At 44.7% G+C, this 122,221-nt stretch overlaps 3 protein-coding genes across 3 annotated transcripts; 2 read left to right on the forward strand and 1 right to left on the reverse strand.

Moving 5' to 3' along the window:
• Positions 1-2,876: 2,876 nt before the first annotated feature.
• Positions 2,877-30,495, forward strand: LOC309406849 (ovostatin-like; the record flags this gene model as incomplete). The annotated part of the gene is made up of 35 exons (XM_082002196.1): positions 2,877-2,998; positions 3,528-3,711; positions 4,059-4,215; positions 5,660-5,712; positions 6,610-6,630; positions 7,635-7,803; positions 8,376-8,460; positions 9,243-9,354; positions 9,740-9,854; positions 10,072-10,181; positions 11,871-12,029; positions 12,392-12,619; positions 13,167-13,224; positions 13,727-13,872; positions 14,927-15,076; positions 15,649-15,819; positions 16,117-16,249; positions 16,858-16,954; positions 17,457-17,685; positions 18,992-19,115; positions 19,462-19,580; positions 20,030-20,081; positions 20,862-20,945; positions 21,867-22,043; positions 22,537-22,618; positions 23,684-23,840; positions 24,224-24,298; positions 25,324-25,477; positions 25,747-25,967; positions 26,556-26,771; positions 27,184-27,308; positions 27,656-27,746; positions 28,332-28,400; positions 29,331-29,436; positions 30,437-30,495. 35 exons carry the CDS (start codon positions 2,877-2,879, stop codon positions 30,493-30,495), a joined length of 4,410 nt encoding a protein of 1,469 aa, XP_081858322.1.
• A 12,641-nt stretch (positions 30,496-43,136) lies between these two features.
• On the forward strand, positions 43,137-82,255 carry LOC309406939 (alpha-2-macroglobulin-like; the record flags this gene model as incomplete). Its single annotated transcript, XM_082002318.1, has 35 exons — positions 43,137-43,491; positions 48,553-48,736; positions 49,593-49,749; positions 50,291-50,343; positions 51,045-51,065; positions 53,888-54,056; positions 56,809-56,893; positions 57,327-57,450; positions 58,195-58,309; positions 58,443-58,552; positions 59,432-59,593; positions 59,875-60,102; positions 61,755-61,818; positions 63,046-63,188; positions 63,546-63,695; positions 63,917-64,087; positions 64,783-64,882; positions 66,330-66,450; positions 66,737-66,965; positions 68,089-68,215; positions 68,826-68,947; positions 71,460-71,511; positions 72,630-72,713; positions 72,842-73,018; positions 73,896-73,980; positions 74,955-75,111; positions 75,400-75,474; positions 77,667-77,832; positions 78,525-78,748; positions 79,090-79,308; positions 79,608-79,735; positions 80,117-80,207; positions 80,771-80,845; positions 81,271-81,373; positions 82,146-82,255. The coding sequence occupies exons 1-35, from the start codon at positions 43,232-43,234 to the stop codon at positions 82,253-82,255; spliced, it is 4,641 nt and encodes a 1,546-aa protein (XP_081858444.1). The 5' UTR covers positions 43,137-43,231.
• A 5,426-nt stretch (positions 82,256-87,681) lies between these two features.
• On the reverse strand, positions 87,682-118,548 carry LOC309407034 (alpha-2-macroglobulin-like; the record flags this gene model as incomplete). The annotated part of the gene is given in 37 exon segments (XM_082002440.1): positions 87,682-87,695; positions 88,477-88,518; positions 89,346-89,448; positions 89,874-89,948; positions 90,512-90,602; positions 90,984-91,111; positions 91,411-91,629; positions 91,971-92,194; positions 92,887-93,052; positions 93,327-93,401; positions 93,801-93,957; positions 95,100-95,181; positions 95,665-95,841; positions 96,244-96,327; positions 96,847-96,898; positions 98,256-98,377; positions 99,040-99,166; positions 99,435-99,663; positions 99,991-100,099; positions 101,816-101,954; positions 102,573-102,743; positions 103,421-103,570; positions 105,425-105,567; positions 106,070-106,133; positions 106,477-106,704; positions 108,107-108,265; positions 108,776-108,885; positions 109,125-109,239; positions 110,510-110,633; positions 111,497-111,581; positions 112,819-112,987; positions 113,349-113,369; positions 113,900-113,952; positions 114,826-114,985; positions 116,068-116,251; positions 117,948-118,058; positions 118,060-118,548. Coding segments are annotated over 37 exon segments (4,590 nt in total). The 5' UTR covers positions 118,188-118,548.
• Between the last annotated feature and the right edge of the window lie 3,673 nt (positions 118,549-122,221).

The raw sequence follows: 122,221 nt of genomic DNA on the forward strand, positions 1-122,221 counted from the left end.
ATGAAGTAGCATCTCTAATTTCCTTATAGAGCAATCTCCACAAGCTTCTTGCAAATATACAGATGAGTTAAATGAAATGGGCAAGAGTTGAAGAGCAAGGAGAAGCAGTCAGAAAAACAAACAAACAACCAAATCCCCCCAGAAACTAAATCTAGATGGTTTTGTAAATGTCTGTCCTGAAAACAACTCTTCTGTTTTATCAAGTGGAATGTTGTTTGATTTTCCTGTGAAAGACGAATGATTATATGTTATAGCCAAGAAGATGGGCTGACCTCTCGTTTCCTTTATTGTGATAAGGTTTAGTGACTTTTTTTCATCCAGGGTTTTTGTTTGATTGCAAACATATTAGTCCAATAACTTTTCTATTGCAAATAATTGCATTTCTTTTTCACATATTTCATTACTTAGATGCACCTTCTCCATTCTGGTTAGTGCAGAGTTTAAACTAGCACAGTGAGTTATTTGGATACAGGATGCATGGGTCATTTTTGCCCTGCATTTGGTTACCGTGCAGAAGGCATATATGCACAAAAGACATCATGACTAGTGCCAGTTCTTGGAGATACAACTGTGGACTTTCTAACCGAAGCCATGATTCAATCTATATTTGGGCAAAAAAACCTGCTCACAGTAACAGTTAAGTTATACACAGCCATCCTCCTCTATCTATGCAACTTTTGAATGTCACTTAACTCACATCTTTTGATTAAACTTTCAGAAGTAGCTTCAGAAAGCTTCTCGCTGCATAAGGATGTGGACTGTGACGATTATCAAATTGACTTGTTTGGGATGAATACTTTATCATGTTGCAATGAATTCATAACTACCTGAGAAAGCCAGGAAGAGCAAGAACATGCAATACTGATCCTCTACTCTTTTTACAATGTCAGCTCAAATTCAAGCCTTTGTCAGTGAATTTTGGTACCTGACAGCACCTGGTACGGATATCCCACCGCAGAAAAAAGCAAGCTTGATCCCTAGTGAAGCTCCTGAACTGTAGAAGCTGGTACAGATCCTTTTTAATAGAAATGACAAGGAGCTGGGCTTTCAGAGCAGAACATCAGATTGTTGCCTGTGGTCTAAGCAACCACAGCACGCCACAGAGAGAACTCTGGGGATCACTTGTTGCTACTGCCCTGTTCCAGTTTCATATGGTTTGATACTCCTGTGAAAATTTGAAGACATAAGTGAAGAAAGTTTCATAGCTGCCCTATAAGGCAGGTGCTACCATTCCCTGCATCACACACTAGCAAGAAAAAAGAAGAGGCAGTCACACAACTTATCAGGAGAGAAAAACATGCTCCCATGCACTCTGCCTTTGAAGCCATATCTCTCTGGCTTCAGGTCTACAAAATTTAACCATGTTGATAATATACTGTGGTGGGTTGACCCCAGCCAGCAGGCCAAGCACCCATCCTGCCTTTTTTGCTCACTGCCCTTTTCTAGGGGATGGGAGGATAGAAGAAAGGCAAAAAGACTAGTGGACTGAGATAAAGACAGTTTAATAAGGAAAGCAAAATGTGCATGTGAAAGAGAAGCAAAAAGAGGAATTTATTCACTACTTCCCATTGGCAAGCAGATGTCCAGCCACTTACTGAGAAGCAGGGCCTCCACACAAGTAACAGCTGCTTCAGTAGACAAACGCCGTAACCACAAATGTCTCCCCTCCTCCTCTTTTCCCCCACCTTTTATTGCTAAGCATGATGTCATATGGTATGGGATATCGCTTTGGTCAGTTTGGGTCAGCTGTCCCAGCTGTGTCCCCTCCCAGCCTCTTGCCCACCCCCAATCTTCTGGCTTTTGGATGGGAGGTGGAGAAGATAGAAAGCCTTGACACTGTGCAAGCACTGTTCAGCAATAACCAAAACACTGGTGAGTTATGAACACTGTTCTAGCCACAAGTGAAAAGCACAGAACGATACAGGCTACTGTGAAGAAAATTGACCTCATAACTTTATCCCAGCCAGATCCAATACCAATATGAATGGAAAAAAAATTAATTAAACTTATCAAAACAGCTGCTTTCTAGCATCGCTTTTCTTGGGGGGAATAACACACAGAGTGCTTTATTTTCTCTTGAGAGCACAAGAGAACAAAAGGAGGAGGTAATTATTTACCCTAAAATAAAATCTTTGGATGAATGCAGATTTTTTCTCTCCCTAAGAAAACCAATTAACTTCCACACAGGTGTGAAAACTATAAGCCTAGGGCACTAACAAATTTACATCGACTGATCAAGTGGATAATTTCAAGCTGAAATTAATCAAGCTTTAACAACACTGTAAAGTGCTCAAAGATTAAGGTAGAAATAATGAACACCTTTTAGATCTCTTTCTGGTTTTGGCTTATGTATTATTCCATCTCATCAATATTCAAAGTATCTATGAAGCAAAGGAAAAGAGAGTCCAATACATTATTTTAATGAGATTCAGGTGTCAAAATATAGAAAGTTAATCTACTTCACCCAGACTGTGAATCCAGATAGTAAATTCCAAGAACGATAGCGAAAACCCTCAAATGTTAATCTGGTTTTATGGGTTTATTCTGGTTTAGGTAATTTAGTGCTTTTCTGTGCTGTTGCCAAGCTTCAGGGGCAAAGCCCCTCACCTTGAAAACAAGATCACTGAGGACATTTTATGCAGACATTCAGAGAATGGCAGTGAAGTGTTACAGTCTGAAGACAGTGGGTTGGTTTAGGTTGCAGTAGGTTAGGGGAGGTTCTTGCATGCAGTAGGATAGACTGGGATCTCCACCCCTTGCTGCAATTATAAAGGCACTAACATCTAAGGAAGGAGTCAGGGAGGAGTTGAAAGTTTGATTCCTTTCCTCTGGAGTGCTGGGTGAGAAATGTTGCAGAGCTGTTAAAGTAACAGGCAATGAACTGTTTCTTGGGAATAGAGCTTCTCTCTTTCTTTTGTCTCCCAGTGAGAAAAATGTGGCTGAAGTTTCTTTTGGCTATTCTTCTCCTGAATGTAACAGCTGCAAAGGAACCTGAGCTGTAAGAACTACCATATTATTACTAACAGTATTCACTATAATGCTTTAAAGACAGTGCTAATTAGTGACACTACTTTTACTTTAAATATTAAATACTGTCATGACTCATCTTTTCTATCTGGAGAGCTAAGTTAAACTGGGATGTGGATGGCAAGTGTATAGTTCTCACTTAATACGGAGCAGACTTTTTGCCTATTGCAGATTTTCCACAGAAATTGATGTGTGTGTTCAGAAAAGACAATAGCAGCAGTAACAGCACTGTACTTTGCTAAAAGCAGGTGGGTCTAGGATTCAGATAAAAGGCAAAAGGGCAAGAGCTGGGGATGCTAGCAGAGCTGTGTGGGGAACCCAGGGCTAAGCTAATTGGGATCTGCAGGACAGGAGTGAGGGGCACTGGCAGAGTGTCCTACGTTTAAGCTAAACTAATCATCAGGTACTGAATAATAACATTACTTTGTATTTATTTCATCCTGTTGAGGCTGTTTCACCTTTTTCTATGATGTGATTGCTTTGATGTTTGGATCTCACAGGCAGTATGTCCTGATGGTGCCTGCTGTCCTCCAAACCAACTCTCCAGGTCAGGTTTGCCTGCAGTTCCTTAACCTCAATGAGACAATATCTGTCAGAGTCATCCTAGAATATGGTGCTGTTAACATCACTATTTTTGAGAAAACCATGACAGCAAGCAATGGTCTACAGTGCTTCAACTTCACGGTAAATTAATTTTAATTCATGTCTCAATGTAAAATAAATAAATGTAAAGAGGGACAAGAAAATTAGAGCGGAGAGAACAAGAGAGGAACAAGCAATGGAAAAAATAAGATTTGCTGAAGGAAAAAGGAAGCAGAGGAGAGATATATAGTAACAGACAAGGAGGCATTTTTTATAGACATAAGAAATAAGAAAGGTCCAAGAAAGGTGATGGAAAGTGATGAAGGTGATGGAAGTGAGAAGGGTGTCTCTTTGTACGAGCCCAGGCCACAGGTATAGCTGTTCAACAGGTTCTGGAGCAAATTACTTCATGACTAGCAATCTGCCCTTGTTTTTCTGTTTTCTTACAGGTTCCTCCTATCAGTTCAGCCCCCCTGGCTTTCATGTCCTTCTCTGCCAAGGGCACCACAGTCAGCTTAGAAGAGCGGCGGTCAGTGATGATCTGGAACACAGAGAGCATTGTCTTCGTGCAGACAGACAAACCCATCTACAAACCAGGACAGAGTGGTGAATAACTATTTATTTTATAACATGTCCCTTAAGAAGCAATTTCTTCAGACAGAATTTCTCTGCTGGGTGTTTTTCAGACTGAGTTGCAGTCTAGGCAGTTTCTTCAGAGTTTCTGTTAAAACCATGACAAGTATTTGCTGTGGAGCTCAGAGAGTCATCTTCAGGATGGCAGGAGACTGTCATCCCATGGTCTCTATTATTTTCTTTGTCCCTTCCCCCCAGCCGACAGAAGAGGGGAGCTTTTTACTGCTGCTGTTTCATTACTGGTGACAGGTCAAGAGAGTGGAAAGAGGTGATTAGATCATCACTTAAGTGCCTGGCATAAAAAAGTGCTCCCACAGTCTTCTGTCTGTGGGAGAAGACTGAGTCAAATGCATTATTTTTAAATTAATTATAAGTTTTTAAAGACAAAATCATGCTACTTACCTTCTGCGTTCTGATGGTTTTGGACTTTATATTTTCACGTTGTTGTTTTTCCTGCACTTTTGCTATTACCCTATCCATACTTCTCATTTGTCCATCAAACCATGTATGTGAAGAACCATTTATCTAGATCCATTCCTTAATACATTTCGAGGCTTTAAGGTTTCTAGCACACTGCTAGAACAATATAGGGAACACTACACGAATACCTCTTTCCAGAGGTCAGACGAATAATACAGCCATTAGACTGGATCAGCTATACTTTAATAAGGGATGAGTTCTATCTACATGGATGCATAGCATGAAGGAAAGCTTACCAATCAGAATTTGATGCCACCAAGGTACCCACCAAACATGGCTTATTTATCAAACGGTTTGGTTTTGAGGTGGGGGAAGCAGTAAACTAAATTAAATTATGAAAAAGTAATGCTTTGTAAAGACATTTTTGAAACATATTTTTATGTTTTCCCTTGTGCAGTAATTCATTGTTCTCCTTGCAGTTTTTCTTTTGTTAAAAAAAAGTAAGGCAAAAACCTGTATAAGGTGAGAGCAAACTGAACTAAGAGGATTCCACTGCATTAAGAAAAACTGACACTTCATCTACTTGAAGTAATATTTGGAACTTCCGTATGTTCAAAGCAACAAACCCTGCTTTAGAGATGGGGAAATGAAGAGGAACAAATTTGCCTACATCATGCAGACAGCCCCTGAAAGACTTATGGCTGTCCCTTCAGACTGCCTGACCTGTACAGCAGTTCTTACTCCTCCAGTCATCCCCTTTCTCTGAGGTTAAGCAAACTTCCATGAAAGAGTGTAAAAACTTGATGTCAGCGAGAAGTCCCCTCAGCAAAGCCTGTGTAGGATTCATTTACCTTCAGATGCATTCTATTACCTGCATCCTGTGCAAGTGGGGTTGTTAGAAGATCCAATGAAACTGGGAGTACTAATGAATACAGAACTTCATGCTCAGCCAAATAAATTACAGTTAATGCTAACACCCTGTTCCCTGTATTTCCAGTGATGTTTCGTGTTGTTGCCCTGGATTTCAATTTTAAACCTGTTCAGGAGATGGTGAGTGACCAGTAATATTCCCCTATATTTAAAATTCCTGGGAACAACCTTTTCTAAAATTTTAAATAAATAATTGCTGTGGATAAAATGAGATCTTGCAGAGACTAAATGCCAAAGAGTTAACACGATTTCCTAAGTGTATGCTATAAACCATCCTTACGCTATTAGAGTAAGGGAAGAGTGCAAGTGTGTAGCAGGTTGGATTTCTAACAGAACACCACCTGCTATTGCTGGGAAAGAAGCTCAAAAAACCCTCCACTTTGTTGCTGTAGACATTATTTTAGCTCTGACCAGAAAGCCCATGGTTCAGTCTCCTGCTATTACTGTTCAGCAATTTTTGCTTGCAAAAATTGGTAAGTCATCCACCTGGTACTTTGACCATTATAGAAATGGGGAAATGAAAATGAAAGTTGTTACCACAATTGTTCATCTCAGAGGCATTCTTTTCATTGCCAGCAAGCTGTCTTCGTGCTCATAGTACATAAGCCAAGAGACAGAAGGGTCTTTACTGGCCTCCTCTCATGTGGTTGTAATACAGAAGATAGCACAGTGTTACTGAAACAGCTGGTGCTAATAAGCAGAGTGAGGATCTAAGATCAGAGAAGCTGAAATCACAGTTTAGATTCACCTCTATAATTTACTAAGCTGCTCTGGGGTTTTACTGAATCTAGTAAAATCAGAAACTGCCCGAACATTCTCATTTCACCTCTTTCCTTTATGTAATCTTCTTATTGAAGTTAAACTGCTATTAAACTGATTAAAATAAGAGATGAGGATCTCTGATTACTGGTATTATACTGATTATTGATCAAACATTTCTCACAGTCCTGGGGAAAATTAATCTGTGTTTGTTCAGCCACATAATCTCTTCTCCCACTTTGTTTTTTCCTCTTTCAGTACCCGTTAATTGCAATTCAGGTAAGAGCTTTTTTCTCTTTGTACTGTTTTACGCATATAAAAATACAACCTAGGGTATATGTGCTTACGTATCCACACACAGCCAAATCCTGCTACTGAATACACCGGCAGAAATTAACAGAGACTTCATAAAATCCCAGGATGTTGTTCAAGCTTTACTAAGACGCAAAGCATACCCATATTCATCTCAGTAGACAAAAGTTGCGTTTGTTCTTATGCCTGCCTTTGGCCCCCCTCCCCCTCCTCCAGATTGCTTTACTTATTTTGGGGTGTATCTTTTCACCTCAAGTGCTGCTGAAAACTATGAACAAATATAGGCTATGGATACAATTAGTAGCTGTGTTAGCACTTCCATGGCATTTTGTGGTGGTTTTTAAAATAGCAATTGTAGTCCATCTCTACAGAGCATTTTTGCAAGTTTTGATGTGTCACCGTTAAGTCAGATGGCTTTATTTTGTTTGCAGTGAAACGTACGTATTTTGAGCTCTACATGTGTTTTTCTGCAGTCAGTGCTTTAAGGAGTTCAAGGAAATGTTGTGAATTAGTTTTCTTTAGTATAATTAGCATAAAATATACTCAGAGGCAAATGACACCTCAGTGAATGCAGAAGAAATGCTTCCTTCCTTCCCCCAGCAGCTGAAAAAAGCTGGGGTTGCTAAAGGCCAAGGTTTCTGTGTGATGAGCTTGGCTGAAGGAGAAGCATGAAGATTTTCTTTCTCTCCCCCCTTGACACAAAACTAGAGCAACATATACTAAAGAGCAGGGAAGACCAGCATTGTGCAACTTCCCCTGATGATTGAGACTAATACCTAGGCTGGCAGAGGATGCCTAAATCTGAGATCAACAGATGAGAACCTAGCAACGTTAATAATCAGAGTACAAAGGCATAATTTATCTCAATACACATGCATTAAGCATCTTCTGCAATGAGTTAAAGACACTTGCCCTATTTTCCAGATTTCCAAGGCAAACAAACTGTGATTCTGTATTCTTTTTTAATTCAGGATCCACGGGGCAACAGGATCTTTCAGTGGCAAAATGTGACATCAGAGATGAACATTATCCAGATTGAATTCCCACTAACTGAAGAGCCTATCCTGGGCAGGTACAAAATTATCATAGCAAAGAAGTCGGGAGACAAAACAAATCATTCATTCCTTGTGAAGGAATACGGTAAATACCACCTGTTGTTTTTATTCAGAGTAGAAAACATTATTATAGATGAGCCCCTATCAATCAACCCTTTTGACTGCTAAAATTTCAAACAGCTTCCTGGCAAAATGCAACTTCAATTAGATGTCATTAAGAACGGGAGAGGTAAAAAAAAAAAAGCATAGCAAAAAGCCAAAGAAGATAAATAAGATAAATTAACAGTTTTGCACAGATTCATACAGGAAAATGATCTGCATAACAAATCAATAAGTTGATTGCAAATTTCACTGTGACAAACTAACCTTCTCCAAGCTACATCTACAAACTGTCTTGGCCAAAGCTCTGCAAGGTATCTAGACGTCACAGGATTCACCTCAGAAGTCCTGACTTCTCTTCAAAGCTTTGTAGAAATACTTTAGTGAGCCTTCGCAGGTCAGGCCACCTCCCAACCATTTTGGCACCCCAGTTCTAAGATCCCATTCTATCTGTGACTAACACTGGTGATATAGCCTCATTTTCTCTTTTGTCTCAGGAGGGCCTACAAGTTTACAATGTGCCAGTGTTGGTTTTTTTCTTTTCATTCTTTGTCCTAGTGTTGCCAAAATTTGATGTCACAATCACTGCACCAGAAAGCCTTACAGTCCTGGATTCAGAGTTCACAGTGAAAGTCTGTGGAGTGTAAGTACCAGGTGCAGAGTGGTTAGGAAATATGCTGAGAAGCAAGAACTTCCCAAGGACTAGGGAAAGAGACAGGGCTTAGAGAAGAGACTAAAATAAATAGGGCCTCAGAAGAGGTTGGTCAGGGTTGATTTGGTGGTTGGAGCTTTCATTTACTTGTGTGCTCATCTCATTTTAATTGTAGGAGTATTCTCTTCCAACTGGTGTTTGGGTTGAATAAATCTTTTGGGCGGTCCCCTGCTAAAGTAGGATGTGTCCACTCCCACTAACCCACTTCAGAGGGAGATCTTCATACATCAGAGCCCTGTTGAATTCTAGCAGGGGTCTTAGGGTTCCACCTGTCTTTAACTCCTGCTCCAAGCTTAGACCTTCAGAAGGACCTTGCTTACTCTAATACCAAGATCTCGTAATTTAGAATCCAGATCTGATTCCCTTGCAGATATGAAGAGTTTTGCTTTGATTTCAATGAGTACATAACTCCAGTCTAAGCTGAAAAGTGGAGACAACAGTCATAATTTGCTTGGTAGCCATGTCTGTCCATCATGCTTATAGAGGTTTTTATTTTTACATTTAAGGTGTGGTTTTGGTTCATGGGTTTAGGGGTAAAATAGAACTCATTAGTATTTCAACTTCTGAGTTGTATTATCTTTTTGTAACAGCATGAGAGTTAGGAAAAAGCCTGTAAAACTATTCCATTCTCTGGCTTCCCAGCTTGCTGTTGTTGCATATGTTAAGTCAACTTCTCAAGCATCTGCTCATGGACCTATTTCCTCTTCTCCTAGGTATACCTATGGCCAGCCTGTTGAAGCGAAAGTCCAGCTCAGCGTGTGCAGGGATTTTGATTTATATGGGAAGTGCAAGAAAAGCCCAGTTTGTCAATCATTTACCAAGGATGTATGATACATAATTATTATTTTTCTTTGTGCTCGTCCTCTTTCCTATGTCCGTGCTTCTCTCCCTTTGCTCATCACACTTTTCTTTCTCTCCTTGATGCCTCATTTTACTCATCTTTTTGCTTAGATCACTATCTAGGAACTCAGGGCACTTCACTTCTTTTCTTGGTTTCCTGCAGGCCTGAAGAAGGACAGACATGTTCCTCCCTCATGACTCAGTTTCCCATATGAAAAGTGTAGACAGTGATGTCTCCATCAGTCCTGTATAAATCATGTTAAAAGTAGTGGGAAAAGACTTAACTCACTAAAGAAGGGTCCTGTGTATTGCCAGCATCCTCTGAAAGCTGTAGTTCTTATTAATAGGATTTGTTTTCTTCCCTTTCCAGCTGGAGACAGAGGGCTGTCTCTCCCAGGTTTTCAGCTCCAACATCTTTGAGCTAAATCGCATTGGTTACATGAGGAACCTTGATGTGAAAGCCATTGTCACAGAGAAAGGAACAGGTAATCCCTCCTAGACAGCCAGAAACAGCAACAGTGGTGTAGTCAAAAAAGAGAGTAGGAGATATGCAGCCTCTGCCTGCTGAGTACAAGGATGTCTTCCTGAAGATGAAGATCCATTTTTATAAGCACAGTGACCATCTCCAGGCAAATGTTAACTCTGATGAAGCTATATGCAAGACAAAGTATACCTTCTCTTGACTCTGGACATGTCTTACAGGCCTGCAACTTACAGCTACTCAGTCTATTTCCATAACTCGGGTGATGAGCAGTATACGGTTTCAGAACATGGATCGTCACTACAGAAGAGGAATTCCTTACTTTGGGCAGGTAAGCAAGGGCATAGAGAGCTTGTATTGAAGATGACTGACAGGCAATTACATGACAACAGTGATGGGAACATTTTGGGTACTGTTTGGGGGGGGAGGGGTGTTCTCCCCAAACTTCTTTCTTTACATAAAGTGCCCTATTAGTAATTCTGAACACTGAGAATATGAGTTTATTCTGAGTTTGATTTTGCCAGAAACACTATGAATCAAAACAATTCACTAGCTAGCATTTTTCTAACTTGCATTTTAAGCTTGATATAAATCACTGCCTCTCCCTTCAGAATTGACCATCATATATGAGCCAGAGGTCAATAAAAACACTGGGAAATGAGGGAAGGAAGAGTGGAAGGAATTTAAGAAAAAAAAATCAAGGAAATAAATAACAGTTTCTGTCTCAAAAAATATTTTTCAGGATTCTATGTTTCATGACAAATCCCACATAACTCTGTCAGTTGTTTGAAGAGTAGGAATAAACCTCTCTTTCCTTCAGTTCAGCTTTTTTCAGTGAGGAAAGGATAAGGGGACATTTTACCAGGAGCACTAAAAGAAGAGAGGAGAGGAGATTGTCTTTCATGAATTTTTTTCCCCTCTGGCAGATGTCTATATAATTTTTGCACTTGGTTACCACTCCATTCTTCAGGTTGCTGTGCACCTTACCACCCCTTACTGGAGGATGGGAGTCAACAGGCTCCCTGGGGTGATGTGCCACAGTGAATTCCTCAAATATACATATTCTCACACACACTAGAGGTTAAACATGCTGAAAGAAATGTGGAAGGAGGCTGGGATGTTGCATCTCAGAAATAAAGCTGCTGCTGCCGGCTTCAGGCAGCTTCTTTGCTTTTGAGCAAAAAAAAAAAACAAACCCTCGAGGGTCATACCAGGGGAACTATTGTCTGGAAGCCACCGATAATACTTTCTCAAAATGCAGCAGACCCCAGTTCCTGCCATCACATGCCATTCAAAGTCCTTCCCTGCATTATGAAACATCTATTGTATGCCTTCACTTTTGTTCCATTCAGTCCCACTGAAGTCAACATCCACCTGAATGCTTTTAGTTCTCTATTGTTATTTTTGTTTCAGAGGTCATTTGTCTCCATGTTGTTTCTGGTCAGTGAAGATAGTCAGTCTCTTAAACATATTACTTCTGCCATCTTCTTCCGAAAAAAAAACCTCAAAATGAATGTTTGGTCCTAGCAACCTAGAATTCACCTAATGGTGTCTGTTAGTTTTTGTTTGTTTAATGCATAAACAGCAGATACAGTGGGGACAGAATCAGAAGTGTGTTCGAAACAAAGATCTGGAGAAAAGGCCTTCAGTAAAGTATGAGCAGCAGACTCTCAAGACTAAGAAAGGAAAAAATGGAGGAAAGGAATCTAAAGGAAATTTAATCTAAAAATGTGTAGTCAGAAGGGACTGGCTGGGAAAGAGATGAGACAAAAGACGTTCTTGCTCCATGAAAGGATGTTATCAATGGTGTAGCAGATGCTGGGGAAACTCCTGCTCCAAACCTCATAAGATAGCTGAGATAGCTGCCAGAAGGTGAAGAGAGACACTTCAGTTCTTAAGTGTTGCTTTGAAGGGAGAAGAAAAAGCAATTCTGCTATGTGGAGAGCAAAGGAGTGCAAAACATTAGTATCTACATACAGAATGATAACACACTGAACATGTCTTGCATTCCCTTCTACAGATCAAGCTGGTAGACAAAGACAATTCTCCTATTTCCAATGAGGTTATTCAGCTATTTGTCAATAACAAGAACACAGACAACTTCACCACTGATGATAATGGCATTGCAGAATTTAGCATTGACACATCCAAAATGTTTGATCCTGAGATCAGTCTGAAAGTGAGTACAAAGCAAGGCTGAACAGAGACAGAGATGGCTGTTCTCAAACTGAACCCAAAAAATATGGGATGAGGTTTGAATTCTGCTAACAAAAATGTGCTTTTTCTGGGTATTTCATGTTCTAGACTCTCAAAAATTACTATAAAAGAAGTGATGAAAACACTTGAGTTGTTGCAATGAAATGGCTTGCTGCAAGGCTGCAGGACTATTGTGCTGCCCTTTCCTTACCACTTTGGCTTTAGATGCAATTCTTAAATATATGGATTGTGTGAACTAACCATTCTGATGTCAGTATGTGATAATGATTTCCCTAGTGACATACAGTTGTTTTTGTTTTCTTCCCCACTCCCTCTCCTGATCAGGCAACTTATAAAAGCAGTGACCAGTGCCACTCTGAAGGCTGGATAGAGCCTTCCTACCCCGATGCATCTCTCTCCATCCAGCGCTTTTACTCCTGGACTAGCAGTTTTGTGAGGATTGAGCCTTTGTGGAAAGTTCTGAGCTGTGGGCAGAAGGTGATCATCACTGTGCACTATGTCTTGAACACTGAAGGCTACAAGAGCATCAACATGATGAACTTCTACTATGTGGTGAGTGTGGGGTTGTTGCACGGTTTGCTGAACAGGCTTGACCACGCAGCTATCTGGCAGTCCATCCACAGCAATTACAGCAGTGAGTGCTCTTCCAGCTTTTGGATTACCAGTCAGCACAATGGCCAACAATCCAAGAACAGAAACAGCACTGAGGTGGTTTGGCAAAACTACCTGCTTGGGAAAAACTACCCGCTTGGGAAAAACTACCCTTATTTCTGGACATCTTACTCTATTTCATAGTAAGAAACCAACTTCATAATGTTTCAGCCCAGGGTTCTTGTCCCTTCCCTCCAAGAAACTCTTTATGGTATTCTCTGCCTCCATCTTCCCTTCCTTTTCCTTCTGTTTCCTGACCGGTGACAAGACCCCCAGCAGTAGCAGCAGCAGTGGCATCACCCAGCATGCCCCAAGGCTGATGTTTAACCATTTGAAGCCATCTCAATGTACATGCCTTGATTGTCCTGTTGATATACATTGAACTTGACTACTGCTTTCTCCCTCCAATCTCTACCAACCCATGAATGTATTGTTCTTCTCTGCACAGGGCATGGCAAAAGGCAAGATTGTCCTTACAGGGGAAATTAAAGTTAATATCCAAGCTGGTAAGTTAAGTTGCCAATCCATGTTTCTGCATTAAAAATAAAGAGGATGTTCGAACTGAGGACCAAGGCAAGACTTCCCAGATGCATAGAGCAGCTGTTGGGAGGGCTGTATCTCCCTCCATCCATGTATGTGTGCGTGATACTAACACTACCACTAAGATCACTATACAGTCAGGTTTAGTCCAGCAACTAGTTCAGAGGATATGAGTCAAAAAGTAATGTCCTGTAAAGATCTTCCCAAAGGATAATGTAGGGAATGCAGAGTGTCTGGCTTAGGGGCCTATCTGAATCTGGCCACATATTCAAACCTACAATAAATATGAAAGCATCTGGATATAAACTTAGGCATGTCACCTCCTGGCAAATCCAGGATTTTTCAGTTTAACTTCTAAGTACAGATTGCTCCACTGACTGGTACAGCTATATGCCAGCTGAGGATGGCTACTATCACAGCAGATCTTTGCGCTTCTCTCCTTATTGGTCCCTTTCTCTCTTCTAACAGACCAAAATGGCACTTTCACCATCCCACTTGTGGTCAATGAGCAAATGGCTCCAGCCCTTCGGTTGCTGGTATATACCTTACACCCTGCCAAGGAACTGGTGGCAGACAGTGTCCAATTCCCAGTTGAGATGTGTTTCAAAAACAAGGTAAGAGGCACTAAGATACAGAGAGACTTACCTGCTGTCGGATAAATACAAATTCTTTCCATACACATTCACAACAGATTTCTAGTTTTATTTCTTGTTTCCATTCACTTCTCTCAACATTACTCTCTTAATTCTCCTTTTTTCTGTTTGGCCTTATACCTCTCCTCTACCACCACCTCCTGGCCTCATCGACAAAAGGTAAATCTTCTTCTAACATTAAAAACTACTTTTCAAGAAACCCACACTACTCCCAGATGGTTCCTGCCTCTCTTGAACTATACTAGTGTCCTATTTAGTTTAGATTGTCTGTTCTTTAGCATAGTGAACACACTATTTAGAACTTCACAACTTTTTTGTTGAAAAATGAAATTTGGAGTAACCAGAACTAAATACGTGTAGAAAAAAAAAGCAAAAATAGCAGTCTGGGATTTAAGTTTTCCTATCATGCTTTTTCCACTGGTACATTTTCATTTGTCATTTTGAAATCAGGTTTCACTGTTAAGGTTTTTCTAATCTTTAGTTCCTTTAGTTCTTTAGTTTAGTAAAAAACATGAAACATTAGGAGAAGACAAAACAAGTGAGATTAAACCAAATGTTTCCAGTTACCTGATGTGGCCCTCCCTCTTCTATTTTTTTCCCTCTTATCTAACACAACTGTGAAATAGATTTTGCTCTGAACAGATTCAAAACAGAATCTGTTATAATTATTTGATATGGTGGGCCACGGACCTAGTAAAAATATGTAATGCTTATTACATGTAGTCTGTGTCATAGTAAGATTTGATTTGATAATAGCAGCAACAGAATCACGCTTTATTTTAAATCACTTTTGGTAGGCTTCGTTTAAGCTATCAATCACTGGAGTCTAAGTGTGCTTATTACCTAAGCCCCCATTATAGTGGAGGCCTGGTCAACCGAGACCAGACATCCCTCTCCAGTCAGACTATCTGTGCTTTAACAGAAAAGCCTTCTACTCTCCTTCTTGCCCTCCCTTCTCACAGCAGCCCCAAGCAGTAGGGATTAACCACACCAACATCTGTTTGATAAATTTCAGGTCCAGTTGCAATTCTCTGAAAAGCAGATGCCCTCAGCTTCCAATGTTAGTTTAGTCATTGAAGCTGCTGCCAACTCCTTCTGTGCTGTGAGGGCAGTGGATCAGAGCGTGCTGCTCCTGCAGTCCGAGACGGAGCTGTCCGCGGAAATGGTAAGCTGCCCAAAAGCATTGTCTCCTTCCACTGTGGCACTACTTCCTCCTCCTCCCTTACAGTGTCTCTCCACTTGAGATTGTTAGACTGTGTTAGACTTCTACTGCTTTTTGCATGTGCTGGTCCTAAACCGTCTATAATAGGCAATACACAGCTTTTGTTTCTTGGCAGCTGGAAGCAGTCTTTCCTATGGGATTTGGTTTAACCAGTGACTGGTCCCTGGCAGCACGACCCTCAGGCGTACCAGCCACTCCTCCCAGTTTTATGTCATCAGCAAACTCGCTGAGGGTATACTCTGCTCCATCATCCAGATCATTAGTTGAAGATGTTGAACAGGGTTGGACCCAATATTGACCCCTGGGGTACAGCACTAGTTACTGGCCTCCAACTAGACTTTGCACCACTGATCACCACCCTCTGGGTCCAGCCATTCAGCCAGTTTTCAATGATGGAAACAGAGCATTGTTTCAAGCAGGCCAACATCTCTGTGTTGGCACTTTGCAGCACATGATGGTGGAATCAGAACTGATCTTTCCACACAGACAAGTTTTGTGTTTCCTCCCCCTCACAGATATACAGCCTGCATCCCCTGCAAGACTTTCAAGGCTACATCTTCAATGGTCTCAATCTAGAAGATGATCCCCAAGACCCCTGTGTCTCATCTGACAACATCTTTCACAAAGGCTTGTATTACACACCCGTAATGTCTGGATTAGGCCCAGATGTGTATCAGTTCCTCAGGGTAAATGTCCCGTACATTACTTAAATCTGTTGAAGTGAGTTTCCACTTATGTAACTTTAGATATTTCTGCAAATGATGCTGTTAGTAAAACTCATACACGACAGACTCTCCTCATGGACATCTATTCTAAATTGATGCCGACTGTGATTTTTCCAGCATGCATAAAGCTCCCACAAGTCTCTGCATAGATGTCTCTGGGCATCTCTGGTGGAAAGGCAGTAATGGGAAAGATGGAGGACTTGAATAAACCTCAGCTACAGTATGGTTATGGTTAACACCAAAATGTGTTTTTTACAGGATATGGGCATGAAATTTTTTACCAACTCAAAGGTGCGGCAACCAGTTGTGTGTACTAGTGAGACTGTAAGACGTCCACCATATTTCTTGAATGCAGGATTCATGGCTTCTACACAACATGTCAAATCATCAGGTAATATAGGGGACAGGAAAGATATTTCTTTTTTCTCCTTAAATGAAGTGGTATTTATGTGACAAGGCATGGACAGTAGTCATGAATCACATTGTTATTGATACTGAATATTGGTCTAGTACAGAATGAGATGGCTTAGGATAATGGCCAATGCCCAAAAAAACTTTTCAGGTCTATGCTTCTGATTCATGTCCAGTTTCATGCCATTTCATCCATTTCTACTCAATAAGTAGAGTGTCACGCAAAACAGTGTTGACACTGATTCCCTTCTGACTAGAGCTTGTTTGAAAAGACAGTGCGACTGTGTGGACAGCAAACAGATCTAAGACCCATGGGACCTGAGTTCTAGCCCTAGGTGTCATGCTCACATCTGGAGACAAAACCACTTCAAGTAATGTTTTCTTTCTCTGTGATACCAGGTTATACCTAACTCAGAGATACATTAGTGATATTAATTTTTGTGTGGCATTACCAACAGTCTCAGTTAGAAAGAAATGGGTAAACACTAATCATCCTTCATACTGGTCCATGCATATTAAAACCTGCCCTTTCTGGGACTCTTCATTATATGAACCAGATTTGACTAAATTCCCGTTATGTCTTACAAGCTGAAGTTGCTAGAGAGGAACGTGGGAAGAGACTCATCCTTGAGACTATTCGTGAATTCTTCCCTGAAACTTGGATTTGGGATATAGTCCTAATTAAGTGAGTACTGCTTCTTTCCTCTCTTTGCCTTGCTTTTAAGTTATAAAATATGTCTCCTGATGTCCTGCAATGTGGCAGTTCCTTGCCAACTCTTCTTACCTTTTTGCCTGGAAGACCAAGATTTTTCAATCACCACCTGACCACCTGCCCTCCTTTTTTCCATGATAAAATTACCCTGTCCCCAAAGTCATCTATTCCCACAATGTATACCATGACTCACATTCCCTTCGTAAGAAGAGGGACACCTCTATTTAAAATATGGGTCTGCAAAGCCAGAATTCTGAGTTTTCTTTCCAAACTCAGGGAAATGATGGGTAGAAGATTTTTCAAATGGGCTTTTCTCGGAAGATCTGGGTGATAAGTTCGGGAAGGACTTGGATGTGGGATTTCTGCAGACAGAATAGGTGTAGCACTGTTTTTCAAAACCCGTTGCCTCTACTGAGAAGCAAGTAGAGAAGCAAACTTACCCTTCCTAAACTCATCCTTTGTCTATTCCCATCAGCTCTACCGGAAAAGCCAGCATCTCATACACCATCCCTGACACCATCACCGAATGGAAGGCCAGTGCCTTCTGTGTGGAAGACTTGGTTGGATTTGGTATATCTGTGCCTGCCACCATGACAGCCTTCCAGCCTTTCTTTGTGGACTTGACCTTGCCATATTCTATCATCAGAGGAGAAGATTTCCTGCTTAGAGCCAATATCTTCAACTACCTTGACCACTGTATTAAGGTGTGTACACACTCTGAGACCTTACCCTATCTCCAAAGAAGCTGCAGCCTTTGTAGTCTGAAAAAAAAGCAGCAAAATAATTGGCTTTGATGACTGGCTCTGTCCCTGCACTTGATTGATGTACTGATCATTCTATCTGATGATAGACTATCCTGACTGGATTTATCCTCCTAAGCCACTACAAAGCAGAGGGAGTTCTGTGTGAACTGAGATGAAGACAGGTGTATAAGCAACTGTCTCTAGAGATTCATAAGAGGAAGGAAACAAGTGCTTTGCCATCATTCACCATCCACAGTCACCATCCACAGTCATGCAAGATATCAATTGTTTTTAGTGGGGTCTTTTCTTCAGGGATATATGTGAAAGTGTGAAGAAGTGAAGGGCTTGTGCTTGCCAAACAGAAGAAGGTGGGAAGAGCAAGTGGAGAGAAGACAAACCCTTCTTCTCTGGGTGAAAGTTCCCAAAAGTACTAAAACAGGGAGCACAAAAGCCTAGTACTTGCCCTGTAGAGTATCTGTCCAGCTAGAGGCTCTATTGCTCCCAGACACTGAGGGAATGTGCTCTCAATATTCAGTACTTTCTCAGCAAAATGCACTGCACCTCTGCATGGAGGGAGTTTACACATGGTTTAAAGGATACTTGAAGAAAGAAAAAATAGGGATCTTCTGTTTGGCTTCTTGCTTCTTATGTTGTATCTAGGAATCCTGAAAAAAGAGGCAGGTGTAGGTCTAGATTTCTTCTGCTTGATTTGAATGTTGAAACTAAGATCTCCAGTCTCACAAGGAGATCACCACCAAAGGAGGAAAAATCAAGACACAATTTAGGAATATTTTTTCCAAATTCTGTTAACAATTTGACCTAAAAAACCAAAAAGGCCTAGGTTTTTAAACATCCTAGAAAAAAAATCTCCATTATTGAGGCTTTCATCTCTTCATCTTTTCTTTTTTCAAGAATTCCTACAACAACAGAGGAACAAACACTAATCAGTGGTTTCATTTGCAAGTTAGTTCAAAGCTATTAACACCAGGTGAGCTGAAGGTAGCTCAATACCCAGATCAGGAATCAGATGTATGGATAGGATATTTAACATCTCAATGGAGAATGTCATGAGAAGCAAAAGGGAATACTGTTAAATTCACATCTGATAGATGATTCATCTAACACCATCATCCCAGGCCTTAAATCTGCTCTACACTGTTAACACTGGACATAAACAGAGACTACCTATCTCGCCCTCCTCTAACAATAAAGCACCATTTGCCTCTGGTACAAAATCTTCATCCCATTGCACTCCTTCTGTTCTCAGATTAATGTTTCGCTGTCAGAGTCCCTTGATTATCAGGCCAAACTCATCTCTGCAGAGGATGATGTATGTGTATGTGCGAAACAAAGACAGACCTATATCTGGAATATTTTCCCCAAAGAAATTGGTAAGTGTCAATTTGCATCTACCCAGTTTTCTATCTTGAGATTGATACTAATCAATTTATACCTTACCTGAAAAACCTAATCCTCTTCCAACCTGGAGAACTTGGTCTACCAGTGGTCTCTTTAGGTGTCTGGGCTAAAGAGTTCCTCCACAACTGCAGTGTGTTTATCACTCCCATTTTCAGAGATCAGTTCTCTTCCCATAGGTCTCAACTAGAGTGACTGATCACTCATTATGTTGCACTACTTAATGTCTGTACATATTCATTATTAGATGGAATTTCTCACTTCAGCCATCATTCTGCATGATGGAGTTCCATTTTTTCTCTTTTCCTGCTGCTATTTAAGGTAATGTAGTATTCAGCATTACTGCAGAGACCAAGGATGATGAAGCTTGTGGAGACAAAGCACCTAGGAACATCAGTATTGACTACAGGGACACCCAGATCAGAACACTGTTGGTTGAGGTACTGCTGACAACTCTTACTGTTTGCCCTGTACAACCTTCCATGAGGAAAGAAAAATGCAGCAAAAGTACCAAAAGCAAGTAAAAGTTTTTCAGGTTCCCTAAAGAACTTCTGGTTTGGCTCCACCTTCATCTGGCTGGGACAGGGTCTGGCTGTTCAATCTGAGACCAAGTCCACTCCCATCTGATGTCCTCTTCCATGAGGATCAGTGGGTGTTGATAAGTGCACATCTCCCTCATGCAGAGGAGAAACTGGAAATGGGGGACTCCATCTGATGGGAACTCCCTTTTAGCAGCAGCCACATCAAGTATGAACCTGTAAACTGTTGCTTCAATCTGTCTTATGATGCAAGAGGATGGGGTGGTGGGTGGCTGTTCTGTCACTGCATTTCTTCTGCATGCTTTGTTCTCATCCACTGCCATGTGTCTCCTCTTCCTATCACCATGTAGCCTGAAGGCATCAGAAGGGAAAGGACCCAAAACTCCCTAATCTGTACAAAAGGTAAGGGTCTTACATGCTGCTGTCCTGAGAGGAACCGAAAGGAAGGTTGGAGTTCGCACTCTTTCCTACAGTGCTCGTTGATGCCATCCCTCCCTTTTTGCCTGCAGTTGCCTAAATGGCAGCTAATGTGAGTGCTTACAGTTCAATTCCCTGCTACAAACTTCGTGTGTGATCCGGTGCGTGTCATTTAGGCAGTGTCTGTGCTGCGGTCAACAGTGCTCCGATGCATCAGAGAGATGACCTTTTTGTGCAAAATCTATTCTGTGTTTCATGCAGGCATGTTTGACTGCTGTCCCCTGTTCCAAGAATAACTGTATCTCTCGGCTTTCTGCTTCTAATGGGAATGGGAGAGGGAATGTAACGTTCCCTTCCATACCATCTCGGTGCTGAGTGCAAACAGCTTCCGAAGTTTCCTGGAGGCTCTGCCTAACAGAGGCACAAAAGCAGCACTCACCCTCACCGACCAGCTCTTCCCAGTGTCTCACTGAAGAAATCCCCAAGGTTCACAGACACTACATCCCAAAAGCACCAACCTTACACTGTTCAGCTGATTTCTGTTGAGCAATGACAGTTACTGCACCATTTGGTCTGTTTTTCACAATTTGGGTTTTGCTGTGCCCCCTTCTCTCTTGATGTCCTTGGAGCCAGCGGTGAGTTTCTGCCTATTGCAGTCTCTTGCATGCACTTTTGCACTGTGCAATTTCTACCAGGAGCATTTCACTGCTATAACCAATGTTTCTATACAAATGACCCCAACACACTTAATATTTTTCTCCACAGATGATGTGGTTACTCAAGATGTTGTTCTAGATCTACCTACAAATTTGGTGGAAGGATCAGTCAGAGCTTCCTTTTCTGTTGTTGGTAAATACATAATTAATAAAACATAAAAAGAAAGAAAATGTAAAAACATAAAATGAAAGCTTTTTCAGGATTCAAAATGTGAGTTTCCACTCTTTGTGTAGGAAATTTGTGAGCAAAGAGACTGATTCTCATCCTGTCCAGCAACGCTCTTTGCTGCATCAGAGAAATGAAGTTTAACTATTGGTTACATCCTCCTTCACTCTTCTGTTTAAATTTATTGCATTTGATTGTATTGCTCTGAAGTAGAACAGTTCTGAGTTATGACCCCAGCCAGACTCACGCAAGTAAAACTTTTTTTTCCACTAACCCACCTGCAAATCAGAGAAGCTAGTGGAATCTTTTCAGTCTTTTCCTGGAAATAACCTGGACTTGGTTACATGACTGCTAGTCATAAAATCTTTGTTTTGTAATGTTGATTTCATCTCACTACAGAAATCTCTTACTGCATCTGTGCTATCTTTCCTAAAAATAACAATTTAGAGGTGGTCTACAATACATTTTCATAACCAACATCCCTTTTCAGCATTAGTTGTTAATTCCATAATACATGGTTTACTGTAGCACCTCTAGGCTGTTCCCCTTCCCTCCTCTGGAAACAGAAGTTTCCTGGAAGTTCTTTTCATTTCTAATAAGAAGTATCTGCCTGAAGTGGCACTAATTCAGGTAGTGTTTCCAGTGTGGGCAATTTAGACTAAGTAAGGAGAGGCAGGGAAAAGGTTTCTTTGTTGACCACAAAGCAGAACAGAACAAATCACTCAATCAGCAGCTGAGAGCTTCATGCTTGTTGGAAATCTCTGTAGTACCAGACAGGCTTGCAACCCCACGTGGGCTTTCCCTGTCTCTACCTACGGAATGGGAATTACTGTTTATTTCAGTGGCCACGAGTTGTGCTAATCCCCCCTGTCATCTCCTCTTCCCCAGGTGACATCATGGGCACTGCTATGCAGAATGTGCACCAGCTCCTCCAGATGCCATTTGGCTGTGGGGAGCAGAACATGGTCCTGTTTGCGCCCAACATCTACGTCCTGAACTATCTGAACAAGACAGGGCAGCTGAGTGAGGAGGTCAAATCCAAGGCCATCGGCTATTTAGTGAGCGGTGAGAGCTTTGTGCTTCCCTTACGACATATGCTGAAATTCTCACTGAGGCCCAGTGAGCAGAAGGAACAGCACAACTATCCCAGCAGTAGGGCACTGCTGCTGTAGCACAGCTCAGTGACCCAAGGGACTGCCCTGATCAAGATCTTTGCTTTGTCTTCTTATCCTATTTTGCTGAGACTCAACTGTCATGTTTCCTTTGAGGTCTTGTCTTTCATCCCTTTCTCCTTTTCCACTCAGGCACAGCATGTATCCTAATCCTATTAGTTTAGATGGAGCACAGAGCTGATACAGCTCTGCCTATTCTGTGACTCGGTGTTTCTGCAGGACAAGATGCCCCATGCTTCCACCTAAGCTCCCTCAGGGCTCCCCCACTGCTTGGTAGATGTATATTGCCTGAGCTTTCCCACTGTGGTTTCAGATAAATCTGATAGCAAAGAGAACAGGGTTTTATTTTTAAATTAGGAAACACTTCCTCTTCCATGTTTTTGCAGGCTACCAGAAGCAGCTGTCATACAAACATCCCGATGGGTCCTACAGCATCTTTGGCACTACAGATAAAGAAGGGAACACGTGGTAAGTGACTGGGAAAAGAAATGGCTCAGAAATGAATTTGCATTGAATTTACATGATGCTGGTAAGAGGCATCTTTGCTAGCTAAATCAGATGTACAGAGCTGGTGAGGACTCGGACTCTGTAAGTACTAAGAAAAATGGCTCTCCACACCCTGCCAGGTGGGGTGTTGTCATGGTTTAAACCCAGCCAGCAACTAAGCACCACACAGCTGCTCACTTACTCCCCAGCGGTGGGATGGGTGCAAGAATTGGAAGAATAAAAGTGAGAAAACTTGTGGGTTGAGATAAAGACAGTTTAACAGGGAAAGCAAAAGCCACACATGTAAGCAAAGCAAAAGAAGGAATTCATCCACCACTTCCCATTGACAGGCAGGTGTTCAGCCATCTCCAGGAAAGCAGGGCTCTGTCACGTGTAACGGTTACTTGGGAAGACAGACGCCATCATTCCGAACATGTTCCCCCCTTCTTTCTTCTTCCTCCCAGCTTTATATACTGAGCGTGATATCATATGGTATGGAATATCCCTTTGGCCAGCCTGGGTCAGCTGTCCTGGCTGTGTCCCCTCCCAGCTTTCCATGCACCCCCCGCCTTCTCACTGGCAGGCCAGCATGAGAAGCTGAATGGTCCTTGACTGCTCAGCAACAACTGAAACCATCAGTATGCTATCAACATTTTTTTTATCCCAAATCTAAAACATAGCCTCATACTAGCTTCTGTGAAGAAAATTAACTTTATCCCAGCTGAAACCAGGAGAGGTGCGCAGAGAGGTGATCCCTAACGACCCAGATGAATTTTTGATTCACGCTCCTGCTGTCTCCCATGAAATCCAATGCATTGCAGTGCTCTGTAGCTGGGATCAGCCCCAGAGTGTGCTGGACACCCTTCCTGTGTCCCATCTAGCTACTATTCCTTTAACTACTCTCTCCTCAAGGAGCACACAGTGACAAAGCAAGCCACCAACATGTTGGCTGTAACTCTTCATGCTTTGCCTAGCGTGAATGAAAGGGCTGACTTTTTCTGTTCCTATTTCCAATGCTCACCTCACAGCTTCATCTTTCCCTTGCAGGCTCACTGCCTTTGTGTACAAATCATTTGCAAAATCCAGTCATTTCATCTATGTTGATGACAATGTCCAGGCTCAAACCCTGATGTGGCTGGCAAGCAAACAGAAGCCAGATGGCTGCTTCCGAAGTGTTGGGACACTCTTCAACAACGCCTTGAAGGTGGTAGAGAATTATTTCTTGGTCAAATTTACACTGTTATCATTAAGAACATGCTATCCTATTACTGTCAAAAACTATACTTTACTCCTAATGCCTGTCCTCTGCCAAGGGTTAACTCTCCACACATTACAATGACTATTTTCAGCTCAGTCAGCTTCTCCACACTGTATTTTACGTCTTGTGAGCACCTGAGATAGGGTTACAGGACTGTAAGCTTGAGGGATTGATGTTTTTGACGTGATAGCAGCAGGCTTCTCTTGATTTAAAAGCCATCCCTGCTATGTGTATGTTCTCCTTCCTTGTGTCCAGCTGGGACATAGCAATTCATATTTAAAGGCTTCTCACTCCTGACGTTCACTGAAAATTCTCTGTGTCCTTTACAGGGAGGAGCAGATTCTGAACTGTTGCTTTCTGCCTACATCACCATTGCCATGCTAGAAGCTGGGCACTCCAGCTTGGTAAGGAGACCTTCAAGTGCTAGCAGCTGGAATTGGTCCCTAGTTGTTGACTTGGCTCCAGTGTCTGCTACAAATTGTCCAGGTAGTAAAGAGAGGCAGAGGGAGAAAGATCCCAGGGAACGTGAACCTGCTCTATATCTGCACTAGTTGCTGTGATAGAACAGTTCCCCATCTCTATACCTCTTCAACCACCCGTGTTCAAGCAGAAATTGTGCAGACCTCAGTGGAATTACGTCTTCTATTTTAGAGACCCAAAATATTAAGTGACACCTTTTTGTTTTCGATAAAAAAACCTGACAAGTAATAGCCCCCACAGTATGGCTTAGCTTCAAACCTGGCTCAGTCAAGAAAGTAAGTTATTTCAGGTAAATTCATAAAGTCTACAAATAGAACTAAAAGCTATGTTGGGAAAACAAAGGTCCATCTGAGTGAAAATCCAATCTGTCCTTTTTTAAAAGTGGCTAGTACAAGACTACAACAAAGATATTAGACTTCAATATATGACTTTGCCTCCAATTTGTCATATCCTTTTTGGGGACCTTCCTGATTAGATAATGCAAGGACACAGAGTCAAACTGTGATCATTTTTTACTCGGTGAAAACCTATTACAACTCCACAGAGTTAAACTAAAATTACACCAGAGTCACCGAGGATAGAGACTACTAGGCTGGATTTGTTCAAGACAACAGATACATGACTACAGAAGTGCAGAGTGAATTGTTATCATGGAGGTAAGCAGAAGGAATTAGCTGTGAAAGAAACAGAACAGTCTTCTGTTTATACACTGACATCTTCAAGAACACACCGAAAATCTACTTCATTTGTATGATGTTTCAGTCTGAAATCCCTCATTAAAGAATTCTGTATTCTCTCTCCTCTAGTCACTATACAAACTGAAGTCCCATTCTCATTGCTGTAATAGCGACAGGATGAAGAACAAGTTTAATGAAAATAATTGTTCGGCCAGTCAAAGACTACTGTCCTGAATTAGATCCATATGTTAATTTTTCTTTTTATTTTTAAGTACCCTGTACTCCGAAATGCCTTTTATTGCCTGGAGACTGCATCTGAGAAGAATATCAGTGATGTTAACACTCAAGCACTCATGGCCTATGCTTTCTGCTTAGCTGGGAAGGCAGACAAATGTGACTCATTCCTTAGAGAGTTAAAGAAAATTGGTGAGTTTCATCCATTTGGGGAATCTGGGAGGTGGGAAGAGGGAACAGACCTTATGGATGGTACGTGGTTTAACCTTGACAATACTGAGAATATAGACACATGAACCAACCTCCACAAAAAATCTATGGAGTTAATTTACAGCGTATCTGTTGCTTTGTAAAGAGTACTTGCAAGAAAGGGGCCAGGACACAGTACATCTCTGAAGCACAGAACAGTGACACCTGTGTTCCATTCTGGTTGCTCCTCACCTTCTCTTTTGTTTATTCAGATGGCTCACAGCACTGGGACCAGGCAGAAAGGTCTCCATCAGAAAAATCTCCCTCCTTCCTTGACTATGCCCCATCAGCTGAAGTTGAGATGACCAGTTATGTGCTGTTGGCATTGCTCTACAAACCCAACCAGAATCAAGAGGATCTCACAAAGGCCTCAGGGATTGTGCAGTGGATCATCAGGCAGCAGAATCCCTATGGAGGTTTCTCTTCCACCCAGGTGGCGAAATCCCTTTCTGCTCCCCAGCAAGTCCTAGGAATTGGGGCACTGGTTCAGGGTGCCAGTGGGCCTTTGACTAACTAGTCTTATTTCTCTTTTGTATCTGCTGTCTCAAACACACCGAGACCAAGTCTTTCCCCTAGAGAGACCTTTTTTTTTTTCCTCCTCTTCTTAACTATGGAAAGGTTAAAGCCATACAAGAGTAATTTGACTAGCAACAAATACAGATATTTGTGTCAGGGATGAGCCTAGAAAACACCGTGACAGCTGTTCCAGGACCAAAAAGCACTCTATTTCTAGTTCCCTAGAAAACACACACTTCACCACTATGAAAAATTCAAGTGTGCTCTAGTACTCAGATTTTATGTTCTGAGACCTTCATATGAGTAGAGAGATTTCTTCCACCCTAAACCATGCATGCCAGAATGACATGGCTCCTTATACATGGGAACCCTTGAGTTATCCACAAATTCAAGGTTTCTTTAGCCAGGATGGAGCGACTGTGCTTCATACTGGAACGGTGACTTTGACCTCCTCTGCACCAGTCATGCTGTGTAGCTAATGACCTTTTATTTTCTTTTCCTCCAGGATACAGTCATTGCTCTTCAAGCCCTCGCTGCATATGGTGAGGCCACCTACAATTCTGTTACACAGAATGTTGTCAAGATCACTTCCAAAAAGCCTTTTGAGAAGGTATTTATTGTCAACAATGCAAATAGGCTCCTGTTGCAAGAGACTCCCCTTCCCGAGGTCCCTGGGAAATACAACCAATCAGTGAATGGCAGTGGATGTGTACTTATGCAGGTAAGTGTCTGCTCTCCTCTTCATTATGTCTCGCATTCTGCATACAATACAGTCATGTTTTTGATAATTCTCCATCCAACTTCTCTTTATTTTTCCTAATTATTTTATTTCCCTAAACTATTTAAACACTCTTTTCCCCATTCCACATTCTGACTCCTGTGGAGTCAGAGGATGGAGAAAGAGTCCTTTCTGATCAGCAACTGGTTTCTCTCTGGAGATGACTCTGGGTACAAGCACTTTCACTATCGAAAACAGAAGTCTGTTGTGTCAGCCACTGATGTAAGCAAGGATCTTCCACATGAAACCAAGAGCAACATTGCCAGGAAACTTCACTAAGTCTGACACTTGTTTCTTTGGAACGCAAAGAAAAACCCTTGGTGTGCATGAACAAAAAGGTTTTTTTCTCTTCCAGACAGCACTGACATATAACATTCACCTTCCAGAGGGTGCCTTTGGATTTGCACTCACAGTAAACACATCAAATGCTTCCTGCCCACTGGATCGACCAGCAAAATTTGATATTGTCCTCATAAGCAGGTAATGTTCCATCAACAAACCAGCTGCACAGATGACAAGACACTCAGAGAAGATTGCTGTGTATATTCAGTTCTGCTTATAAAGTCAAGAACCATGAGCTGATCAATGTGTTGATGATATCAGCCTGTAAGACACAATATCCCAAAAGACCTTGTGACAGTAACTGATGGTGTTAGCACATATTTGGCCCCTTCATACTAGGGGCCTCCCCAGTGTCTCCCATCTGAGCCCATCAGCAAACGCATGTGAGTAACTCCAGCCTCCCCACATTGTATGAGGCCAGGAACAGAGTTGAGGTTTGCTTCCCCAGGCACGGTCCAGACTGACAGGGGCTTCTGTTGTTTCAGTTACACAGGGAAGCGTAGCAGCTCCAACATGGTCATTATTGATGTGAAGATGCTCTCTGGCTTTGCTCCTGTTAAGTCTTCCCTGGATAAGGTAAACTATAGGAGCAAGATTAAATGAGTCACCCCAGGGACAGAGGAGAAGACCGGTCATGATGAAAATAGAGGCCTGGTTAAGAACTATTCACCCACAAACACTGCGAGGTGTTTGCATGGCTGCACAGTCTTCATTACTGGGTGGAGGGAATTCCCTATAGGGAGCTGCAGGCACACAGACCTTCCAACATTAAAAACTAGGAAGGGTTCCAGCTAGAGCCTGACCAGCTGGCAGCTGCATCTGGGAGCTGGCACTGCCCAGGTAGGGAAAGGCTGGGAAATCTACCAGACTGGTTCTGAAATCTGTACAACACCGGAGGCAGGCAGTACTCCCTAATAAACTGCAGTGTATCTCATGCACTTGGGAAGTGCTCATACCCCCTGCTAAGTCAAGTGGCAGTTTTTGCTCAGCCTTCTCCATCTATTCAGCAACATGTGGTCTCTCAAAATCAGCTGCCAGCCCTTGATACCTGGCTAGGAACAGAATGAATCCCAGAGGCATGTAGTGGTAGGGTCTGAGGTAGCACTTGTTTTTTCATGGGTTATAGATATATTCGTTTATGTCCATTTCTTTGTTTTAAAGCTCATTGATGGTCATACAGTGATGCAAGTAGAAAATAAGAAAAACCATGTTCTCCTTTATCTGGAAAATGTAAGTTCTGATCACTGTCTATTTGATTTTCACAAAGGATGCAAAGAGCATGTAATAGATGCACCTACAGAGTGGATGCACTCTATAATTATATATTTATCATGTTCCCTTCCCTATCAGTTTTTCCCTGTAATCACTAAGCTACTTATTCCTCAAACTGCATGTAACATCCCAACCTCCCAAACAGCTTTGAACTGATGCCTGCCCTACTAGCAACTAGAAATAACTTGTTTTAAAAAAGGACATAGAAATTAATTGAAATTCTTTCTCCTTTCAGTCAATAGCAGATAAACACCAGAAAAGAGTTTTCTCTGTGTGTCTGTCCCCTTGGCAGGCTTCTTGAGTCCTTCCAACAGGATATGAACACCACTCTGATCACCTCTGGAAAAATTTCCATTCCTTCTCTTACACTAGTTCATTCCCAAATCTAATCTGTAATCTAAACTCTGGATCAGAATTTACATATTAAAAGTACATTGGCTTGGAACCCGGCAGAACTAACAACAGAAGCCAATATCCCAGTGATGTACATTGATTCCCAGTTTCTTTATGGCACATTATGTTCATGTCTGAAATGGGAGGGGCTGGAATGCCAGACTTCATCTTCCTGACCATCAGAAGGTCCTGGAGAATTAAGATCAGTCCTTTCGGACATCTTTTCCCTCTCTGGCAACAGGATGCGTAATAACTACAGAATCTTGTAACACAAGCAGGATAGGAAGCCTAAAACTCTTCATGTCATTTTCACTTTGGACTCTCCAAACATATTTCTGATCCCAGTTTGGCAGGCAGGTAATGGATATCCCACATCTGTATGTGTGGCATCAGTGGGATTTGGAATACACAATCAATCAGTTACCACCCTGGTCGGCTGCAGATGGTGTTATGCAAATAAAAATACTCATGCGTCCCCTGTTCCTCCATTCCCAGATATCACAGAATAAAAGGAAAGAAATAACTTTCTCAGTTGAGCAGGACTTTGTAGTGACCCACCCCAAGCCAGCTCCTGTGCAGATCTATGATTACTATGAAACAGGTAGGTCTTCGATTTTAACCAGCATGAAGTGGTGGGGAGGGACAGAGTGAGCAGAAGCACTGCGTGCATTACGGGAGACCCAGAACCAGGCCTCTTGGAACCAGCACTCCTCTGAAGTCTACCAGGAACTGGAGCTAGTGCTGGGGGAGAGACTGCACTTTAGTGAGCTTGGTCTCATGCCCAAGGTGACAAGAGGGCGTGACTGGGAAGTTACAAAAATGCATGTCCCAGAACAGGAGATTTCAAGGATCTCTAGCTTAAGCGTGTGTAGGGTATATCCAGCTCCAGGTAAAGGCACAGGAAGTGGTCTCCAGGCTAATGGGAACATTTCCTTCCTTCTTTTCCAGAAGAGTATGCTGTTGCTCAGTATATATCACCTTGTAAAGATGCAGTTGCAGAATTGGACTAATGATTAGAAAAGGTAAGTGAAAGCCAGGAAAAAAAACAAGCAGCAATGAGGGTGAAGCAGTGGGGAATGAAAGATGAGAGAAGAGTTTGTAAAAAGAAAGGTAAGAAGGTGAAGTATAAAGCAGCATGAGCAGAGGGATTGGCAGGGTGAGTAGAGCAATGACTATTCTTGCAGAAAAGGAGTCTTCAGTCTCCACTGGGGTTCTCAGAGAGCAGCCAGAGACAGCAGCCAGATCCTGTCCCATGCCACATGACCACTGGACTCTTAAGTGGAGACCACATTGCTGTTCACGGGAAGAGCTCAGTCTCTCTGTAGGATGAGACCCAAAGTGCAGAATAACAGAGAGACTAGGAAATACCTTCGGAGTTTCCTCAAAAGCATCGACACTTAGCAAGCAATAATCTACAACTGTCCTTGAAAGCCTCCTCTCTGAAGCCTATACTTCATGGGCACAAGCAGGGTGATTCACATGGACTTACAGAAGTCCCTTTATGGCCAGCTGACACATTATCTGAGGAGCACACTTGAGGTGACATGAATCATGGAGGTGGTGTGTTGACTAGCCAGAGGTATGATGCTCTCCCGCTGTAGGGGAGGTCCAGGTCTGTGTCCTGCTCAGCACAACAGTTATGCTGGCTGTTATCTGCTGAGCTGTTCCCAGGGGGTAACGGCACAGCTTGCTGCCAGCTCTTGGTCCAGCTCTTGTCTGTGTTGCACAGAAGGGGCTAACCACCCTGTATCCTGAAACAGCTATTTTATACCATAGAATCATTAAGGTTGGAAAAGACCTTTAAGATCATTAAGTCCAACTGTGAATATCCTGCAGCTGTTGGTTTGTTCTCATTGAGACTACTTTCTTTTGGATTTTCCCCTGCAGGACCATCATAAATATGGAACAAGTGGTCAATCACCCTATTTTCTTCTGTCATTAAGTCCTGGAATGGGCCATTTCACCTTATTAATCACAGCGGGAGTCTGTGACGTCATTTGAGCTAGTGTCTGATTCTCTGTTTCCTTTCAATGGCACATCTCTCCAGATCTGTATCATAATCATATGTACTTTTACATCAATAAACCTCCCTTTTACGTTGGGCATTGTCTTTATTTCAGTGTCACAGAACAGACATTTCAATGACAAACCACATGTTCACACAAGTCTTTATGAGGAGCAGCTGAGGGAACTGTGATTGTTCAGTCTGGAGAAGAGGAGGCTGAGGGGAGACCTTATCACTCTCTACAACTACCTGAAAGGGGGTTGTGGTGAGATGGGGGTTGGTCTCTTCTCCCAAGTAACCAGCAATAGGACGAGAGGAAATGGCCTCAAGTTGCGCCAGGAGAGGTTTAGATTGGATATTAGGAAAAATTTCTTCACCAAGGGGGTGGTGAAGCATTGGAACAGGCTGTCCAGGGAGGTGGTGGAGTCACCAACTCTGGAAGTGTTCAAAAAACGTGTGGAGGTGGCATTTTGGGACATGGTTGAGGGGGCATGGTGTTGTTGGGTTAATGGTTGGATTTGATGATCTTGAAGGTCCCTTCCAACCTTAATGATTCTGTGATTCTATATGTTATGGCTGCTGGCTGGGGGAGGATGGAGAGAGAAACATTCTGTTGTGCCTGCAGCACCTGGCCTCCTCTCCCAGCTACAGCTGATAACCACTGGCAACTGCTATAATATGCAACATGTTCGGCCTCTCCCCGCTGTAGAACGTGGGACCCATTGCCCATGGCTGCTGAACAGCCTCTCTCCTTTCCCTGGCCCTGCCAGGGCACTGCCTCGGCACTTATGGCATGAAGGTAGAGTTTTCTGTGTGGACATCGTGGAGTGCCTCTGCATCGTGTTTAGTAGAGCAGAGGGTGAAGAAAGGGGCGGTTTCAGTGCAGGCCTGGTTAGTGCCTGGTCCCAGTCCACCAGGCTGGCCAGAGGTTGTCCAAAAGAGATGATGAGCCTGGGTCATGATGCCCTGACCCAGCAACAAGCCTTCCCATTTTCTGCATATCTCATCATCCCCCCACTTCATTAGGCCCAGAGCCATGCTGGTTTCCACAAACACAAGTGCTCCTGGGCTGCAGCATGCCAGAGTCGTGGGGTGGGTGGGAAGAGCATGATCCAGGCACTACCGGAGCCCTGGCAGAGGGGGCAAAGGGACAGGGAGGCATGACTGGAGACGAGGGAGCAGAGCAGCATCGTGAGGGCTCGGGGGAGAAGTACGGATGCAGCTCCCCTTAACCGGGAGCAACAACCGCGCCGCCAGCCCTCGCCTAGCCCCGCCAGGCTCCCATGGGCGCGGCTGGCCTCGGTGGAGGCAGCGGGGCCGGGGGCGGGCGGCTCGGGCCTGGCCCGCCGGGCGGCGCCCCTTCTCCGCGCCGGGCCGCGGGGCCGCAGGGCCGGTCCCGCCGCAGCTCACGGCAGGGGAGGTCCAGCCCCAGGGCGGCTTATTTGCAGTGTATGGGGGGTGCAGTGACCATCCGCCACGCAGGGGCGGGGAGAAAAGCATGGATCTGTCATGGGGCGGGGGGCAAAAGGGAGCTGCTGTGCAAGGGCGTGAACAAGAATTTAGGCCAAGATGTGAACAGTTCGAGCGTTGAGATATGTGTTTTGAAAGGATCCCTTTCACCAGGCAATTTGCTAAAGTTGTGTGTGTACTTGCATTTTTTTTTTCAATGAAAATGAATCAACATGTCAACACAGAATATTCCTCTTTCCAAATCCTTTTTTTTTTTTTTTTTTCCCCCCACAAGGTACTAAATCATTTAAGAGTCAGTGGGATTTGTGCTTCTGAGTTACTCCAGGCCTGGCTCCTCAGCAAGCCAGATGCCCAAGTTTCCTCAGGCTGCAGGGTACTCAAGTACGCGCAGGATCCATCGGCCATGTGTCAGTTTTAGAACTTCAAAGGGCTGGCCATCCAGCATACGCATGATATTGATGTTGTAAAAAGCCATTTCATTAACTTTCGCAGACGAGCAATTTGTGGGGCATGAAATTGCTTTGGGTAGAGTGCAGATTTCCATGCTAATTTCCAAAATTAAAACCTCACTGGCAGTAGGAAGGAAGCAAGAAAGGCTGTGAATGTTTCTTTCCTCTGACGCACCCTGATCGGTAACAACCCACTCATCAGACTGGACTAAAGCAAGAGAAATCAATAGTTTCTGCAACAAGGTTGGAAGGGAAAGAGAGCAGACTGTGTGGATGTGGATACAGGATGTGCATCTTTCTGGGGGATTTGAGGCCAATTAAGCTAAGGCTTCAGCATGCCACATGGAACTCATAAAAATCCCCCTCAGGTCTGGCCAAATGTTATTCTGTTCATCCAAACATTGTTTTCTCAGAAGAAACAAGGTCCTGGAAAAAAAAAAAACCACCTGCATTTTTATCATTCTTTTGGAGCCTTCTTTTTCTCTAAGGCCAAACCTGAACTATTAAAACATCACAAGCATATTTCCCACTGCAGACTCTTTCTCTGCATGCTGAAAATGTAATGTTTATTACCTGATTTTGTCCTGTGATTCAAACAGCTAATTGCTGGTTGCAGTCAGTTCTGATAAGCATCCCATGCTCATACTCTTCCTCCAGATTTTTACATGTAGGCCATGTTCTCCCTGGCTCCTGCTCCCACAGGGAACAGTAATATTCCTTAAAACACATTTAACAACTCCCAAATTTCTAGAACTTGGGTGTCTTGTGTCAGCTATGTTTTGTGGCATGCACCTGAAACTGAAGCAAGTTTATTAATTCTTGACTAAGCAAGACAGGAACACCCACTAGACTAAATGTCATTTCTTCCTCTGTAACCCGGTATTCCTGAGGTGTCATATCATTCAATCCCAGAGATTTGGGGAGTATTCTGGGCCTCAGAAGGTCAGAAATACTTTTAATTTGGTAAGATGTACAGGCTAAGCAAACTCTTGTTTCCCAAGTGTGAGAAAATCAGGCTCACTGGCCCAAGAGGTGCTCTGAACTACCATACTGCTGCCTCCTCGAAGGCACAGACGCTGGTTTACTGTGCTTGGTGTTGCACATCTCCATTTGAAAAAGCTACCAGAGAACGGAGACAGATATAATTATCCGCTGAAACTGTTGTGCAGGTCCTTGGACTGAGTCAGCAATGCTATGAGAAATGGGAAATTCAGAACTTCACTGTGGCTGTCTGCCAGTGCCCTCATGCCTGCTCTGCAGCTTCTGGATTTCCTACGGGTCTGTGCATGGCTCTGTTAAAAGTACATTAAAAGCTATTCTGAAATGCAGGTTCCTATGAGTAAAAAAGGGATAACAAAGGGTATAATCACATAAAAATGTCTTTGACTAAAATGCTCTCTCAAGCTTACATCCTTTTGTGTTAAAGCCTTCTTTATACAGTTTGTTTGTTTGTGTCATGGGAATTGCTTTGCTACTCATGTGGAGTTCACACTGAAGGATCTGCTAAAGGCTGGTGTCTGGTCCAGTGAAGAAGAATAGGACTTAAAACTACCACACTTGTTCTGGAAACTGAGCAAGCTTTATTACTGTAGATGATGAGTCTCATCCACAATGTAGGCAGCAGGATGCAAAATCTAGAGAAAAAACAAATGGATCTCCCCAGAAAGATGAGCTCCAGTGTAGCAGCATTCTCTTGCTTAGGCCCTCAATTGCTTACCCAGCACGCCCTGTTAGACAAAGGAGTTCTTGGTCCAGGGAATTTGGCTGCTCCAGCTTTTGGCTCAAATCCTCTGTGACCCCTGCAGTGTCACAGGTAATAGTGCCAAGCTGTCAAACAATGGCAGAGCAAGACCTCAGCTGTATAACTTCTTTTATTTCCCAGATCTTGTTACGTACTCATTCATGTTCAGGTCTTTTCCTCACCGCTCTCCCTCTGTCAAATATAAAGTGTGAGCGATGACCAACCAATTCACTGATCAGAGAAGACCAGAAATGTTCCAGAGAAACCTTCAATCAAGAAATGATTTGTCAAAATGCTCTGAGGAAATAGTTAAACCTTGCTCTCTGATCATTTCTTTGTTGAGTTCATTTGCCACCTACCTGGTAGGCAATTATGGAGGTAGGGCCATGTTTGCATTCAAATGACCCCTACCACCTGATTCGTCAGACAGGTGACATAGAAGCATGGTCACATCTCTGGCATGACTGGCTGTGAAATGCATAGCATCAGAGAAGTGCTTCCTGAGGAACATCAGTCATGTACATTTTAATTTTTTATTCAGAGTTGCAATGAAAAGTTTTCTAAAATTTGTTTCAAGTGGAGAAGCAACATCGTATCAGCTAGTCCTGTAGCTCAAGGGCAAGAAACAGCTTTTTTTCTGCTTGACCACCTAAAGGGTCACCTTTTGAGGGTCAAGAAAATCCTAAAAGCAAGGCATTACATTGAATACAGGACCTACAAGCCTCCTTCAAGGAAACTTCTTGCTCTTCCCCTTTCTGATCCTCTTGCAAGCTCAGCACACCAATCTTCAGATGCCTTTTGATCCTGCCCTGGAGTCCTCTGCTCTCCCTTCGTGCCATACCAGTGTTCCTGCTGGGCAGACCAGTACCTCCCTTAAGAACATGATTTCAGCAGGACTCCTGGACCCCATGTTGTCACACTGTGTAGATAATCTGACAGCTGGGAGATTTAAAAAGTCTTATTTGAGGGTGAAGGGAGGGTAAATATGAACGAGGCAGGCAGAGGTGGGGGGAATAAAAGTCACCATACGGTGTATGGGCAGGACTCTGCGTGCATGCTACTAAAATGCTAACCTTGCACATTTTTTTCAGCCTCCCACTCTTTGGCTCAGTACCGACGGAGAGGTGAAGGCTGGGTTATTACTGGAGGCAATTGCATAACCATGCCACATGTTTTCTACTTCACTTTACTGGAAGTGACTATCTCTAGGCCTCATTGGTTCCCCTTGCTGTCCCTCTTGTCAAGGCAAGGTGTGTCCACACTAACTCAGTGACCCGAGGTCTGTGCCATGGTAAAGCTCATCTGGGATGTCCTATGTGCTGAGTGTGGGATGCACAGCTGGCTCACTCGCTCCTGGCTGCTTAGGTGAGGTCTTGTCCTGTTCCCTTCCAACCACTTGTGTCCAGTGCAGGGTATCCCAAAACAGGAGGGAAACGCAGTGGTGTAATGCAGCCAGGGCAGGCTCTGTGGCAGGACACTGTTCAGAAGGGTCCTGTTAGATGGCATGTTCTTCAGCTATGTTACAGCACCACAGCTCATACCCTTTTCCCTGACCCAAAGGACCAAACATCACCAGCTCTGCACTGCCTAACAAGGTGCCACAGAAAAAAAAGGAGGTGCATGGGAAAGGGTTAAACATGAGAATATCTGCTTTCCTTGCCTCATAGTCCATTAGGACTTCTTTTCTTGCTTTCCTGTAGCATCCTCCATTTCAAAAATCTGGACAAGCACGTATCAGCTGAATCCCAGCTCCTCTCTGCACTGGGGAAAGACCCATGTCTTGCACACTGAGTGACATCTGTCTTAGCTGTGGCACAGAGGAGTGGGCTTGCCTGGTGTTACTCAACAGGTTGGTAACTGAGCTAAGCATAAAGCCCTTCCATCATGCTTCAGCTCAGCCAGCAGGCTCTGGGCTCAAGGACCCCAAGGTGCAAGGCCAGCTCCCCCCCAGCACAGCTGGAGGAGCAAGCCCTTGCACAGCCACTGCAGCAAGCGGGTGTTGCACCGGGCAAGTACAGTGTGGTCTATCCAGCTGGTGGCCTTGACACAACCCTCTGCTGCCTTCTAGCAAGGCCACTTGGAGAGGGGCAGTGGTTTGGGGTCTCACTTTTTGGCAGCTAAATGAACTAACATCAAAAGCGAAACAGGATAAGTCTTTGAAATGCCTATGCTGTGTAAGTATGGACTTCTTCTGTACTGGTGCAACTTGTGACATGAAATCTGGATGATCTCTGGGGATGACGATCCCATGGCACCTCTGGGCACCTGTTCTGTTCCTACACCACACCTGGGGGAAGCATTTTTTCTTTCTGTATGCTCAGCATTTCTCTGTAAGGAGTTTGGCCCATCGCCTCTATTCCTGCCACTGTGCACCTCTAAAAAGAGCTTGGTCCAACTTCATCCCACCTGCCTTGAATACCAACCTTGGGGCCAGCAGAAGGATCTTCATGAGATGCCTGCACCTCATCTCAGGAGAGAGGGAGCCCAGGCAATAACATCACAGCTAAAGCTAAACACAAAGTCTATATGAATTTTGTATGTCTTTTTATAAAGTTTTACCTGAAAAGAGGAGTCATATGACGCAAAAAGATTATAGGTAATTGTCCCAAGTGCTATTTCCAGACACACTTGTAAATTCTTTGGTTTTTTCTCTCCTCTTCCTTATCAGTAGTCTGCATAATACAAATGTACAAATGAAAATAGCTTTTCATTCTTTACTATATCAGGGATTATCTTCATTTCTCTGTAATATCAAAAAAAATCTGTGAACATGCAAACAGCTAATTTCTTGTTTATATATTTTAAAATTACTATATATTTTTCACTAATTAACTTTAATGGATTTAATAGTGGGATTTCAACAACTGGTCTTACTTTGTGTGTACTGTGCACTGTAAGTATCAGACAGACTCACTGCAGATTTCTCATGCTGAAGGGCTAACAACCTTGGTTGCAGACTACTTTGTAACATACAGTATATGCTTCTTTTAAGGAAAGACAAAGTTTATACATAGAGGTGGTGTTTGTTATAATATAGCTGAGAATGGTGGATAAATCCTAATTTGTATAGGGCTTACCCAACAAATGGGCTAGCCTTACATCACACAAAATATAGTCACAGGACTATTTATAAAACCCAGCTACATATTTGGTTGGCAATTTAATCTGAAGATTAAGTGCATTAAAATGAAAGTAATTCATCGATGCCTTTACCATGCCTGAACTTACTCATTTGTTCATATGACACCACAGAAATACGAGTTGTATTTGTCAGCCCAGATGTCCGTGCCTGGGAAAGGCAGTTCATCTACCACCAGGTCCTTCTCTCAGGTTAAGATATTCAACAGGCCACAGTGGATAATCTTTATTCACTCATATTTTCAATTTAATTTGAAGTTTAGCTGATGAAGCCTTTTTATGCTGTTTCATTTCATTGTATATCTTCCTTTATCTGCATGCTGCAACTTGAATAATATTCATGTTGTCTGAGGTTTTCTGATAGAGTACCTTCTCTTAACTATGGCCTATGAAATATTTAGTCTCCCACACAATAATAAACCCTTTTTTATCTCTCTGGGTATTGTTGTTACTCCTATTAATTTATATAAGTATTTTTCCTTGTAATGCTTTTTTGTCATTTGCAATAAATTGCTTTGGGTTTCTTTGCTTTAGATACATAGGCCGGGGAAACTAATATCATTATTTGGATTCCCTTTAAAATAAAAATACTGAATTCTTTTTTCTTTTTTTTTTCCTGAAGGATTTTTTTCAGCCTTCAGCTGAACAGCTAACACAATTTTGTTAATCGGAGCTGTGACTGTTTTCTCACCTGTCCCCATGCAAAGCTGATGTAGGTACTGAAGAGAGATATTCCTTTGCTAGAGCTGCTGGTTTCCACCAGTAGTTCCTATGTGAAAATGCATGGACCATCTTAAGGACAATACCAATGTTACCAAGAACTGTTTCCTCAGCTTTTTCATACATGCGTCTTCTTGAAAGCCAAAGGGTGAATTTCAGTTTATAGCTCCGGTTTGGCTTTGAAGGCTGAGCATTGTGCTACAGTCCTTGAGGAGGGGCAGAACAGGAACATAGTAAAGAACAGGTGTCTTTCTTGGGATTATTTACCTTTGGTGACAGCTGTTCCAAAATTGCTTAAGACTGCCGGGGCAAACAAGGATTTCTGCACATAATAGCGCTGTGATAACACTGTAAGGGTATTTACACCCACCCACAGACACCTTTTCTTCCTGCAATTGCAGTCACCGGTGAGCCACTCTGTTATTGGACAATTGGTAGTCATCTGCAAAGCTGAACAATAGAAATTAAAAAGAAGTCAGAGGAAAATAAACCAGAACTGGGTTGAGGTGATTAAAACTCATTGATTAAAAGTGCACATTGAAAAAATATACTTGTTTTCTACAGTGGTCATAAACTTGGAGGTGTAGGACATGTTGCATTTTTCTCTTCATCTTTGCTAGTGAAGACTGTATGGCTTATAGGAATCTTTGCAGAATAAGGTTTGCTGTGATTGGAATTTATCAGTAGTTATGATGGCCTGTGTTAACTTATTAATTGCATCTTTTTTGTCAGTCAGTACAATTCAAAATAATATATTTTAAAGTACCAATGGAAAGTAACCTGTGAAGGAAATACTGTGGAGAATGAAATGCTCCAGAAAAAAAAAAATAGTAACAATGATACATTCAGGCAAAGTAGAAGTGCTCCCATGGCATCTGTTTCTTACTGACCTGGTATCTTGCCCCTTTTCAATATGATAATACCTGGAAAGGAAATCCAATGTGTCAGCACATGTAACTTACCAGTATATGTAACTTACTGGAACATCTCTGAGAATTATCTAGAATTAAGCTAATTTTCCCAAGAGCTCTTTGGAACAAAAGAACATTTGGGGAAAATGTTATCGTTTTAATTTAGCAATGGAAATATATGTTCAAAAACCTTCTATGGAACAGCCAAACGATGTGCTACCCTTAAAAGTGAGAGCAAACATATGTAATCACTCATTTTCAAGCAGGATGAACCCAAATTCATTGCTATCATTCAGTATAGAAATCGACTCTGCTTGGAAGATTATAAGAAATTAGATTTAGGCATTTTGGCTATATTGACCATTTACTGTGATATGGCCCAATTTAATTTCTTTGTGGTCAACAGTTAGGTACAATGATCCACTTAGGTTTTGTACTGGCTTAATATGGGGACTAGTCACTGAAGATGTTAGCTATTTACAGATTGTCTCCTGATCCATCAGGTGTGCAGTGCTGTCAGACACATATGAAGTACTATCATAAGAGGAAATATCTTTCATATGGTTAGAAGCATGACTGCCAGTTCACTGAAGCGATCACTGTGTGTGGCAAAGATGTTGCCTATCTTTTCCAGCAAAGGCTCTAGCTTGGGTTTGACCATGCAGCTTTCAAAGTGCTGGTTAAATTATGGTGATACAGTTATCAGAACTGTTGTGGTCAAAAGACACAGGCAGAACAACATGTTCTAATTAAGGATAGATCTTTTATTAGAGCAGCTACCCTTGCTGGAGAAGTAGCCAATCTTCCAGACGCACTCCTTCAAGTCTGAAAAAGCACCAAAAAGCTTTCAAGCTAAATACAAATTCAGACCACTTTTGAGTTTTGTGAGAGTGGAACCAGCTTAACCACCAACTACCTGAGCAAAGCAGGCGTTAAAGTGTCAGACAGGTGGTAAGGAGTTCCTGGGGACTGAGAAGCAGGTATTTTATACCTTGTGGGTGGTAAATTGGTTAGTAGAAGGAAGACAACTATAGTGAATAGGATCTCCATTGAATGGTTTTAGTGGTCCTGTAGATCTATAAATTTCAGTTTCACATCCTCGTCCTTAAAGCGTACTTTGCATGTGTCCATTTGGATTTCTTTTCACTTTCAGTTTACAACAGCCTGAATGACCACAGGCAACATGGGATGAGTCAAGTTTTCCAGCAAATGCCCAGGACGCTATTGCTTTGAAAACTGCTATTTTGCATACTGGAGAATTCAAAGATGGGAGTGAGAGGACAGACAATAGGGGGCATTTCTGGAGAAAGATCTGTATGGTTTTTATTACTTGGTAGTTACACAACCACTTTTTTATCAGTATTTCCATCTCTAACTGATAATCTGCTAAATCTTTTGGATTGCGTGAGTGTGTGTGTTTTCATTCCTTCTCTGTATGACATTTATATAACATTTCCCCCCGAGCAGACAGTGGCTGCCTCCTGACTGTTTTGCTAACTTTTGCAGTTTATAAAAGTGGTTAAATTTTATTCCATGAGAGGCTTTGCCTAATTTTTTAACACCATTCTGAAACTTCCTTTCATCCCCAGACTTCCCTGGTCCTTTGCACAGCTCTTCCCTGCCCTTTTCTGGCTACTATATCAGAGTCAAGACACACTGTATAGCTGACATTCAGCCTTAACATTCACCCTTTTTCAAAGCTTGATCTTCAGGCAAAGAGCAAACAGGGCTGCCTGTGCTGTGGTGATCTAATAATCTCCCTTGCACAGATCAGAGACCATCTGCCATTAATGTGGCTTCCCATAGACACAGTCAAGGGGGTTTGTGCTGATGATCGTCTGCTGGATGATTCGTACACAGCAGAAATCTTCACAGGGATCACGAATCTCTGTAAAGAGTGTTGCCAAATCCTTTCACTGCACAGGCACCGTAGGGCATGCTGAGAGCCCTACAGCTGCAGTTTTGCAGTTTTCCATGGGCTGGTGCAAACACCCCACCTAGTCAGACTTCTCAAGGAGTGCTTGTAGTTTGGACTGAATATATGAGGGAAAGGCAGTGGACGTTGTCTACCTGGACTTCAGTAAAGCCTTTGACAGCATCTCCCACAGCATTCTCCTGGAGAAACTGGCGGCTCGTGGCTTAGACGGGTTTACTCTTCGCTGGGTGAGGAACTGGCTGGATGGCCGAGCCCAGAGAGTTGTGGTGAATGGTGTTAAATCCGGCTGGCGGCCGGTCACGAGTGGTGTTCCCCAGGGCTCGGTTCTGGGACCAGTCTTGTTCAATATCTTTATAGATGATCTGGATGAGGGAATTGAGTGCTCCCTCAGTAAGTTTGCAGATGACACGAAGCTGAGTGGGAGTGTTGATCTGCTGGAGGGTAGGAGGGCTCTGCAGAGGGATCTGGACAGGCTGGATCGATGGGCAGAGGCCAACTGTATGAGGTTTAATAAGGCCAAGTGCAGGGTCCTGCACTTTGGCCACAACAACCCCATGCAATGCTACAGGCTTGGGGAGGAGTGGCTGGAGAGCAGCCCGGCGGAAAGGGACCTGGGGGTGCTGGTTGACAGTCGGCTGAATATGAGCCGGCAGTGTGCCCAGGTGGCCAAGAAGGCCAACAGCGTCCTGGCCTGTATCAGGAATAGTGTGGCCAGCAGGAGTAGGGAAGTGATTGTGCCCCTGTACTCGGCACTGGTGAGGCCGCACCTCAAATCCTGTGTTCAGTTTTGGGCCCCTCACTACAAGAAGGATGCTGAGGTGCTGGAGTGTGTCCAGAGAAGGGCAACGAAGCTGGTGAGGGGTCTGGAGCACATGTCTTATGAGGAGCGGCTGAGGGAACTGGGGTTGTTCAGTCTGGAGAAGAGGAGGCTGAGGGGAGACATTATCGCTCTCTACAACTACCTAAAAGGGGGTTGTGGCGATGAGGGTGTTGGTCTCTTCTCCCAAGTAACTAGCGATAGGACAAGAGGAAATGGCCTCAAGTTGCGCCAGGGGAGGTTTAGATTGGATATTAGGAAAAATTTCTTCACTGAGAGGGTGGTCAGGCATTGGAACAGGCTGCCCAGGGAGGTGGTGGAGTCGCCATCTCTGGAAGTGTTCAAAAAACATATGGATGTGGCACTTCAAGACATGGTTTAGGGAACATGGTGGCGCTGGATTAATGGTTGGACTTGATGATCTTGAAGGTCCTTTCCAACCTAGTGATTCTGTGATTTCCATTTAATGACCTGCTGGAATTTAGCAAACCTTTTTTCAAACTAGATTCAACTTCTGGATAAACTGCCACAGCCAGAGGTTTGCAGAAGTTGGAGTCAAGCAAGCAGCACTATTTCTGAGTGACTTTTTTTACAAACATGACTCATCTGAATCTGGCAAAGGGGAGGAGGAGCCACTTGGAACATCTGCACTCCAGGTGACACCAAATGACGGAATATGATCACCATGCTGGGGAGGTAAGGATGTCTCCCAACAGCATTGTGTCAAATTTGTGCATATCCACAGTGGAAGCAGAACTTATTTCCATATTCAGACCAGCATCCCACCTCATTTTGGGTAGTATTCCTGACAGATTAATTGTCTAACCCATAGTACCACTGGTAGCAACTGTGTCAACAAACTACTGCAGTATTCTGGTAACATAATATGGGGAACGTTTCTGCCTGTGGGTTTCCTTTTGTTCTTAAAATACCTATAAACCTGGCTTTTGGCTTGAAAAGATCACAGTACCCTGCATCAGAGTGCTGTGATTGGATGCTGCCCACAGGGAATATTACCCTGTGTTGAACATAGTTCCTTTCCCCAACACTGTGGATTTCTGATGGGTTAAAGAAAGCAGGGTATGAATCATTCAAAGATTTCTAATACAAGCACTATCCAATAAATACCCTTCCCCCACTTGGAAAATCTCTGGCCAAATACTGTCCCTCTGTTCCAGCTCCTCCTTGCATGCCTCTCCCTGTTTCCGGATGGGCCCTGGCCCCCAGCCCTTATCTCCTCCAGCCCCTGGGCTGTTTACAGAGAGCAGTTATAAAGAGGCTGACCCAGCAGAGAGTGGAGGGGAATTACAAGGTGCAGGAAAACAGCAGCACCAGACCAGGCTCGGTGTCTGCTTGACTCACCGCGTCCTGCTCTGCACCATGAGGAAGGACAGGCTGCCCAGCAAACCAAACATCTTCCTCCTTCTCCTCTTCTTGCTTCCTGGAAACACCTCTCCCACCACAGAACCGTAAGCTACACGTGTGGAGGGGGGAGGGAGGTCTTAGTGCTCCTTTTTTCCTTCAATTTTCTTCCTTTCTGTCATTCTTCAAACTGTGCCAGTTTCTTCCACTCCTGCCCTGCATCCCGCTACAAGCCAAGCTTCCTGCATAGCTCTGCCAGTGGTCTCCACTCCCACCCTGCAGCACCCTGGTTGTCCAGCCCTGGGACCCCCTCCGCAGCTCTGCCAAGTGCTCACACTCCTGCTCTGCAGCTGCCTGCTAGTCCAGCCCTGGATCCTCACAACATCTTTGCCTAAGTATATTCCTTCCTAGAAACCTTCAGGTGCCTGGGTTTTTGTAGGCATGGTGGCAGAATCTACATACTGACCTTTCTTGTAGTATCCTTGTTTCAACACCGAGTTCTCTCTCCCCATTCTGCCGTTGTTTTCAAGCCGGTTTGCTCCCCTTTCTCCTATTTCTTTCAAGCCAGTTTGTTTCCCTTGGCAGCATCAGATGTACTTGTTCCAAAAGAGGATCTGTGACCTAGATTCTCTCCCTCTGGCGTGGAGCCTGGCATTGGCACTCTCTCCTGAGGCATCCACCTCAGGGCTCTGCAGACCAGCAGCACAGCTGCAGCGCCCGCTCTGCTGAGGGCCCCATGGAGAGGGGCAGCCCGGGATGGCATGGGCAGACTGGAGGCTGGCATCCCCACCACAGGCTTGCCTGCCAGAGAGAGTTGCTCCAGAGCCTCTAGTCTGGATGGGAGCAGCCTCCCGCTTCAGACCCTGGCTGCTGTCACACACCGTGCCTCCTGCTGTGCTGGCAGAAGTGCAGTTCTCACCACCGTGGGTCTCATAATGCTTGCTACAGAGATTTCACACCCACCAGCACCGCGGTAGTGCTAGCAGCTGGAGCAGAAGGTGCAGTGTTACTGCTGCTGCTTACTGTGTGGTCAGAGGTGAACTGGTGACTGGGTCAGACTGAAGGACCTTTGACTCACAGCTGTACCATCAACCCCATTCGTTTGCCCTGTTTGGCTGCTTCTGGGGTAGATCAGCCAGCCAAGTCTGCTTTAGGGTCAGGCTGAGCACTCTGGTTTCCCCGCAGTAATCTGATGATACCCCTGCCTAGGATCAGGGATAAATCTGTACTGCTCAATCCTCTCCTCCTGTGAGCAACATGCTGCTCATTGTCCCTGACCTGAGCACCATTTTGGGAGGGGAGAAGGAGGAAGGGGTGAGAGAGGAGGAGGAGGAGAGAGAGGCATAGTCAAGACCCACAGAATGAAGATAGGAGCCCAGTTGGCAGGCAATGGAATATGAGCAGTGAACTGCTAGGTAGGTGGAAGGGTAGTGGTTCTAAGTGCTGCAGGTAGATCAGATGCTGTGTACAACACAGAAGGGAAGCTACCCTTGAACTGAAGACAAAATGAAGCTTCCAACCAAAGCTTGCTTCCTGTGCCCAGCACAAGTAGGGAGATAGTTTCTTTCAGCAGTAGCAGTTCCTGCTATTTCTGTTTGAGATGTGGCCATCTGCATAGGAGACACAATTAAGGTTCAGACTGGGTATTAGAAGAAAACTCATTCACCAGGTTAGTACAGCACTGGAATGGGTGACCCAAAGAGATGGTGGAAACTCCATCTATGGAGTCCTTTGCCAACAGTCCTGTTCCAGGAGACAAGTCGGACTTGAGACATCCAAAGGTCTCTTCCTACCAAAAAAATTATGGTTCTCTAACATACTGACAGCAAGATTTTTTTTTTTGTTTGCTCTGGGTCTGTTTTGGAAGAATTCAACAGAAGGTATTGTTCTATTTTGGTATGTGGCTGTGCATGCAAGCTGTTTTACAATAGGGTACATGCCTGGGAATATACTGCATATAGTCAGAAATGCAAGGTCATGATGGCATATGAATTGACAGGTGTAGATACGAACTGATGAAAATGAGGTGATTCAGTAGCTTCTTTGGTTGGGTGTTTGTTCTAGGAAGTAGCTGAGAGTCAATACACAGAAGTTAGTCCATCTTAAGCTGGAATATATCCTTCTCTTTATAGACAAACTCATCATTTTTGCCTCAGCCACTTTCTCTAGGTCTCCTATCCCTCCTTGATGCCTGTTTGTGTCAGAGTCACTGCCTCTGTTACCAGAACAGTTAGTTGCATGCACGGAGGCTGCTGAGGTCTCTTTTGGCAGCCCGGGTGGTTTTTGTCCTGGAATGTCTATGGACTTTGTGACCCAAGTTATTTAAAGCTCTCATAGTACTTTAATTCATCTAGCTCTTTTCACCAACACATCTCAGAACTGCTAAAGGGAGGTCTATAAACAGCGTATTTCATATCCTTGTTTCAAAGGCAGGGAAGCCGGTGTAGGGGGAAGTTCTGTGCGTTGGCCAAAATTTCAGGAGAACAGTGAACAGGAAGAGGAATGAGGCCAAATTCCCCACAAACTAGGTCACGCTGTCCCTTGGGTAGACGCAGTGTTACAGTCAGATTGCCAGTGCCACTGGCAGGGGGCAGGGGCAATGAGATTAGGGGAAGCGGGCATGGGGTGAAGCTGTGGTGAGAAGGCTGTGAAGGAAGGGTAGCTCTGGAGCACGCTGATAGTCACAAGCTGTAAGTCACTCCCTGGGTGGCTGGAGCTCCCTCCTACCACTGCTTCCGCAGCAGCATGGACTTACCAGCTGGTTCCTCATGAGGCTTTATCCCATTGCCTGGTGATGAGGGAAATGGAGGTACTCCCTGGATCCCACTGCCTCCACAGTACCTTTAGGACTTCCCAAAATCTCAGAGCACAGACAACAATGTACCTCTGAATGGGCCCAGACATCTCTCTCCCCAGGGCTGGCACCATCTGGCACATTAGCCTTCCCCAGTTGAGGGCCCATGGAAAAGTGGTATGAGCAGTCCTGACCACAGGTGTCATCCCATGCATACAGTGATTAATATACCCTGCAGACCAAATTGCCACCAGAACCTCCTGCTGCTGCATCTGGATAGCCTGAATGTGCACGGGGAAAAAGGAATAGCAGGCCCATAAAAATGATCCAGCATCAAACCAGAGGACTACATTGACTCTGTATTCTGTCTGCGTTGGTGGTCAGTCGTAGGTGCTGAGAGACAGAGTAGAGGAGCAAGGCAAGTACTGTGGAAATGAGTTTTCTATCTGCTGTGGCCTTATGGAGCTCCTATCAGAGGTTCTAGGACTTATTGTGGCAGGGATTACACCTGTGCTGCTAGGTTTTCTAGCCATTTCTGGGCAATGAATTGACCCAGGACATTTTTAATAACCTTCATATCAGGAGTAGCTGATCTTCTTGCCCTTATGAGCCTCATTCCTAATTTTATGTAGCTGGTGCCATAGGGCAGATACCATATGCCTTGGAGAGTTACTGGCAGGTGGGAAGTGACAGCTTCTTTTAAGGGCCTGCCCTTGGTTGAACATGCAGGTAAAGCCCTAATTACCCAACTCCATGGCACCTGCTGGTTTCTTTTGTTCTTCACCCAGAGAGGTGATGCAGCCTGGGTATACATGCCCTTCTTCGACTGCTTGAGAGCACCAGAAGGCTCAAGAGCCACGGTCTAGCCATACCAGAATTGTACATTTGGATTTCGCAGCACGTGGTAGCATTAAGTTCCTCAGTTTGATTTTGTACATTAGTGGAAAAGTTTCTGCTGCCTTCTATTTTTAAGCCATCTGCTTAATATTTTCACCTGGTGTTGTTTACTACACGTTGCTACAGGTGATGAACAAACTACACTTTCTTCTGTGCACATCATGACTTTATCGCTTTCTGTCATGCCTTTTTCAAAGCTGAAGACTCTTAATCTATGTAGTGATTCCTCCTATTCCAGATTTCATATCACCTCTGCCATCTTTCACTGAATTTTTTCTGCTAAATCCATTTTTTAAATGGGAGCAAACCAGCACACCATTTGTGATATGTGGAAGTACCTTGCAATTATACAATAGCAAAATGATGTGTTCTGATTTTTCCTCTATTCCTTTCTGAACAGTTCCTTGCAGTCCATTTGTTATTTATCATTGAATGAGGGTTTTCCAAGGGTGATCAACAGTGTTCATGTCTGAGTGGTGTTAGCCCATTTAGTGATATAGAATATACACAATAGCATATATACTGTTATGGTAATTTTTTCTTCCTCTATTGATTGTTTTCCCTTTATGAACAGTTCATTTGCCATTTTTGCTATACAGTCCCACCATATGACAAAAGTTTTCCGCACATATGTAAGTCAGCTTTAGGTATTTTCTTACCCTGAACAATCATCAGAAAATGGCACTTCCCAGAAAATTTAGAAGTGTACTGAACAATAGGGGTCCCAACACCGACCCCGGAGATTTTCACTGGTTCTTACTCTTCATGTCCTATTTTTTAAACAATTAATCCAGGTCAGAATTAATAATTTGATTTATTAGTAAAAATTAGTAAAATGATCCCTTTTATTGAATGACAGCTTCGTTTAAGGGTCTTTTGTGAAGGATCTTTGTCAAAAGCCCTTTGAAGATGCAAGTACACTTCTGTTGCAATAAACCACTATGAAATCTTTTGTGTACTCATCTTAATAAGGTGCCAAACTGCAAGCACTCACATTTTTGCTCAGCATGAGAAGGATTTGCAAACCTGGATAGGCCAAGACAGGAGCAGCCAGACATTGGGTGGGTTTTTCAACCCTAAAAAGGCTGAATTTTCAACCTTTTTTAACTAATGCCTTTGAGTCTCAATAGGAGATTGTGGGATATACAAAAATCAATTAACAGCCTGGAACCTTTCACACTGTCATTACTCCCTGCTGTGAAGCTGAACAAAACATCCTTTGTAACGGACTCTCTATTAGCATAGAAATTGTTCCTTCTACAGCAAGCATTTTCCTGGTTTTAGGCTAATTAGTTAGGCAGTTTAATATGTATAAACCCAAAATAAAATGAATGCTTATGTGTATATGCACTGCAGTTCACAGGGAAAGTAATGGATTAGGCATGCTGACTTGTTAATTTCCTTTCACTTAATACTGTTTCCTTAAAACCGTTTCACATTTCTGATCATTCTGATCCTTGCTTCCCCTTCTTCCTAGGCAGTATATGGTGCTACTGCCCTTTCTGATACACACTGATTCTCCTGAGAAAGTCTGTGTTCAGCTGACCCACCTGAATGAGTCCGTGACGCTGAGCGCCACACTTGAGTATCAAGGGAAAAACAGGAGCTTGATTGATGACGTGGTGTCGGAGAAGGACTTGTTCACCTGCATCCCTTTCTCTGTGAGTATCTCATCCTTGTGGGATGATCCCTTGTGTTTATTGATGTGGCGTAGTAGATCTAAACAGTCCAGAAATGAGAAATAAGACACGTTGCAATCAAAGACTTCTAAACTAAGCCAAATAAAAAATGAATTTGATGTGGAAAATTGACTGCAATTAGCCTTATGAGGAATAATTTTCTACCATTATCAAATTCTGTGCCCCACATGACATTTCTGTGCATGCTGGGCTAGAAGAACTCTTTTGGGATCCATCATCCTAGAACTTTGACTGACAGAATATACCCCATGACTTTTCATGATTTGTGGAAGCCTCAGAGGAAAAATAGTAAAGTGGAATGAGACATGTAGAAGCTGGGGAATGGTTCAAGACAGTGAGTTCCATGAGGTCATTTGTCTCCTCCTGGAGCTTATTCATGATTGTTTCTTGCAGAAGGCTGGTTGGAGAGTAATGTCTGGTCCCACTCCCTAAATAATGAATCTGGGTTGATTTCTGTTTTCATGAATCATAGAATGGAACAAGATCAAATTCAATATATATCTGAGGAAAGTGTATATATGAAGGAAGGGAAAAGGCTTCCAGTATTGGAAGGAGAGGAAGAAGCAGCATGGAGAAAACTCAAGGAGACAGAGGAGATCTATCATTGCAACAATTCCTGAAGGAAAAAGATTTTCTTGAGACAGAGGAGACAAGCCCTCTAGGTTCACGTCAGAAAACCACGTTTTTCTCTTGTTTTCAGCACCAAGTCTTTGGTGTCCCTTTAGGGAACTTTCAGACCTAGCTAATACTCCGTCCTTCAAAGGCTTAGTGCAGTGGGGTGGATCAGTAAAGCTGTTATGCTCTTCATTTTCCTTAGCTTCCAAATTCCAATAGCACATCAGTGGCATTTCTCACTGTGATGGTGAAGGGGGAAACACTGCAGTTCAGGAGCCGCAAGTCGGTGCTGGTCAAGATTTCTGAGAGCTTGGTCTTCATCCAGACAGACAAACCCATCTACAAGCCTGGACAGACAGGTATGGGGAATTGTGTTGGTGTTGACTCTGGCAGCACAAAATCTTATGGTCTTCATTTCCCAGAGGCCCCATAAAGTTTTCGGACTTCTTCATGGGGTGAGTTAAAGCCCGTAGTAAATCTTATTTCTGTCAGTGGAGATCTAGGGCATGTGTACTTTCATCATTCTTATTCTCCATCCTCCAGGTACAGCATTTCAGGCAGCTGTAGGCACAGATTCACATTCATTCTACTCAACTAGAGGCATGAATCTGGGATGACTTCAAAGCATAGTCTCCCTTGGCTGCTCCTGAATCAACAAAGCAGGACAGACACTCCCAAGGGACAATTCAGTTCAGCCAAGATCTGATTATCTTTCTAAATTTATCTGCCTCTCACCGTCTGCAAGACAAAGACCCTGAAGTAATGGCTTCCATAACTTAGGGATCTCAGTTCAGAGCCTGTTGATCAGTGGAACGAACAAATTATTGAAACACTGACATTTCCTGGTAATGGCTACAAATTTAACAGTGGAATTTCCTTCTTTTCCATTACACTCTTCAGTTCTGTTTCGGATCGTCTCTCTGGACAAAGACTTCTACCCGCTGAATGAGAAGGTAGAGCCATAATTCCTTGTTGCTAACCAGATGGTTTAATTCCCAGTTAACACCATTACTGTCATCATCCAGAACCACTGAGGACAGCCTTTAAAGCATATGATACTTTCTTACTCACACCATCCTTGACTCATTCCGTACTTTGTCCCAGGACACACTCCACCTGTCTCTATTGACTGAGAAACCTATCTCCTTCTTCAAAGGGATATAGGTGTTCAAAAAACAGATTTGCAAAGGCTAAGCATGTAGGCAGGAATGTCATTACTGAAAAAATGGGTTGGATAAGTTTCCATTGAAAGTGACAGTTTGCAGATCTTTCTGGCAGTGGGTGCAATCATGTGCTTGGAGGCAGAGAGAGCAGCATGACAAGGGCTTGGTTTTAAGGAACCGGTCACGGGTGCAAGTCTACCTTTTAGCTTATTTAGCAATCAGTTCTTCATGCACATCACAAGTTCTTTGAAAACTCTTACTTCATCACATTTTCCTACTGTGGTAAGACAGAAAGTTCAGGCCCTAAAATATTAATAGAAGAGATTCCCCTAACCATCAAGAACTAAGGAAAGAGAGCAAGCACAGAAAAGGGAGAAGCGAAAGGACTTCTTAGGTTTTTTTTCTGCCCTCCAGTCCAAATCTGGAAATTACTTCCATCCATATGTAATCCATATTTCTAACTCTGATTTTCTTTTGTTCTTTCCCCACAGTTTCCATTTGTCTATGTTCAGGTGAGTGGATAACTACGTGTGTATTATTTCAGCAGAATGTGCAGGCACAGAGATAATAGTCTCCGGCAGTGGTGTTTTCAGGCTCAGGTACAAGGGAAAAAACATGGGCATATGACCCTTTTCCTTTGTGTAAAGGAAGGCTGAGTAGTTGGGCATCAAAATAAGTTCCAGCAATGGTTCTTTTATTGGGGAATGTGCTGTAGGACCAAAATAGTTAATCAGTTCAAGCCATGCTGTGAACAGAATTGCACTTGCCTAGAGGTCGTATCAGAATGGCTTATTCCTCTTCCCGAGAACTAGGATTTTCTTTCTGCCAAGTGTGGCTGAAACCACAGGATTGCATTAAACAAACTCCAAAACTAAAGAAACAAAATTATGGAAGTAGACATCCCCTATCTTCCCCAGCATGCCCTTTTTGTCTTTTTTTTAAATGGTTGACTTCAGTGGCAGGCAAAAGTTAATGGGAAGGATGTTTCTGTCAGTGATTCAAGTACCCACTTTTACAGCACATAAACCAGAATTTACAATTATTATCTAGGACATCTTCTAGTGGAAAACTGATGGGAAGGACCCAGTGATGGACCCTGAAGCCATAATAGCAGCACAACCAATGCTGAACACATTGCACAAATCTTAAGTTGATTTGCGTGATTATGGATCCTGTGTAGTCAGTCCTGGCATTGCTCCTTACTGCTTGGGGTTGCTATCTCCATTCTGCCTTGTCTCTCTCTAGAGCTGGGTGAGTTGTCACAACGGGGGAGGTAGAAGGTGGGCCAGAAATGGGCTATGCTCCTCTTTTCTACCCTCCTGTCAGAGTCCTGTCACTCTCTCCCTCAGCAAACTACAAGAACAGAGCTACAGAGCTGGTGGGCCACTGACGGTCTGTGAATATTTCGAGAAAGAAGAGTCATAGAGTGTGTGGTGTGGGATAGCAGGTGGAGGAGAGCACCTCAGAGGTATCTTCTGCTGAGGCTCTCCCATGGGTTTGTAGAACAGGTCACTTCCCTTTCAATGAGGTGATACTTGACTGAGTACAGAAATTTCATGAAAGGAACAAGAAGAAATAAATCCTAGCCACTGCCTCCAGAATCCCATATGCCTTTACCTAACAAGCTCAATAGTTTCATAACCTTTTTTTGTGTCAGTACCATGAAAAGCTTCATTTTTAAATCACTGGGAAGGCCATCCTGTGTTTTCAGCTCCAGCCTGTGCGGCATGGAGTTTGTCCATGTTGTTTAAGATAGCTTACGTAGGCCCTGTCTTCCATCCCCACCATCACCTCTCCCTTCCTCAATGCTCATTCTCAGTTCAGCACTGCCCTGTGTTTGGCTTTCACAGATGTCGACAAGGCAGTCTGGTAGACTGGAAACTGGCAGAAAAATCAACATTTTTCTCTGGGATATTTTTTCCGGCCAGATCAGATCTGCCAGTGCAGTTTACCACAAGCTTGCACAAAATATGGAGTGGCCCAAAGGAAGAAAGGTGACAACTTAGTCAGCAGTGCTAAGGAAATAAATGTTCATCAGTCCACACTGTTAAGATCACTAATTGATTGTAGTCAGCCACAAAGGCAGAAGTTAGTACAAGCCTATTACTTCTGAACTATTACCCTGACCTATCACAGAAATGGCAACAGGTTCATAAGCCCAGCTGTAAACGTTTTCTTGAATTCCTCCTCCAAGGAAGCTGGTGGTGTCCCTCACAATAAGTGGTGAGATTTTCAGCAGGGTTGAAGTGTGGTGATGATGGGGAAGATTTGGTCAGAGCAGTGGTATGTGTTTTACTGACTGAGCCTTCCTCTTGGGGCGCTTCATGGGATGAAGATCCACTCTTCTGTCTTCTGACCGGTGACCACCAACTGGGGGATGTCATTCACATTGCATTTTCCCTAAGCCCTGAGGTAAAATCTCAGTGAAGTAAATGCACAGAGTCACATACTTTGAGTCACATACCTATCTAGAGTAAATAGACTTTTGGTGACAGCCAAGGTACAATGCAAAGAGCAGGCAGAAAATGAAGGACTTTAAAGATTAACCATCCTGCTGAGGAGCCTGAGCTGAGGAGCCCTGAGGAAGGGGTGCATCAAACTATGCAGCACCACTGTGTTGGTTCAGTGACTTCTACAAGAAATTTGGGGCTGAGCTGATGAATTTGGAGCACAGCCTATTGACAGTCAGTTCATAATGAGCAATACTCAGCTGTAGTAGTGATGAGATTTCAGCTCCAGCATTAGGAGTGAAGAGAGACAAGAAGGGAGAGGTCTCAGCTGGATGCACATATGTGGGATATACTTTCCTCTGTTCCTGTCCCCACTCCCCCACCCCACCACAAGCTTTGGACTCTTACACATGTACATTTCTCACTCCTGTAGGTAGATCAGATGTCTCATTCCTCAGCGGATTATGCACTGGTACTCAGACGTTTGGTATTCCAGACATCAAAACAAACCTTTAGCAGGCTGTACAGCAAGGAAGGAGACCAAAATTTCCTTCCTTCCTCTCTGTGCTCCACTTACTCCTGCTATCGACCTCTTTATCTTGTTACCTTGCCAGTCTGTTTTTCCCAGCTTCCTGGACCCATCCTTCATAAGCATGCAGATAGAGCTGAAGAGGAGACAGCACAGGAACCTCTAGGGTTAAAAAGCTTTCTTGCATGCTAGTTATGCAGAATTGACAGGGAAGTGCTCGCAGACTCTCACAGATTATTGAATAATCACAACTAGGCATTTCCCAGCCAGGATATTTATATACCGGGCACTTCACTGCTCTGTCCCTGAATGCCTCCTGTACTGCCTTGTGACCTTGAGTTATCCTCACCTGCAGGATCCCCAGAGGAACCGTGTGTACCAGTGGCAAGAGGTGGAACTAGAGACCGGCCTTTCGCAGCTTTCCTTCCCCCTCGCCTCTGACCCTATCCAAGGCTCCTACAAAATAGTTGTGCAGAAGAGCTTCGCATCCCTTGTGGAGCACTCCTTCAGTGTGGAGGAATATGGTAAGGAGAGGAGGTATGGGCTGCAGGTGGGGCTGACTGAAATGCCTTTTGCTGTCACCTCCCAATTTGGGGTTTCCTGGGAATGGCATGGAGGAGGGAGGGACTGAATACATAGGCAATGGGGTTCAGAGGGGCTGAGCCAGAAAGTGCTAGTATCAGAGGTGATTGCTCACTTTATGGCATCTGTGCAACCTGTCTGAGCTTGTATTTGCTCATAGTAGTTTTGGGAGTACAGGGTCTAACAGGCTTCCTGTGCATGGCTTGTGGCACCAATTTCAGCTGACTGTTTTAGTCACTTTTTGGTCCAGCAGCTTGTTGCAAGGAGCACTAGATACAGAGTTAAGTGATGACAATATTTTGATGACCCTGTTTTGCCTCTCTCATCATATGCATCTGTTCTGTTTCTTCAGTTCTCTCTTTTGTTCCTCTTCCTCCTTGTTTCTGCAAAAGCTGAGAAAATATGTTTGGTAGGAACAGTTTGAAGAACAATCCACAAATGTTACAAGTAAATGCAAACTGTCTGGTAGCAGAGACTGAGTAAGGAGAAATGTGCTGACCCAGGGAGCACTCTAAACCCTAGATCTGTAATAAAACTTCTCAGGTGTTTGTAGATGTGTACTCTGACTAGGCTGTGTGCATTTGAGGAGGCTGCTTGGCCTGTGCTCTGCACTCCAGGGCTCCCTTGAGCTGTACCTGGAGCCTAAATGACCCAGAGCATTGCTCAGAACCTGCTGTTTCTGGAATACACAGGGTGCAGACCCAAAGAAGATTGTCACTGGAGTCCATGGGAGCTTGCTTCTTTGGTTCAAAGTCAGACATTGTGGCAAGTATGAACACAGTGAACAATCTGAACACAAACCAGGTTATAGGCTTCACCCTGCCATGGTGACAGATGGGTTCTGCCTACAAAGATCACTTTGAACACCCCCAAAATCAAAGATGTATGTCCCTTTCTTAGCCTCCCACTAAATTAATTTTTCTTTTATTTGTTCTTTAGTCTTATCTGTATGAATCTTCCCTGTTACTAATTTTCTTACAGCCTTTTTGAGGAGAAGTGCCCTGAGGTTGAAACACTGAACTTTGCCTTTCATCCTAGAGGCAAATTTATGTCTAAACTGTGTAACCCAGGGTTGCTTTCCAGTTCGTGGGTCACTGTGTGCACACTTCTTCCTCTTATTTCCTTGTACTGTGAAAAAAAACTCAGGTGCACCACCTGGAAGCAAGCCATTACATGCTTCAGTCCATTCCTGGGCTTGAATAGTTGGGGGCTTAGGGTTGCAGGGTGCAATATGAGAAGAGGGATGTATCCTGGGCTGCATCAAAAGCAGCGTGGCCAGCAGGTCGAGGGAGGTGATTCTGCCCCTTTCCTCCACTCTGGTGAGACACCACCTGCAGTACTGCATCCAGCTATGGAGCCTTCAGCACAGGAAAGACATGGACCTGTTGGAGTGGGTCCAGAGAAGTGCCACAAAAATGATCAGAAGGATGGAACTCCTCTCCTATGGGGGCAGGCTGAGAGTGTTGGGGTTGTTCAGCCTGGAGAAGAGAAGGCTCTGGGGAGGCCTTATTGCAGCCTTCCAGGGTGTTGGTCTCTTCTCCCAAGTAACTAGCAATAGGACAAGAGGAAGTGGCCTCAAGTTTTACCAGGGGAGGTTTAGACTAGATATCAGGAAAACTTTCTTTACAGGGAGAGTGGTCAAGCATTGAAACAGGCTGCCCAGGGAGATGGTGGAGTCACCGTCACTGGAAGTATTCAAAAAACGTGCAGACGTGGCACTTCAGGATATGGTTTAGTGGGCATGGTGGTGTTGGGTTGATGGTTGGACTTAATGATCTTAAAGGTCTTTTCCAGTCTTAATGATTCTGTGCTTCTGTGATAGGACAAGGGATAATGGTTCTAAACTAAAAGAGGTTAGATTTTGACTAGATATAAGAAAGAAATTTTTCACAAGGAGGGTGGTGAAACACTGGCACAAGTTGCCCAGAGAGGTGGTAGATGCCCCATCCCTGGAAACATTCCAGGTCAGGTTGGATAGGGCTCTGAGCAACCTGATCTAGTTGAAGATGTCCCTGCTTATGGCAGGGTGGTTGGACTAGATGACCTTAAAAAGCCCTTTCCAACCCAAACTATTCTATGATCTTATGTAACTTAATAGTGTGGAGCAGAATATGCCTTTTACTTGCCACCCTTTATATCGGGCTCTATTGCTGCTTCATCCACTTGAAAATATAGACCTGAGAGTCCATGACTCATTAGAGCTGTCTGGACATGCAGGACAGTTTCGCATGCTGCATATTAGTGAGCCTAACAGCAGGTTGGGATCTCCAGAACACTAAGAAACAGACAATTATTCAAGCCATTTCAATGTGGTAAATGACACAGGTTGTGAATGTGCTACTCCATGTCTTAGCTGCAAATTATGTATTGTGAATCATGAAACACAACATGTGTTTCCTTCTGAATGGGCATATGCAAGGGATCTACACACCTGGCTGGTGCCAATTGGATCACATGAGCATGTGCTGCAAATGAGGGAAGGTAAGGGCTACAACCCTCTTTAAATTCCCTTTAAACCCCAAATGGCGGTCAAGGCTGAGAAAACCTAAGGAAAGGGTAGCCAAGCTGTACTGAAGACCACAGAGAGGTGATGATTCTTATTAAGATGATCCTGGCTCTGTGTTTGCATTACTGTACGACAGTACACAGCTCTCCTTCACTCTTCTCATATCAGACTTTCTCTCTCCCATCTAGTGCTGCCCAAGTATGAGGTCCTGGTGAAGCTGCCGAAGATAATCACTATTAAGGACATGGAGCTTCCAGTGTCCGTCTGTGGTCTGTGAGTCACAGAGCTGGAGTAAATCTCTCTCATCCTTCAGTCCTCCTGCTGAGGACTAGAAGAAGAGCGGGGGAAGGCTTTTCATACTTTTCCCAGGCATCTAGTGCAGGCTTGTTCCATCCTATCAAACCTGAGCCTGCGCTACTTGGCCTGAACAGTCAATGTGAAGGGTCCTCTCTTTTCTACAGACAATCTTTTACTACATCCTTGCAGAGACCTCCGACCTGTAACAGATTTTAATCAATGATGGAAAAATCTCACCATGAAAATGATGGAAACATAATCACTAGAATCATTAAAATATCAGATTGGTCAGTCTTTAAGAAATACTAGGAAGTCATCCACAGAGGTCTTTAAGGAGAGGTGTCTGAGTGTGACTCTCTGACTGATTGTCTCACCATCTAGTATAATGTTTAATGCTTTCTGATTACAGGTACACCTATGGGAAACCTGTTCCTGGATTGGTGAATGTCCAAGTGTGCCGGAAATTTTCCCATTCTGCTTCAAATTGTTACGGAAAAGAAGCAGAAGCTGTGTGTGAAGAATTCACTAGGCAGGTGAGCCCCAAGATTAAAATGTAGAGGTCTTTTTCTTATGGGTAATGGGCAATGTTGTCTAAAGGAGGACAAATGTATGACTGTTGGGAGACAGTAGAACATCAGAGATAGCACTCTGTCCAGGGAAAAGCACATGTTCTCAGTGGAAAGCATTCTTAAGAGGTAAGTCATTAAACTGGGAACAGAACTGATAAAGAAAATGTCACAGCTGAAATCCTGACCCCATTGAAACTCTTGACACATCTCCAGTTAGTGGCTGTGAGGTCCCTGCTATTGATCCCCAAACTGAGAAGAGAATCTGTGAAAGATTTTGTAACTTTGAGAAGGACTAGCAGGGAGCAAAGAGCAAAGATGATGAGGAGAAAACAGGAAAGCAGTATTGTATATGGGCCAAACACAGGAGAAAGGAGAAAGGGCAACAAGGAAAAGAGTGAAGACAACAGAAGAAACAAGAAGAAAAACAGAACTAAGGTAGGAGGGAGTTAACAAGGAAACCGATGCACAGACCATCATGTGCCTTGGAGAACTGAATGTCAAATATCTCAAAGAACACAGAAAATGCGTGGATGAGACACTAGGAAACAGGCTCTAAATAAGTTCTGGTCTTGGAAACAAGTCTAGAACATAAGACTGGGATTTTGTGAACGAAAGTTAAGCATGTTGGGTTTGTGGTATCTATTCCTGTCCCACAAAGCACCAAATTTGTTCACAGAACTCCAATTTTCTCTCCAATTCCCTGCTTAGGCAGACGCTCGTGGGTGTGTTTCTGGTGTAGTAAGGACCAAGATATTTCAGCTCCAGCGCAGGGGATATGAGATGAGCATTGATGTACAAGGCAAGATGACAGAAGATGGCACAGGTATGTATGACATGGAGATGGCAAAGTGATGGCAGGCTATAACAGGAGGGCCTGGCAAAGATGAGGAAGGTGGAGTGACATGTCTAGAAATGCTGCCATTCATTAATAATCCCTCTACTGTGCTTTCTCTCAGGAATAGAGGTGACTGGAACAGGCTCCTGTGGAATCACACCCATCATGAGCAAAATTAGCTTTGACCTGCTGGACTCTCAGTACAGACCAGGGATCCCACTCTTTGGGAGGGTAGGAAACTTCTGAGACCCTCGACAAAGAATGATATAACAAACTCACAAGTGCACTATCCCATTAGATGGAATAGCAGTGTGCAGATTACATGGTCCACCTTCCTCTGCCTTTGCACAGGCAGATGAATTATGTCAGTTGGGACACTAACAGACACACAGCCCTGAACCTCCTGCCAGTCAGTCCTTTACAGAATAGAAGGGCCGTTGTTCTGACACATGATAATAACATCAGGGAGCAGCAAACGTGAGCTATTCCACAAGGGAACATTATCCAGGTGCAAAGGGTGACCATGACACAGGTAGATGTAGTGACCTCATCAATAAGGGCACAGTCCCACAGCACCCAACCAGACTTAGCAGAGCAGGGATGGTGACAGTAACAGGCTCTACCAACAGTCCAGTGACGACCAAACAATGTGAGGTGATGAGTCAGGGCTGAGCTCAACCAAGGAAGTCCAGTCAACCAGATGGAAACAGCAGGAAAAAGAGCTGGGCATCAGTCTACCTCCAATGTAGCTTTAGTCAAGGACCGGGGCAAGGCACAAGTCTGAACTTAGAGTTCCTGAACCAAGAGGCAGATGATCAGTGGTGGAGGTCCCAGATGAAGCTGGCCAGGGGAATTAAAACCTACTGAGGAACTAAGGGCTCTGACAGATAATTTCCCTGGGCCGATCAGATTGCTTTGCTGAGAACTTTCTCAGTTGCTGCCTCAGACAACTCGGAACTCACCCCACACATTTCCACATTCATGTCTTTCATTCTTCTCAGTAAGAAAACATCCTGCCTGGCAAGGAGGAAAAGGGGGAAGAGGCTTTAACACTTGAGAATTGTTTTCTCTTTCTAGCCTAAAACCTGAAGTTTGTTTTCGCTCTGTTAGGTGAAGCTGGTAGACGGCACTGATGCTCCAATTGCCAATGAAACCATCATGATTTCTGTGGATGGAGACAGATACAAAGGGAATTACACTACAGATGAGCAGGGACAATCCTGGTTTTCCATAGACACTACCACCTTCACACAAGCCTCCCTGGAAATCCGAGTGAGTGGCAGAGACAGGGCAGAGGGATTGGGGTAAGCTTCTGTTTTTCTGATCAACAGAGGAAATATCTATCCATGGTTTATCAGTCTTTCTGCCAATCAGAAGATAAAGCAAGTTTCTTGGCAGGTCACCTCTCTTCTCTGTGTCTCCTGAGCCATAGTCTCTACTTTCTTTTAAAAATGAGAAATATAGAACATGCACAGAATTTTTCTGTGGACTTTCATGTGACTTGTTACCTGGTTTTTGTCAGCTGTGAACTTTTTATTCTTTTTTATCATCAGGCTGATCATAAACCTGAACTGAACTGTTATGACAGCGACTGGATCGCACCTTCATATGAGCATGCGATGCGTAGAATAAGTCGGTTTTACTCCCCCAGTAAAAGCTTCCTCAAAATTGAGCCAAAGCCTGACACATTAAGTTGTGGCTTCCCCACGGAGATCCAGGTGCACTACATCTTCACACCAGAGGCCATAGAAGAGCAGAAGAAAATTGTCATTTACTATTTGGTAGGAATTGTTTGTGGTTACTTTGATTTATGACCACAGAGAGCAGTGTGGCACATATAGCTACCTTCCATGATGAGCAGCTACAGCACTGCTATATGGTCAGTCCTTAGCCAGTAATGATAGAGTTTGAAACTGAAAGTGTGGCCTGCGACAGTGGGATTTAAACACATTTCTGTAATGTTTCTCATGTCGTCTTCTGTGTGCAGACATAGGGAGTACATGTTTTATTAAGAACAGACAACAGACAAAATGTTGATGGAGAGAGTATTGTCTTGGGCACAGCCATCTAAGACTCTCATTTCATAATATTCCACTCCCAGTTTCCCCTATTCCAAAGTCTGGTTCGTATATGGTCACAGCTAAGAAACCAGCTTCCTACAACAAGAAGCTGAAAGATGAGGAGGAAAGCTGTCTCCTACTAGGTTTTGTCCTTTGGTAGTCATCTGACCACTGAAACTAAAGCAACACCTCCAAGTACAGCAGCAGCAAACCCCAATAAACTTAGCGTTCAGGTCGTATATCAGGCAATGATGGAAAGTTTGGGATACCACAGTAACTGGAACAGACTATAACATGCTGGCATTGAGAACCATGTATTGATTCATTTTGGGGGCAGGGAAGAGAGACTAGTTCAGCTGTGACTGAACAATGATCTATCAGTTTCTCTTGGGAGAACAGGAAGAATCAGATGAATATTCAAATAGAACTTCTTTCCCCCCTAAATTTGTTTTTCTGGTTATCTCATTTAACGATACTAGCAGAAGAGATGAGAGTAGCCTTGGAGATCTAGAAGAAATCAGTGGAACAGACACTCTTGTTCTGATGGACTTTACAGAACATTGGAGGGGGACTTAGACTGAGATTATAATAGAGAGAATAGAAACCTGTAGTAGAGGTGTGCTTATTTTCAAGACTGCTAACAATAAATTGCCACACAAGATTCTTGTTGTAGCCTGGGAAAGCTGGTCTTAAGTATATACATACATGGCAGGTAACCAAACAGTGAGGGAACTTACATTTTTATAAGTATGGATCCTACACCTTGAAATTACAACATGGTGCTATGGAATAGATATCCTACATGGAAAGAATTTGTATAAAAGGCATTTTTGGTTGTGAAGAAGGAAAATTTCTAGAAATGAGGAAATTACAGCTAGCATTCAGGCTGTGGCTTACTGCCTGACTTCAGGTATCTTATCCAAGCTCTTATTATTTACAGCCTGTACTCTTCTATTCCAACTCTGTATGAATTATGAATATGATTAAATTTTTCTCCAAACTGTTTCAGAATGCATTTGAGTGTGGAATGAGGTGAACTTTTGATCCTCAGTCTGTTCCAATTTATTGGAAATGTGCATATAACCCAAAACTTACATGTACTCAGAGGCAAAGTGCATTTGAACCTGATGTATCCATGCAGTACATACAAAAGGGAAGCCAGGTCTGACCAATGAAAAAACATCGGTCCTCAGAAGTGGATATTTCTGTCTCCAAAGACACAGTAAATTTCAGTCTGGCACTTGCTTCTTGGTTTTTCTCACAGTTGGCAGTGCTATTCATACTCACACTCTACAGTTAACCCAGTGAATTTTCATCCTCCGTCCCTTCAACACCAGTAGCAACAATTACAGGAAGTTTTCTCTGTCACGCAGGTGATGGCCAAGGGAGTCATTGTATTAGCAGACACCCATGATCTGACTGTGAATCCTGGAGACGGTGAGCAGAACTATGCATATTTAGCATCTCCAATGATAATTTGGGGGTGGGCAGTGTAGAGAAAATATTTCCATTACAACATTTAATGTTTAAATTAAAATGCATTTTCAAAATAGAATCTCTTTAAATTAAGTGACTTGGGCTACTTTTGTTTTCTCTGAGTTCTATCAGTTGCTGTTTTTGACCAGAAAATTTTAGAAAATTCAACAAAATACTTGCATAATGTTTTGGTCATTTTTTCCTTAAACCAACACTTTCTGCTGACCACCCTACCCTGTTCAGATTGTGGATGCTTATCAGTGTTGTGAGATGCACAGGTATAGTGAGCAGGAAGAAGAATGTGTCTCCTTTCTCTCTCGCACTTCCCTTGATTTTTTTGGTATTGTTTCTCCCTTATAAGCATGCAAACACACACATACCTATATTCTAACCAATACATTTAACTATTTTCATGTAAATGTCCAAGGATTACACATTTCAGTAACTAAGGCTGGCTGTGATAAATCTTTAAAAGTCTTTCAACAATGAGACCAAGGAGACATTTTGGAAGTCTATGAGAAGGAGTTGCACTGCAGTGGGTATAAACAGTATATGGGAGATCTTGCATGCTGCATGTTCATAGAAAGTTTTGCATCCTCACTAGTAGTAGTGACAAAGCTAACACCCTGGCTCATAACAAGAGATGTTCCATCACCTTTGTCCAGATTGCGACATGAAGCTCAGGCCCAGCTAGGAAGCATCTTTCAACTTAGAGGGGCACTTTCCACTGTGGTTGGAGCAATAGCTTGGTGTTCCAGCTAAATTCTTGCTTAGCAGTAACTTTGCAAATTTATTCTTTCAACCATTCTGTAACCTTGACTGCTGCCACCCAACAGTCCCTTACTTCTGCATTTTTTCCCTCCTCTATTTTTTGTAGATTGCAGAAGATCTTGGGGCTTGAGGAAGAAAGGGGTTGGGAATATCAAGAAATTATGCCAGATGTTAACTGGGGAGAATCTACAAGACATGTTGAGGCCCGCCAAACTCATCACATTTGGCTATTACATGACCAGTGTTTGAATGCAGGTGTCTTCAGCAGCAGTAATAGACTTCAGTCATATATCAGTATTCCTGCCCCTGCTAACAAAAAATGTTCATCATAAGTGAACTTGACTTTTTTATCTGGGGAAGGCAAATGCATATACTGGAACTTCTCATATGTTGCTTAGCCTTTTTTCTCTCTATTAGTTTATGGGACATTTCAGTTGACCTTTCCTGTTGGGACGGCAATTGCTCCCCTGGCACGGATGCTTGTGTATACCATCTCACCCAGTGGGGAAGTCATCGCCAGTTCAGCAGATTTCCAAGTTGAAAGTTGCCTCCCCAATAAAGTGAGTATAAGGGTTTATGCAACCCATTTGTCTCATGGCCAGTAGTTCAGTTATCAGTTCCAGTATGGAGGCAGACTTCACAATGGGTTTATGAAATGTTTTGACAAGATGGTCACTGAGGATTAGTGGGTGAAACTCCAGAATAAGTCACAAAACCATGACTATAAAAAGTGGAGCAAAAGAGAATAAGAAAGAGAATCAATGGTCATTACTAATTACATTGGTCAAAGCTGAATATATATTAGAAGAGCTGCAATGAACTAGCAGAGCTCAGTTCACAAGGCTAGATGCTTCAATATAATAGCATGTAACAGCATCTGGAGAAGCATCTGCTTTAACTTCCTTTTGGGGTTGCAGGTCACACTGAGTTTTGTACCCAAGGAAGGTCTTCCTGCCTCCAACACACGCCTGCAACTCCATACCTCACCAAGCTCCCTGTGTGCCCTCCGTGCTGTGGACAAGAGTGTTCTCCTCATGAAGCCTGAAAATGAGCTCTCTCCCAACTCTGTAAGTCTTGGTTATTTCTGGTAATGAGCAAGTACAAGAACAAACCAGTTCTTCAACTACAACTAACACCACTATGGACATGAGACCATGTATTTTTATAGGTGCATTCACTACACTTGTTTTTTAGAAGCCGGCTTTTGTCAAAGGAGTGTTAGGTAGTGTCTGTGTCCCTGTAAGTGCTGAGCTGCCACAATTTTCCCTGGTTGTTTGCATTTCTCTAGGTGTATGATCTTCTCCCAGTGAAGGAAATCAGGGGTTATAGCTTCAAGGACTACTACCTGGAAGAAGACAACATAAACCCTTGTGTGTCACTTGACAACATACTATTAAATGGATTTGTCTACATACCCATTTCTCCTGATGGTGAAGGTGATGCCTATGACATTCTCAAAGTAAGCTCCAGCTTTTTGTTTTAATTTGTCATTCCATTTTGGAACACAGTGTCCTCTCCTCTTCTCCCCTGTCCTGAAGGGTTTTTTAGTGAACTTTGCTTTGAGTTTTCTAACATTTGTATTCAAGACAATAACCAGGCCCAGGCCTTACATCTATGTAGCCCGTCATTGGTACCTGAATGCTTCTCTGAACCATTAAAACTTTGAAGAGTCTTCTCATTGCTAGTAGAAATACCTTTGAATGTGCTCAAGTAAGGAAACAGTCCTGAGAAGTGACCCATAACATTGGAAAACCTTCCTCAGTAGTGCATGTTGTCTCTCTTAGGTCTTTAATAAAGTGTCAGTTACTTTGATAACCCACCTATACCCATCTAGAGAGTCCTGCACAAGGCCTTTTGGGTACCCTCAAGCTAATGCTTTTCACATATGTCATTTTCACCCAGACAGATGTCCCCAAGGTAGACCTGTGGCCTTAGCTTTCCATCTGATCATGTCAAGATTTAGCCTTAGGATGACTATAACATGATAAAGCCTCAACATCTGGGTTGAACCAGTCTATCTGGCACTTATATACAAGCTTTTATTATTCTGATCAATATCAGACATAAGTACATCTATTCTTGACATACTAAAAATAGCTTCTTTGCAAAACTGTGTTTGCATATTTTTTGCACTTCTTTCTCTTTGTTTACTAGGAATTGGGCTTAAAAGTCTTCACTAGTAGCAAGATCCATAAGCCTGAAATCTGCCAGCATTACCCAGGACACATAATGGAAAGGAGTTACAGTAGTTCTAGTAAGAATACGTGCTTCATTTTACTTCCCAAGCAACTACCTAAAATTTGCCACCCTGCTTCTTTCCTTCCCTCTATATCTTTGGATATTAATTACACTAGGCAGACCAGATTCTCTTGTCAGATAATACTGACCTAATTCAGGATCACTCTCCTCTGGCCTCAGTCCTGAAATATAAGACTGATACACCTCTGCCTGCTTATCCTCAGCTATTCAGTTGTGCCTGGTTAGAGCTGCGTGTGCTCGGTGACTCCCATGCCAGCCCCTACAGCAGGGATCCTGCAGGCACTAAGACAGTCTGCCTACATGGGATGGACTGTGCCAGCACAAGGTAGTGGCTTTTTTCCATCAGATCTGAGTCCAGCTATGGAAACCTAAAAAAAGGAGTCTTTACTTCTGGGTAGTCACATTCCAGCAACAACTAAAGGAACAACTAGGGCAAAAGTGGGCCAAGATAAATGAGAAGGTGGTACAATTCTGTGGGTAGATATTTTACCACAAAGAGCTGAAAAATTTGGTTCTGTTCCTGGCTCTCCCACTCACATGACTGTAAGAGGATGGGTAGGTCACATTACTTCTCAGCAGCTTCAGTGACTTTCAAGACAGAATAATGATATTACTATTTTTTTTTAATAGTTTTGAGATTAGAAAGGCTATATAAAACACTCTCACCTACATCACTTCCAGTCACTGACTTTTGTGGTGCAGTATCCCAGCACCTATTAAAAAATGATAGCTTTTGGTCTCGTGATAGCTTCTAGCCTTCTATTCATAACAGGTCAGATCTTTGGTTTTGAAATGCAGGATTTGTCTTCAGAGCATGGCCTGAGACAACTGGCTGCTTTGAGAAGATGTAAAGTCTTCTAAGGCTAATGGAAAGCCTTTCATAAGGCACAACACTATGCAACACTGTGAGAAAGCATCTCCCCATTCTGGAACCGTTGTATTTGCTAATGACCAGAGATGTAAAGACCCATATTCATCTCAAAAGAATCTTAGCTGGAGGACGGGAGGGCTAAGTGTGGCTTCTGTTTCTGGTCATGTATAAATGCAATCAATTCTTCAACCAAATTTAATAAACTATGTGCAACTGTAATATCTGGATGCAGTAAGTTCCACATTTGATTCTGTATTGCTATAGAAATGTACCCTCAATAACATCATCATACATGACTCTTTTGGAACTGCTGGATTTGCTGGCAGTGAGGGAAGAATGCTCAACCCTGTCCAACCTCTGTAAGAAGAGCAGCAACATCAGGAAAAATGAAATATTGAGATGACAACAGAGAAATACATTTGTTTCCAGTGGCCAAATTTTCAAAGCTGTTCTTTCAATTTTAAAATCTTAGCTAAGAATAACCACTACCTGGAAGAAAAGTATCCTCCTGATTTAGAATGGAGTTTGACACATCTTTTCCTTTCTCCCTGTCCTTGAACAAATTTGCTAGTCTTGAATCTGCTTGAAGATCTGGACTATGAAACAACAGAACATATGGCTGCTGACAATCTTGTGGAGACCATCCGGAAGTACTTCCCTGAGACATGGATCTGGGACATAGTTTCAGTGAAGTAAGTGTTTATGGGAATGTAGAGTGTGGTCACTGGGGCAAAACCTCAAAATACATTTAAGCCTCGGTGGAAGTATCAGTATTTCAGTGAGAGGGCTATTTCTAGTTAGACAGAGGGATTTTTCAAGGTCACTAAGTACAGGATGCTTTGGGAGGACATGCAAAAGCCAGTGCCTATATCCCAACTGGTCAGGAGTTTGCTGTCAGTAGGTGTTGTTCAGTAGGCTTAGAAAAACATAGATGATCCCCAGAATATAACTGAAATATTGTTCTCCATCCCTCGCCAGCTCTGAAGGGAATGCCGATATAGATGTGATCATCCCTGACACCATCACTGAGTGGAAAGCCAATGCATTCTGCACTTCGGCAGACACAGGCTTTGGCCTGTCCCCGACAGTGTCCCTCAGAGCCTTCCAGCCCTTCTTTGTAGAACTCACCATGCCCTACTCCGTAGTGCGTGGTGAGTCCTTCACACTGAAAGCCACCATTTTCAACTACCTGACCGCCTGCATCAGGGTAAGAGATATTCACAACTTTGCTCAGTCTGACAGCTTAGCGAAAGCTACAATGGCCCACTTAAAACATGGTTTCCCAAGCCAGATGACTGATCTCTAATTATAAGTCCATATAGGTGTACATATGTAGGCATTCTTAACGAATTTAATGAAGGGGGAAAAAGTTTTTCTGACAAAGTTTTGAAAGTTGTGCTTGATTCAAAAACTAAAGCTCTGCTGCTGAGGCTTCCGGCCTTGTCATTACAGATTTATGTCATTTGTCCTATAGAAATATGAAACTTGGGTTATCCACAGACCACAGTGTCATTTGCATATCCACATGGAAACTCCAGGTTCACTGGCGTGGATACTTGTGTTCAGCTTTTAGTCTCATCTCTCATAAACATCTCACAAAGTATCATGCCAGATTTGCTGGAATATGCAGACTCCCTGTGATTTATTGCATCTGCCCCAAAGACACTGAGCAGAGCTATGTAGCTTCACTATTCTTACCTGCATTCTTTCACCAACAGAAAAACAAAAGAGAATCTGGGAGGTGATTTGAACAAAATCTCAATCACCTTTGCTCAGTTTCTTATGAATACAGATTTTTATTCTAAAAGGAATGAAGCTGAAACAAGGAGGGGCACTGATCCAGCCATTCCAGTGCAGTCTCTTTTGTTTCCCTGTCTTTCCTGTTTTGTTTGCTATTTTCAAGTTCCTTATTCCACTCTCCTTTGTTCCCTTACTAGCTTTCCCACTGCTAGTGTTTTACGACTTCACCTAACTAATCATGAGGACGATCTTTAATTCATGGCTAACTTTGTAGTCATTGCTTTGCCTTTACTCACACAACTGGTCCATGCTCTCCATTTTCACAGAATCGATTTCCTTTCCAAAGATACACATCCTGTATACATACACATCCACTATCTAAGATACACTTACCTCCCCAGTCCCTTGCAGTTGTACACGTCTCTCTTCTCCCACTTTATCACACAGTTCTTGCTCTGCAATACCCATAAGGTTCTCAGTCCCACAGTATAACCAGTTCCACTATCCATTTCCATGTACTGCACTGTCTCCAGTAACCCCAGCTTCTCTGCAACTCCAGCCTTCATGACACCTCTCTGTACAACCGGCAGGTCAGCGTGTCTCTGGCTGAATCTACTCATTTCCTGGCTACACCAGTAGAGAAGCAGGAAGAATCCTACTGCATCTGCATGAATGAAAGGAAAACTGTGGCTTGGGTAATAACACCAAGATCTCTAGGTAAGAGGCCGGACAACAAGAAAACACTGGGTTCAGATATCTGTGGATGGCATCAGAACTTTCCTGTGAGGAGCTGAGTGACTCCAAGCCTGTCTGGAAGGATCTTGTCTATGCCAGAATTGAGAAGTCCAACCCTGAGGTTGAGACACTTACACTGGGGTGCAGTTTCCAGGTCCTACACAAACTATTTAAGTATTATGGGCTGTTGTTTTCTTAACATTTGAACAGAAATCACAGATTCCTTGAATGCATGCAAAGCACTTGGTCATTCCTGTTGTGGAGCTGAGAATGTCTTAGCTTAATGCAGCTGGGTCTGAAATATTTTAATCAAAACTTGCTTTCTCTGAAGCCTCCCAGAACAAGACTCTTTGATTTACAAGACCTGCCCCTCCACTACTTTTCTTGCTGGTGGACTAACACCTGCTCAGGTGGCCATCACAAAGGAGGTGGCCTGGAAGGCTGCAGCTGGTTCAAGATAAAACACTGTCTCAAGTTAGTTCTCCTCTTGGAAAAGCTTCTCTGTAACAGACCAGAGAGTGCCCAGCACAAACACAAGCCCACATTTTCCTGGCACTGCCTGGCAGGGCTGGCTGACCCCCGTTTCCTCCAGGGCAGGTGGAGTTCTCAGTGAACGCTGAGGCCCTGCAGAACCAGCAGCCCTGCGGGAACGCCATCGTGGAGACCCCTGAGAAAGGGCGGAAGGACACCGTCATTAGACAGCTGCTGGTGGAGGTACGTGGGCTGCTGAGTTTGGTGGCACAGAAAAGAAATAAAAATTTCATGTTCCACAGCAACAGTTGCTGTATGATAAAGGTTTTCTGTTTCAGCCATGATAGTAGCAATAATGGCTTGCGTGACTCTTACTCTGCATGCTTTTATAAAAAAAGCATTGATAAATCTCACACAGGCCAATAGAGCCCATAACTCATAATGTTGCCATCTCATAGTAAAAGCAGGGTATTATATTACATAGTGGGACAGAAATAATGAGGCAGGCAATAATGACAGGTTTCTCCCAGACACATCATCAGGGAGATAAATGAGAACTCCTTGGTTTTACTTGTAATAAATCACAGGATTAGGTTGTAAATGGAAGACTTGCTAGAAACCTTATGCATCTCGCCCAGCACAATCTAGTAGTCTGGAATAGGGAACAGTCACCACAATCTTCAGATATTTCCAAACAAAGCTACCATTATTATTTTGAATTGTTTTTATTACACTTTTAAGAATGTTCAAAACAGTATGAACTAATTTTTATTTTTACGTTCTTTTGTTCTTTTTTTTCTTAAGCAGTGTTTTGCAACGGTAAAACCACAGCTTTTCCTGCGATAAATAGCCAGTCATAAAATTAATCCACAGTATAAGACTCCCTGTGATATTAATACCAAACAAAGAGTACTAGCTTGTTGTATAGTGAAATCTATATAATATCACATGTCATAATATTGTCAATCCTATGCATGACAGGAAGGAATAATCATCTTTAACAAAATTAATTCAAGAGTAATATCTAACATTGCAACTCCTCCTTACATTGCAGACATTCCAGTTTTCAGTAAGGCAGAGCTAGGACTCATGTAATATGGAACATCAGATACGTTTTGCTAACTGGAATGTAATAATGTAACATGGGAACAATCCTATCTGTTAGGAGTTTTTTTCTTTTTTTTTAATTTCACTTGTTTACAAATTGATTTCATTGTATTTTGTTTATCAGGGCACAAATAACTGTTTAACATTTCAGGAAAACTTCCTAATTTCATATATGCATTCAGGAAAAGGAGTATTTATTTTGTTCTTTGAAGATACTGGAAGATTAGAACTGTAAAGTCTTTCCTCCCAGATGGCAGGGGAGTGAAAATAACTGAATGAGCATTAAAATGACTTCTGTGGGGGTGTCTGAGAGATTACTGGTCTTATCCTGTTATTGTAATGAGGTAATTAATCTACAGCAAGCCCTGACTGGATGGAATCAGAGATTAGCATCCAAGGCTGAACAATTAATTAGCAGGGGTGGATACAGTGTAACTTGCTTGGCATGGAGCTGCATTGTCCCAAACACATGGATGTCAAAATCCCTTGCAGCAGGCAGTGCATCCTGGGGAGAGAGAAAGGAGTGTGCAGAGCCCCTGGGGCATCCTCTTGCCCCTCAGGAAACCAAGCCTGGCTGAGAGCTAGTTGGGAAATAGAATGTTTTTTCACCCAGGAATTTCTCAGCTGGAAAGGAAAGTCTTTCAAATAGTTACAGTTTGTATGTTTTAATTTCCTGTTGAAATGTTCAAAACCAAAAAACCCAATGGATTTCTCATTTAGTTGCATTTCAGAATGACATCCTGAAACAAACAAGATGGTGCCTTTTCAAACAGAAGCATTTAGCTCTGCCATAGTTTATCCTAAAAGCTTTTTCTTTTTTACTTTTCCCCCCTACTCTTTTAACCTTTCTCTCTCTTTTCTTACGTATTTTAACTGTGTGAGAAAGTGAAGGTAGTAACATTGCTTAACTGCTGGAAAAAAAATTTCACCTGGCAAAAGTTAGGAACCAGTAATGAAGCAATGGGAACTCTCCTATTTGGAAGTTAAAAAATTGATGTGGGGATGTCACTGAAATAAACTCTGACAAAATACGATTTTTAGTAAATACTTGATTCCTGAGTTTTATGCAGAATGTTTCTGACCTGCTCAACAGAAAACAGGGCTTCATCTGCTGACCTCAAAAATTAAGCTAGAAGTTTTAAATTTTGGGTGTTGTAACGTGTCACTTGTGGGTTCATTGGAGTGCTCTAGTTGTCACCTGTCAAAACTCTTGCATAAATATCCTACTGGTGTCCCAGGCGCTCAGCCATCTGAAGAGTTCTGCTAGACTGGGTCCAGTTGGGTAGCACCTTGGAAAAGAGAGCCCTGTGACTCTATTAGCATTGTCGGTAACATCATCTTGCATGTTGTCATCTGCATCATAACCTGCGAAGCTGCAGGGCATCTCAGCAAGAAAGGAAAGAACACGTATTAAATTTCATGTTCGTAATTAGCCAGTATGTTTATAGTCCTCAGTTTAGCACACGGAGGAAAAACTTTGTATGCAATTTCTAAAGACTTTTCAGTATAATGAAGTTATTACTACAGGAGAATTTATAAGTATTATATTTCTTAGAATCCCTTTTGGTTTCCCTCTTGATATTTCTTCCTTTTATTTTTTGTTCTTTTTTCTCATTTTTTTGCTTTTTTCCTTGTTTTTTTCCCCAAGCCGGAAGGGACTGAGGTGGAAACTACCTACAACTCTGTGCTCTGTGCATCTGGTAAGAGCCTTTCTAAGACTTCTTTTGTTGAGGTAGACACTAAAGATAAAGGGAAAAGACAAGGTTTATGAATGCTCTGCTCTGAGAAGAAAGGTGTAGGAATCTGATAAAATTGAACAAACTAGTTGTATGTCCAACTGGTAGTGAAACTAATTCTTCCTAAAGGAGAAGAGCTGAGGCTATGATAGTCTCTGCTCTTATGGAGGCAGAAACATGTCCTCCCCTGAAGGGAGAGTATCTGGGGTTTGATAGGATTATCTCTAACATCTTTCATGCAATGGGTGTAAAATCACAAACTGGACTCTGCAGTAACAGACTGAGAACCGGCTAAGCAACAGAGCTCAAAGGGTTGTGGTCAGTGGCACAGAGTCCAGTTGGAGGCCTGTAGCTAGTGGTGTTTCCCAGGGATCAGTACTGGCTCTGGTTTTGTTCAACATCTTCATCAATGACCTAGATGAACGGTTGGAATGTACCCTCAGCAAGTTTGCTGATGATACAAAACTGGGAGGAGTGGCTGATACACCAGAAGGCTGTGCTGCCATTCAATGGGATCTGGACAGACTGGAGAGTTGGGTGGAAGACAAAAGTGTAGCGTTCTGCACCTGGAGAGGAACAACCCCGTGCACCAGTACAGGTTAGGAATTGACCTGCTGGAAAGCAGCTCCATGGAGAAGGACCTTGGAGTCCTGGTAGACAGTAAGTTATCCATGGGACAGCAATGTGCCCTGGTGGCCAAGAGGACCAATGGTATCCTGGGGTGCATTAAGAAGAGTGTGACCAGCAGGTCGAGAGAGGTTATCCTCTCCCTCTACTCTGCACTGGTGAGGCCTCATCTGGAGCATTGTGTCCAGTTCTGGGCTCTCCAGTTCAAGAGAGACAGGGAACTTTTGGAGAGAGTCCAACGGAGGGCTACGAGGATGATTAAGGGACTGAAGCATCTCTCATATGAGGAAAGGCTGAGAGACCTGGGGCTGTTTCCACAACAAAATTACAGATGAATGGATTTGTTGAAGGCAGGAAACCCCTCTGCAGAGGGTGGTGTCTCACCCTCTTAGCTGCTACCCATGCATGTAGATATATCCGGAACTGTAACCAAATTGATCTGGTTTTTATCCCAGAAAAGTCAATGTCAGAGCCCGTCTCCCTGGTTCTCCCAGAGACTCTGGTGGATGGCTCAGCCAGAGCGTATTTCTCAGTGCTAGGTAAGTGAAGCATTGTTAAAGTGTCACATGCTATTTTGAAACACTGCCATGTTTCTTCAGGCTGTGCTCAGTCTACTGGCAAGTCCTGAACTGTGCTAATTTACACTGGAAATTGTCCCATTCCCCAGGTGATATCATGGGCACTGCCATGCAGAACCTGCACCAGCTCCTCCAGATGCCATTTGGCTGTGGGGAGCAGAACATGGTCCTGTTTGCACCCAACATCTATGTTCTGGACTATCTGAACAAGACAGGGCAGCTGAGTGAGGAGGTCAAATCCAAGGCCATCGGATACTTAGTGAGCGGTGAGCTGGGACAGAGCTTTTGCTTCTCTCTTCATTCCTTCCCTTGGCAACTGGATAAGGACACTACGAGCCATTGGCATGTCTGATTTGTGTGAGGTTGTCCTGGTGCATTAAGGGACCATGTGCTAGGTCAGGTGTACATAATACAATATCTATAAGAGAGAGAACCCTGCACTAAGATAGAGGTGCAGGGTGAGAGAGGACAGCACCCAAACAGGAACATAGAAAAAGTCCAGGACTGGCAATAACTCTTTCTCTCGTGATAAAAGGGAGATATTAAATCCATAAATCAGGCTGCAACCATTAATTATGGCAGCTGCTTGTGTAGACCTCCAACCCTCCTTAGGATTAAGATTTAGAAAGTGCCACTCACCTTCAACTAGGCCAGAATTTTAATGCACTAGCTGGGACATATTGGCAGACATAACAACGGTACATATGGACATGGTGGGTATCTGCAGACTAACAAGGGACTGTTTTTACTCAGTTATTTCACAGAAAAATCACACTTCCTCCAATGAAAATTATCCTGTTTTCCCTATCCTGAGTGGGGCTCACTCTTGTATTCAGTTCTCCTCTGGGAACTGTTTTCCTGTTTCTCTCAAGTCTGGGATATTTCTACCTCTCCTCATCAAGTTTAGGGCAGGGAGTGACAATGACTGCAGATACCCAGTTCCCAGGTGATTTAGGAGAGAGGAAGAGCACAAGGATGGTACTGAGAGCTGTGAGTTTGCCTGAACTTCCATAGTAGCACTGAGCAGCTCACACTTGTGCCATTAGAAGGTGGACACTGTGTCCCATGTCTGCTACATTTCCTTTGCATGGCTCCTTGAAAAGTACTGTGAAAATGAAAATATTCTTCCACTCTCTATTTCAGGGTATCAAAGGCAATTGAACTACAAACACTGGGATGGTTCTTACAGCACCTTTGGACCCCGTTATGGGCAAGTTGGGAATACCTGGTAAGACTTCAGTACCACTGGCTCTTCCTTTCTGCTTTTCATGTCCTCCCTTTCCACAGTGTTCTCTTGTGCTTGGTCATTGTGGAGGTTGAAATGGAAGTGGAGATGAAATTATAATCATGGCATAATAGGATAATGTGGGATAATGGAGCAGGGAAGGATGCTGAGGGAGATGCCTTTTAGGTTTGCAATGCTGCACTGATAGATACTTAACTCCCCTGACACCCTTATTCAGCTCAACTGAGGGTGACCTCCAGGATGCCCTAGCTAGTTCTTGTTAGCAGAACATGCTGATGAATCCTCAGAGCGTCATTGCCCACCTATCCGCAGAGCTCAGGGCTATGAATGGCAGGCTCCATTTACCATTGGTCCCTATCTCACTGAGTCACTAAGCTAGCTCACAGTTTCCAACTAGCCCCCTGTGATCAAGTCACAGAATCACAGAATCGTTAAGGTTGGAAAAGACCTTCAAGATCATCAAGTCCAACCGTTAACACCACCATGCCTGCTAAACCATGTCCTGAAGTGCCACGTCCACATGTTTTTTGAATACTTCCAGTGATGGTGACTCCACCACCTCCCTGGGCAGCTTGTGCCAATGCTTGGCCACTCTCTCAGTAAAGAAATTTTTCCTGATATCCAATCTAAACCTCCCCTGGCGCAACTTGAGGCCATTTCCTCTCATCCTATTGCTAGTTACTTGGGAGAAGAAACCAACACCCACCTCACCATAACCCCCTTTCAGGTAGTTGTAGCGAGCAATAAGGTCTCCCCTCAGCCTCCTCTTCTCCAGACTGAACAACCCCAGCTCCCTCAGCCGCTCCTCTTAAGACTTGTGCTCCAGACCCTTCACCAGCTTCTGTAGCCTCTGTAGTAGCCTCTACTGCTTTCCTCCAGAACAGTGATGCCCACATAAGCCCTATGATGGATACAGGGCCTGCTCAGGATGTCTCCGTTCCCTCTGTCACTTTCAGGCTCACAGCCTTTGTCCTCAAGTCCTTTGCCCAGGCCCGGCTTCACATCTTCATAGATGAGAAGCACATCCAGGATGCTTTGGTCTGGCTCACTCAAAAACAGAAGGAGAACGGCTGTTTCCGCACTTCTGGGACACTCCTGAACAACGCCATGAAGGTAACACATCTGCCTGGGTGGCTCCACATGGGCTTTCTCAGGCTGGAACTTGACCATAAGTCACTCTGGGACCCACAGAGTTATTTCAGCACTTGGTGGCTGGGGAGGAGGGGGAGTTAAATATGTGAGTGGTCACAGAAGCAGGAAGAAGCCAACAGCAGCTTCTGAAGGACTTACCATGAGAAGGAGGTTAGGAAGAATTTGTCCCTGCGGGATGTAGCTATGTAGCACAGGGAGAAGCCAGTGGTGTTGTGTGGCACCAACATCTACTTTTGTGGTTCCCTGCAGGGTGGAGTGAACGATGAGATCACGCTGACAGCCTACATCATTATTGCATTGCTGGAGATTCCTCTGCCTGTAACCGTATGTGTCTGCACCCCAACCTGAGCCACAGATGGTACTAACCTGCCCTACTAGTGGCCCCCCAGATATACAGGTCCTTTTGTCTTTTGAAAGAAGAAATCCTGTCTGAATATTCTTTCTGTTCAAGTGAAGACTGCAATAACATTTTTCTTCCATTTTCCTCCTCTGTCCAATCCTATGTCCCATATATACATTTTGCTTAATATTTTTCTTTTGTGAAGAATCAAGATTTTGCTCCTTTAAAAGAGTACAGCTTTGATTAATAGTGAGTTAAATAATATTTAAATCTCTGAAATGACCCAAGTAGGTTTTCTACACCCACAAAAATCTCCCTTTTTTTGTTGGAATAGTACATTCCTGTTGAACTACTTGTATGGGCCTATTGTGTTTACACAACAGCACAGGTCTGTAAAAAAGGGGTACATTCAGGGACTCATTCTCATTTTCTCTGCCTCTTCTAGATTGTTTTATGGGAAATCCCCATCCTTAATGCTTGGGGAATAAGGTATACCTATAGGCAATACCATAAACAGTAGTTTGTGAAAAGTCTCAAGCCTATTTAAAAGCAATGTGGGTTTGGTCATTCTGATCCCTAGGTCTATGATCACTGTGAGACAAGCCTCTGGTGCAGGTAAAATTGGGGTGTGAATTGCAACAGAAGGACTGCTGAGCCAGGATGGTTGCCAGGCTGCTGTAATCTCTCTGTTCCAAATGCAGTAAGGACTATTTTATGTTGAAAGTTTTTCCTGTACAGTGAGAACCAGCAGAAGGGATTATTTTGTCAGTACGGTGACATGAATGACATGAACTTCACCAGAACAGTATCCGTTCTTTGGTATGTGTTGTGTTTAGAAGGCAAGTTGTCAGGCAGAACTCTATTGGATAACACGGATGGTTTTCATCTCTCTGAGCCTAAAAGAGGGGGTTTGTCAGAATCTGATTGGGATACAGGTGCATTTCAAGTTAAGCTGCATGAACTCCTGAGTATAGCACAGCCCCTAGGTATTTAAAGCTATTGGCAAGCATGCAGAGTATTTCTGTAAGTAAAATAAGCCATATTAGACCCCTCATAAAAAACTTATTAGTACTGTCCTCAGCATGTGTATCTACTGCCACATCCTGTCATTAGACTGAACTCCTCCCCAACACTCGCCATACAAACAGAGTAGTAAGCATAGGAAACCTTAGGTGAGGCATAGACCCACCCATTTTTATTTTATTCTTTGCTTTCTCAAAAGCAGTTGAATTGCTTCTCCAAAAGTGACCACAAAAGATTTCATCTTCCAGGACACACCCAGTGAAGGCAAAGTACAAAGCCACTGAAAAATAAGTCTTTTCCTACTAGACCATTGATTAAGCTGTAAATGTGCTGTTACGCTTCAGATCATGACATGCCCCTGCAGTGTTATTGCTTCAATTTTATACCAGTTTTTCCATCACAAATGAGGAACAGTCATGTGTGTTGCTGAAAGGTCATGGGGTCGCAGTTTCTGCTTCTTAACGCTATGTAAAGTAGCTACATTTTGCTTTGCTGTGCTCTTAAACCATACTTGAGATTCTGGCTTCAAAAAGACATGCATTGTTGATGTTAACATGTCAGCAAAAAAAAAAAAAATCCAGAAAATAGAAGAATAAATATTCTTTCTTGTGCAGAGATAACATTTACCTCCAAACTAGAAGCTATGTTACCAAGTTCCAGCAAAATGAAATTTTTTCAGAAGGCCCTGGAGAAGGAGAACTAAACAATAAAAAGGAAAGGATAGAGCAGAGGGTGAGAGCACAGAACAGTGTCAGGGTGATTGCTAAAGGAGGAAAGGAAGTATCAAGTACATCTACAGAGAGGAAGTATATCAGAGAATTCCCCTTGCCCTGAGACACAATCAGGCCAGTAATTCTTCTCAAGGCAGAAGGGTTGGAGCCCTGCTTCACAGTCTTTAAATCAAACTGGGAAGAAACATTACAACAAGATGTATTAAAGAAAAGCAGATACAAGATAAGGAACAGTCTTTGCTGCCCATTCATTCCTGGGGGTATTGGACCTGGAGGGGAACAGATACACAGTGGTACAATCTTTGTCAGACAGGCGTGTTGGGGATGTCAAGGGTCCATAGGTACCATCCAATACCTAGTTTTCTAAACTGGACCTCAGTGTGAGTGCTGGCTGCTCCAGCTCAGTTTCTCTCTCATCCCAGCATTTGGTGGTGCGCAATGCTCTGTTCTGCCTGGAAACAGCAGCAGGTGAGAAAGAAAACCACGTGTACACCAAAGCACTGATGGCGTACGCCTTCGCCCTGGCAGGGAAGGAGGAGAAGCGGAAGGCATTGCTTGGCTCACTTGAAAAGGAAGCTGTGAAGAAGGGTGAGTGCTTCTCGTGGGACATCTCTTTCTTCCAACCCACTGGCCTTGATGAAATGGCTTTTGCTGGTGGGGCAATGACTGCAGGAAATGGATGTGCTGAGAGAGAAAACAAACATACAGGTCATTTCGTCGGCCATAGCATAAGCTCCGAGTCTTTCAGGAAATCACGTAATGACTCAGAAGCATTCTGGGAAAGTCAGGCTGGTCAGTGGGTTTGCCCAAGCCTTGGGTAGCAGGATTGTGAAGGAAATATTCCCAGCACCTTTTGCCTTTTCCACATGCAGGTGACTATCAAGCCCTGCTCACAGTCGCTGGGTCATTTTGCCACACAGAGCTTGTCACTGCCTGACCCTGGCGTCCCTACTCAAAAAGGGAAGGAGTGCCATCCTTCTTTGGTCCCTTCTTCCTTGAGATGCCTGAGCCCATAAATGTCTGTGTGAATCTGGAGACTAGGCCAAAGTGGTACCCAGGCCTGTGACTGAGCCTCAGCAGTCTCAGACTAGTAGTAAAGCTGCAGCAAGTGTCAGCCTAAGTCTTCCCACTTCATCCTACATGACAGATGCATTGTGGAGGCTCTGCCCTCTCAACAGGACCGATCAGGAATTGGAATAACTACTAATTGGAATAACCCTTGGAATAACTACTAATCATTGCTTGTTGTCTTGTCTCCACGCTCCCTGCCTCCTCTGAAGATGGGTCTGTTCATTGGCAGCGGCCTGGGAAAGAGCCAGAGGCTGATCTCCCGTACCATCGCTACCGAGCTCCCTCTGCTGAAGTGGAGATGACAGCCTACGTGCTCCTTGCGCACCTGACCACGCAGCCGGCACCTTCACAGGAGGAGCTGTCATTTGCATCTCTCATTGCAAAGTGGATCAGTGGTCAGCAGAATCCCAGCGGAGGCTTCTCCTCCACCCAGGTGAGGAGACACAAGGGACGCGTGTCCGTGCCATTGGAGAGAGCTTCCACTGCCATTTGTTTGTGCATATGAAGTTGCTGCTTCACCCTGCGGCGAGCGAGTGAAGGCTGCTCAGAGTTCCTGGCCAGGCAGCTCAGGGAACATGCAACTGCTGTGCAGAGGACACAGGAAGGGGATGGAAACATGCAAAAGCTGCTCTTTCCCCTGTCCTTGTACTTGACAGCAGAGAAAGCAAAGGCTGGAGGGGAGGGTGCCTGCCAACAGGAGGGGGCAGGCTGTGGGAGGGCAGGCTGTGAAAAGGCTGACCGTATCCCCCGGGCACTGGGACCCGTCTCTTGCAGGACACAGTGGTGGCTCTCCAAGCCCTGTCTCGGTACGGAGCTGTAACCTATGCCAAGAGCGGAGCAGCTTCCAAAGTGACCCTGCGATCTGGAGGGGACTTCCAGCAAGACTTCCAAGTGGATCCCACAAACCGGCTGCTGTTGCAGCGTGTGGCCCTGCCCCAGGTGCCAGGGGAGTACAGCACGGAGGTGTCTGGCGAAGGATGCGTCTACCTGCAGGTGAGGGTGATGAGGGCAGCTGGCATCCTGGGAGGGGAGCCCCTTGCCAGGCAGGAGCCAGGGAGAGGGCAGAAGGGACAGGGCAGAGCGGAGGAGTGGGAGGGAAGGCTCTGGGACAGGGAAGAGGAGAGAAGGTGTGTGGAGGAGAAAGAGTGGGAGGGAAGGAGGGAAGGATCCGCAATGTGGAGGAGCTGTGAGAATGGGAGAAGTGGGGTGGCTGGATGGGGAGAGGACGATCTCTCTCACGTGTTGAGCACGCATGCACACAGACTCACACAGAGCTGCTGGCTCTCCCCTAGACAAGCCTGCGGTACAATGTGCAGCCCATGCAGGAGGATGCACCCTTCATGCTCCATGTGTACACGATCCCAGAGACATGTGTGGACTCCAAGGCTCACAAGGTCTTTGACATAGGCATAAATGTCAGGTGAGTCTGCGTTTGGGTCTGAGCCTTCCTGAGAAGCCGTGGGAGCTGGAGGAGGAGGTCTGGTGGTCCAGGGTGAGCCTGTCTGGAAGCCCTGGGGAGACAGTGCATCCCCTGGAAAAGTGGGCAGGAAGCTGCTGGGCTGGGAGGAGAGGCTGTGGGGGAAGGACATGTCCTGCAGTGATGGAGCTTTATGTACAGCCCAGGGCTGGGGTAGTGAGAGGCTGCATAGGAGGCCTAGGATGCTTAGGAGGCCCTGGCATTGATGGAGAAGTTGTTGCTGGACTGTCAGGACATGGTGGGGTGCCAAGTGTTACAAAAACGGTGGAAGTGCCCCCAGCTTCGCCTTGAGGTGCGCTGAACCTTTGTTGCTTGGTTCTTTAGTTACACTGGGGAGCGCAACAGCTCCAACATGGTGATTGTTGATGTGAAGATGCTGTCGGGATTCATCCCTGTGAAGTCCTCCGTGAGGAAGGTAAGTTGCTGTATGAAGCATTTCTTTCAGCATATCTGCCCTACATCATTTTCCTTATTCAATGGAGCATCTAATTCTTCTCCTGGTAGCTTCTCCACTGTTAGACCTGCCCCTCATTTCATTCAGTTATACCACCCCTCAGCTGAGGAGGAGGGGTGAATGAGGGATGCCAGGAGCAGCACTCCCTTCCCACCCCTCAAGCACTTATGGTGGTTTGCAGTAGCTCAAATGTATGCACAGTTTGGCCCTGAGACCAAGAGCTGGGAGGACACTATCAGGGACTCAGGAGCCTTTGGGGCTGTACGACAGCTGTGCCAATCTCTCATTCCATTTTTGTGGGGAGTATGTGGAAGGACACGAGATGGCGGCAACTGGGGGAAGACTTATTGTGCGGGGCTTCACACAAGAGAGTTTGCTGCGTCCCCTGGGAAGTACTCTCCCTGTGCTTAACTTCTCAGCATCCACCTGCTGTGTCTCCAGAGATGGGAGCTTAGACGAGTTGAAGGAGGGTTGACTGCACTTCCCTTCAGATCAGCAACCTCTTCCATGTCTCCTCTTTCCAGCTCTCAAACATCTGGTTTCACCAGATCCAACGGACAGAAGTGAGCACAAACCATGTTCTGCTGTACATAGAGCAGGTGAGAACTGACCCAGGGCTGCTATGGGACACACAGTGAGCTCTGCAGCACACTGGCAATAGCATCCACAGAGTTTGAGAGCAATTCTAAGCATCTCCAGGCTTGTAAATACAAAACATAAACCTCTCTGACACTGACCTTGTCCCTGTCACATAGGAGACACCTCTGCCCCAGCCCTCAGCATGCTTTTCCCCAGCCCCACACACGGATCGGGCCCTGACCTCCCCATCAGCCAGAGGCTCCCCACTGTGGGGAAAGGCCCCAGGGTTTCCCCTTGCCTCTCAGACAGGTCTGCAGCCCCCGCACCCCCAGGGCCTGGGCACGGTGGCAGGGGAGAGCGAGGGAGCCTGGGGGCAGTGCGGAGGCACAGGGGACCCGGGGCAGCGCGGAGCCACCCCTGAGCTTCCACCGCTTCCCTTCCCCAGCTGAGCAGCGAGACCCTGAGCTTCTCCTTCACAGTGGAGCGGGATGTCCCCGTGCAGGGCCTGAAGCCCGCTCAGGTGAAGGTCTACGACTACTACGAGACAGGTGAATGTGGGGCTGCGGGTGCCTGTGGGAGCGAGGGCGGGCAGTGGGATGCACGGAGGGGCACGGGGACTGTGGGGACCCACAGTTGTCCCTGGCCTGGGCCCTTTCCTGCCCCTGCACTGCCTGAGCTCTCTGGGCACAGAGGGGCTTCGGGGGCTGGAGGCCACCACCCTGCCACCCTCCCTCCTGCTCCTGCCATGGCAGGCCCCAGAGAACAACAGGGGCGGTGGGAAGGGTGTGGGGATCCCCGCATGGCTGCCCTTCACACCGGGAGCTGCTGTGAAGCCACCCTCCCCTGAGGGAGAGGGCAGAGGAGGCCATTCCCCCAGCCCTCCGGCCATGGCACCTGCAAGGCCAGTCCTGCCTCCCCAGGGAGAGGAGCCATCCCACAGGACAGAGCCGCGAGTGCTGGGGGTCCCGTGTTCAGGTCCAGCCCCAGAGCACAGCCATGCCCGTGCTTCCAGGCAGACCCACTGCTCCTTGTGCCTGTGCTGTCCCGGCTGCTGCGCCAGGGTGGCAGCGACAGTTGTGTGTGCCCCCACTCCAGCGTGCTGGGAGAAGGTGCCTGAGCAGCCCTTGGGCACACCAGGGTGGAGACGTGCTGGGGCCGCCCGTGCGGGGTAGCTCTGCCTTGCTGCTGCAGCCTCCAGAGAGGGCCGTGATTGAGGCTCCCCACACCCCAGCTGGGATCTCTGAGGGGAAGCTGGGCATGGTGGTAGGAATGCCGAGGGACTCTGACAGCCTGCTCTCTCCCCTCCCGTCTGTTTTCCAGATGAGTTTGCCACACAGGAGTATAGTGCTCCCTGCACCACAGGTAGAGTACTGAGAGCCCTTCCTTTCTTTGCAGTTCTCTACATCTTCATTGCATTTTTGGTCTTCTAGCCAGCAATTTTCTCTTTCTTCTCCATGAGTAATTTGGATGAGATTGGCCCAACTCACAAGCACATATTTTGCATGCAAAACTGAGAGCATGGGAGGTACAGTGTTGTTGACTCATTCAAAATCCACCATCCCTGAACTGTCAGGTTGTGTCCCTATTGCTCTGTTACTGCCCTTTGGACTTTTTCTTTGAGTTCAAGTTTCTTATATCATTCTTGTTGTCTCAGATTTGAGGTATCTTCTGGCACTTCCTAAGAGCTCCAGCTAGTGTAGCTGTGGGATCATGCTAAGGGAACTTGGCTCTTTCAAACTGCTTGGCACACTCCTCCCCTAAAGCACACTGTCTAGAGCAATACAGCAAATCAAGGCCACCATAAATAAATAAATCGGCATGTCATGGTCTGACATACCATGATTTCATGCCATGCTCCAGAACCTCCTGCTCAAGCCTGGCATACCTTTTCACTGAAGCTGTAATGCAGTGCTGCTTTTAGCGCTTCGCTCCCTACTCTGAGCATGGGGCCATACCTGCAGTAGGGAGTCCTCATTACAAAGGAATCCATACCAATCCTTGCTATTGAAGAGGTGTTTGGCTCTTGTAGGAACTTGGGTCTCTTGTATGGTGAAAGAAAACTGCCCTGGTGGTAGACCCCACACCTGTACACACAGCCACATCACTTGTCTGCAGGAGGGTCATAGTTCTCCAATATGGCACCCTAGCCTGCTTAGCAACTGTATGTGGAAAAGCCCACAGTGGTGCTGATACGTTGCAGCATGCCTTTAAGCAATGCTATTCTCCTTGGACTCCAAGCGATGGCAAGTGTGCCTTTAGTAGCTACTATCTGGAGCAACAGCTACTTCCCGCTCAGCTAACTTGTTGCCCAAGCAGGAGGGGGGTCTCTCAGGAGGCAGGTATTCCTCAAGACCCTAGGCAGCCAGCCCTCAGTCTTGGTTTGGAGTCTGAGCTAGCAGGACAAGAGAGGCTATGATTTTTGAAGGGTTCTCTGCAGTGCAAGGCCACATGTGTTTGGCTTAGGAGCACAGGTAATGTAGAGGCTTCTGTGGAAGGCCCTAACCAGCAATACTTCTGTCTTATATGAAGTCTTCCAACATGAAGACTGCCAGGTCTGGCTTCCCATCACTTGCCCAATTTTGGAACATGGAGGCTTCTGGAAAGTGCTGAGACCCTGGGAAGTGTTTTTTTCACAAAGCCTGACTGTGGCATCTGAGAGCAGAGAAAAAGTGATTTGGACTTAAGGAAGGCAAAAGTTTTCTTTCTTGCTGGTGGTAAATGGTGAAATTTATGTCCTTTTGTGTTCTTATCTGGTGTCTTGGAAAAGAGCCTGAGCTCCCATGCTTCTACTCCATATTGCTTGCTAACCTGGGCTGTGTCCATAGGTACATCTGTGTTCTGCTAATTCTGGGCCAACAGCCTCCCTTCATGGAACAAAGGTGCATAAGTCCTAAGACAGACACTGAGTGGACAGTAAAGCATTTCCAAAGGGGTATATTGGTGTGGTCTGGTTATCTAGTGGGGAGGCTTTATATTTTAGTTTACTCTTCCCCATGTCCTTTGAAAGGCAGAGATTTTATCTTCCTTGGAAAGGATGATGGGAAGTTGCTAGTTAAGAGGTCCATCCACTGGTCTTTGTGTCCAAAGGTGGTCTGCACTGACTAAAAGGCAGATCTCAGTTGCAAAGGTTCCTTCCCTGCCCTGAATAGTACTGGTGCAGCAGATTCCTTCCATTCTCTACAGGGAAATACATTTTAAGAGCATGTCTCATTGCTGCAGTGAACATCTTTGCTGCCTGTTTGCACAGGCACTGTCCATCCCAGTTGTGACAAATTCCATTCTGCTCATCTCTCCTAGTAGGTCAGAGAGAGTTTCAGCCCTCTCTCAGCCTCACATGACTTTGAAGGTGACATGAGCGTTGAGTGCTATGGATGACCCTCATACCTGGTCAAACAGCAGCTTACTCTCCTGTACTGTGCTTTACACACAACCTGGCCCCCAAACCCACATATTGTTCTCTCTGTCTCTTGGCCTGAGAGAGGGAACTGGTGTGTCTCTCTAACTCCTGTACCCTCCCATCTTCTTTCACCCTTGCAGAGGAAGCAGACCAGGGCAATGCATGAAAAATACTCCCAGTTGCCTCACTACCACCACCACCATCTATGAAGAAGATGGAGTGACAGATGAATAGTGCCTGCAAGAAATGGGAAATGAACTTTACAATAAATTAAGTGTACTTACCAGTGATTTTTGACCAGTTTATTCCCAATTCTGTTTTTTCCTGCTCAGCCTCCAGTCACAGCTTTAATCTACCTGGCTTCTTAGGTTGAAGAGCATCCCATCCAGCCATGCCTGTGTGCAGGGAATAAGGCTGACAAGTGAGGAAAAAAAAGAGGATAGAATGATTTAAGGGGTCAGCCTTTCTAATGTAGCCCTCTCAGTGTTATGTACTCTGAACTTGTCATCTGAGATCCTGTCTAGTCAATGGATAAGTACAGGTACTTCTTGAGAACAATTTCTCTCCCCTGGCTTAGAAACCATAACCTTGATTGAACTGGTCTCTGCAAGTGCCTATCCATGTCTTCCACCAGTAGGGAGCCTGGATGACCAGCTAAAGTTCCATGAAATTCAACATCTGTGATGTGCCCCCTTCCAGGACTGTTTGTTGTTTGTAGAAGAGTGGGAAGAGATACACAGTCCGCCCTCTTGTAAGATTAGAGTGTGCATGGGGGGCAGAAGGGATGTGTGCATGCATTATGCCTTCAGCTGCTAACTTATAATGGCCTGTTCTCCAGTTGAAGCTTGGGCCTTCTTGTGGAAACTTACATATCTTGTGCCTGATGCTTCTAGGAGATTCCCAAGGAGAAGCTAAGGGCATTTGCCATTAACCTACCTACCTAAGGCTAATTTAAATGGCACATTTAAATTATAGAGTTGCTTTGGTGAAGCTGTCCATAGTCCTCTTAGATATCTCCAGGAATGCTCGCTTTTCTTGGTTTTGTCCCATTAATTTCTGGTTTTAACTTCTGAATGGCAGAAAGATCTTATGTGACTGTTTATTCTCATGAAATGCTTATTGTTAGGTATCATGGTTTATTGTGTATCCAAAGTATGCACAGCTAGTTTTTCCATGCAATTTTTTAGTGTGCCTATCCAAACAGTGTTATTGAGAACAAATAAAGTTCTTCATCTCTTTTGTTAGATATTAATATTATGTCACTTTGTCTCCTGTGGTGTTTGGCATTTACTCACTCAAGACCTTTTTGATGCCCCATATTCACACAAGTCTATGGAATGAACTGGTTTCAGTGAAAGCTAAGCAAAATTTCTAATCAAGCATGAATACTAATTGCATTTTGTTTTCATTTACAAATAGTAAAACCACATAATTTCCCACCATGAAGCGATTACTTTTCCAAAGCAACATAGTTTTTGGTTGCTGAATGAAACTGTTTTTATTTTAGGCCATTGTGATTTGCCTTTGAAGCATGCAATCCTTGCCCCATGGGGATAGAAATTCAATGTTCAGACATTCCTGCCCTTCTCTAAGGTAGCCTTGCTAAAGGTTCCTACACAGTGTGCCATGGAGGACCTGCAAGTATTTGACTTTGATGATTTACAGCCTAGTCGAGCAGAGAGATCTTAAACTGCTTTACAGATATAGGCTAGCCAGGCAGCCCCAAATGACAAGTGGTGTGGTTGCCCATGGGCAACAGTTAGGTGTTATCTAAATTTAAAACCAGGTGGCAGCACAACATAGTGTTAACTCTTTCCATGATAGAAAGCCATTATCCAAATTTTGTGAATAGAACACACTCCAGTGATTTTAGAGACTTTTAAATTAAATTGTCATGATGGTCACTTGGTTTCATTTGAGGCAGAAAAGATTCAACACCATAACTGTGGTAGAGTACTCGCCAAAAAGTGAATGAAAATGCAGGAGCTGTTGCCATCCACCTACAGCCCACTGTAAAGGCGGGTGTGTAATTGCAGACCTGTGTCTGTATGCATAGGTTTGCAGACCTGGCACTTTTGAACCTACTTGCTCTTAAATAATGGTCTCAGCTGACATTGCGTCTCTCCAGTACAGTCAGTCTCTCATGACCCCATTGCAGGGGAACAGCTATAAAAGGGGCCAGAGCAAACTGCTTTCCTCACACAGTGAGGAATTCTAGCTCATGAAGGGGAAAGAGGGTCTTGACGTGGATGATGACAACACAAAGCGCTTCAGCATCACTGCAACAGGTACAAGTTCTTTGCTGCATCAGTCGTTTACATTTTTGACAACCTGAGTGTGTGCACGTGAAAGAAGCTGCATGAGGGACTCCTACAGGTGTGTTTGCTTAAGCTTGCATTGGCAGGGTCAAAGGCACCTCTGCACACAGAACCATGTAAACAAAATACACAGGGTGCCATATGAACTACTGAACTAAGGCTGATTGCAGATCAGGGATGCAGACCCTGGGAGAGATCTAGACTAGAGAGAATGTGATCATTTGGAAAACTGGCATGCAAAAAGTTTAACCCAAACTACCAGATGGGAATCCAGGGCCTCCCCTCTGAATTCTGCTGAAGCACTGTAAGCCTAGTTGTGAGGGAGAAAAAAAATGCGTATTAAAATTGCTCAAAAAAACCAAAATAGATCTACAGGCCCCCACTGAGGGAAAGAGGATAAAGTTCTCATGAAAAATGCAAGCAGTTTTGCTCATAAGGGTGATTCTTGGTTGAAATTCTGACTAATGACACTGTTAAGTTCCCTCTCTGGGGGAACTTAACACTTCAACTGTTTAGAAACAAGCAGACAATGTCTTCACTGCTAGAACGGAAAAGTCCACAGGTCTTCCCTTCAATTCTATCTGTCTATCTGGCCTGCTGTGAAAGATCAGATTGGACAGGTTCACACTATCCTTCCACCCCATAGCAGTGATTTCACAGTGGGATCAAAGGCAATATGTGATCAGAAGTTTATGTCCAAGGACTATGTTGCAGAAAACACTACCTTTTAGAGGCAGGGAACCAAGCTTCCAGTGCATAATGGATCAGGTAGGATTTCCTCTCCTCCTGGAGAACAAGCAAGTATGGAGACAAACCTCCCCACTGCCAAAAGCTGTCTGCCTCCTGGTATTCCTGAGGAGTCACCAACCACCACCTTGCCATTGATGGATCTGGATTTAAATCTCAGGCCACTACACAGTCTCACATATAAGGAGATACAAGACACGGTAACAAAAAATAAGGCCAGAAGCATCTGATGAGCATCAAGACTTAATTTATTTATAGCGTTACTTCCTTTTTGGTGTTGAGGTGTCCTCACCTAACATTTCAATAGCCCCCTAAACAAGAAGATCTTCTTGGGGCACAGACACGCAATCTCATCCAGCAAGTCTCAGACAAGATGTGCTCTTCAGGCATTTCCCTATTCAGCCTTGGCTGGAGATGGGAAAAGGACAGAGTGAGATAAGTATCCTGGTGAAGCAGTGTCCAGAGCCCTGGACATCTTCTCTGTGTTCTGGTGGCTATGCAAGTTCAATCCCTGTTAAAATCTGGGAAACTCCACCTAAAAATGCCCACTTGCAGATGGATAACAGAATGGCAATGCCTGGACACATTCAAGATATCCATGTTACAAAGAGGGGAGGCAGAGACATCCTGGAGATACATGAGCTAGCCAGTACACATTCTCTCTCAGCACCTGGGTTTCCCAAAGGAAGCAAAAAAATAACCCAGGGCAGAGTCTGAATAGTCGCCACTGAAGACATATGAATAACACCAACATTTCACCAAGGTGTTTGGGAGACAATTCCTCAGTATTCTTCTGTGTCTACAGCATGGCAAATGTGGCCCTGAAAAGGGCAGAGACACAAAGGCTAAGTGTGGTGTTCAGTCCCAAGAGAGATTTCAATCTTATTTCTACAATGTGACACACACACTGGAAAAGACAAGTGCCTCTGTGCAAACAAAGGCAGTAACACTGGGATTGCCATTTTCAGTGAAACAAAATGAAAGCTGTATCTGATCTTATACAGGACACGGGGTGGCGGCTTTGCTTTTTCTCTCTGTACTGAGGCATGCCTAGAGACATCAATAGGCATAGGGAAGATAAATGCTGAGAGAATACCCAGGCTGAGGAAACCCAAAGTCTGCAAAGACTCTCATTCAAGACAACCTGCAATAGCCATGCTGGAACATCGCAGTTGTCTGTGTACCCTACCTGGGGCGCAGGGAGCGCTGTACTCCTGTGTGGCAAACTCATCTGGAAAACAGACGGGAGGGGAGAGAGCAGGCTGTCAGAGCCCATCAGCACTGCTGGCAGAGGGACAGGTGCCAGAGACATGCTTCTCCTGGGACGTACAGCAGGCCATTGACACCATGCCCAACTTCCCCCCAGAGATCCCAGTTGGAGTGTGGGGAGCCCCAGTCACGGCCCTCTCTGGAGGCTTCAGCAGCAAGGCAGAGCCACCCTGCACGGGCGGCCCCAGCACGTCTCCACCCTGGTGTGCCCAAGGGCTGCTCAGGCACCTTCTCCCAGCACGCTGGAGTGGGGGCACACACGACTGTCGCTGCCACCCTGGCGCAGCAGCCGGGACAGCACAGGCACAAGGAGCAGTGGGTCTGCCTGGAAGCACGGGCATGGCTGTGCTCTGGGGCTGGACCTGAACACGGGACCCCCAGCACTCGCGGCTCTGTCCTGTGGGATGGCTCCTCTCCCTGGGGAGGCAGGACTGGCCTTGCAGGTGCCATGGCCGGAGGGCTGGGGGAATGGCCTCCTCTGCCCTCTCCCTCAGGGGAGGGTGGCTTCACAGCAGCTCCCGGTGTGAAGGGCAGCCATGCGGGGATCCCCACACCCTTCCCACCACCCCCGTTGTTCTCTGGGGCCTGCCATGGCAGGAGCAGGAGGGAGGGTGGCAGGGTGGTGGCCTCCAGCCCCCGAAGCCCCTCTGTGCCCAGAGAGCTCAGGCAGCACAGGGGCAGGAAAGGGCCCAGGCCAGGGACAACTGTGGGTCCCCACAGTTCCCGTGCCCCTCCGTGCATCCCACTGCCCGCCCTCGCTCCCACAGGCACCCGCAGCCCCACACTCACCTGTCTCGTAGTAGTCGTAGACCTTCACCTGAGCGGGCTTCAGGCCCTGCACGGGGACATCCCGCTCCACTGTGAAGGAGAAGCTCAGGGTCTCGCTGCTCAGCTGGGGAAGGGAAGCGGTGGAAGCTCAGGGGTGGCTCCGCGCTGCCCCGGGTCCCCTGTGCCTCCGCACTGCCCCCAGGCTCCCTCGCTCTCCCCTGCCACCGTGCCCAGGCCCTGGGGGTGCGGGGGCTGCAGACCTGTCTGAGAGGCAAGGGGAAACCCTGGGGCCTTTCCCCACAGTGGGGAGCCTCTGGCTGATGGGGAGGTCAGGGCCCGATCCGTGTGTGGGGCTGGGGGAAAGCATGCTGAGGGCTGGGGCAGAGGTGTCTCCTATGTGACAGGGACAAGGTCAGTGTCAGAGAGGTTTATGTTTTGTATTTACAAGCCTGGAGATGCTTAGAATTGCTCTCAAACTCTGTGGATGCTATTGCCAGTGTGCTGCAGAGCTCACTGTGTGTCCCATAGCAGCCCTGGGTCAATTCTCACCTGCTCTATGTACAGCAGAACATGGTTTGTGCTCACTTCTGTCCGTTGGATCTGGTGAGAACAGATGTTTGAGAGCTGGAAAGAGGAGACATGGAAGAGGTTGCTGATCTGAAGGGAAGTGCAGTCAACCCTCCTTCAACTCATCTAAGCTCCCATCTCTGGAGCCACAGCAGGCGGATGCTGAGAAGTTAAGCACAGGGAGAGTACTTCCCAGGGGACGCAGCAAACTCTCTTGTGTGAAGCCCCGCACAATAAGTCTTCCCCCAGTTGCCACCATCTCGTGTCCTTCCACATACTCCCCACAAAAATGGAATGAGAGATTGGCACAGCTGTCGTACAGCCCCAAAGGCTCCTGAGTCCCTGATAGTGTCCTCCCAGCTCTTGGTCTCAGGGCCAAACTGTGCATACATTTGAGCTACTGCAAACCACCATAAGTGCTTGAGGGGTGGGAAGGGAGTGCTGCTCCTGGCATCCCTCATTCACCCCTCCTCCTCAGCTGAGGGGTGGTATAACTGAATGAAATGAGGGGCAGGTCTAACAGTGGAGAAGCTACCAGGAGAAGAATTAGATGCTCCATTGAATAAGGAAAATGATGTAGGGCAGATATGCTGAAAGAAATGCTTCATACAGCAACTTACCTTCCTCACGGAGGACTTCACAGGGATGAATCCCGACAGCATCTTCACATCAACAATCACCATGTTGGAGCTGTTGCGCTCCCCAGTGTAACTAAAGAACCAAGCAACAAAGGTTCAGCGCACCTCAAGGCGAAGCTGGGGGCACTTCCACCGTTTTTGTAACACTTGGCACCCCACCATGTCCTGACAGTCCAGCAACAACTTCTCCATCAATGCCAGGGCCTCCTAAGCATCCTAGGCCTCCTATGCAGCCTCTCACTACCCCAGCCCTGGGCTGTACATAAAGCTCCATCACTGCAGGACATGTCCTTCCCCCACAGCCTCTCCTCCCAGCCCAGCAGCTTCCTGCCCACTTTTCCAGGGGATGCACTGTCTCCCCAGGGCTTCCAGACAGGCTCACCCTGGACCACCAGACCTCCTCCTCCAGCTCCCACGGCTTCTCAGGAAGGCTCAGACCCAAACGCAGACTCACCTGACATTTATGCCTATGTCAAAGACCTTGTGAGCCTTGGAGTCCACACATGTCTCTGGGATCGTGTACACATGGAGCATGAAGGGTGCATCCTCCTGCATGGGCTGCACATTGTACCGCAGGCTTGTCTAGGGGAGAGCCAGCAGCTCTGTGTGAGTCTGTGTGCATGCGTGCTCAACACGTGAGAGAGATCGTCCTCTCCCCATCCAGCCACCCCACTTCTCCCATTCTCACAGCTCCTCCACATTGCGGATCCTTCCCTCCTTCCCTCCCACTCTTTCTCCTCCACACACCTTCTCTCCTCTTCCCTGTCCCAGAGCCTTCCCTCCCACTCCTCCGCTCTGCCCTGTCCCTTCTGCCCTCTCCCTGGCTCCTGCCTGGCAAGGGGCTCCCCTCCCAGGATGCCAGCTGCCCTCATCACCCTCACCTGCAGGTAGACGCATCCTTCGCCAGACACCTCCGTGCTGTACTCCCCTGGCACCTGGGGCAGGGCCACACGCTGCAACAGCAGCCGGTTTGTGGGATCCACTTGGAAGTCTTGCTGGAAGTCCCCTCCAGATCGCAGGGTCACTTTGGAAGCTGCTCCGCTCTTGGCATAGGTTACAGCTCCGTACCGAGACAGGGCTTGGAGAGCCACCACTGTGTCCTGCAAGAGACGGGTCCCAGTGCCCGGGGGATACGGTCAGCCTTTTCACAGCCTGCCCTCCCACAGCCTGCCCCCTCCTGTTGGCAGGCACCCTCCCCTCCAGCCTTTGCTTTCTCTGCTGTCAAGTACAAGGACAGGGGAAAGAGCAGCTTTTGCATGTTTCCATCCCCTTCCTGTGTCCTCTGCACAGCAGTTGCATGTTCCCTGAGCTGCCTGGCCAGGAACTCTGAGCAGCCTTCACTCGCTCGCCGCAGGGTGAAGCAGCAACTTCATATGCACAAACAAATGGCAGTGGAAGCTCTCTCCAATGGCACGGACACGCATCCCTTGTGTCTCCTCACCTGGGTGGAGGAGAAGCCTCCGCTGGGATTCTGCTGACCACTGATCCACTTTGCAATGAGAGATGCAAATGACAGCTCCTCCTGTGAAGGTGCCGGCTGCGTGGTCAGGTGCGCAAGGAGCACGTAGGCTGTCATCTCCACTTCAGCAGAGGGAGCTCGGTAGCGATGGTACGGGAGATCAGCCTCTGGCTCTTTCCCAGGCCGCTGCCAATGAACAGACCCATCTTCAGAGGAGGCAGGGAGCGTGGAGACAAGACAACAAGCAATGATTAGTAGTTATTCCAAGGGTTATTCCAATTAGTAGTTATTCCAATTCCTGATCGGTCCTGTTGAGAGGGCAGAGCCTCCACAATGCATCTGTCATGTAGGATGAAGTGGGAAGACTTAGGCTGACACTTGCTGCAGCTTTACTACTAGTCTGAGACTGCTGAGGCTCAGTCACAGGCCTGGGTACCACTTTGGCCTAGTCTCCAGATTCACACAGACATTTATGGGCTCAGGCATCTCAAGGAAGAAGGGACCAAAGAAGGATGGCACTCCTTCCCTTTTTGAGTAGGGACGCCAGGGTCAGGCAGTGACAAGCTCTGTGTGGCAAAATGACCCAGCGACTGTGAGCAGGGCTTGATAGTCACCTGCATGTGGAAAAGGCAAAAGGTGCTGGGAATATTTCCTTCACAATCCTGCTACCCAAGGCTTGGGCAAACCCACTGACCAGCCTGACTTTCCCAGAATGCTTCTGAGTCATTACGTGATTTCCTGAAAGACTCGGAGCTTATGCTATGGCCGACGAAATGACCTGTATGTTTGTTTTCTCTCTCAGCACATCCATTTCCTGCAGTCATTGCCCCACCAGCAAAAGCCATTTCATCAAGGCCAGTGGGTTGGAAGAAAGAGATGTCCCACGAGAAGCACTCACCCTTCTTCACAGCTTCCTTTTCAAGTGAGCCAAGCAATGCCTTCCGCTTCTCCTCCTTCCCTGCCAGGGCGAAGGCGTACGCCATCAGTGCTTTGGTGTACACGTGGTTTTCTTTCTCACCTGCTGCTGTTTCCAGGCAGAACAGAGCATTGCGCACCACTGAGTGCTGGAGAAAGATAACCAGTGATTAGGGATAACTGAGGTTTTACCTCACTAATCACATAGCATTCCACTGAACTTTGAGGGGGGGTCTGCAGAATGAGGTCTATACTTAAGTAGTGTACAACATGTTCCAGAAATGCCAAAATTGAGAACACATAATTCTTATATCACAGGGTTCAACAACCAAGTCCTTTTTCCAATCTGGAGCAAATTCTGTGTAGTACTGTGTCATCATAGACTGAGACGCAGTTGACTCAAATTAGGGTGCAGCCACATACGGTTACAGGCAGAGGAATCTCCAGCAATGCGATAGTGATGTAGGCCGTCAGTGAGACCTCGTTGTCCACTCCACCCTGCAGGGAAACACAAAGGTAGATGCTGACCACACCTAGCTTTTTATCTTCAGTCTTTTCTCCCATTTTCTTCAGTCTTTTCTCATCTTCCCCCCCATCTCATCTTCAGTCTTTTCTCCCATTTCTCCCAGAATAGTTTATTTTGCATTGTAGACCCTTAGCTTGCTTCCTCCCCCTTGCAGCTGATGTGGAATTATCATCAACACCACTTATAAAGTGCAGGCTAGCCTTCATTCTCCTTCCTACTATGGCAATCATACAGAATGGCCTTTGGCTCCCTCATTCTTGTCATTGACATGGGAATTTCCTATCTGCCTGTATGCTCAGGAAGCCTAACTGGATCCATCTGATTTATGGTCAAGTTACAGACTCACAAAAACAACCAGGCAGATGTGTTACCTTCATGGCATTGTTCAGGAGTGTCCCAGAAGTGCGGAAACAGCCGTTCTCCTTCTGTTTGTAGGACAGCCAGACCAAAGCATCCTGGATGTGCTTCTCATCTATGAAGATGTGAAGCCGGGCCTGGGCAAAGGACTTGAGGACAAAGGCTGTGAGCCTGTAAGGGAGAAAGAGCAGTGAAAGGGCCTAAGCAGGCCTGTTGTCCATCTCAGATGACAAGGCCCATGTGCACATAATCTCTCTGGAGAAAAGCAAGAAGGCCTGGGGAACTGTAGGTCAATTAGTCAGACCACATGTATGTTGTATCTTCACCTCAAAAAATCTGTCAAAAAACTGCTTCCCACCCTGATATTTCATCCCTCTCAGCTCATAAAACCCTGTGATCTCTTTGTGTTGAGGCTACAAATTAAAGGATAGTGATTGTTGATTTGTATCTAAGCAAATCTCTTTGGAAAAAGTAGGGAATTGCATGCCAATTAGCTCAACTTCTGCATAACAGTAATACTCAAAATGATGGGTAAGAATAATTAAATCCCTTCCAGCTCATGGTCTGCTGGCAGGAGTCTTGCACTAGAAATCCATGCCTCATGGATTTCCCAGAATTTCTCAGAGTTTTAAAGTAAAAAAAAACATGAAAAAGGCTTTTTGCTAGAGTTGTTACAAGCAGTTATGGAGAAGAAGAAGAAGCAGGCATGTGGTGAGAAGCCAACATGCTGTCAAGAGCCAAGTACTGTTTCAGAAACTAAAAACAAACCAAAGGTGATGAAATCATCCATTCTTACCCTTATCTAAAGTTGAAAATACATGGCAATGATATGCTGCAGCAACTCAAAGATTTGCAGTAAGTCACACTGGCAACACAAACACTCCTCCAGGCTGTCTTTGCTTAGTAACACACACTCTTGAAAAAAAAAAAACATAGAGCATTGCTCTTGGGCTATCATCCTTTTCACTTATATGGAAACACATTTCCCAGCAGCCTTCTCAGCAGATGCTAGTCGAGAAGAGCTGCCATTACAACTCTTCAGCCTTCCTCTCTTGGGATGTGAAAGTTTATCTCCATTTCCTTTTCGTCTGTCATGGTCCCTGAGGACTGGTGGGAGGATGTGCTTCAGCTACATAACTGGCTGATGAAGCCTATTTCATCAAGTAGGAAGCAGCACAGGGACCACACCAGCTCTGGAAAGCCTGCTGGTCTACAACAGTATTTCCTATTTACCGTCATGCAGCATTTATTATAAATGTGCAGCTGAGAAAAAGGAGCATACAGGGGAGGCATAGGTGACATTGAAATCTCACCAGGTGTTCCCCGATTGGCCATGTGGTCCAAAGGTGCTGTAAGAGCCATCTGGGTGCTTGTAGTTCAGCTGCCTCTGGTAACCTGCAATGGAGAGTTAAAGCAAGATTCAGATGCCAGAGAATGTCTGCTGAGGGAAAACAGCTGTATCAGCAAAGGCAAAGGAGAGAAGAGTAGGTCAGTCGTATGCTAGCCAATAAGAAGTACCAGTACATCCCCACCTCCATGCGCTACTTGTACTGCATGGGGAAAAGCAACACCTGCCTTTCATCAGAAGGAAGGCAGGGCATATTAACGACAATGGACAAGTCACTGTAGCATGTCACTTGACAACTGTGCACTGCATTGCAACCCAATTAGGGAGTGGGTGCAATGATCAGGCACTAATGCTTAAGCAACAGAAAATAATAAAGCAAAAAGCAGTGAAGGGCCTTCTAAGGCATACAGCAGAGACCATCTGTGCATGAGAGAAACTCTCTTTCCACATCTGGCCAACATTTGACAGAACCACCCCAGGCAGGATCTGAAAAAAGCCAAAGCAGAATCAAAAGCCGTGTCCCAGCTCACCGCTCACTAAGTATCCAATGGCCTTGGATTTGACCTCCTCACTCAGCTGCCCTGTCTTGTTCAGATAGTCCAGAACATAGATGTTGGGTGCAAACAGGACCATGTTCTGCTCCCCACAGCCAAATGGCATCTGGAGGAGCTGGTGCAGGTTCTGCATGGCAGTGCCCATGATGTCACCTGGGGAGCAGGAGATACCAGAGGGATAGTAACAAAGCTCAGGGCTGGCTGTCAGAATCAGAGGGAGCTACTGAACAAGAGAAGCAGGAGATGACAGAGAAGAAGAAAAGAAAATCTGGATTGATAAAGATCCTGGAATGAAACACAGAACAGCAGAGGAAAAGGAAAAGAGGGAAATGAGTAAAAGGTTACGGCACTGGTAGAGAGCCCTGAACAAAAGGACATGCAGAAAGGGGAAAAGGAAGAGCACAACTGGAAGGGAAAGTGCTCCAGACATAAGGGATGAAAGGCAGGAGTGGGGTGTGCTGTAAACCAGGAGAAAAACCTGTGAGGTTGACCTAGAAGGCCAACACAGAGGGGCAGAAACAGCACATGGTTCTTTCTCCCAGTGTGTTCACTCACCCAACACTGAGAAATATGCTCTGCCTGAGTCTTGTACCACATTTGAGGGGAGCAACAGGGAAAACTTCTCTTTCACAGGCACTCCTGAGAGAGAAACAAGATCCAAACAGCTTCAGCACAGTCCCAAGAAATGGCTAATGGAAGGTGAGGAGGCCTCAGTGGGACATCAGGAACACTTCCTGTTAGAAATTCCCTGACTTCAGCCGCTTCGTTTTTCCCCAGCTATAAGGCAATCTCTACATAAAACCACCCCCAGACACTGTTAGGCACTGTAGATCACACCTCTACAGCTTTTTCCTGGACATGCTAGAAAACAGGAGACAGTGCTTGTAACTCCAAAGTCAGCACACAAGAGAACAGGGATACAGTCATGCTAAATCTGTCCTAGGTTTACATGGACAGATTAGGCAGGTTGGTCCATTCTCTAGGGCTTTCTGCTGTCTTAGGTCTCAGGCTCCCAACTAATGGGGCATGTTTTGATTACCTAAAAATATCAGCCTATCTGTAATATGGTAGAGGCAGAACTATCTTCCTCCTCTGGGCATGTCCCACCCATCAAACCACACAGGAACAAATGGAGAGGGTGGGGAGAGGGGGCTTTACCTTTTACACAGAGCACAGAATTCTGGGCTGTTTCCTTCTCAAATCCTTCAGGCTTTGGTGGGATGAAGGAAAACAAGAGAGGTGAGAGGTTAGTGAGACAGGAAATACAGACAGACAGAGGAATCCTTAACAAGGACAGAGGGATATGTGAAAAGAAAAGTGCGTGAACTGGAGGAGGAGAGGCAGTCACAAACAATCCCTGAAATACAGAGCTCTGAAATAATTTAAGCAAGTGAAAGAAACATGATCCTAAGTGATTGGGGGTGTACATGGAGAAAGAACAAGAAAAGGAGAGGGAGAACACTGCAGGACTCTCTCACAGATTACCTGCAACTATTGTACACAACAAGAGACACTTAACATCTTTGTAACAAAAGGACTGCAGCATTACAGCAAGTGCTTTTGTTAGCAAAAGCTCACAGTAGCTCTAGAGGGCTGTCCTGAAGAGATGTCTGCAGTGCTATTTATCATAACTCTGCAGATGCTTTAGGGGAAAAAAATGGTGTCTGTTGATAATACAAAGGGAAGATGTTGTGCACTGTAATATCTGGTGACACTACTGATACCATACAACACAGCAGGCAAGCATTAGTTTTTTTATGATACAGAGAAAAGCTAAGAACATAGACTCTACCCACCAGATTACCACACCTAGTAAAATATACTAGCATTTTCCTATAAAGGATATGCAACACTGCCACAATAATATTTCCTTCTATACCACATAGCATCAGCAAGTCTTCTTGACATAAGAAATGGATAAGCTGTAAAATTTTAGCACATTTTCATGACTTTTATAATAACTGGAGTTTTGAGGGGATTTCTCTACAGGCATTGGATTCCCATAGGTGCTTATGAATCCCCCACCTTCATCCTGATGCCATACTATGGTAACAAACCAGAACTGCATAACACTCAGCTTAAGCCATTTGCTTGGCCCTTCAACTAGCACAGAGGTGGCATGTGGTGACTAGCTGGGGTGACCTACTGCAGCTGTCTCAAAAGGAGGACAGAAGCTGTAAAGAGGATGTGTTGAAATAGGAGGTAACAGGTAGGACATAAAGGAAAGGATGGATTGGAGTAGAAGTTCTGCTACGGTAGGGGATAGGGGAAGTTTAGAGTACTGGGACTGGGAGACACTGTGTTATTAAGCTGTAGTCTTTATGCAACGCTGCCAAAGTACAAAGACAGTATAAGACCATCATATCACCACAATGCGTAGTGATCTCATAGAATCATAGAATCGTAGCCCAGCCCAAATTGGAAGGGACCTCAAAAGATCGTCTGGTCCAACTTTTCATGGAAAAAGGAGCCTAAATAAGATTATCTAGCATCCTGTCCAATTGAATCACAGTGTACGCTCTAGCCTGTGGGAAAGTTCAGTCCTCCCCTTCCCACAGCCCACATACCTCCACCAGCAGCTGTCTGATGACAGTGTCCTTCCGCCCTTTCTCAGGGGTCTCCACGATGGCGTTCCCGCAGGGCTGCTGGTTCTGCAGGGCCTCAGCGCTCGCTGAGAACTCCACCTGCCCTGGAGGAAACGGGGGTCAGCCAGCCCTGCCGGGCAGTGCCAGGTGATGAGAGTCACTGCCACTTCCAGCAGCTTCAACTTGCAGGCCCATGGATAGGGACTTTCTATCACACCTGGGGCCTGCTTCTTTCCCACAAGAATATAACTATCTATATTAGAAGCCATCCTGGAGCAGATGAGCTGCACTGCCATTGAAAGTTGAGACTATTTTGGTGACTGTTTTCCAGAACCTAGGACACCACAGTGGTGGGACTCACCAGCCCCACTGCTGTTTAGCACACTGCTAACCTGCATGCACACCACAGCTGCTACCACAGCACATAACAACATCAGTGAAAACAAAGTATGAAGATCCCATGGGGCAGTTGTCTAATCTCTGGGAGGGATGGAGCTGACAGATCATCGCTGCTGGCCAGCAATGTCTCTGGCTTCAGAAGGTGTTGTCCAATGGCTGTAAAGCTTGATGGTATTGCATGTGGTGCCAGACATGGCTGTGGACACTATGAGTTCACCAGTCTTTGCCTCTCAAGTAACCCCAGAAGAGACAGACACTCAGCTGCAGTGCTTCCCAAGAAACTGTGTTGTTTTAAAACCTGATACTGAACAGAGAGAACAGCACAGAGAAACCATCCCTGCAGTTTTCAGCACTCTGAGACCTTTACCTAGAGATTTGGGAGTCACCAGCCAAGCCACAGTTTTCCTTCCATTCTCACAGAGGCAAAGAGATTCTTCCTCCTTTTCCACCGGAGTAGCCAGGAAATGAGTAGACTGAGCCAGAGTCACACTGACCTGCCAGTTGTAGAGAGAGCCACAATCAAGGAACGGTGATCGTGAGAGACAGGAAGCTAGGAAGCCATAGGAATAGCTATTTCTTCAGTAGCAAAGGAGCAGGGAGCTGGGGTTGTGGGTTCTGCATTTGGAGTATATAGGAGGAATAACATATGCACTTCAGGGATGAAGGGTCTATGGCTACTCAGATAAGGTAAGAAGGCTAGGTGAAGGCAAGAGGTGTACAAGAAGGTACACAAGTACAGAGAAGGATTTAAACCTTCCTTACCCTGATGCAGGCGGTCAGGTAGTTGAAAATGGTGGCTTTCAGTGTGAAGGACTCACCACGCACTACGGAGTAGGGCATGGTGAGTTCTACGAAGAAGGGCTGGAAGGCTCTGAGGGACACTGTCGGGGACAGGCCAAAGCCTGTGTCTGCTGAAGTGCAGAATGCATTGGCTTTCCACTCAGTGATGGTGTCAGGGATGGTCACATCTATATCAGCATTCCCCTCAGAGCTGGTGAAGCACAGAGAGCAAGGACAGAGAGATGATTTTTATGGCATTTTAGTGACTACTGAACAGTACTGCCTGTGTGAATGATGGGGCACAGAATGCTTGTTACTGTAGGACCACCCCACATCTTCTTCCAGATCCACAACCATTCCTTGGACAAACCTAACCACAGCTGAAGGTAATTCCATCTCAGAGGATTGTCAAGTGATCTCTGGAAACAATGAAGGACTTTTTGGCGTCAAAAAGGCTTGGCAAACATGTGGGGATTCATGTTTTCACCTGATAAAACCAGTTTTGTTACAAAGGAAGGAACTAGCCCAAAGTGCTCACCTTATAGATACTAAGCTCCAAATCCAAGTTTCTGGGAAATACTTTCGGACTGTCTCCATCAGCTCTTTAGGAGTTCTTAACGTGGCATAAAGTCTATCTTCCCGAAGGCCTGAATGTGATGAGATGGAAAAGAAATCAACTACTGATAATTCCAAACAAGCAAGATCTACATCAGCATCATGCTTTGGTCTGAGAAAGAGGCAATCAATGTGGCAGAAGCTGTGGCTGGCAGCAGATGTTTGCTGTGGCTGTAGTAAGCACTGCTACCAAGAGCAGTGAAGTTTCAGGGCCAGGGCTTATTAGCAAGAGTCTTCCAGTATTTTTTGGCTTGTCTCCAGAAAACCTCAAAGTTTGTGGGGCAGCACTTCACAAGGTTAAAACCAGGACGTTAGATTATGGCCTTCTGTGCAAGCAACCTTTTCCCTTTCAGTACAGTCTTAACATGACATCCTTCTCCATTCCATCAGGCCAGTTAGCAATGGAACATCCTTCTGTTGCAGTGGTTTTTGTAGGGTAATTGTAACTAAGAAAACCACCTCCCTGACAAATCTATGGCCTCCTCAAGCACTAGGCTGAAGATGCTCAAACTAAAAACATGCCGTTGGAATTTGGGAGGGATAAAAATAGACTTTCTGACTGAAACAAAATTTTCATATGCAGAAATTATACCCAAGAAAATGTTCTGAGTTTGGGATGAAATTTGGCAAAAAATAAGCCTTTGTTTTACCTTGGTTTTGAACAACTTGGAAACAAAGATGGGGTGGGTGGAACTTGGTTTGCTTGGCTTTTACAAACAGAAAGAGAAATCCACTCGAACAGATAAAAGAGAAAAGTTCTTAACTAAATTCTAGTTTTGGTCATCTTTACTTCAGCTAAATTAATTTCTATGTTTAGATAAAAATTGTGTATATAGGAAATTTCCATAATATCTGTGCAGCCAGCACCTCCAGAGTCTGAGAAGTTCTCAGGGCATGAGTGAAAGATGTTGTCAGAGTTGTATCACATAGTCATAGCAAGAGTGATAGGAGGCTTGCTTGCATTTGTCTACCGTGGTATTTCAGTTTTCTTCCTGCTGCCTATGAAATAGGCAAAATAGTAATAAAATAAGTTAAAAATAACTAAAAAGCCTCTATCCTGCATCTTAGCAACTTGTGTCAGAAGTTGAAATTGTCTTAAAATTCGACACGTACAAAAGCACATGTTCTCATGCCAAGGGAAAACTTTCTGAATCAGTTATCCAGCTAGAATAACTTACATTGTCTGGTATATTCCCCTTAATATGAGATTCTAGAGGATGATATAGCCAATTCTATCACTCAAACAGCTACAGCGTAAGAGTTGAGATAGCCCTTAAAAATAGGGTGGGTCCATTTCAGACTGGACTTCTGCCGCTCGCATCTTACGATTCTAAGCCTCCAAAGACATTTGTCATTGAAAATTTTCTCATCTGCTTCATCTGGTTTTGACCATACATAAAACTGGGTGAGTCAATGAGGACAAACTGAAGATGGTATTGGAGACCCCTTAAGTGATATCTAGGAAAAGAAGCCTAGTGCAAAAGTCTAGTGAACAGAGAATTCAGCAGCAGAATAATATCCTCTGCTCTGTCAGAATCTTTGAAAACTACCTGGTTCTGCTGACTTCTAATATGGAGTTACCAAGGCTTGTCTGTAGGCCTTCATAAGCCAGCAGAAGACATATGCCCCACACTCATGCAGAAGCTGACGTCTGTGAATCCACTACTTCAGTACTACTTCCAAGGGTTCAATCCACAGACAGGATCTCTGTTCAGAACAGATATGATAACAAGACCGAGTTCCTTTACCGCTTGTCCTCATTGCATGAGGTGGTCCAGACATGACTGAAGGTAATGCAAGGTGGGCTCCTGCAGGCACGTAATTGTCAGTGTTGCAGTACCAAGGTTTCCTCACGTTGGTATTTGTGAAAACCTTTAAACCCATTTCCTATGGGAGAGAAATCCAACACAGTTGTTTGTTGCTGAGGTTTACACAGCAGACCTGACATTGGTATTTTACTGCCTCAAAAGGAGAAGCTGTTACTGTTTGTGTATTGGATGTTGAGATGAACCCCTCAGCCCTGGGTCTGGGTGCCCGGGTGGCTCAGAGAAACCCAAAGTATAGATCCCTTCTGTCTCTAGGGCACTGGTTCCAGTCCAGTTCCAGCCTAGGGATCAGGATGAGCCAGGGAGTAGACTGAGAGTTTTCTCTCTGGAAGGAAATGTCTGTGGATACAATGCAGCTCAAGGACATATTGATTTATTTGGCATAACTGTAATGGCACAGGATTATTTACCTCCTGTTAGAACGTAATTTCAAGTCAACCTCAAAGCTTTTCCTGTAAGAAGAAAACTTTGAGACTGATCCCTTTTCCACCAAGTTGGGACAAAAGCTGGCAAGATAGGTGAAGCTTGTGACTCTCACGGAACTTGCCTCTGGATAAAAATTAGTGTCAGATCATTCAGATTCACAAACCCTTCCCTTGTTATGTTGCATCATGACACAGAAGGCTTAAGCATTCGCAGTCTTCCTACTCCACTCCCTAACCATGAAAGAGGGCTATACCTTTAGGATGCTGTAAGTGTCCTCTTCATTCATCTCCATTACTGGAGAATAGGTGATCCCATTCAGAACTATCCTCTTCAAGGGGACACAATTCTCCAGGGGGTCTTCCAAGAGCATATCTGGACCATGTTGATAGTCATGCAATTCCTTCACTGGCAGCAAGCTATATACCTAGGCAGAAAAAGCCAGGGTATTTGGCATTTTCAGTGTCCACTGTCACAAAATACAACTGAGGGAGTTGGATGCAAGCACCATAACAGTCACATCACCTGCACATACACCCACATTGCCATGGTCCTCCCTGTGGTAGAAGCAATGGGAATTTGGGAGTCAAAAGAGAGATGTAAATTTGGACATACTGCCTCTTTTGTTATGGACAGCATGTTACTCTGGTTATTATGGCTCAAATATCTAAAAAATTACACCAGCCAGCCCATCTGCAGTCCTTTGTCCCTACTCAGGGATTGTCATTTGCTGCTTGGCATGAGGGGAATAAACTCTCTGACACTTCCAGGTGCTACTCCAAGTAAATTAATCCATGGCTGGAGAGAATAACTGAAAAATTATCATCAGACTCACAACAGTGTTTGGCTCTGGCCAAGAGAAGCAGTTGAGCAGTTGCCTTAAAAGAGCTTCCTAATTGCCATCCCTACAGTCACACAAAACCCCTAAGAAACAGTTGCTGCCCAGTTCTCATCTTTTTGCCCACTGAAGGAAGACAAGAAACAGCACAGGGCAGCTTTCCTGTGTCAGCACTGACAAGAGGGACTGTTCACCGTTTCCACGCCAGCACTGGGCTGCACTTCCTCTGACCAGGCTCCGAGTCGCTCCACAGACTAAGCACTTACAGAGCTGGGTGTCAGGTCAGCTTCTGGCTTCATTAGGAGAACGCTCTTGTCCACAGCACGGACAGCACAGAGGGAGTTCGGGGAAGCTCTGAACAGCAAGTGAGCATCAGAAGAAGGCATGCCTTCAGAAGGAGAGAAGCTCAGGTCCACCTGTAGCCGCAGGAAAAGCTACGTCACAGATGCCCTACCCTTGCAGGACTTTTCCCTCCAGTTGAATGCATCTGTTCCAACCTTACAAAGCCCCCATACGTGTGTACACATACCCCCCACTTCCTTTGTGCTACTGCAGAGCTGGGTTTCCTTCCTGCAATGCCAGAGGAATCAGCTCTAACAGTTCTTGGCAACTTCAAGCATCACAATTGCTTATAAAACTTTTCAGGGTTTATGGCCACTATGAATGTGATGAGATAATCCCACATAGTGGCTAGATCTGTTCAGGCAGCTGGGCATGGTCTTGAACCAGGTCCAGTCTCTGTACTGCACCCAGATACTGTATGTGGAGAGAAAACAAGCTTGCAAAGACCTTGCTTATCAGATTCTTTGGTAACATGAGCACCAGTGCTGCCCTGGAGCAATATTGCAATATATACTGGCTGGTAATGATTCTGAAGAACTGGCCTGTTGGTTGAGGCCTGCCAGACTGGTGTGCCTTCCCCAAAACCTAACTCACAACTCTAACGACCCCCTACCAACCTCTGCCCCACAAGTTCTTGCTAGCAGAACTTGTTTTCATCACCATCACAGATGATTTTGTAGTAAGATGGCTAACCTGCATAAATCTTCCCTCTCCCCAGCAGCACAAAACCTCCCCTAGCATGCAATCATAAAAATATCCTCAGGGTAAACATGTTCCCTGACAAAGCATCATCAGAGCTGCCAGTCTCCCTCATGTCCCAACCAGACCACAACATGCATTCTGCTAACACATCCCAGCTCTCCCATGGTGCACTCATAATCTTGAGATTGCAAAAGCAATATTCTTCGGGAAATGACAGAACAAGAGCTGTAGTAAGCTTGCTACTAGAAAAACTGTCTAGCATAGAGATAGCCCAAAGTCTGTCCTATTTGGACTGACAGCAGCTTTGAATACAGGATGCTTTCAGACAGGAAAGCAGTATCTAAGCATGTAAATCACTTGGCACTTGGCTTGCACCCAGACCTTAACGCAGTGCATAGAATTACTTTTAATATATGAACAAAATTCAGGTGACCAAGCTCCTTCAGTGACATCAGTCTCAAGAACTCATTTAGCTTGGCTTTTAGCAGGACAAGGGATTGCCTTTCACAGTGTCCTGTCTACTATTCTGAAGTCCCAATGGGCATTTTTGAGGTTCTTCTCTTCCTAGGGCTGCTCATACATCAATCTGCTCTTCTGCATAAGGGATATGTGGGGCTATAAGAGAATCATGGTCCATATGCTCATAAGAAGGCTTTCTTTTTCCGCACTCCTTCAGTTTCACCATTGCTATTGAAGCATCACTGTGCATTGCTCAGCAAGTTCAGGCAAAGTTCATCTCCATTTACATACAACAGAAATTAAAATGACAGGATGAGATTTCCAGGAGTTGAGAGAGCTGACAAGTATTAGCTTCACCCACTGGATTGGGTCTGTGTGGTTTTTATTTTTGCTTTGTGACCAAACAAGCAGCCACCTCATTGCTGGAATGAGTTTGTGGGAAAAGGAGTGAAATACATGGGTTGCAGTATGACATAAGACATGTCCTCCCTTTTTCTTACACAAGACCATCTGTGAGATCAGTGGCTGTAACTAGTTACTAAGAGGGGTTTTATCACTGTATTGCCTGCTAGCATCTTGTTTCCAGCAGCTGATCTCCTCCAAGCTAACACAAACCAGTAAGCAGTGAAGCTACCTAGAACAATTGATAAGTGGCTTGTCCAGTGTTAGCAGATCTAAATAAATGAGCTTAGCCAGGCTAAATCTAAATAAATGAGCTTGACCATGCTGCAGTCTGATGGCTACTCCATCAAGAAGTGGACACTCACCTTATTGCTGAAACACTTTTCTACATTGAACTTAGTTGAATCAGCGATCACCTCCCTGCTGGGGGCAGTGGTGTAGACGAGCACTTGGGCCACTGGAGCAATATCAGCTTGTACAGGCAGCTGTAGCAAGAAGACCCCATTGGCTAACAAACAAAACAAGAGCAAAAAGTTAAGGTACAGGGAACCTGCTCGTGGAGCAGCCAAAATTCTAGGTTTGACTTCATGCTGAACTTTGTCCTAGCCATGATGAAATTCCAGGCCTCCAAGTGGGATGAACCAATGCTTGCTGAGATGCGTAAATCTCACTGTCTGACTTGAAAGGGCTTGTTATAAGTCCTGTTTTCCAGTGTATAAGTTTGCTGAATTTTGGTTTAGCTTCTAAAAATAGACCATCAGTCTGTGTCTCCTAGGAGCACTGGAGCCCCAGAAATGTAGTGTCAGAAGAAAGACAGCTGGCACAGGGTATTAGAGCAAATCTGTGCAAAGCCTAAATAAAGGCAGAGAAAAGAAAGCTCAAGGTCTTCCCATACCTTAGGGGACATGGAGCTGCTGGATCCCTGCATTTATATGGAAGCAGTCTGTATGTCCGCCACAGTTGCCTAGCCTCCCAGGACAGCAATAATTTGGCAGGGGAGAGGAACTCACCACTTTCCTCGTTCAAATCCAGCATGTGGGTGCCCGCTTGCTTAATGATTCCCTTGGCCATCACCTGAACAGAAGGAGAAATCCTGCTGTGACTGAGGTATGCATGAGACAAACCTTAAAGAGGGGGAACCTGTGAGGATAGCAACTGAGCTGTATGTCTGCTGCTCACATGCTGCTCAGCTGCTCTCTGTCTCCCTGTAGCAGAATCCCAGTGCTCACCCGGGGGACACCGGGACATCCCTACTCTTCTGCTCCTAACCCACACCCTCCCATTTGTGGGAAAAGAACATATGAAGGATGATGGGAGAGTGTTTAAGGCCTGCTGCTACAAACTATGATTTCCATTCCTACAATTCCCCCCTACAATTACCAGTGACAACCTCTCTGTACAGCAGATGCAAGCTTACCAGGTAGTAAAAGATGATTTTCTTCTGCTCTCCTATGGCCTCTGAAGTAAGGATATAGTGCACCCTGACCTCTGTGGAGGAGCCACAGCTTAGTGTCTTGGATTTGGGCTCAATTTTGAGGAAGCTATTACTAGGAGAGTAAAAGTGCTTTAGTTGGAGATAGCCTTCTTCATAATATGGAGCAACCCAGGAACGGTCATAGCAGTAGGGGTGTACTTTATGAGTTGCCTGGAAAAAGAGAAAATACATACATAGATCCTCAAACACAGGTAGCTGAACTGGAGCCAAAATTCATGGCCTAGTCTTAAAGGTTTGGTATTTTTAATATTTAAGCAACAAGGTAGTCTACAAAAAGCCCCATGAGTTTGGAAGATTCATGACAGGTAGTTTCCTTCGGAAATCATTGGGAATGATCTCACTCCCAGAGAAGCTGGAGTTTGTCTCAAACAAGCTGAATCATATCAGTTCTTTGTTTACTATCACTATCACCTCAAGGGCTCTTTATTTTAATACCTTGCCCTCTCTAATATCTTGTTAGCTTAAAGAGAAGAAAAGTTGATTTTCATTTTTCTTCTCATTAAAGGTGCTGAAGAAGGGATAGTGCTGTTCAGTTTACAGATTACTAGTGGATTACAAGCTAAGGATGCTATAGAAAAGGAGGAAAAGTCTCCACCTAAGAATTCAAAACCTAAATTGAATAAAAGTTTAGAAGCTGGAAGAGTCCAGGTCTTCTTAAAAATGAGAGTAAGGGGAAGATATTTCAGAAGGGTGCTACTGCAGCATTTCATGTGCCTCACATGCCCATATTTCCTTATCTTTCTCACTATACTTGGGAATTCTTGCCTTTTCTTTACCCTGTAAAATTCTGAAAACTTCAAGAACCTAGTGGTAACTTCTGGACAATTTTTAATGGTTTTCATCTGTGACAAGAGAATTGTAGGGAGAGGAGCAAATATAATTCTAGATAATCTGCCCAATTCCAGGGTGAGTTATTATGAAATGTGCATATTACACACATATTGCATTTTCCACTAACAGAATGATGCTCAGCAACACTTTCTTTTTCCCAGATAAACCAATTCCACACCAGAGAGAAAATTTCTGAGAACTGTGAATCATTCATATTCTTTTTCTCTTTATGTCAGGAAAATGAAGGTTCATATTCTTTTTCTCTTTATGTCAGGAAAATTAAAAAAAAGAAAGAAGTAAGGAGGACAGCCTAGAAATTCAGAATGTTAAATAGGATATCTAGATGAGATACTTGGGAAATCGTTTAATTGAGAAGACAGTGAAGCACTAGCAACACTCCACCATGGGAGTTAGACCCACCTTTGAAACAGATCTGTCTAGGTAGGCCTGGTGATCCCTTGCATCAGTATGGACTATTATGATCTCTTGATGTTCCTTCTAACCCTGAATTGCTATTCCCAAACAGAAATCAAGTACTTGCAAGCTAAGTCCAATTGTGACATGGCAGCCTTGTTTGTTGTATGACTATTTCCACCACGCTGATGCCAAGCTTTGCACAACCAACCAGGAACAAGAAGCTAAGTGCTTTTGCATGTATAGTAGAAACTTCAGGGGTACTCCCAGACCTATGGGTCACTTCATCACCTCCCACAGGACTCACCCTAATTCCAATAGAATCAAAGTATAACATAGAAGTGTTCAGGGCAAACCGTGCCCTGCCCTCTTCATTTGTTGTGTAGTTGTTTTCCTGGCCTCCTTGTAAAGAAATCCTCACAACTTCATTGGCAATTGGAACACCAGACCCATCCACTAGTTTCACCTGGAGGAGCAAAAACAGTACAGTGTAGAAGGAGAGGAATGACTGTCACCTGAACAGACAAATAGACCACCAAGCTAAGGATGCTGTGTTCATGTCAGACAAGGAAGCCTTCACTGCATTTCACATGTGCATCATCTGTCTCTTTCAGAGAGAGCTGCAAACTCTCAGAATCTTATTTCTTTGGCCCTTTGACTCCTCACCTCTGGGTCAGAGGAGTGGACGTGGAGATTGACATGCACTCACATCCCTTAGGCCTCCTATTAAACAGGAGACTGGAAAAACAGAATTTTACTTGACTGGAGAAGCAGAAGCACAAGGACAGAGGGGTAAGCAGAATGAGGGCTGTGCTCTCAGCACCAGTTCCCTGTTTCGAGAGCCTGCAGAGGAGAGGAGTCCCACAGGGATTAGCAGCATCCAGCATCTTTGCAGAGCGCGGCATATATCTGTCCAGGAGGTTCAGTGGCATGATCGTTTGGCACTCATGGCATTCCATTCTCATGGTTTCCCTACCTGCCCAAAGAAGGGGATTCCAGGCTTGTAGTGGGAGTCTGACTGCTCAAAAGTGATTTTGCTGATGGTCGTTGTGATCTCAGAGAAGCTCTTTCCAGTCAACTCCACTCCTACAGGAAGAAGCATGAAGAATTAATTTGCCTCTGCCTGACCAGAATTACTTTTACTCCAGGCCAACCCTCCATGGCTAGACAAGCAATTTTGTTGATGCATCTGGTCTCCAGGTAGGAAAACTTTAGAATTCCAGAAAAGCAAGAGTCTGCTTTTATCCCTCAACCCTACTCGGTAGGACACTCTGCTGGTTTCCCCTGAGCTTATTACACAGCTCTTCGATCCAGATTATTCATACCTGTCTCCTCCTCTTTAATCTTAGCCTCCACATGGAGCTTATTCTCATATCCACTTCTCTTAAGCTGGAATAACTTGGTCTTTACCACTTCAGAAATGCAGCCATAGTTGTCTGTCTGTTGGAGGAAAATAAACAAGACCATTATAGTCTTGTCTATATAATGTTTATCCAACTTAATGAATTGATCACTGTGCATTGCCCTGAACTAGAAGAGAAGCCCATAACCTCACATGTAATTCCCTCTGTTGTTTTTATCAAAACTGGAAAAGCACATAAATAACTAGGCAAGAAGCATTTTGAAGTACTTGCAGCAACATCAGAGCAAAGAGTCTACAACCTAGAAGATTTTTGTGTATGTGTGTGTGAAGTTTGAAACTCCAAACTCTTGATACAGAAGCATAGGAAATTATTCCACTGTATGCCACACAGGAAATGTTTGCCAGGCATCAGGCACATTAGAATATAGCTTCTTACTTAAAATGCGCAAGCTGAGTGATACATAAACCAAAGCCTGTGTATGTGTAGAAAGAAGATGACAGTATTTCCAAAGCTTGCCATGTCTCTTCAGCATCTTCATGGACAAGGCAGATCTCCACAGAAAAGGGAGGAGATGCCTGGAACAGAGGCCAGGACCTCAGTGTTCATATTTTCTTTTAGCACGGATAACAATAGCAGTGGCAGAGGCAATTGTGGGGATCATACTATAGCAGACCCCAAGGATGATAAGCACATCTTCTGCTTGCTTTCTTGTCCTGGCACATTTCCACAATTGCTGTTACCCCAGCTTCTGTCAGTTAAGCTAGCGCTCTTGCACCTGTCCATGCTGCAAACTCCATTCAGTTTTGCTCTTGTACAGTGGCCAGTCTGAAGAGTGAAAACAGTGGTATTTTTTTCTAGATGTCTGAACCATTGCTGCTAAATTTATATTCCTTTCCTTCTTGCTTAAACTGCATCGCTCCTTCCTTGTTTTCTGCTCTTTTCCTGCTTCTAACATGAACTTCTGATCCCACACACTGTCTCCAGTGTAAGCCAACCCCAACTCTGCTTTCATCACTCATGCTTTTTCTATCTCTCTTCTCTCTTATACTCTCTACACTCCATCTGACCTTTTTTTTTTCTTCCATCTCTTCCTTCTCTGTCAGCTTCTTGCCCTTACACACACCTTTCTTAATGCACAAACCTTCCCCCTGTTTTTACCTTTCACATTTCATCTTGCACCTAATCTTTTCTCCTTCTTCAGGCTTCCTTAAAATACATGGAGTGTCTCTCCTATCCACACTCATGCCTGTACATACTCTGTCAGAGCAAGCCTGTTCCATACAAGGCATGCTTAGTAAACCACACTTTCTCCTGTCACTCTGCCCACAAGAGCAACCATGACTTACCTGTCCAGAGAACTCGTCGCACACTGCCTTAGCCTCTTCGCCATAGCAGCCGGTGGCTGCGTGTTCAAACTTCCGGCAGACACGGAAGCTCACAAGGCCAGGAACAGGCTTCCCAAATGTGTATCTACCAGCAGGAAGGATTGAAAGAAAAACAGAACCATTAGGAATGTAAGAGGGATGGAGAAAAATTACCAGCTCACGCCCAGTGGAACCAGGCCAATTCCTCAGAGCTGCCTCCAGGATATAGCAGGGTCATCAAAGGCAATAAAATGCAGATAGAACTTTGGTAACATTTTAGGATAAAGCTTGGCAACAGGGACAGAAGCACTGTATATTATAGTCCTGGTTGCATCCCTGGGACTAACACATGAGTCTGCAGAAATCATTTACCCTAGTGCTGATTTAGTTGAGAGTAACCCATCACCTTGGAGAACATGTTGCAAGTATCTACCCCACCACATAATTCTGATGGAACTGGTTTGTGTGTGTATGTGCGCTGGGTCTTTTGGCTCGTTCTTCAGCCCAAGCCATGGCTCTCCCTGCAGGATGCATGGAACATTGCTATGCAGAATCGAGTGAAGTGGCACAAAGGAAAGAGGGCAGCTGCATCATTTATGGTTTCCTCTCAGCAATGACAAGCAGAAGCCACAGTTGAAACATCATTCCCAGGTAAACAAACTGAAGACTAGGTAAACAAACTCTTCCCTAGCCCTGTAGCTGGTATGAAATCCTCTATGACTCAAAAAATGTGAAAAAAACCCCTTCCAAAAAACAGAAGAACAATATATTTCTACATGTTACATACAAAGTGCCCCAAGCAATAATTGTTGCTTTTTGTCTAATGGTAGATGTAATCTATTTGGTCCTGGGATCCCAAAATGATTGAGAAATATAATGAAGTATCATATCTCATCCACCCAACTGGACTTGCAGCAGCAGCTGAAAAAAAACATGAAACCAAGAAGGACTTGAAAGAATGAGACTCACAGACCGCAAACTGTCACCTTTAGCTTCTCATCAAGAATGGTGATCACCTTGGGCATTTTCACCGTTACTTCGAATTTTGGCAGCACTGCAGCAGAAACAAAGGAAAACAGTCTATGATGTGGTGTGAAATAACATAAGAATGAGACATGAAATCTGCTCACAGGCTATTTTTACAAATTACCTGAAACCCTTTTGCATCTAAATGGTCAGATTTTACAGTCTCCTGTCACCTGCACATCCCACTGAAGTCAGTGAAAACCACAGGCACTCAGCCAACCACTGTGCCAGGTAAGAAGACAGGATTATTACACCAGCTATTAAAATACAGCAGCTTCTTTGATAACCCATGGATTATAAGTCCCACAGCAGTAGGTTACAGTAAAACAGAGAGTTTGATCAATAGAGTTCTCCCACAAACATACAGAGCTGGGACTGCAGACTGGTCTCTGCATTTCCAAAGCATGTAGATCTTACCAATTTGCAATATAGGAAGACCCCATAGCTTCCCCAGTGACTTAGCACAGGGTGACATCACATGAGGGGAATGTGGATGGTGACTGTCTTGGGAGAACTTAGGAGAGATTCAGGGCACAGGGCACAAGAACAGTCTTGCAGTTGAAAGGGGTCAAAGGACTTCCAGAGTCATCTCTGCTGCATGAGACAGCTCATGTCAGACCATGTAACAATGGCTGCAGCTGGCTTGCTGGAGTGGGAAGCTATGTTGGTTGTGACCGTATGCAGGTGTGTACTGGGATACCATTTTCTAGCCAGGCAGATGGAACTGGCATAACAGTGAAAGCACCAGAGAGACGTTAAGGCACTAAGGCATCATGCGAGCTACGGGCTTAGTTTGTGGGGGAGGAAAGGCAAGATCTGAATTTACAGAACAGCCCCAACCTACATGAAAAAGGTCAGGACTTTGGGCCTTAAGCAGAGGAGACCCAGACTCAAAGCACTTGACAGGTGTGTAGCCAATTGGAGACGAGACTGTGGCCTTAAATCACCTCTGAAAGGAGGTGAACCTTGCAGTTGCCAGCATAAACTGATCCAAGCACATCGCTCCTCCTGATGGGAGCCTTGCTGAGGTGAGTAGCCAGAAGAGCTGCACTGCATGGCCTGGGGCTTAGGGAGGAGTGGAGACAGGTCACTCAAGTCCTTCAGTCTTCAATCCTCAGAAAGGGATGATGCTTGAGAGGGAGAGGACACAGAGATATTTTTCCAGCCATGCTGGACATCCTGGTCAGATCTACTGCCCTGTTCAATTAAGCTTTCATGTCCCATGGGACTAGCTGTTAGGAACTTGAAACTGCAGCAACAGTTACCATACTCCTCCACAGAGAAAGGATGCCGAATTGTCTTCCCAGAGGTCTTCTGTGCCACCACTGTGTAAGTCCCTTGCATAGGTTCAGAGGTGAGGTTGAAGAACAGCTGGATTAAACCCCCCTTTAACTCTGCCTTTGTCCACTGGTACAGACGGTTTTTCTTTGGGTCCTACAGATAACGAGATCACAAGGAGATTGCGAGAACAGTGGGGAGTCTGCAATGAGAACTAAAAAGCACTAGCAAAAGCAGTGAGGGGAGGCCAAGCCCCAGTGTTTCAGGAAGCTGCAGGGTAGAATTGGGGGGCACTAGCAAAGTAGTGTGGGGAGCCCAGGGCTGGAAAATAGAAGGACCTGTAAGCTGGGCCCAGAGTACATAGTTGCCACCACATGAATTAAAGCTCTGTGTATTTGAACTGATGTAATCAACCTGCTTAATACATAAAATAGACAAGAATCATCTTGAGGCAGCTGGTAGTTATTCTGCCCAGGCTGAGGTGCAATAGATGTGAACATGAATTGAATGTACATACCTCGATATACACCAGTGGAAACTAGAAAAAGAAGAAAGGAAACAGCATATTTAGAATGCACATTTAGACAGAGTGCAAGCAACGCAGTCAAATGACCAGGGCTATGACCACATTTAAGGGAACAAGCCAATCACCCAACGGGGTAAGGGAAAAGTTCCTGAAATGGAGCAATTGAGCATTTTGAGGTACATAATGGGGGGTGCAATCCTTTGTCTCAGGCAGAAAAGTCAGCTGAAATTACTAACTCTGTATGATCTTCAATACTAGTAAGAGCAGGTGTACACTGTTGTAATGGCAGATTTGCTCACTGCTGAGGTATTTACACCAGTACCGTTCATTTGCAGTTTGTCAAACCTTTCCAAGAATGCAGAAGGCAACCTTGTGCAGAAATCTGAAGAGCAGATCCTGTTAACAAGACTTGAGGTAACCCAGGAATTGCATAACTATCTCAGTGTACTGAGAGCTCTCCTCAAAAGACACTTCTTTCCTCCCTTTTGCCACATAGATGACTTAAGGCCAAATAACTAGTGAAAAGGAAGTATCATACTTACCACCTCATCCAAGGGACGGAAGTCTTTATCCAAAGAAACAATTCTGAACAGGACTGATGGAGAAAGGCATACAGTGAGGTTCCACAGTGCAGTCACCAACCAAAAAACATCAGTTGCAAAAACAACAGAGAACAGAGCTGTTCTCTTCTAAAGAAATTCCATTCACTAGAAAGTTATGTCATGCTAGAAGGTTATCCATGTAAGAAAATACATGAATAAGAGGATGTTAAAAGCAAATCCATGGCAGTGTGAAAATCTTACTGATCATGGGCATCAGAATCTCATTAATTGGGACCGAAGTTAAAATTTAAGTTGCCTTTGTCTACTTTGCAAGGTTACATTTTTACATTTGTATTCACATGGGTCTTCTAATTTTGTTATAATTAGACTGACTTCTTAGGAAGAATGAATGCAAGCAAATAATTTCAGCACTTGGCTGCGAGTTTGTGTTGGCTCTGGATAGATAGAGAATTCAGTGCCTCTTTTAGAACGTTCATTTCTGTCCACGCCAGATTTAGGAGATCAATGGCCTAGAAGAAATAAATGGCCTATAGTTCTCTCTGTCTTCACTGAGCAAAATCAGCTGCCACTTTGAAAACTATTTCATTACTTAGTCTGAATTTTGGCCACTTTCTCTATAGGACAAATATCCAGTCTTTCTCTGATTTTAATGCGGACCCTATCTGCATGGACCACAAACAACAGAGCCCCCAGTGACAGAGGGAGTGTGTGCAGGTGCCCCAGATACATGCATGTGTCTTAAGGTTCCCCAAATTGTTCCCACATGGAGCATTAAAAACATAAGCTTCAGCCACAAGTTTGCGCTTCTAAACCCCCACTGAAAGCAGTCAACATCTGGCCAGCACAGTCCAAGTTTTAGTACAAATTTTTGCTTCAAACACAAATCTCCACTCCCTCCCCAGTACCTGTCTGTCCAGGCTTGTAGATGGGTTTGTCTGTCTGGACAAAGACCAAGCTCTCAGAATTCTTGACGAGCACTGACTTGCGGCTCCTGAATTGCAGTGTTGCCCCCTTCACCACCACAGTGATAAATGTGACTGATGACGGGCTATTTGATTTTGGAAGCTGGAGAGTAAGAAGGCAACTATGTTATGGACCACCTTTAAAGGCTTCCTGAACAGAACTGGCCTTCATAAAATAAGAGATCTAACATAACCTTGATGGACCCAACACAGAGGCAAGAGAAACTATAATCAGGAACAAGAGACTGATATTTGCTTGTCCCATATTCCTACACATTCCTACTGCTGTGCAGTGATTGTGCAAGTATTGTGCAGCAAAGGAACTCCCAGCTCTGCCACTCAGTTTTAAGAAATTCTTACTGCACTGATCAAAACCTTTCTGTGCTCTACTTTTGGCATTCACAGGGACAATGGAATAACACCCTTTCTCTTCCAGGTAATGTCCCTAGTCCCTGCAGAACATTTTCTTTTCCAAACTATACGCACCAGATCTGTATACATCTCTCTTCAAGTGACAAAATTCAATCTTCAGTCTATATCTGACAAACCCAGACACCGATGACAACTTGTTCAGTGTTCTGAAGGCCAGTTCTTCAGCCTTCAGGCCACAGACATAATCTGTGCTCTGAGCCAGGTGACCAACTTTCCTGGTTGCCCATGATTTGTTATATAGTCCATAGGGCTATCAGTTACACTAAGCTATGAATTTCCTCCTTCGGTCTCTTTTTCAGACATAGGGAATCACAGCTCTATGTTCTCACATTGATTTAGTATACTATATCCACAAGATATAGTGGATATCTAAGGTCCAAAAGCTCTACCCCAACTTGAAGACACTCGAGTGACAATCTGTGGTTGTTGAAGGATGATGTGAAGAGCCATTTGAAGAAGCTTTTCACCAAACAGCCATCATCAGGAGTGCCAATACTAAACCCACTTCTTTCTGCCGGCCTCTCCTCCTCCTGTCCTAGAGAGAGGCTGGCTTTCCAGAATTCCGCATTTCCCATTCAGGTAGCATGCTAAGTTGATCTCAGCAGTGAGAGGTTCTTGAGGATGGACATGAAACATACCTTTGGCCAAGAGGGAAGTGAACACCTACACAGTGTTACTCTGTTCACTGTTACTCAGTGCCCTTACAGTTTATCCTTAGCATAAGCAAACATCCCACAAGGATGAGGTACTCACAGAGAAAGGGATGCAGGTGAACAAGTCCTTCTCTGACACCACGTCATCAATCAAGCTCCTGTTTTCTCCTTGATACTCGAGTGTGGCGCTCAGCGTCACAGACTCATTCAGGTGGGTCATCTGAACACAGACTTTCTCAGGAGAATCGGTGTGTATCAGAAAGGGCAGTAGCACCATATATTGCCTAAGAACAGGGGAGAAGGACAGGTCAGAGGAACAGGAACAGGTAACAGGAGCTGTACAGAAAGAGCAAATAAACAAATCTGTTGACTACAACCTTCACTGTACAGGGAGAGAGATGTATTTTCTGGGAGTGTAACAAGATTTCCAGCATGTCTGTAACAGCAGGAGAAAGCAGATAGGCCGGTCTCAAAAGTAAGATACCACAGGAAATCCTCAATGAAAACGTCTGGAAGGGATACGTTTTTCCAGGTTCTGGCGCAACAGCAGCACTTCCTCCTGGGACCCTGAGTAACTCCAGCGGGGGAAAGTCGATTGTCACCTTTGCTAGCCGCTGTTGGTAGGATTCAGCAGCCACACACGTGCCAGTACCTCGTGAATAAACGCCGCTGACCACACGCTGCAAACCGTCTGTAGCACTACTCTCATTCCTCGCAGAGACCCAAAACTGCCACAGCGTGGTGCCAGATCTTAAGCAAAAACACTGAGCAAATTCAATTTTTGTCAGGGAAGCAAACCCCTCTGGCTCAGCCCTAGCAGGGGGTCCCCGCTCAGCCCTACGCAGCCTCCCGCCCAGCGGAGCAACGTGCTGGTGGTGTCCCGGTGCCCAGCGCCGCATCTGGGAATTAAACCTGATATGCCTAATGGCAATAGTGCTCCCTTTTGGGTGGGGGAGGACTGGCCTCTAATGAGCTTCCCCAAGAGCAGCGAGCATCCCAGAGAAGAGCCCTAGACACCTCAGCAGTAAGGTAGGGCATTCCCTTTAGTGGTAAGGGAGGCTCTGACACCTTTATGTCCGTATCAGTTGGTCTCCAGGGGGAAATCTCTGGTCCCTCAGATCCCAACCCTGCTCTCTGCTTACCCTGCATTTGATGAAAGCACTGCAGCACAGCCTTGCTTTGCTGGGGAGGAAAAGACATTGCCAAAAAAACAAAGGAGAAAGTCTCTGGGGTGTCAGGACCCCTCGTGCACTGCTCCTGCCATACACATACACACACACACATGCACACAACACACGCTCCCTTCACATACAAACAGGGCAAAAGGGGTGAAGTAGAGATGAAGTACAATATACCCTCACAGACCTTAACAGTACAGTCTTACAGTGCCACGTAACCCTGGGCGAGAAGGGAATTTTCATTCTATTGGCAGAGCTGAAAAATGTGAATTAAAAAATAAAGCCATTTCTGGTCATGCCAGATCTGTTATTTGTTCCACGCCAATCAAAAAGCACTCATATCTCCTGGGCATTTCAGCCTGGAAGTAGGGTAGTCAAGCCAAAATGAAACCTTTCATTGTCTTTTCAGAAAAGTCTGTCTCAAGAAAAACTGAACGTGTAAACAGTTATAAAAAGTTGCCTTTTAAGTAAAGAACTGACTTTGTGCAGAAAATTTTGTTGAAATGCTGTCAATTCGCTGAAGCAACAAAAGGTATTCTCATAGATCTTTCTCTTGTTTTTCTTTTTTTCCCTTTTTTCCCTTCTTTATTTTTTCCTGAAGTTTTACTGACACCTCAGTTTCACAGATTGTTTTGGGTCCCCCTGAAGCACTAGAGCTGCTGTTTGCAGAAGACACTTTATGCAGCCCTGGTGTCTTTATTCCTGGGTAAAAGAAAGTAGACAGAAGACAAGAGACAAAGCAACAGACACAGGAATACAACCCAGGTCTTTGCCTGCCCGGAGACCCCCCTGCATAGCTTACGGCTCTGTGGCGGGCGAGGTGTCTCCAGGAAGGAAGAAGAGGAGAAGGAGGAAGATGTTTGGTTTGATGAGCAGCCCGTCCTTCCCCATGGTGCAGAGCAGGACGCGATGTCAAGCAGACACCCAGCCTGAACTGGTGCTGCTGGTACTCCCCCTCCGCACTCCGAGTCAACCCCTTTATACTCTCCTCTGCAAACAGCCTGGGGGCTGGAGGAGATAAGGGCTGGGGGCCAGGGCCCATCCATCCGGGAGAGGCTGTAAGGAGGAGCTGGAACTAGCAGCTCTGAATCTGGGCAGAAGGCCAGGCGCTGGGGGAGAGGGAGGGGAATTGTGCCCAGCAGACTGGAGCTGTCTCTTTCGGGGCAGGGCAGCAGGCGACGGAGGAAGGAAGGTGGTAGCTAAAGAAAAGAAGGGCTAACAGCAGAGGATAGGGGGAAGGCCTCCATTTCTGGTAGGGCTTCCTGTATGGAGCTGGTCACTGCACTGGTCATGGAGGCTGCTGGAGGAGCAGGAGCAGAAGATTGAGCTAGGGTTTGGAAAACAGGAGTGGGTGTGCCTAACCCCCACTTATGGGCAGGATCTGACAAAAGGGAATGCAAACTGGCAACCTCTCCCCTCCCACCCACCCTGCTCTCTCATGCTCTCCATTCCTGGTCCCACCAAGGCTAATGCCCGGAAAAGGGGCCAGAGAGTGCCTGGACAATCAAGTTGTCTAAGATAATCTAACCTTCACCCTGACAGAAACAGGGACAGTGACATGATGGGAAGCTGCCAAAAGTTCAACCCATTAACAGCATGTAACACATTAACCAGCTCCCAGAGCAGCAGCTGCCCTCACACAGCAGAACAGACGTGGCCTGGGTCTTGCTTTGCCTGTAACTGGTTCTTGTTCCAGGCCAAGATATTGGCACATCTAGGTCAAATTATTGTTGTTTGATGGAGTCCTTCCTGGTTTCATTATGTGAAAATCCATGTAATGCACTGTGATGGGGGATGTTGTATCACAGAGGGAAATTTCTTTTTGACCATTGTCTTTACTGTAGTTACCTTGATCTGCAGTAAGAGGATCAATAGCTCTGGTAATTATTACCCTTGCAAGTGGCAGTAGAATAACTCTCTTACTTATAGTCCTAACCCAAACGCCAAAGAATGGAGATTTGTGTTAGAGGATGTAAAGCACAATTTGGGGATTAAAAAGGTGTGCAATAAAATTAATATCTGTTTGTCCTCTTCCTCTCCTACCATCATCACAAGTAGTTTGGTGATGGAAATTGTTCAGGAAATTTGGAATTAAGAAATCCAAGTGCAATGAGATAACAAACCTTCATTACAGACCTCATTCTGCCCTGGAGTGACCTGCACGGGAAAAATAGGATACTAGTGCATGTCCAGTTTCCTTGGGGACTTCACAAAGGAAACACAGCCCAGGCTTGTGCTCTGCCTTCTCCATTTGATGCCTAAAGGTTGCTCTGACTGCCCAAAAGAAATGTAATCCAGGAAGATCTGCCTTACCCGCAGAGAAGAGGATTCATACATGGGGTGGTCAAAGCCTTTTCGAAGTTGACAGATTACATTGGTTTGAACAGGTTGAGTGCAGAGTTATAGAACACACTACACAGGAAAGAGGTGCAGAACTGCACACAGCAGAGGAAGCTAGGGCTACCCTTTTGGCAAATAGCCAAACAGCTCACATCACGCACAAGCCAGCTCCCAATCATTAGGACCTTGGTCAAAAAATGTGCTGTTTAGCCAAAAACCGAAATGTGTTCAGTCAATTGAGGGGGGGGGCTAGATTTTAAAGGCTTGAGAATCCCAGTAGGTACCAATGCACAGATATCAAACTGACTTTTAAAATCTGCCCTCAAGCTGCTTGGCCTCTGTCCCATTCCTAGTAGCAACTTTGGGCCTCAGCAGCCTAATTTCAAGGGTCTCTGCATGGCCCCTGTGATTCAGCTTGTAGTTGGTGGCACAGACAAGGCAGTGGCAATGAGTTTTCCCTCACTGTCTTGACATTTCCATCTGCTGTGAGTACAACAGGGAAGGCCCTTCAGTGGATCTGAAGTTTTGTCACTTGGCATAGCTCAAAGGGACAGGTGCCCCAGTTGTGCAAAAAGAGCATTAAGTATCCAGTATCTGAACCAAGAATCCCGCTGCATTCATTGATAGCATCGCAAAAGTGCTGGTTGGAAGGGAGCTCTGGAAGTTACTTAGTCCATCCTTTCACTTGAAGCAGGACTGCTGCCAACATTAAATCAGGTCAGCTGTGATTTTGTCAAGTCAAATCTTGAAAACCTCCTAGGATGGAGAACCTACCATTTCTCTGATGACCTCTTCCAGTATTGCACTAATCTCTGGTGAAGACTTTTTTCCCCATGTCCAATTTGAACTTCCCAAGCTGAAGTTGCAGCCATTGCCCTGTGCTATATCTTCTGCCCCTAGCAAGAAAGGTCGTATTCCAACAACCTTGTAAGTGCCTTTCAAGTATTTATAGGCACCTATTTAATCACTCCAACCTCCTCTTGGTCAGACTAAACAAGCCCAGATCCCCCTGTCACTTCTTGTGGGTCATATGCTCCACACTCCGAGCAGTTTGGTAGTCCTCCATTAGACCCTCTCCAGTTTCTCCACATCCCTCTTGAACTGGGGGTCAGCACACAAGACACAGTCCAAGTGCAGCCTCAGAAATGGCATGGAAAATGAGGATTGTAACTTACCTTGATCTGATAGCCATGCTCCTCCAGTATTCATTCATCAGTGCTTACAGAATTCATCCAAGAAGAACGTATTTCCAAGCAAATTAGTATGTACCAATCAACTATATCAACATGCTCTAGACAGAAGATTAAAAGCTCCGTTCAACTGCTTTTCAAGGAAATGCATATACTTGCTTCAAATCCCTTTAGTATTGCAAAAACTTGAATGCAGAGAGGAGCTATGTGCACCGTTAAAAGTAAAATCCATAGTTGGAAATCCCTTCCCTTCAAAGAACAGTCAACTTTTGAGGCAACCTATTTGTTTACATTTCCTGAGCATCTCTTTGGGTTGAGATTGAGAGGCCATGTTTGAAGAGCTAAAATGTAAAATAGTGTAGCATGCACTGCACTGTAAAATTCTAGGGGAGGCAAAGCTATTTTACACTATTCGCAAGGTAAACTAGGAAAGCTCAGAGACATGCTCACCTCGCCTACAGGCATCATGATAACATGAGAAGCTGTTTCTTCACTGGGGTTCTCTGGTAAAGTAACTGCTAGGTTCCCTTCTGTAGATGCCACCATCATTTTGACAAAACAGGTGAAGTCTCCAGCATTATTTCATAGGACCTGGCAACTTTCTGGAAGTCAGGGACAGCACCTTCTTTTGATAGTTGAATGGACTCTGGCACAGACAAAATGACTCACCCAAAGTAACCCAAACAATTTGAGATGAAAACTCAACATTTTTAGCTCCTAGTACACTGCTTAAAACACTGTGGTTTTCTCGCAGTTTCCCCAGGTCTGACTGCTTAGGCATTGTTATTGAAAAGCAGACCTACCCTTGCTGGGAACAGTCCCACCTTAAGACCCTCAGTTCAGTGAACTCTATATGAGGCTCAGCAGACATCCACTTAGCTGGGTATGCTATGGTCTGCATTTCTGTCTTCATCTGTCCTGATTCCTTCATGTGTTACATCCTCTAAGAATGTCAAGCTTCACATACCAGGGATATGCAATTGAAGGCATTTTGTAAATGACAGTGTGAGAGATTTGCTGTTTCATTGCCACTGAATTGGTCAAAACTGGATTAAGCTGCTTATTTCAATGAGGTGATGCAAGGACAATTTCAATTATTTGACAATAAAATTGCTAGAGGGGAAACAGCAATTTTCTTTTTGGAAACAAGATCTTGTTTCTGTTTTCTCTGTGATTTCATAGTTGTCGATAGTGCTTGTTTACATGTGGCACAGCAGTATCAATCCCAATAACAACCATTTCCAACTTATTTGTAATCCTCCTCATGAACCCTGATCTAGCATTTTCAGATGAAACCTCCAGTGCTTGGATCAATTATTTCTCCCTAGCCCTTCCCTGTCACATACCATACTGCCTAGTTCTTTGCTTTTGTTCTCTCTTAATTTCTGTCTTCCCCTCACACTGCCTCCTCAACCTCATCTCCCCAGACCTGTCCTTCTTACCCACTCACCTCTTGCCACCCAAAATGCCTTCCTTGTCCTTGCTTTAGCAGATCTCTCACAAAATCACAGATGGTTGAGTTTGGAAGGGACCTCTGGAGGTCATC

The sequence above is a fragment of the Phaethon aethereus genome (genome assembly GCF_964289735.1).
Source record: "Phaethon aethereus genome assembly, chromosome: 1".
In the NCBI taxonomy this organism is placed as follows: domain Eukaryota; kingdom Metazoa; phylum Chordata; class Aves; order Phaethontiformes; family Phaethontidae; genus Phaethon; species Phaethon aethereus.